Genomic DNA, 144,179 nt, shown 5'->3' with positions numbered 1-144,179 from the left:
TTAAGTATTTTCTGAAAGGTCCAATTATATACCCAAATTCATTCTTGAGATACGACCTTTTGACAATTTGCATCCACATAGTGTGTTTTGATTTTGTTCAGACTCCCCCTCAATATTCTTTTGATTTTGTCCTCAATATTCTTTCAAATTTTCAGCTTCATGCGCTTAGCCTTAATTGTACCGTACTAGTATCATAGTAGTAGTGGTAGTAGTAGGAACAGTAGTGGCAGTTATAGTGTATTATTATTAGTAGCCAGGAGCGCCAGTAGAAAAGGAGGTACCAGCGCGATTGCTCACCCCTGCTGCCATCTACAATTTAGTTTAATGCTGACGGGACTCCTAATATGGGCATAGAGTCCCTAGGGAGAACACGTGGTTAATGGGGTCAATGATCTCTGTTTTCCAAGGTCGATTTATTTGTTGTTTTGGTCAAGTGCACGCTCTCAGCGAATGTCAAGGTGTCCAGAAATAGGAAACAGTATTTGTTGTTTTGGTCAAGTGCATGCTCGAGGCGAATGTCCAGGTGTCCAGAAATAGGAAACAGTATTTGTTGTTGTTGTTGTTCTGGGCACGCTCGAGGCGAATGTCAAGGTTAGGTTAGAAATTGATTACATAATCGGTGGGGGAATTTTATTGATCCGATAATGGGAAACAGGATCACATGTTTTCTTCTCAGCCAATCAGAGGCTTGCTTGCATATCAATTCACCCTTGAGATTTCGTATATAACGAACATACATTGTGGTAAAAGTTTAATCAGACACTTTTAGGATATCGAGTGTCCTTACTAAAAACAAACTACTGCATTAAAAAAAATAAATTAAATTTGTCATACGACCTAAATTATTTAATCAGATACGCCAACACTTTTGAACGATCCTTTTGAAATTCTGCTAAAAACATCAATGCTCAAGGTAAAAGTTTGAATCAAACACTTTTAGGATATCGAGTGTCCTCACTAAAAACTAGTTTCTTGTAAGAAAAATATGGAAAATACAATTCTTTGGTTCAAATATGAAACTTTAAATACCTTGTTCTTTATGATATACTTTAACTTTAAGTCACACTTTTATTAAAAAATAAGCATTTTCATCTAGAAGTAAGGAGCATTGTTAAAAGATAAGACGAGTGGAAATTGTCAAATTTATGAAGTTAGCTACCCTCTCTGAAATACCCTGTTCTTTATCTTAGACTTTGAATTTTAATCCTAATTAAATTAAAAATATAAAACCTTGAGAATATTGAGCCTTTTAGAAGAAAAACAAAAATCTTTAATCATCAAGAAATTTCAACGACCATCCAGTTTCAGAATTCCTATCAAGTCGAACAAAAAAAAACATAAAAAACAACTATAACAAAAAAAACCCATAATTTTAAACAGTTTTTGGGAAACAAAGTGAAAGTAAAGTGTAACTCGCCCCGAAAGTAACCGTAACTCTAAAAACAGAATTTTAATAATTATAGATACATGAAAATGATTAGCTTTGTATACTCATTCCAAACACATGAATTTTTTTAGGTTTAATGTTATCCGTCAAAAGCTGAGACCTTGAGAATATTAAGCCTTTTAGAATAAAAACAAAAATCTTTAGTCATCATGAAATTTCAACGACCATCTGGTTTCAAAATTCCTATCCAGTCGAAGAAACAAAAACAATAAAGATTCGATATACTATTTCAATTTAATAGTGAATAAATGTTTCAAAAATTATGCTCATGGTGGGTTAATATTTTTCACTTCCTTGACGAAAATAAAATCTTGATTAATATAGTCTGTAAAAATTATGACTCGATCCATCTCGAGAGGTACACTGTTGGTTTTTTATTTTTCTCGAATTGGCGGGACTCTTAAAACAAAAATCTTCTCCGACTCTAAAGGGTCCAAGCATGAGTTTAAGCCACGTCTAATAGCAAGTATTTCAGCCAAGGTGACAATAAGCAGTTCTTTACTCTCAAATTAAGGAATATGACTAACTCATTCACTTCAAAGATTCCATATTTGCAAAAAAAACAATTCACAAATCGTATGTTAAATAATTGGAATCTCAAGCACTATTCTTTTAATTAAAGATTTTAATAACAACTTTAATCTATATTTTCAACATGTCTTGAAACAGACAAAGATATGTGTTAATAATCACGGTGATAAGACGAGTGTCCCAAGTCTGAAAATTTCGTTTTTAATGGGCACCAAGTAAAGAAAAACCATACGGAATCTGGCAACCGAGTCTCTCAAACCCTTTAAAGCTCTTTTAACAGATACAAAAACTACTTATTTAACACAAAAACCTCGTTTTTAATGAGCACTAAGTAAAGAAATACCACACGGAATCAGGCAACTAAGTCTGTCAAAACCCTTAAAGCTCTTTTTAAAAGACACAAAAACTACTTATTTAACACAAAAATTTCGTTTTTAATGGGCACCAAGTAAATAAAAACCACACGGAATACCGAGTCTCTCAAACCCCATAAAGCTGTTTTAAAAGATACAAGAACTACTTATTTAAAGTAAAGTGTAACTCGCCCCGAAAGTAACCGTAACTCTAAAAACAGAATTTTAATAATTATAGATACATGAAAATGATTGGCTTTGTATACTCATTCCAAATATATAAATTTCCTTAGGTTTAATGTTATCTGTCAAAAGCTAAAACCTTGAGAATTTTAAGCCTTTTAGAAGAAAAACAAAATCTTTAGTCATCAAGAAATTTCAACGACCACCCGGCTTCAGAATTCCTATCAAGTCGAACAATAAAGAAAAAACGTAAACAACTACAAAAAAAACCCTAATTTTAAATAGTTTTTGGGAAACAAAGTGAAAGTAAAGTGCAACTCGTCCGAAAGTAACCATAACTCTAAAAACAGAATTTTAATAACTATAGATACATGAAAATGATTGGCTTTACAAAAAAATCCAAACACGCACACACAAAAACTTACACACACACAAAAACTCACACACACACACAAACTTACACACACACAAAAACTTACATACACGCACAAACTTACATACACACACAAAAACTTACATACACACAAAAACTAACACATACACAAAAATTTACACACACACACAAAAAACTTACACACACACACACACAGAAAAACTTACACACACACACAAAAAAAAATTTACACACACACAAAAACTTACACACACACACAAAAACTTACACACACGGCGGCTAAGTATGTTAAAGGCTAGCTAATTTCTTGCGAAAACAGAAAAAATCAGAAAAAATGCTCATTGTTCCTTTAGTAGCCACACAATTAGACTAAAAATTATGATATTTATGCACAGTTTCAACTAACTACGGCTAAGTATCTTAAAAGGCGAGGTATTTTTCTTGCGAGAACACAAAAAATCATTAAGTAGTATAAATGAAAATGACGATACATCAACCGAAAACCGTCAACGAGAACACCGATCAACCATCACCAAAGTGTCGAAAAGCCCTCAGTGTGTCAACACCCCTCGGAAAATAGGGGGCAAAGGTCAACTGCGAAGATATTTAGCCTACAAAAAAATTGCTCATTGTCCCTTTAGTAGCCACGCAATTAAACTAAAAATTACGATATTTATGCACAGTTTCGACTAACAACGGCTAAGTATCTTAAAAGGCGAGCCACTTTCTTGCGAGACCAGAAAAATAAGAGCACACACACGCAAAAACTTACACACACACACAAAAACTTACACACACACAAAAACTTACACACACACAAAATTTACACACACACAAAAACTAACACACACACAAAAACTTACCCACACACACAAAAAACTTACACACACAAAAACTTACACACACACAAAAACTTACACACACACACAAAAACTTACACAAACACAAAAATTTACACACACACAAAAACTTACACACACACAAAAACTTAACCACACACACAAAAAACTTACAGACACACACACACACACACACACACAAAAAAACTTACACACACACACACAAATTTACACACACTCAAAAACTTACACACACACACACAAACTTACACACACGACGGCTAAGTATGTTAAAGGCTAGCTATTTTCTTGCGAAAACACAAAAAATCAGAAAAAATGCTCATTGTTCCTTTAGTAGCAACGCAATTAGACTAACAATTACGATATTTATGCACACTTTCAACTAACTACGGCCAAGCATCTTATAAGGCGAGGTATTTTTCGTGTTAGAACACAAAAAATCATTAAACGCTATTAATGAAAATGATGATACATCAACCGAAAACCGTCAACGTGAACTCCGATTAACCATCACCAAAGTGCCATAATGCCGTCAGTGTGTCAACACCCCTCGGAAAATAGGGCGGGTAAAGGTCAACTGCGAAGATATTTAGCCTACAGAAAAAAATTGCTCATTGTTCCTTTAGTAGCCACGCAATTAGATTAAAAATTACGATATTTATGCACAGTTTCAACTAACTACGGCTAAGTATGTTAAAGGCGAGCCATTTTCTTGCGAGAACACACAAATCAGAACACACACACACAAAACTTACACACACACAAAAACTTACACACACACAAAAACTTACACACACAAAAATTTACACACACGCAAAAACTTACACACACACAAAAACTTACCCACACACACACAAAAACTTACACACACACACAAAAAAACTTACACACACAAAAACTAAAACACACACAAAAACTTACACACACACAAAAACTTACACACACACACAAAAAATTACACACACACAAAAACTTACACACACACAAAAACTTACCCACACACACAAAAAACTTACACACACACACACACACACACAAAAACTTACACACACACACACACAAATTTGCACACACACAAAAACTTACACACACACACAAAAACTTACACACACGACGGCTAAGTATGTTAAAGGCTAGCTAAATTCTGGCGAAAACACAAAAAATCAGAAAAAATGCTCATTGTTCCTTTAGTAGCCACACAATTAGACTAAACATTACGATATTTATGCACAGTTTCAACTAACTACGGCTAAGTATCTTAAACGGCGAGGTATTTTTCTTGCGAGAACACAACAAATCATGAAGTGGTATTAATGAAAATGACGATACATCAACCGAAAACCGTCAACGAGAACACCGATTAACCATTACCAAAGTGTCACAATGCCGTCAGTGTGTCAAAACCCCTCAGAAAAATAGGGGGTAAAGGTCAACTGCGAAGATATTTAGCCTAAGAAACTAGAATATGACATTACAACCCTTCGCTAATAACTAGTGAAAACCAAGAACTCAAATGCAGATGAACTACTGTTCGCTATTTACTACATTGCAACTACTGCTGCAACATGATAACTTGATGATCATTTCTAATTTTAACAATTCCTTGCATACATCCTTCAAACATAATAAACTCAGCCATGGAGAGATTTGAGATTGAGCACTAAATTAAACAAATGAAAGAATTCACATTTTAGAGTCAAAAAGTGCACACAAAAAAACAAATATAATAGTCATTTAAAATCTCCCTTCCCCCTAAACTCAAAAATTTCTCTTTCTAGTCTGTAGACTTTTCAATCATAGTAAACTTGATTACGATATGTAATTTGTAGGGCCGATGATGTTTTCCTTCAAAAAACATTATCATACAGCTAACCGTTGATGTGAAACTATAAAACTAATTCATTTTAAATATTTGCAATTGGAATAAAAAGCAAATTCTGTGGGGGGTGTACTAGCTACCACAGACCCAAATGGGCTGAATTCACAATTTAGAGTTAAAAAGTGCACACAAAAAAAAAAGCAAATATAATAGTCATTTAAAATCACCCTTCCCCTCAAACTCAAAAATTTCTGGGGGAACGTATTTTCAAGGTTTTATTCTAAGTGAATGATCTTGCCTTTCAGGAGTGAGGAGTCGTTCTCACAGGATTGGGAATAAAAGTCAAACTTAAGCGCAAAGAGCGAGAAGTTTTAGTGTTGCTTCTTACTTCCAACTGAAAACTTATTTTTTAATTTGATGTTTTACCTTTTTTTAAATCATACCATGAATATCCGTTTGAATAGACCCTCTCTTATCAGTTTAATTCGATTTGAGTACTGGTACGATTCGAACAGCAAACATTCTTTCTAGTCTTTAGAATTCTCAAGCACAGTAAACTTGATTACGGTATGTAGAATAATTTTTATTCGTCTTAAGTTTTAGGGCTGCTTCTTACTTCCAACTGAAAACTTTTTTTTTAATTTGAAGTTTTACCTTTTTTTCAAATCATGCCATAAATATCCGTTTGAATAGATCCTCTCTTATCAGTTTATTTCGATTTGAGTACTGATTCGATTCGAGCAGCAAACATTCTTTCTAATCTATAGACTTTTCAAGCACAATAAAATTGATTACGATATGTATTTGTAGGGCCGGTAGTGTTTTCCTTCAAAAAACTTTCTCGTACAGCTAACCATTGATATGAAACTATAAAACTAATTCATTTTAAATATTCGCAATTGGAATAAAAAGCAAATTCTGTGGGGGCGTACTAGCTACCACAGACCCAAATGGGCTGAATTCACATTTTTAGAGACAAAAAGTGCACACAAAAAAGCAAATATAATAGTAATTTAAAATCCCCCTTCCCCCAAACTCAAAAATTTCTGGGGAAACATATTTTCATTGTAGTTTGAATATTTTCTTTGATAAACAAACTGAAAAGCCATATTAAGAGCTAAATTTTTGAGTTTTTCACTGACAATTCCTTTTTTAGTCAAGCCTTAACCTCCCTAATTGAAAGATATGAATTATAATGAAGGGAACATAGTTTATCGTATTTTACATATTTTTGGTTGGAAAACACACTGAAAAGTCATATTATTTGAACTTACATCAAACGTTGGAGAGCATACATTTGAAGAACTATCCATTATTTTTTTATCTTGTTCTATATTTCAGCTTATACTGACTTTTAAACCTTTCAAAGCCCTGAAATATACTAACCTAACGGTTATTTATTTACGAAAATCGTGCTAGGTGACGATTTTAGAACAATAATTACCTTCTATTTATCACTTAACACTCATCGGAATTATCTCATAACACTCACGGGGAAAGGATTCAAAACAAAACTTCTTACATCATATAGTGTAATTGCGTCAAACGAGGTATGTTCAATACAGATTAAAACCAGAAAAGAACTGAAACGCATAAAAATAAGAAAAAAAGGAATTGCAACTAATCATATGCAGAGCGCTAGTGCTGCCTAAGTAAAGAACGATGTGGGACACAATATGTTGTTTTTGGTTTTTTCTTCATAGCCGGGCGCTTCGTATAGAAGGAATCGTCTCAGAAACTTTGAAAAGGGCTCATTTGATTGGAAATTAAAGTGGCTAGTGCCTAATTCACAGGAGGGGCGTGAAAACTATGGTTTTTAACTTTGATATGCAAGACTAGAAAGAAAAGTCTTTAGGAGTGGGGCTGCCCCCCGCCTCAACCCTCGCTCTTGAAATCCTCCGACCTCCCTTCCCCCAAACTCAAATTTTCCAGAGGATTTTAAAATCCCCCTTCCCCCCAAACTCAAAAATTTCTAGGAACGTATTTTCATCATATTTAAATATTTTCATTGGAAAACCTGCTTGCCGAAGCGCTAGTGCTGCCTAAGTAAAGAACGATGTGGGCACAATATGTTGTTTTTGGTTTTTTCTTCATAGTCGGGCACTTCGTATAGAAGGAGTCGTCACAGAAACTTTGAAAAGGGCTCATTTGATTTGAAATTAAAGTGGCTAGTACCCAATTCACAGGAGGGGGCGTGAAAACTATGGTTTTTTAACTTTGATGTGCAAGACTAGAAAGAAAAGTCTTTAGGAGTGGGGCTGCCCCCCGCCTCAACCCTCGCTCTTTGCCGTAACTATAAAAACGGAACTTCAGTAGCTAGTACGTATTTTCATCGTATTTTAAATATTTTCGTTGGAAAACACACTGAAAAGCCATATTAAGAGCTATATTTGTGAGGTTAGGTTAGGTTAAGTGGCTAGGAATAGCAGTACTAGTTTACAGGTTAGATTAGGTGTAAGCTGGTCGGCTACTTAACCTTAATCTAATATAGACTCGAAATTTAAGCCTCACAGAGTATAGCTCTCAATATCGACTCTTCGTGTGTTTTCCAATGAAAATATTTAAAATACGATGAAAATTACGTAGCTAGCTACGTATAGTTCATCGTATTTTAAATAGTTTCACTGGCAAAGAGCGACAGGTTGAGGCGGAACAGCCACTACTAAGAGACTATTTCTTGTCTAGGCTTACATATCAGAGCTATATTAGATTAGGCTATAGTGTTCACGCCACTTACCTAATCGAATCTAAGTACTAGCCATTTGCCACTTAACCTAACCTAACCTCACAAATATAGCTCTTAATATGGCTTTTCAGTGTGTTTTCCAAAGAAAATATTTAAAATACGATGAAAATACGTACTAGCTACTGAATTTCCGTTTTTATAGTTACGGCAAAGAGCGAGGGTTGAGGCGGGGGGCAGCCCCACTCCTAAAGACTTTTCTTTCTAGTTTTGCACATCAAAGTTAAAAAAACAAAGTTTTCACGCCCCCTCCAGTGAATTGGGTACTAGCCACTTTAATTTCAAATCAAATGAGCCCTTTTCAAAGTTTCTGTGACGACTCCTTCTATACGAAGTGCCCGACTATGAAGAAAAAAACCAAAAACAAAATATTGTGCCCACATCGTTCTTTACTTAGGCAGCACTAGCGCTTCGGCAAGCAGGTTTTCCAATGAAAATATTTAAATATGATGAAAATACGTTCCTAGAAATTTTTGAGTTTGGGGGGAAGGGGGATTTTAAAATCCTCTGGAAAATTTGAGTTTGGGGGAAGGAGGTCGGAGGATTTCAAGAGAGAGTGTTGAGGCGGGGGGCAGCCCCACTCCTAAAGACTTTTCTTTCTAGTCTTGCATGTCAAAGTTAAAAACCATAGTTTTCACGCCCCCTCCTGTGAATTAGGCACTAGCCACTTTAATTTCCAATCAAATGAGCCCTTTTCAAAGTATCTGAGACGATTCCTTCTATACGAAGTGCCCAGCTATGAAGAAAAAACCAAAAACAACATATTGTGTCCCACATCGTTCTTTACTTAGGCAGCACTAGCGCTCTGCATATGATTAGTTGCAATTCCTTTTTTTCTTATTTTTATGCGTTTCAGTTCTTTTCTGGTTTTAATCTGTATTGAACATACCTCGTTTGACGCAATTACACTATATGATGTAAGAATTTTTGTTTTGAATCCTTTCCCCGTGAGTGTTATGAGATAATTCCCGTGAGTGTTAAGTGATAAATAGAAGGTAATTATTGTTCTAAAATCGTCACCTAGCACAATTTTCGTAAATAAATAACGGTTAGGTTAGTATATGTCAGGGTTTTGAAAGGTTCAAAAATCAGTATAAGCTGAAATATAGAACAAGATAAAAAAATAATGGATAGTTCTTCAAATGTATGCTCTCCAACGTTTAATGTAAGTTTAAATAATATGACTTGTCAGTTTCTTTTCCAACCAAAAATATGTAAAATACGATGAACTATGTTCCCTTGATTATAATTCATATCTTTCAATTAGGGAGGTTAAGGCTTGGCTAAAAAAGGAATTGTCAGTGAAAAACTCACAAATTTAGCTCTTAATATGGCTTTTCAGTTTGTTTATCAAAGAAAATATTCAAACTACAATGAAAATATGTTTCCCCAGAAATTTTTGAGTTTGGGGGGAAGGGGGATTTTAGATTGCTATTATATTTGCTTTTTTGTGTGCACTTTTTGTCTCTAAAAATGTGAATTCAGCCCATTTGGGTCTGTGGTAGCTAGTACGCTCCACAGAATTTGCTTTTTATTCCAATTGCGAAGATTTAAAATGAATTAGTTTTATAGTTTCATATCAATGGTTAGCTGTACGAGAAATTTTTTTGAAGGAAAACACTACCGGCCCTACAAATTACATACCGTAATCAAGTTTATTGTGCTTGAAAAGTCTATAGATTAGAAAGAATGTTTGCCGCTCGAATCGAATCAGTACTCAAATCGAAATAAACTGATAAGAGAGGGTCTATTCAAGCGGATATTTATGGCATGATTTGAAAAAAGGTAAAACATCAAATAAAAAAATAAGTTTTCAGTTGGAAGTAAGAAGCAGCCCTAAAACTTAAGACGAACAAAAATTATTCTACATACCGTAATCAAGTTTACTGTGCTTGAAAAGTCTAAAGACTAGAAAGAATGTTTGCTGTTCGAATCGTACCAGTACTCAAATCGAATTAAACTGATAAGAGAGGGTCTATTCAAACGGATATTTATGGCTTTATTTAAAAAAAAGTAAAACATCAAATTAAAAAATAAGTTTTCAGTTGGAAGTAAGAAGCAACACTAAAACTTCTCGCTCTTTGCGCTTAAGTTTGACTTTTATTCCCAATCCTGTGAGAACGACTCCTCACTCCTGAAAGGCAAGATCGTTCACTTAGAATAAAACCTTGAAAATACGTTCCCCCAGAAATTTTTGAGTTTGAGGGGAAGGGTGATTTTAAATGACTATTATATTTGCTTTTTTTTTTGTGTGCACTTTTTAACTCTAAATTGTGAATTCAGCCCTTCTGGGTCTGTGGTAGCTAGTACACCCCCATAGAATTTGCTTTTTATTCCAATTGCAAATATTTAAAATAGATTAGTTTTATAGTTTCACATCAACGGTTAGCTGTATGAGAAAGTTTTTTGAAGGAAAACATCATCGGCCCTACAAATTACATATCGTAATCAAGTTTACTGTGCTTGAAAATTCTAAAGACTAGAAAGAGAAATTTTCGAGTTTGGGGGGAAGGGAGATTTTAAACGACTATTATATTTGCTTTTTTGTGTGCACTTTTTGACTCTAAAATGTGAATTCTTTCATTTGTTTAATTTAGTGTTCAATCTCAAATCTCTCCAAGGCTGAGTTTATTATGTTTGAAGGATGTATACAAGGAATTGTTAAAATTAGAAATGATTATCAAGTTATCATGTTGCAGCAGTAGTTGCAATGTAGTAAATAGCGAACAGTAGTTTATCTGCGTTTGAGTTCTTGGTTTTCACTAGTTATTAGCGAAGGGTTGTAATGTCATATTCTAGTTTCTTAGGCTAAATATCTTCGCAGTTGACCTTTACCCCCCTATTTTCCGAGGGGTTTTGACACACTGACGGCATTGTGACACTTTGGTAATGGTTAATCGGTGTTCTCGTTGACGGTTTTCGGTTGATGTATCATCATTTTCATTAATACCGTTTCATTATTTTTTGTGTTCTAGCACGAAAAATACCTCGCCTTATAAGATGCTTGGCCGTAGTTAGTTTAAAGTGTGCATAAATATCGTAATTTTTAGTCTAATTGCGTTGCTACTAAAGGAACAGTGAGCAATTTTTTTCTGATTTTTTGTGTTTCCGCAAGAAAATAGCTAGCCTTTAACATACTTAGCCGTCATGTGTGTAAGCTTTTGTGTGTGTGTAAATTTTTGTGTGTGTGTGTAAGTTTTTGTGTGTGTGTGTGTGTGTAAGTTTTTGTGTGTGTGTGTGTGTGTAATTTTTTTTTGTGTGTGTGTAAGTTTGTGTGTGTGTGTAAGTTTTTGTGTGTGTGTAAATTTTTGTGTGTGTGTGTAAGTTTTTGTGTGTGTGTAAGTTTGTGTGTGTGTGTAAGTTTTTGTGTGTGTAAGTTTTTTTGTGTGTGTGTGTAAGTTTTTGTGTGTGTGTGGGTAATTTTTTGTGTGTGTGTGGGTAAGTTTTTGTGTGTGTAAGTTTTTTTGTGTGTGTAAGTTTTTGTGTGTGTGTAAGTTTTTGTGTGTGTGTAAGTTTTTGTGTGTGTGTGTTCTGATTTTTGTGTTCTCGCAAGAAAATGGCTCGCTTTTAACATACTTAGCCGTAGTTAGTTGAAACTGTGCATAAATATCGTAATTTTTAGTCTAATTGCGTGGCTACTAAAGGAACAATGAGCAATTTTTTTCTGTAGGCTAAATATCTTCGCAGTTGACCTTTACCCCCCTATTTTCCGAGGGGTGTTGACAAACTGACGGCATTGTGATACTTTGGTGATGGTTAATCGGAGTTCACGTTGACGGTTTTCGGTTGATGTATCATCATTTTCATTAATACCACTTAATGATTTTTTGTGTTCTCGCAAGAAAAATACCTCGCCTTTTAAGATACTTAGCCGTAGTTAGTTGAAACTGTGCATAAATATCGTAATTTTTAGTCTAATTGTGTAGCTACTAAAGGAACAATGAGCATTTTTTCTGGTTTTTTGTGTTTTCGCAAGAAAATAGCTAGCCTTTAACACACTTAGCCGTCGTGTGTGTAAGTTTTTGTGTGTGTGTGTGTAAGTTTTTGTGTGTGTGTAATTTGTGTGTGTGTGTGTAAGTTTTTGTGTGTGTGTAAGTTTTTGTGGGTGTGTAAATTTGTTTGTTTTTGTGATATGTTTTGTGCGTGTGTTAGTTTTTGTGTGTGTGTATATTTTTGTTTGCTTGTTAATTTTTTTGTGCGTGTTAATTTTTGTGTTTATCTACTTTTCTGTGAGTGTGTGAAATTTTTTGTGTATGGGTAAGTTTTTGTGTGTGTGTAAGTTTTTGTGTGTGTGTAAAGTTTTGTGTGTGTGTAAGTTTTGGTGTGTGTGTAAGTTTTTGTGTGTATGTGTTCTGATTTTTGTGTTCTCGCAAGAAAATGGCTCGCCTTTAACAGACTTAGCCGTAGTTAGTTGAAACTGTGCATAAATATCGTAATTTTTAGTCTAATTGCGTGGCTACTAAAGGAACAATGATTATTTTTTCTGATTTTTTGTGTTTTCGCAAGAAAATAGCTAGCCTTTAACATACTTAGCCGCCGTGTGTGTAAGTTTTTGTGTGTGTGTGTACGTTTTTGTGTGTGTGTAAATTTTTGTGTGTGTGTGTAAGTTTTTGTGTGTGTGTGTGTGTGTAAGTTTTTTGTGTGTGTGGGTAAGTTTTTGTGTAAGTTTTTGTGTGTGTGTAAGTTTTTGTTTTTGTGTAAGTTTTTGTGTGTGTGTGTAAGTTTTTGTGTATGTGTGAGTTTTTGTGTGTGTGTAAGTTTTTGTGTGTGTGTGTTCTGATTTTTTTGTGAAGCCAATCATTTTCATGTATCTATAATTATTAAAATTCTGTTTTTAGAGCTATGGTTACTTTCGGACGAGTTGAACTTTACTTTCACTTTGTTTCCCAAAAACTGTTTAATCTTAGGGTTTTTTTTGTAGTTGTTTACGTTTTTTCTTTATTGTTCGACTTGATAGGAATTCTGAAACCGGATGGTCGTTGAAATTTCTTGATGACTAAAGATTTTGTTTTTCTTCTAAAAGGATTAACATTATCATGGGTTCAGATTTTTATAGATAACATTAAACCTAAGGAAATTTTTGTATTTGAAATCAGTATACAAAGCCAATCCTTTTCATGTATCTATAATTATTAAAATTCTGTTTTTAGAGTTACAGTTACTTTCGGGGCGAGTTACACTTTACTTTAAATAAGTAGTTCTTGTATATTTTAAAAGAGCTTTATGGGGTTTGAGAGACTCGGTATTCCGTGTGGTTTTTCTTAACTTGGTGCCCATTAAAAACGAAATTTTTGTGTTAAATAAGTAGTTTTTGTATCTTTTAAAAAGAGCTTTAAGGGGTTTGACAGACTCAGTTGCCTGATTCCGTGTGGTTTTTCTTTACTTAGTGCTCATTAAAAACGAAGTTTTTGTGTTAAATAAGTAGTTTTTGTATCTGTTAAAAGAGCTTTAAGGGGTTTGAGAGACTCGGTTGCCTGATTCCGTATGGTTTTTCTTTACTTGGTGCCCATTAAAAACGAAATTTTTAGTCTTGGGACACTCGTGTTATCACCGTGATTAGTAAGACATATCTTTGTCTGTTTCAAGACATGTTGGAAATATAGATTAAAGTTGTTATTAAAATTTTTAATTAAGAAAAAAGTGCTGGAGATTCCAATTATTTAAAATACGATTTGTTGAATTGTTTTTTTTTGCAAATATTGAATCTTTTAATTGAATGAGTTATTCATATTCCTTAATTTGAGAGTAAAGAACTGCTTATTGTCACCTTGGCTGATATCCTTGCTATTCGACGTGGCTTAAAATCACGCTTGGACCCATTAGAGTCGGAGAGGATTGTTGTGTTAAGAACCCCGGCAATTCAAGAAGAAAAAAAGACCAACAGTATACCCATCGAGATGGAGCGAGTCATAACTTTTACCGAAGATATTAATCAAGATGTTATTTTCGTCAAGAAGGTGAAATATATTAACCTAACATGAGCATAATTTTTGAAACATATATTTACTATTAAAATGAAATAGTATATAGAATGTGTATTGTTTTTTTTTTGTTCGACTTGATAGGAATTCTGAAACCAAAATTTTATGATGACTAAAGATTTTGTTTTTCTTCTAAAAGGATTAATATTCTCAAGGTTACAGCTTTTGATAGATAAGATTAAACCTAAAAAAATTTATATATTTGGAATCAGTATACAAAGCAAATCATTTTCATGTATCTATAATTATTAAAATTCTGTTTTTAGAGTTACGGTTACTTTCGGGGCGAGTTACACTTTACTTTCACTTTGTTTCCCAAAAACTGTTTAAAATTATGGTTTTTTTGTTATAGTTGTTTTTGTTTTTTCTTTGTTCGACTTGATAGGAATTCTGAAACCGGATGTTCGTTGAAATTTCTTGATGACTAAAGATTTTTGTTTTTCTTCTAAAAGGCTTAATATTCTCAAGGTTTTATATTTTTAATTTAATTGGGATGAAAAGTCAAAGTCTAACATAAAGAACAAGGTATTTCGGAGGGGGTAGCTCACTTCATATACGGGATAATTTCCATTCGTCTTAGTTTTTAAGGATGCTCCTTATTTCTGGTTGAAAATGCTTATTTTTTAATTTAATTGGGATTAAAAGTCAAAGTCTAACATAAAGAACAAGGTATTTAAAGTTTCAGATTTGAACCAGAGAATTGTATTTTCCATAATTTTCTTACAAGAAACTAGTTTTTAGTAAGGACACTCGATATCCTAAAAGTGTTTGATTCAAACTTTTACCTTGAGCATCGATGTTTTTAGCAGAATTTCAAAAGGATCGTTCAAAAGTGTTGGTGTATCTGATGAAATAATTTAGGTCGTATGACAAATTTATTTTTTTTAATGCAGTAGTTTTTTTTTAGTAAGGACACTCGATATCCTAAAAGTGTCTGATTCAAACTTTTACCACAATGCATGTTCGTTATATACGAAATCTCAAGGGTGAATTGATATGCAAGCAAGCCTCTGATTGGCTGAGAAGGAAACACGTGATCCTGTTTCCCGTTATCGGATCAATAAAATTCCCCCACCGATTATGTAATCAATTTCTAACCTAACCTAACCTTGACATTCGCCTCGAGCGTGCCCAGAACAACAACAACAACAAATACTGTTTCCTGTTTCTGGACACCTTGACATTCGCCTCGAGCATGCACTTGCCCAAAACAACAAATACTCTTTCCTATTTCTGGACACCTTGACATTCGCTGAGAGCGTGCACTTGACCAAAACAACAAATAAATCGACCTTGGAAAAAAGAGATCATTGACCCCATTAACCACGTGTTCTCCCTAGGGACTCTATGCCCATATTAGGAGCCCCGTCAGCATTAAACTAAATTGTAGATGGCAGCAGGGGTGAGCAATCGCGCTGGTACCCCCCTTTCTACTCGCACCAAATCCCAAAAATGTAGGGGGGACAAGGAATTTTTTCAATTTTTTTTTATGAAGATGCCAAAAAAACGACATTGAGCAAACATACCGGGAAAGAAAACATAAACAGGGGGTAGCGGCAACGTCGCGGTAATTTTCAAAGTCAAGGGAGGCAATTGCCCCCCCCCCCCAATTGGCACCTCTGTTAGTTGTATTAGCAGCAGTATTAACAGCAGTAGTAGCAGCTTCATTTTGCCTTTTGGTCATCTGAATATCCCGCTCATGATACCACTGAAGTTTCCTCTTGATGAGATAATCTGTTCAAAAAATAGCTGATAGGCCTTATTATCAATCTATATGCACATAATATGCTTTGATTTAGTTCAACGTTTCCCCTCGACGTTTCTTCAGATGTTTATTTCAATATCCTCAGCCTTAGTACTGCTACAGAATTAGTAGTTCTAGCGATAGTAGTGGTAGTAGTTGTGGTAGCAGTAGAAGCAGCGGTAGCTGTTGTAGTAGTAGCATGCAAATATTGCCTTGTGGTCAATTGATCATCTCTCTTATCATTTCCCGGAAGTTCCACATTAATATACTCAGTCATTCCTGAGTTATGCCCTTTTGACAACCCATATACGCATAACATGTTTTGACTTAGTTCAACATTCCTTGAAAAACTCACCTTAATATCCTTCGTATTATGGGAAAGTAGTAGTCCAACATGTGTATCTTTTCAAAATAGCATATACTATATGTAAACAATGAACAAATTGCCTAACTTACAGCCCTTGTCCTATGGCCTCGGGGCGGAGGGGTTGACATCCCCAAACGCATAATTACTGAACCTTTCAACAATGTTGAATAAAATAGATACTTCAAAACTTTGTTTGAAAGTTTGTTTTTGGGAAATGATGGGCGTGGGGGTGGGCTGGTTGCTCTCAAATCACTTTTGACTCTTAAAAAGAGCACTATAACTTCCAATTTCAAATCAAATGGGCCCCATCTGAAGTTTACACGGCAACCCATTCCATAAAAACCTTATATGCCCCCAGGACATAACTTACAGTCCTTGCCTCAAGGCTTTGTTTTTTTTGTCAACCCTGGAGGCATTGTTATATGTTCTTTGGACTATTTTGTTTTAGAATGGATATCTCACAACTTTAATCAGATACGTTTCATGAAAGAGAAGTAGTTAGGGAAAGGGGCTAGTTGACCTTCTTTTTCGACTCTTAAAGAGGAACTAGAACTTCCAATTTTCAATCAAATGAGCCATCTCTAAAGTTTATATGACCATCCCTTCCATAAAAAACTTAAATGCCCCCGAGGCATAACTTACAACCCTTGCCCCCCAGGCTCTGGGGGTTTGTAACAACCCAAAAAGTCTTGTTATATAGTTTTTGGGTTATTTTTAATAAAATGGCTGTCTAAAAAATTCTATTGTCTGGATTTTGGGAAAAGACGACGTATGGAGGGGGGGGGGTATCTGCCCTCTGATCAATTTGACTCTTAAAAACTACACTAAACCCTCTGATTACCTTTCCAATGAGACCCCTCTGAAATAAATATGACCACCCTTTCTATAAAAAAAACCTTATATACCCCCAGGGCATAATTTACATCCCTTACCCTGAGGACTGTGGGGGGGAGGGTTGTAATCTGAAAGACATAATGTCTGGACCCTTAGACTACGCTGAACAAAATTGCTATCTCAACATTTTAATTGGATGTGTTGGGAGAAATAATGGGCGTAGAGGGAGGGGAGCTGGTTACTCTCAAATCACTTTTGACTCTTAAAAAAGGCACTGTAACTTCCGATTTCAAGTCAAATGAGCCCCAGGTGAAGTTCGTAAAAACAGCCATTCCATAAAAACCTTATATACCCCCAGGGCAAAACTTTCAACCCTTGCCCCAGGGCTCTGAGGTGTCGTGTCAATCCTACACGCATTGTTATATGTTCTTTGGGCTAGTTTTATCAACATGGCTATCTCACAAGTTCAATTAGATGTGTTTGGTGAAAAGAAGGATAGTCGGGGGGGGGGGGGTTGCTAGCTGCCCTCCATCACTTTTGACTCTTAAAAGGGAACTATAACTTGCAATTTTCAACAAAGTGAGACTCCTCTGAAGTTTATACAACCATCCCTTCCATAAAAACCCTAGATGCCCCTGGGGTATAACTTACAAGCCTTGCCCTCAAAAGGGTTTTTTTTTCAACCGTAAAAGCGTTGTTATATGATTTTGGACTATTTTGAATAAAATTACTCTCTTAGAATTTCAATTGGATACATTTCGGGGTATTACGATGTGTGTGTGTGTGTGTGTGGAAGGAGGGGGGGGGGTAACGGTCCTCCATTCACTCTGAATCTTAAAAAGGGCACTAGAACTTCTGATTACTAATCCAATGAGCCCCCTCCGAAGTTTATACGATCACCTTTTCTATATAAACCTTATATGCCCCAAGGCATAACTTACAACCCTTGTTCTGAGGGCTGGGGGGAGTTGTCATCCTCAAAGACATAATTTCCAGACCTCAATTCCCAACCCATGTATAATTCCCAGACATAATTCCCATACATAATTTCGAGACATAATTCCCAACCCATGCCCCAAGGCATAGCTTACAACCCTTGCCCTGAGATAGCTTACAACCCCTGCCTTGGCTGGGGGGAGTTGTCATCCTCAAAGACATAATTTCCAGACCTTTCAACTACTTTGAACAAAATGGCTATCTCAAAGTTTTGTTTGGAGGTGTTCGGGAAATGGTGGGCGGAAGAGGGGGCTTAGTTGCCCTCCAATTACTTTTGACTATTAAAAAGGGCACTAAACCTTTTAATTTCCAGTCGAATGAGCCCTTTTTAAAGTTTCTATGACAACTCCTTCGATACGAAGTGCCCGGGGTCTAAACCAAAAAAAAACAAAAAAATAAATAATACGTTGTACCAACATCGCTCTTTACTTAGGCAGGGCTATTGCACTGCCTATGATCACCACAAAAAGCCAATTCTTCTGAAGTATCTGTTGATATCAAAATCCTTTAGAGTTTCAGTTACTATTGAGCCGAGTCGTTCCTCACTTACAGTCTGTTACCACCACAGTTTATATAATTAGCAGTAAGATCATTCTCTATCTCTCCCATTATAAAAACCCGGACAGGGGTGCGAGTGCTCCGGAGAACGTTTTTGCAGATAGAAACATAGGCGTTATCAGATCTTTTCGTGGGTAGACAAGTCAGATTTCTCTTGGACGCGAAACTTGGCTTCAACGTTGGAACACTAATTTTGAAGAAACTAATTTTAAATTAATTTATTCCAATACATACATGAAAATCGGTAGTTAGTAGTGTAATGTTATTATTAGATGTTTTTAGGAATTAAAAATAGGTTTCGAAGTCTCAAGTTGGTTTCAAAGGCATTTTGAGAAAGTTTCTGCCAAAATACGCGTTCCAGGGTAATTGGACCGCTAATGGCAGATCAAATGAGAGGAGTTGTTTGTACGTGCCGATATAAATATAAATATATATATATATATATATATATATATATATATATATATATATATATATATATATATATATATATATATATATATATATATATATATATATATATATATATATATATATATACTACGAAAACTTTACGAAAAAGAAAGTTTTTTTTAAAGAATAGTAAAGGCCATATTAAACTTAAGATCAGTAGAAATAGAAGCCTATAATAATTCAAACTCAAAAAGACCAGAAATTATTATTAAAGAATAAAAAAGGAAAGGAGAATAATTGGTATGGTGGTAACACTGCATATAAATTTATATGAATGTATATATAGTGGGCTGTAATAATGCAAAAGGTAAATATAACATTGGTTTAAGAATGGAAAGAAAGACAAGGAATAAATTTACGACGATAATCCCCCTAAAAAATCCTGGATCCGCCCCTGAAACCATCACACCTACCCCACCAGTTATTAGAAGAAGAAAAAATTCCTTATTTTCACCAATTTCATCAACCCCCCCGCCCCCTTTTTTATAAAATCCTAACAAGGGCGATAAGGTGAGTCAACGTAAATAATAGATTAATTAATAATTTTTATATAAATTAATTAATAACTGTGAGATGGGACGCTTGCAAACCACTTGGCTAGCTCACCAAGTTTTTTTCTGCTTTCGCAATTACGAATAATGCACTTGGTAACCATTTCTCAGTGATTGACGATAACAGACTAATCCGCTAAGGCAGAAACAAGTGGGAGGAGCTTTTTGTTCGCACCGAGACCGAAGACCAGAAATTACCTGCGATAAGCTTACTGTCTATAAACTGTGGTTACCACAAACTGTTTGAAAGGGTAGCCTGACCTCGAATGAGTGTGTGGCAAAGAATAAAAATGTTATGCATAGCAATGCTAACCTAAGAGTTGGTGGATTTCATGAAGGGAGGTCTAATTCTTATTGATCTTTGTCTATCGATCTAAATGGTTCTTTTAATCAACCTAACGATTATTTTCTGATAATCTAAAATGAGTCATTTCTTTTTAGGTCTTAATATTGCTATTTCATTTCGCTGAATGATTTAGGCTATATTAACACAAATTTGAAAGGGCTGCCAAAAGGACCGGACTTAAAGCTTTGACACTTCTAGGCCCAAGCATTTTTGTCGATCCGTTTTGTGATATTTTCAGGGAAGATCCCCAAAAATTTGGGGATAGTGGAAGCACTGGACAGAACGCAACTGATGAGCCAAAAGTACTGAAAGAGAGAGGCGATACCGAACTCTCTGCTGCCATTCTTGGGTGTCATGTGACAGTTTATAAGTGGCCACGGAATTCCTGTGTTGTTTTAAAATCACTTTTCTCTGAGTAGGCAGTGCGGTGTTGGAGTGCACCTGGCACTTTGACGATAAATCACGTCAGTCCAGTTTTTACTAAGAAAAAAATCACTCAGTGATAATTTATTGCGCCCCATGGCATTGTGCACCCCTAGGCCTGAGCCTATTCGTAAATCCTGTTCTGGCTGCCAAGGCATACTATTTAATTATACCAGGTTTTAGCAAAAGACATATTGTTTAAATAAAGTATAATTTATTAGGTAGTTATTCTGACTAGCTTCAAAAAAACTAATACAGGATTCAATGGCTTCATTTTTTTTATGCCGGCACAATTTTGAAGGGCGTTTCCTAGAATTTTGTTCCAATTCTGTGGGAATGGCCCCTTAATCACAAAGGCCGTTAATTAGAATAAATAGCTCTGATGAAAGTACAAAATTAGCGTAATAAAATTAGCGTAGAATAAATAGCTCTGATGAAAAAAAAATTAGCGTAAAAAGCGAGGTAATGACCAGGGGGCGAACCCAATCATATACGTAATAATTTCTGTTGGTTTTAAATTTTGATGTTGCTCCTTACTTTCAGTTGAAAAATTCATTTCTTTATTATTTAATATCTGATCTTTTTTAAAATAATGCTGGGAAATCCGGCGCCCCCTTCATAGCAATGTCCCTTCCCCCATGAAAACTTCCTCCATGGAAAGATCTTCCCACGTAAACCCCGACCCGCCCCCCCCCCACCTACCAGAAAAAAAACCTGAAAAGCTCTGCGTATTTCCCAATAACCATTGCTGTCCGTAAACATTGGGCAAAGTTCTTAACGTGCAGTCCTTCGCCTGAGGACTGTTAAGTATTATGTCATCCTCAAAAACACAGTTATTGTATTTTTTGACAATGCTGAACGAAATGGCTATCTCAAAATTTTGATCGGGTGACTTTGGGGAAATATTGAGCGTGGGAGGGTCCTAGTTGCCCTCCATTTCTTGGTCACTCAAAAAAGTACTAGAACTTTTAACGTCCGTTCGAATGAGCCCTCTCGCAATATTCTAGGACCACTGGTTTGATACGACCACCCCTGAAAAAAAAAATATATACGCATCCGTGATCTTCCTTCTGGCAAAAAATAAAAAATTCCACATTTTTGCAGATAGGAGCTTGGAACTTCTATAGTAGGGTTCTCTGATACGCTGAATCTGATGGTGATTTTCATTAAAATTCTATGACTTTTAATGGGTGTTTTCCTCTTTTTTCGAAAATAATGCAAATTTCGGTTACTATTGAGCCAGGTCGCTCTTTACTTACAATTCGTTACTACGAACTGTTTGATAGAGAAGAAGAGATTTTTAGACGGTGGTAAAGATAGAGGTAGGTAATACATTTTGTGCTAAAGCAGCATAAAATAAAAAGGATACTTACATATGAATTAACTAATGAGCAAAGACCATTTCATTCGAGTCATCTTTTACCACTTCGGACAAAACGGGCTGAACTCTATTTTCCAGTTACGTTGTTGATTTAAGTAGGGTTTAGCTGACTGTGGGTGGAGTCAAATAGGGCTGGGTTAAACAGGGGTTGGGTTGCATGGAGGTTGAGTTAAATGAGGATTGAATTGCATGGGGGTTGAGTCGAATGAAGGCTGAGCAAAATCGGAATAAGTTAAACGGAGGTTGAGTTTCAGGGGGGTTGATTTGATGGAGTGGAGTTAAATGAGGGTTGAATTGTAGGGGGGTTGAATTGAACAAAGGCTGAGTTGTATGTGGGTCGAGTTGAATAGGGGTTGATTTAAACAGAGGTTGGATTTCAGGGGAGTTGAGTTATGGTACTGATTTAAATGAGGGTTGATTTGTAGGAAGGGTGAGTTACATAGGGTTTCATTTAAGGAAGGGTTGAGATGCCCGAGGTTTAGATTTATTAGGGTTTTAGTTAAACATGGATTGAGCTAATTTACTTTAAAATGAGCCATTGAACAACTCTCTACGATGTTCCAGTGCCAAGCTATCAGTGGAAAAAAAAGAAAAAAGAAAAAAAAAGATTCCGTTTAGACAGAATGCTGTAGTAGCTGCCATATTTCTTGATTTTCAAGCCAATGTATCTCCCTTGCTATTCAAGCCAAGGGACAGAAAGTTTCCTATATAGGGGATTCGGACAAGGTGGTTCTAATGGCGTACTTTTTTGTTTTGATCTCACTCTTAATTTAGGAGTTATGGGTTTTTATATTTCTTAACATTGGACATGATCGTCTCTTACTTGGTTGCTAGCTACCGCTGCAACCCGGATAAAAAGTCGGACATCGACTATACAAACTGATTACAAAATTAAAGTTCTATTTAAGAACGTTATGGATATGCTGAGTAGCTTCATTTAACTTTTTGAAAATAAGAAGCCGGACATCAACTATACACACTGATTCTAAGAAATAAAATTCCATTTCGGAATGGTGTGGGTATGCCGAAAACATCATGCAACGAATACTTTTTGCACTGTACAAGAAAGCAAATGGGTGAATGAAACAGTATTTTTAGTACAAGTAAACTGATCTTCACTTTTTCATGTTTCAACTTGACACTTCATGTATAAACGGGGATATTACAAAAAAAAATTTAGGCACTTTGTGAGATTCGTCGTAACTAACAAAAAGAGGTACTTCAAATCACTTGAAAACAAAACATCACTACGATTTAAATTTTGCAGGAAACAACAACTTTTGAAAAATTAAACCAGAAAATTAATAATTATTTGATGACAGATCGTTCGACCTCAACAGCAACGTCCTTGTCAATGTCTTTGTCACTTTCAGTTGCACTAGTCATCGATGATGATACATCAGGATATATATGCCATAGATTCCATCCTGCAGCATGGCTAGCTTTCATAAATGAAGAAGTGGTGTTGCAGCAAAAAAAGACATGGAACATTGTCAGTGCTTTACATTTGGAAAACCACCAACTCCAAAGGACATCCACAATTTCTCGATATTCAAATCGTGAAATAACTAACCAGCAAAACGAGAACATCCGTGTCTGCCGATTGAACCATCAGGAGCCTGTACCCAGCATCATTGCCTACCTTCGCGTGCAGGACAATGCGTGTATCTGCCTGTATGTGCGTACAGAGACTTAAATTTCTAGTATCGATAATTCAGTCAAAACACAACACAAATTCATTCCTCGTATAATAGCTATCGATTTTCGGGTTGGCCAATCTTTTCCAAAAAAATTCAGACAGAAAGAAGTCAAGTAGCTCTTGCTTATTCTCATGAACCCGCAAGAAGTTTTCCCATTTCGACTTCTGGGGTATTCTTGTTGTGAAAAAAAACCCAGTTTCTGATCCCTACACCACGCTTTGTTCTTTCTATATACACGTCCAAGATGACACTAAGCCTTATCCATCACATGATTTGAGATCGAATATACGGAATGAGCACGTCGACTGCGCAATCATCAGAAATTTGGCTTCAACGGGATTCAACATATGTACGATGACAGCACCATCCATAATACACTGCGAACTAAACGGAGCTAAAATAGATATTGTCAACTCTGAGCATATTTCTATACCTTCAAGCAGAAGTGGAATGAGATCAGATTTTGGGCTGCTTCGGAGTTCACCTTCACTTGAAAGCGCGGGAGGAAACATCTGATTTTCTTGTGAGAAGAAGTTTGTCAGGTCACTAGATCTGAATTGATTAACAACGTAGAGACTAGAAAAGAGATCTGTGTTCTTCCTCGAGGCATCTAGCCTGCTCTTCCTTGGTGTGTTTCCAGCATGTCCTTGCTTTTTCTGAATACTTCGACATTATTTTGAGGGATTCTGCCTGACAGTGGTTGTTTCCTTAAGACAAAGGGGTTCATTACAAATTCCTTGTACTGCTGTTCCCCGTTTTGATATAGGGATGATACAAGTTCTTTTACCTGAAAAATTGGTCGACTATCTAACACAAGCAATGCCTTGGACTAGTTTTACAATAGGTTTTTAAACTCCTCAATGACATCAGCAAGCTTTTTCACATCAACCAAAAACTGCTTCTGAGTATTTTCATTTTCTTCGTGATGCGTAATTGGACTGTCGTTCCAAAATACTGGGGCTCAAACTCTTCAATCAGATTCTTGATTTCTGGTCCAGCAACTAAAGTTCGTCCGAGACCCTGCTCGTCAGAGGAGAAACCAACTGCACCGGAAACATCTTTAAGTACTTTATTCCACTGATCGTGTGCCTGGTCAATCGGTATGCTAGAAAAGCGTCAGTCCGGTTTCTGAATGGTGAATCGTCCCTGCTTGAAGTGGCTTGCCAAAATTGGATGGCTAGTTTCAACAGCCAACACATCAGAGACGTGATATGCGTGACATTTCAATGATGTAAGAATAAAAATGAGATGACCAGCGCAATCAGCAGAATTTTTTGCCAATTTCCAGACTATCTTATGCTATTAAAATTGTATTTTGCCGACGATTCGCAACGTTGCACGACGTTTTGATGACGTTCAAGTGACAGAATTTTAGCCTTCACTTCCAGGATTGTTCAGCGTAGTCGAAAGTACATGTCAACCAATTTGTATACTTTCTTCAGACACTGGACGATTCTTCTAATTTTTATAGCTTAGCCACCCCATTATTCGGAAAATGTTCATCTTTATTCCTATAGCAATGCATTTTAATTGTATCACTGATGCACTTTTCATTAAAATTTTCTTTCTTAATGAAGTGACCAAACGTTGCACTTTCAGAAGCACTAATTGTTTTTAACCCTTATCATCTCATTTAGGTCGCTGAAGATCTAACCCTATCCTCATTGGACTATTCCTCATTTTCTTAAAATTCACGCTCAACTTTCACTGACCAACTAAAAATAAAATCTTGTAATTTTAACAGCATAGGTAGAAACATCTGTTGAGCTTCTTCAGCTCCTTTTTTTGTAATTTCTAAAAGGTCAGTGTAAAATCAAAACCAGATTCAATGGGATTATGGTAGAAAAACAGACAGTCTTCAGCGGAATCACAGTAAAATGTATGTATAACTATATATACTTTTTGTCTGTGAGTAGAATCAAACCACAAAACGAGTAACGCTATCTCTTTCTGTTTAAAAATCAAGCTTAGATGTCGTCGTTGGCGTGCAGATCGGTACCATCGGATATGAAATTCAGGCAAATGACATAGTCAACCATAAGCTATCAGTTTGGATGATACTAAGGCTAAGGTATGCTTCTAACCTGACAATGACGATATAGATGTTTAACAATTAACAGTAAATAATTGTCAAGTAAAGTAAAAATATATTTTTTTTTAATTTTTAGATGATTTAATGCTAAGGGCTTTCACACTTGCTGAATTTACTGATGAGATTAAAGCCTGATTCCTACCTCAATCCCCGTAACCCTCCCCCCTTTAGATATAGTCTTGTCCGAAAAGTTTTTTATATACCTTTAAATTTTATGGCTGTCAAAATTGGCCAGTCCTGACTTTAAATCCAAGCAGGACCGACCTAGGTACCAAAGAACCAAATTTAGTTTTACCGAAGTTTCAGGGAAGTGAATGGGAAGTGAACCTAAAGGCTTTTAACTACGCTCCTTTGTGTCCCCATCCTTAGCCACAGAAGAGAGTTTTAGTCATTTTAGTCATTTCTTTTAAATTAGTATGATATTGTTTTGTGTTTGCTTAACAAGAAAAGTGTAATCTTCCTGAACTCTCATCGAAATTTAGTTAAAATATATTACTAAATTCTTATGGACGTTACATATATTAAAATCAACTGTAAAGATAAAAATAAGTTATAATTCTTATTTTGAAGCCATAAAAATTTTGCTATCTTTTTCCGAGAATTGCGTTGTTTGAACACGTCTGACATAATTTGTATTGACGTATGGTACGACATTTTTTGTTTTATTTTCGCAGTAGGAGATAAGGGACTTTTTATGCAAGCAAGCAAACAGTCAGTCTATTGCGTTTTAAGGCCTCATTTTAGTATGTTTGCCTTTCTTTTTCTAAATATATTTGGGATCGGAGGGGAATAATTAGGGAGGGGGGCACCTTAAGAAAAAGATTTTTTGTATTTTTATTTTAAAATTGAAAAACATCTCCTTTTACCTTGATCTTGGATAATAACTGTTTTTTTTTGTGCCTTCATTTTAAAAATATAAGAAATCCATATCACTCCCCCACATTTTCTTTAATTGGGCAACTGTTTAAGCTTTAGGCCGATTTAAAGGGAAACAAAATTACAACTCAACTGTGTTGCGCGCAAGAGACATCTACCCTCCTTATTCCAACTGTGTTTTCGCTCTGGATCCTTCTTCGTGCTTGAAAACCACCTATGTCCTCCGCATGCTCAATATAGGGACAGCACAATGAACACAGGCCGCTTTGGCGTGTAAGTATCTTCCTCTGGGAAAGTTTACAAGAGTGTCCAATGCAATAGTTTACAAGTACCTGGAATCAAACAAGCTAATAAATGTATATTATATAAGGATCAATTTGACTAAAAGGACGAGAGGAATTTTCTCTCTGGGACAGCTAGTTTGGGCTATCAGGCCCAGGAGTTATTTTAAAGGAAAATATTGCCTTTTCATTTTCTTTAGAAACCCTACTTATTCCGTATCCTTTCTGCATACTTAATAGGGCCTATGAAGCCAAGTAAAATGTCAATACCAATAGTTACCAATAATAAAACTCCAAGATTAATAGTTGTGTTTTAACATTGGTGCACGCTGAATTCAATAAAAAGAAATTGATGTCTCAAAAGAAGAAAATAGATGTCCCTTAAATTTCTAACAAATATGATGAACTGCTTTTTTATTTACTTCATATCTAGGAGCCCCAACTTAAGTTGACCCAAACCCAGAAAAAGGGAAAACACGAATAAGACCCGAGGACCAACAGAATATTAAATTTTATCCCCCCCTCCATAAATTAAAATAAGTAATAATCTACGTTTAAAATGAGGTACATTTTCTCCAACTGTCAAGGTTTTTCCACCGGTGAAATAACTTCTGCGTAAAACGTTTTTTATATAATCTAAGAAAAAAAAAATGCACCCCACCCCCCTCAAAATTAAAGTTGTATACTTTTTTCACCGCAAGGCAGTATCGTGTAGAAATAGACATCTGATCTAATATTATTTCACTATATTAAGATATTTTATTTACTACAAGAGAGGAATATAACTGTAGTGCGGAGTCAACTACAACGAGAGCTCCAGGACAATTATGAGGCACCTTTATATATTATGTATAGTATAAGATATATATATATATATATATATATATATATATATATATATATATATATATATATATATATATATATATATATATATATATATATATATATATATATATATATATATATATATATATATATATATATATATATACATATATATATCACTATATATATATATATATATATATATATATATATATATATATATATATATATATATATATATATATATATATATATATATATATATATATATATATATATATGTATATTTATATATATATATATATATATATATATATATATTATATATATATATATATATATATATATATATATATATATATATATATATATATATATATATATATATATATATATATTTATATATATATATATATATATATATATATATATATATATATATATATATATATATATATATATATATATATATATATATATATATATATATATATATATATATATATATATATATATATATATATATATATATATATATATATATAGTATAGGATAATATACCACAAACTGCCTATTTTTGCTTTTTGCTCTATACGGATATAATTTGTAAAACAAACACAAGAAAATGGTGCTCAAACAAGCTGAGTTGTTGATCCCTCTCTGTTACTAGGCGTAATATTGGAGTACTATTTATGTGGGTGATCCCTTGGATCAAATATGAAAAAGTCATACCTTAATAACAGTGAAAAAAGAATATCTAAACAAGAAATTGATTATATAATTAAATTAATATTTTTGAACTTTTAAGAATAAAAATAACAATTAATTTAAATTATCTACAAACAATTATCATTTTTTTTGTTAAGACGTTTGTGAGAACCTTTTCTTTTAGTAAAACGACCTAGAAAAAATAAAAAAAAAGTAACAAAATACAAGATAGTATTGTTGTAAATATTTTGCATTCTCAGAAAAATAATTCCTAGAATCGGAATTATTTAAAAGTTAATATTTGCACAAAGTTAACGTAATTTACGAAGATGCGTCAAAGGAAAACCAATATGCAAGTAATATCAACACTTTAAGCGTAACTCATAGTATTCTTCGCAATTATAGTCAAAATGTTTTACTTTACTTGATGTTTTCTATTAATATTAATCAAAACAAAAATCGCTAAACGCATTCTAGATACAGCTGGAACCCCGGTCAGACTAGAAGTAGGAAACTGGAAGACTAGACTCCTATCAGCTTCAAAAAGGGGGGCAAACCAGTCTGAAGAGGGCTGGGTACAGGTAGTTCTACGAAGTATCAGGTTCTAAATGTTTGAGTTGTACTACAGGGGCGTAATTCGCTATGGGGAAGGGGGATTACTGCCCCCTCCAGACCCCAGTTTGGCCCCCAGACCCCAGTTTGCCACTCCACCCAGCTGAAATTTAGTTTCTGCAAAGAGCATTGTCCACACTAAGATAAGCCTGCATAATTAAAGTATCCAGAGAAACAGGTCAGTTTTCTTTAGTGTGTCTTTGCCCTTATGGTACTATATGGCTCATTTTTCATTTCCACTGTCATTTTCACTTGATTTTGGCAAATTGGCTCCAACTCCCCCCCCCCCATCCCCAGAATTTTGACGAAATTACGCCACTGTTGTACTTTCTTTGTAGCGAATAAGTTCATTTCAATCAATCAATCAATCATTTATTACCCACAACTAACAAAAAGTAGTACAAGTGGAGTACATAATAATAAAAAAAGAAAAACAAAAGAGAACTCAACAAACACTAGCAATTCAATTAAACTACGAAAAGAACTGTAAAAGACCGTGGTCAGGACCAATATGACAAAACGCATCACCAAAAAACTATTTGTGCGAGACACCAAACTTTTTAGTTTTATTCGTAAGACAGATATTATTCACTAGATCCCAATTTCTGGTCCAATGTAGCAGAGAAAGAAAAACCTTGTAAAATTTCAAGTATGTAACTTTATTTTTCAAATTCTTTAGATTAAGAACAAAATGAGCACCCATAAAATAAAGCAAATAATGATCAGAAAAAGTCGAGAATAAGCGCCCAAGAGCTCTTCTGTTATATTTGTCATGGCAGTTTTGTCACATTTGTTTTGTCAGGCAGTTGTTTAGTACTAATTGTCAATTGTAGGGGTCAACAACTCGTAAGACCATCACTAATAGTTATAAAACCACTAAGATTAGTGGTACATCTTCAAGCAACTGACGCTGTCATAAATATCGCTATTAAAAACATTGAGCTCTCTGTTCTTTTTTTATTTATTGAGTTAATTTTGTGGCTTAATAAATTAAAGATTCCATCTTAAAATGAAGAAGATCTTAAATGGAGCCAAGGCCATTGCAACGTGTAAGTTATTACCAACACCGCTAAGTTCGTGCTTGAATGGAGATGAAGTCAGATAAATAACCCTAAGAAACAATTTCTTCGTATCATAGGCAGCGCAATCGCGCTGACTAAGTGAAGAACGATGTTGGCATAATGTATTATTTTTTTCCATACCAGGGCATTTCGTATCGAAGGAATGTACGAGAATAACACTGCTGCGGTTAAGGTAGGAAATGAGGTTAGCAGCTGGTTTTGTATTAAATCAGGAGTTAAGCAGGGTTGTGTTCTATCCCCCTTTATATGGATTATTTTGATGGATTTTGTTTCAAGGAGCACAGGAAAGGCAATGGGAGACCACGGAATCAAATGTGGAGGAAAAAGTCTCCTGGACTTAGATTATGCTGATGATTTAAGCATCCTAGATGAAAGTGTGAGCAAAATGAATGAAGTTTTAGAGGTTTTGCGAGTTCAGGGTGCTAGAATAGGTTTGAAAATTAATGTTAGGAAGACTAAGTCACTAAGACTAGGAATAAGTGAAGATGAAAAGGTGACGTTGGGTAATGAAAAGATTGATCAGGTGGGCAGCGTCACTTACCTTGGTAGTATTATTAGTAAAGATGGTGGGAGTAGTGAAGATGTTATAAAATAGAATAGCCAAGGCTCAGGGTGTTTTTTCATAGTTGAAAAATGTCTGGAAGAATAGGAAGATAAATCTACAAACCAAGATTTGAATCTTAGAAGCTACAGTGATGACAGTGGTCAAATATGGCTCTGAAGCATGGACGCTCCGAAAAGCGGATGAATATTTGCCAGATGTTTTCCAGAGATACTGCTTAAGGATTGTTGTGGGTACCCGACTGACTGACCATATTTAAAATAATATGCTGTACGAAAAGTTTGGTGTAATTCTACGTTCTAGGGCTATAATGAAACAAAGGTTGTGCTGTCTAGGGCAAGTTGTGATGGTGAAGCATGACGGATTGCCAAAGGTCGTCTTTTGCGGCTAATCGTCTTAGGCTAAACTAAATCCAGGTCGTCCCCGTCTGGGCTGGAAGGACGTCATAAAGAAAGATTTAAAGGAAATGGGAACTTCGTGGGAGGGTGTAAAAAAGGAGGCTTTGAATAGATTGGGATGGAGGTGGAGCGTGTGTAGCTGTGTTGGCCTCTGGCGGGTTGGTGCTGCGGTGAGTTGTTAGTAGCAGTAGTAGTAGTATAGAAGGAGTGGTCGCAGAAACTTTAAATAAGGCTCATTAGATTGGAAGTTGGAATAACTATTGTCCTTTTATAAAGTCGAAAGTTATTGGAAGGCAACTAACATCGTTCCTAACCCCGCAATCTACCCAAATACATTCAATCGAAATTAAGAGATAGCTACTTGGTTCAGTGTAGTAGATTCCCTAATAGAAAATATGTTTTTGAGGAGGACACTCCCCACAACCCTCAGGACAAGGTTTTTAAGTTATGCCCTGGGGGCATATAAGAACGATGTTGGCACAAAGTATTATTTATTATGTTTTTCCTACAGACCAGGGCACTTCGTATCGAAGAAGTTGTCGTAGAAACTTCAAAAAGGGCTTATTCAATTGGAAATTGGAGTGGCTTGTGCCCTTTTTAATAGTCGAAAGTGATTGAACTTACACCCCTTCCACGCCCACCATTTCCCCAAACACATCAAATCAAAATTTTGAGATAGCCATTTTGTTCAGCTTAGTTGATTTCCAGATATAAATTATGTTTTGAGGAGGACACTCCCCCACAGCCCTGAGGTCAAGAGTTGTAAATGCCCTGGGGGCATATAAGGTATTTATAGAAAGCGTTGTTGTAGAGACTTCAAAAAAGGCTCTTTCGATTGGAAATTCAAAGGGCTAGTGCCCTTTTTAATAGTCGAAAGTGATTGGAGGGTAACTAACACCCCTCTCACGCCCACCTTTAGTCCAAACACATCCAATCAAAATTTTAAGATAGCCATTTTGTTCAATGGAGTTGAAAATTCTGACAATTTGGTCTTTGAGGATGACAACCCCCCCCCCACAGCCCTCAGGGCAAGGGTTGTAAGTTATACCATGGGGGCATATAAGGTTTTTATAGAACGCGTTGTCGTATAAAACTTCAAAAAGGGCTTATTCGATTAGAAATTGAAATGGCTAGTGCCCTTTTTAATAGTCGAAAGTGATAGGAAAACAACTAACACCCCTTCCACGCCCACCCTTTCCCGAAACACATCCTATCAAAATTTTGAGATAGCCATTTTGTTCCACGCAGTTTAAAGTTCAGGAATTTATATCTTTGAGCAGGACACTCCCCTCACAGTATTCAGGGCAAGGGTTATAAGTTATGCCCTGGGGGCATATAAGGTTTTTATTGAAATTCTTGTCGTGGAAACTTGAAAAATGGCTCCTTCGATTCGAAATTCAAAGGGCTAGTGCCATTTTAATAGTCGAAAGTGATATGAGGGCAACTAACCCCCCTCTCACACCCACTTTTCCCCCAAACACATACAATCAAAATTTTTAGATAGCCATTTTATTCACCGTAGTTGGAAGTTTTCGAAATTAGGTCTTTAAGGATGACAACCCCTCCCTCCCACAGCCCTCATGGCAAGGGTTCTAAGCTATGCCCTGGGGACATATAAGGTTTTTTACAGAATGCGTTGCTATAGAAACTTCAAATAGAACTCATTCAATTGGAAATTGAAAGGCCTAGTGCCTTTTTTAATAGTCAAAAGTGATTGAAGAGTAACTAACCCCCCTCTCACGCCCACCTTTTTTCCAAACACATCCAATCAAAATTTTGAGGTATCCATTTTGTTCAACGTAGTTGAAAATTCTGGACATTATTTCTTTTAGGATGATACCCGCTTAGAGCCCTCAGTGCAAGGGTTGTAAGTTATGTCCTGGGGGCATATAAGGTTTATATAGAAAGTTGTTGTAGAAATTTCAAAAAGGAGTCATTTGATTGGAAATTGAAATTTCCCTTTTTAATAGTCGAAAGTAAGTGGAGAGTAATTAACTCCCCTCTCACAGCCACCATTTCCCCAATAACATTCAATCAAAGTTTAGAGATAGCCATTTTGTTCAACGTACCTGAAAGTTCTGGAAATTATGTATGAAAGGATGACAAACCCCACAAAGCCCCCAGGGAAAAGGTTGGAAGTTATGCCCTGGGGACATATAAGGTTTTTATAGATAAAGTTGTCGTAAAAACTTCAAAAGGGGCTCGTTCAATTGGAAATTGAGAGGGTTAGTGCCCTTTTTAATAGTCGAAAGTGATTGGAGGGTAACTAACCCCCCTCTCACACCCACCATTCCCCCAAACACCTCCAGTCAAAATTTTCTGATAGCCATTTTGTTCAACGTAGTAGAAAGTTCTGGAAATTAGTTCTTTGAGGATGACAGCCCCCCCCGCCCCAGGCCTCAGGGAACGAGTTGTAAGTTATGCCCTGGGATTTTTTTATTGAAAGCGTTGTCGTAGAAACTTCAAAAGGGCTCATTTGATTGGAAATTGAAAGGGCTAGTGCCTTTTTTAATAGTTGAAAGTGATTGAAGAGCGACAACCGCCCCTTTCACGGCCACCGTTTCCCCAAACACATCCAATCAAAATTTTGAGATATCCATTTTCTTTAACGTAGTTGAAAGTTCTGGAAATTAGGTCTTAGAGATTAAAAACCACCCTAGCAGCCCTTAGGGTAAGGGTTTTGATTTATGCCCTGGGGGCAAATAAGGTGCTTATAGAAAGCGTTGTCGTAGAAACTCAAAAAGGGCTCATTCGATTGGAAATCGAAAGGCCTAGGGCCCTTTTTAATAGTCAAAACTGATTGGAAGGCTTGACATTTTTATAGTAAAGATCGATATGGGTATACTGCACTATTTTTGTTGTTGTTGTTGTTTAGACCAGTGCACTTCGTATCGAAGGAGTTGTCGTAGGAACTTCGAAAAGGGCTCATTCAATTGAAAATAGAAAGGGCTGATGCCCTTTTTCATAGTCGAAAGTGATTAGAGGGCAACTAATTCCCATAGTCGAAAGTGATTAGAGGGCCCTTAAGATCAAATCAAAATGCATTGTGTTAATGCTAATTCCCAATAGGGCATCTTAGCAGTATCCCAAGAACGACTGAGGGTATTATGTTCAAACTCTCGGGGCTACTTTTGCTCTTAAATTTAGTCAAATCAAAATAGCGTTGGTATATCCAAGCTATCAAAGAAAGCAAACAGATTTTTTTGCGAATGGTATCAAGTTTTCCATTTCAGGTCAACAAGAGGAGGTATGAAACTAAATTAAACAGTACTATTTGTGTCCAAATTTTTAAAAGGGTGTATGTCGTTAAAAATTGCTGAAAATTTTTCTCCAGCAGGCCAAACTATTAAGTCTTAAAATACGAAAAGATTTAAAGTATAATTTTCTTTTTCCCTGAAAAGACTATGCCAACATAAAACGAACAGAAATTAATTTAAAAAACCTTTTCCACCAAATAAGTTTTTCAAAGAAAAGTAAAGAAAGCGTCAATTATGTTCTGGCCTTGGGAAGGCATAGGGGTTTTGAGCCCAACTTATGTTAATTTCTGCAAAAAAAAAACTTATGTAAAAAAATTTAATTTTTTTAAATTAATTTGCAAAAAAAGTACAAAATAAACACTTAAAAAAGCTTGTCTATTCAGTTATACCTATACCACTATTTACTCGTGGATTAAGTTGCTTCAATTTACCGGTATTAAGTTGAAACCAAAGAGTGACGGCAAAATTAATGGGAAATATATACTTTTGTCTATATATTTGTAATAGGGGGGGTGGGAGTAAGCTAAAGTGAAGTGCTTTTAGGAACAATAGAAGTAACCCTAAAACCCTTTTAGGAACGATATACACTGTAAAAAAAAAATTGATTTCCAACAAAATGTTTTGCTCGAATTCAAACCAGTGAAACAAAAATCCAACTTTTTCTGTTGGAATTGTGACTTGCTTATTGAATTCGAACAAGTCACAAAGAAAATCCAATTTTTCTGTTGGAATTGAGAATTGCTTATTGAATTCCAACAAATGATTGATATTCTCAAGATCTATGTAATTTTCAATAGAAAAAATGTAATTATCGACGTAAAGAGTTTTTATTAATCAACACGGTTTGAACTTCAACAGTAATTTGAAGTTTCTTGAATATCATTTTTTAATTTGACTATAGGACCATTGAAAGCAATGTGTTCAGTATAAATGCAATTCAAATATTCGAATTATAGCAGAAAAAGCGGGATGCTAATTGAATTATGAGTATAAGAAGATAGTATAAAAATAAGGAAATATACTTTTACTTTGATATAAGTTAAGCTTACTTGTCTGCAAAATGAACATGCAAAAATCTATGTAAAGATATTATCTTTTAACTTTTACAATCGTTTTTTAAATACCTTTTTTGCGAGTTTCTGTAAGTAGAAAATTTCTTAAGATGCTACCCTAATTTTAACAGTACTAACGATGAAAATATAGTGCTTTCTGAATTCAACAATTTTTTCTAATTAATAACGAAAATCCTTATATGGGAACAACTTTTGTTTTTGCGATGAATGTCATTTTTGTAATGAGACCCAAAAAGCGTTTAAAAAGAAATTCTTCCCTGGATTTGCCATAAATTTGCTGCTTATGCTGAATAACCAAGTAAGCAAACACATCAAAGGAAAGAAGACGCCTGTAAGGGTATTTAAGCCCTTTACGTAAGCGTAAATGAACCAAAAGCTTCCCCCAAAAAGAAAATTTTCGAAAATAGTACACATTTCAACTGGAATCAGAAATACTACACTTTAATAGCATGAATAGTGCTTCGAAAGCTCCGGTTTGCTAGAGGATTAATTAAAAAATAGGACTTTAGCCCAATAAGTTTTATCAAACAGTTCATAGTGTTAAACTGTAATTAAGGAGCGACTCAGCTCAATAGTAACCGAAACTCAAAAATGGAATTTTGAGTTTCGGTTTTTAATTTGTTTTTATGCAGAAAAACCAATTGGTTTTTATGCAGATTCCAAATATATAAATTTTATTACGTTTAATATTACCCACCAAAGGCTACAAGCCTCAGAAGAAAAAGGGATTTTGATAGATTAAGGGATTTTGAAAACAGGGAGACTGATTTTCGTAAAAGGGAGAAACACTCCCCAAAAAGTCAATGGACCTTAATGTAATCAGACCTTAAGATTCAGTGTATTAGAAAATGTTATTGTGGGGGTTTCGGTCTCCTATCTGCTTCAAGTGTGGAATTGTGTTTTTTGCCGGAAGACACGCCGGATCACGGACGAGTTTTTATTTTTTATTTGTTCTTGTGTCCTTTTTAAGAGACCGTAACGATTAGAGGGCTACTAAATGTCCTCGCATGACCTAATTTGTCTCTTTTTTTGCTTTCGAATGTTATGATTTGAGATCAATTTGACAAAAACAATCATCTGCATCAACTACAACCGTATAATACAGAAGTAGATAGATAAGACCTGCGAGGGAGCAACGATTTTGCCTAGCGGGCATTCAGATCAGAGAGACAGAAGGGCCGTTCTTTTACTCATCTTTGCGCTAAGATCTTACATATTTTGATAAAGAACGCTTAAAAGTGAAGTCTTAGCACTAAGATCTTACATCTTATAGCGTTCTTTTGCAAACGTCTGTTATCATTCTGCTCTGATCAGCGGTCTAAGAACAATGATGAGTATATCATCAAAGTTCTCTCATCATTGCTCTATATGGCAGAAAGATGGTGTCCTTCACACTTTTTGCTAACATCAGTGAGCTGTAAGATCTTAGAACAAAGATGAGTTAAAAGAACGGAAATCTTTGCAGAAATATGTGATATCTTAGATGTAAGATCTTAGGGCAAAAGAACGCTCCTAGAGACAGTTTGACAGTGCATTGCTGGAAGTCTGATTCTGATAGTAAGTATTTAGTTTAGTTATTAATATTGATAACTTGTGTCTTATGCTTCCCAAAATGTTTAAGATAGTGAATTTTTTTAAAATGAAAATGTGTTCTTGGTTCTAATCTAGTCACTTGCCCCTCCTGAAGGAAACACAATAGAACTCTAAAAAATAATATTTTTAAAAACCTTCTTATACAAATTCTAAGAGGAGGTGATTTTACTTTACCACCCTCCCCCCTCCTAATGCTTAGACTATTAGTTTAAGCATTAATTTATTGCTAAATTAGATTTTGAGATTTCCAGGGATTAAACTAATCGTACATTAAACACTCAGTTTTCATTAGATTTTTGTAGAGGTTTTATTTCATGTTATTGGCAGTAGCTTAACTCTTATGCGTAGTGATTTCCAGTTGGTTCTAAGTTCGACTCGAATCTTGGTTTTAATGAGATCCGATGAGTAATTGAAAGGTATTCAGAAGAGACAGGATTTGTGACATTATTATTGCAACCGTTTAGCTCTGGAGGTAGAAAAAAGGGGATAAGTCTTTCTTTTATTTGTGCCTCTGTTTGATTTCATCCTCATTTCAGGTCCGTGTGTCACTGTTTTCCTGATCAGAAGATATTTCTTACTCAAGTTTCTTGTGTCGGCCTACTACTACGCCATTGAACTACTGATTTCCACCATGAAAAAATTAAGCAATAAAGCGGTGTCACTTTGTTTAGGAAAATTTTGTTGTAATTTTCTGTTCTTGTAAAATAAATGATTTGTTTTTGGTATTTATTGATGCTTCAGAAAGAAGAAATGGAAACTAAATGATGGGAACTAGATATTAGACTGTAGACCTAGGATATTGAACAACGTTAGTGATGGAAATCCAATAAAAGAACGGGAAATCCTGCAAACAAAATGGAAATCCAATAAGGATCTTAAAATCCAACACGTTGTTTTGAGTAGTATCCCCCTAGGCACTTTAAAGACATCGCTATGGAAATTACCATTTGGTTTTAAAGTCACAGATAGGAAAAATAGCATTGGATTTCTACCACAGCCCTCTGACATCACGACAGCCACAGGGAAAAAGCATTGGATTTCAAGCGGCGCATTAGGTGTGGAGTTCTTAACCCCTTCGCACCTGTGACAGCCCTTGCAAGATTCCCGCCCTGGCAAGATTCCCGCCCAGGCAAGATTTGACATGTCCAGGCAAGATTTGGCATGTCCAGGCAAGATTTGGCATGCCGAGGCAAGAGTCCTGGGTGTTTCAATTAATTGGATTGTGGTTGGGATAACACACAAGTTGGTTGATGGTTATGATTGTTGCTTATGTTTGTTGGTTATGTTAATGACTTGACTTGACTTATGATTAATTTTTGTGGGTTATGTTTGTTGTTTTCTGGTTATGTTGGTTATGTTTGTTGGTTATGTTGGTTATGTTTGTTTGTTGATGGTTGTTGCTTTGGATATATTTTGAAATAAATGCTGTTTCTACCGGAGCCTTGTTTCTGTGCAAATTCCATGTCTAGACGCCTGTACGAAATAATGTCCAAACATGCCTCCCCAGGCGGCAGAAGCCATTTATGGCACACTAGATACATGGAGCTACCAAACCCTCAAGCCGTCACACCTACGCAAGACTCCCAAGACACCCCCCTCTGGACTTCATTCATGTCACAGGACTTAACCCGTTTCTAACAGTTAGGCCTAATATACATGACGCAATTTTATGCAACCCTGCGTCAGGAACCCATGAGGGAACCCCCGCTTATAACTTAACGACAGCTCACACCTTACGTAATGTTTATGCATCAATGTCACATAATATCCATTTTGACATTTTATATTTTTGCCCGAAATATATTTTCATTTTTTTTTTCATTAACTTAATGGCGGCACTTTATGTAAGGTCACGTAATGATTACGCAACCATCACTGCCAGATAATACCTTTTTTGACATTTTTGGCTCGAAACCCTCAATGCCTTTTTCTCCTTTATTTTTCTTTCCACCTTTTATTTTTCTCGCCTGAAACGCTCATCACATTTTTTACTTTCGTTCGTATTCCTTAGTTCTTGACCCCACCAGGACTCGAAAGGTCAGTTTTCTTCTATTAGAACTGTGTCTTAACCGAGAGAACTAAACAACTCATTCCTAATAGTTTGTCCTACTCTCAATATTCTAAAATTAACCTAATACGTGACACCTAATGTTCCCCTTTTTTGGCAAACACTAGAATGACGTATTACTCTCAAAATTTGACACGCTCCAGGATACATTTGCTCTCAAGATATTAATAACGATAAAACGTAATGTATCGTTTCTTCGCGTGGGATATTAGATTTCACACTATCGCGACAATACGCTTCTACCTCCCGCCCCTCTAACATGCAATGCTGGAGGAATAAGGTTGATATTAGATGCAAATTTAAGACATACTAAGATCTTTTAAGGGAAATATCCATTTCTTTAAGTACCTGTTAGATTTCCACCTCCTCCATGGGAAAAATTCCTTAATGTCTCCGCCCTAACTTTTAAGTTGTAGTTCACCCCAAAATGTCAATACATGACTTCCCCCCCCCAACCCCGACAACAAATTATCTCCACCAAGACATTTTTCAGGCATTTTCTATCAAAAATTATGACTTTAAACCCCGTGATTCAAGTTTTTGCAAGCCCAAGCCTATCATGACCTTCCGCAAAACACTCCACACCACCATGACATTTTACCCATGTGACACCAGCCCCCCCCCCCACGCCCCCTGGATGACCTGATATTATTGGTACATTTAAACCGTATTAAGAGATATCTTTGAAGGACTTTTAACGAAATGCACTGTTTCTTTGAATATTTGTTAGATTGCACTCCCTCTCTAGCGAAAAATTCATTTAACACCTCCCACCATATTTTAAAACTCTAGAGTATACTAGTCAATGACAATGCATACCAGAGTGACATTATTTTTTCCTACTTACATTGAAAAATGGATAAAAATACAAAATCACCCCACCCTTAGATTCTGATACATCCCCCCCTCCCTGTATTATTGTGAATTGACGCCACTGGAATAAGGGCTTGCAAAATTAGAATAAAAAGACAGCTGGAAATACAACGAAGAGACGACCTGCCAACTATAGCAAACTGATAGAGGTGACAAAAACTATAAATACGAAAATTAAAAAAAAAAGCTCAAACAAAAGCTTTTTCTAGTATTTCACAAATTAAAAACTCCAGACAATACTAATAAAAAGTAACTTCTAGTAGTATCTTTCAAATTAACTACAGATTAGCATAAAATTTGAATGTGCTGATAAATATCCGTTGAACTTTATTATTCGACAATATTTGCTTAGTATTATTAATTTGATACATCTCTGAGAATAATGCAAACAAATATGTATTATATGTCCAAAAGACCAAATAATTGGTTTTGTGGATAAGCCTTTTCGTCATGTTCTAGGAATATTACGTCTTCCATGATAATGAGCACTTCTCAGAGAATGGCATTTGGAAATAAACTAAAATGTCCATAAAACTATAATCAATCTTATCGATAATTGTTATTCTAAGAAATCCTTGTTTTTATGATATGATGTTTATTAAGATTAAAAGCCTTTACGGCCCATGGTTAATACAAAGATACAGCAAGACAAAGATTATAAATAAACAAAGGTAGATCTAAAGGGGAGGGGCGTGGTGTCCCGGCCCCCTGCATCCACTCCTGTAAAAAAAGACATCTTTATATCCAAATTAGATTATGAATATTTACAGAAAATGGTCCCTATGTATCACACCTGTGCCAGCAAGTTTTTTCCTACTTCTTAATCCCCATAAAATTTCTGTTACTTAATACAATATCCACCCATTCCTCCCTTGTATACCGCTCGGAAAAACTTCTTCCCTCAGACCATTTAAATCCTTAAAAAATACCAAAAATGAATTAAATCGTCCTCCCCATCTCCGCACATTGGGCAAAAGTATGATAATGGACAATCGAATGATAATGAAAAGCAAATAGGGATATTCAAAGCCGAAAGTAACTGAACTAAAAATCGACTAAAAAGTAACTGAAACTCAAAAAAGAAATCAAACTAAAAAAGTAGCAAAAAACTGCGAAAAAATGATTTAGGCTGTCAGTCTCTTAGAACCCCTTAAGACCCTAAGAAAAAGAGTTTCATCTATTCTTTACTGAAAATGTAAGACACTGCTTCAAAAATTAGCAACTGATGCTTTTGGAAGTTCAATATAACTCTTAATTTTTATCAGGTATCAATCATGGGCGTAGGCAGCATATTTTCTAGGGGGGGGGGGGGCCGTCGATAATGTGATGGATGGCCTTTTATCAACTGCTTTTCCAACCATCTGCTTTTTAAGCCAAATCTAATGTAAATTTGAAGGTCTAGGGGGGGGGGCAGCTACCCCCCCTGCCCCCCTCCCTACGCCCATACTATGAATGAATGATAATAGTAATGATAAAAGGATGATAATAGTGATGATAATATTGATGATAGTGATGATAAAGTGGTGATAATGTAAATCAGCGTGTTGAAGTTTATAGTTAATAAAATTCGATTGATCGCGTTGATTCCTCCAGTAGAACACGTAAGCTAAATATCAGGTCGCAGCAAGAACGATTTGGGCGGAAACCGTGTTACTCATTCCTTAAAATTAAGTCCACTTGAGTCTGAATTCTACTGAGTATAATCTGGCATTGAACTTTACTTTCGACTGTCTGGAGTGTGATACCTCTCCAGTTATCGCATGATGTCTTTCGACCTTTCTCGAAGAGTTAGTAGTAATCAACCTTATACTTTGCGTACAGGTATAGCAATTTTCATGTTATTTGCGTACAGGTATAGCAATTTCCTATGCTATTCAGGGCCTTTACGTGGCTCCTCCGTACCAAACAGGTTTTTCTGGTAGTCCTATTCTACAGGTCATTACACCTTTGCCAAGAGGAACGAGTATAACTTGATTGGTGATTGAGATTTGAATAAAAGGAATAGTTTTCTTTACAATTGATATTAGTAAGAGAATTGAATTCAAAGAGAATAGTTTATTTGCGAGGATATTAGTGGAGAAAAAAATGAGTGGTGCATTTACATTAGTGGATATCAATAACGGAGCTGGCAGCAGTGACGCCCAAGTACCTGATGTGGCCGTGGGAATAGCTGCTATCTGCAGACTATGTCTTGACTGGGAAATTGTGTATGTTAGTCGTGTAATATAATTCATCGAGTTTAAGTAGGAAGAGCAGCTATATATTGCTGGGAAAGAAAATAATCTCCATATAAATACACTTTGGACAGCATTAGATGACCTATCAAAATATATTTATGAGAACAAAATGCATCAGTGAATATTATTATTGTAATTATGATCAATAAAATTGTTTCTAAATCAATGGTATTTTTTCTTTCTATAGTAGACTAGCGTATATTTTCTAGAGTAGAAAAAAGAAATTCCGGTTAGTCTGAAGTTGGTTGTTAGAGAGTTAGGACTAAAAAAAAAAATGGATGGATTCGAGAAAGATCGAATCATGAGGAATCTAGTTCTTATGGAAAAACATTTAATTCTAGACGATGATTTTCTAGAGTTGTCTATTCAAAGGAAGATATTTTCTCGAGTAATGCTTGTCGATATAATGAAAACTGATTCTCCATCATTACACTATTGTATGAAGCTTCTACAACGTGTTCCAAATGTATTTACACAATTTATTGATATATTGATCAAGACATGACAAAATTACAGTGTTAATATGCTTTTAAACATTATTTTAGACAGTTTGGAATTTTTTTCATAAAAAAGATGGTACTCAAGGAGGATTTACTCCTCTCTCTATCTCTCAGACAATTTTTTTTTGTTGCTAGCGTAGTTTCGTTGTGGTAGTGAGAGTCTCAATACATGACAAAATGTTCCAGACATGTCCGTTATGCATGTACTCACTCGGCAGTTGGTCATGTGAGAATTGCACAATGATTGAGGAGTATGATGAAAAGTGTAGATTATATAAGCCATATAAATTGCATAGAGAATAGGCTGTGCAAATTAAAGGTTGTAATTCCTGTGTTGAAAAGGTGTGTGACTCTCATCCTAGAGTTCACCTAGGCTCCAGTTGCCATTATGATAAATGTAATCAGTGAGAGAGTACATACCCCGGTGTGATTGGAAAGAATCCTAACCGTGATTTTGGTTTATTGGTACGATATTGGTATCATCATGGTTTTAGATTGTTCTGGGAGGAGGAACCGGGTCAATGATTCAACTATATGAACAACCAAAGAGTCTTGTTTCTAGGTCATTGTTTTGAAGACACGGGGTCTTATTATGATAATCCAACTGATTTTAATTTGGCAGTGACGGAAGGTGATTCGACACTTGAGGACGCTGTTAGTAATATTGCTTCAAATAGGCAAATTGAAAAACGTGAATTCTATAGAATGAATGAGAATAGTATCATTGACTATACAAAGAGATATGACAAGAGTGAAGTCACACTCTACTGTAGAAAATCTGACACTGACATTGCAGTACATCAGGATCAGTACACTGTGAATTCGTATAATCTACCTGCACTAGTTGTCGTCGAAAAATACCTAGTAGTCGGTGAAATATAAAGATTAAAAAACTCATTTTATCGTCTATATTGTTTTTTTTTTATTAGTAAAAAATTTCAGATAACTATATAGAAAATGTTATTAACATGCCACTAAAATAAATATTAAATACAGCGGTAATTCTATTATCCTCTAGAAAGTCGTTCCATATAAATAATTCAACGTAGATGTTGAGAAACTAATTGTATGTTTAGCCCCAAAATCTGAGAATGACAAACAGTAGTGCATGAAAGACACATGTCTTAGTTGCTAAATCCTGTCTCTTATTTGATTTTGAAAAATGTTTTTACCCCTGCTTTCAATAAATTTACTGATGTATGGAAGATATAATGTATAAAATACGACAGGAAGTTCAAAAAAATCAATATTCTTCGCTCTTTGAAAGATGCATAACCAATGACCGGTCTTCAAAGTCTATGGACTGCTATTAACAATGATTAGGATATTATTAGCACTTGGAATTTTATCAATAAAGTCCGAAGATATGCAATAGGACTTGTACTGGGACATGTATGGATCCATGCTAAATACATTGATTATTTGATTTGTGTTCATGGTGCTAGGTCTAGTAGAACACTGCTATCGGGTGTGATTTCTCAATAGGTTTCAAATTGACTCAGTGATATTAGCGTGATACTCTCAGTCAGAGCATTGGCAAATGTACACTCTAAACGTACATTCCCTGTTCGTACTATGGTCATATCTTGCGTGCCTGACAAATCCAAAACAATAACCCGGTGATTTTTTGAAAACATTGATTCGGCTATTCCATTTTCAAATAGTTGAGTCGTGATCTAGGGATTGCATTGTCAGTCCGAACAGCTCAATCATTGATTTTTGTCAACCTTTAGAGGTTACAGTATACTGCAATTCAGTTAACTCATAAGGCTAGATAAATCGACAAATTTAAAAGCATGGGGGGATTTAGTCCAGGAGTATAAGACCCTCCCGAACTACAAAAAGGCCCCAGCCACGGGTGAAGGGATTTCTCTATCGATAAATGATGAATCGCTATAACTACGAGAGCCGGTGGCAATGTGACGTTGATTGGCGATGGTATGGGGGACAATAAGTTTAATGTGGTTACCATTGGCTCTTAGCTTTTCCACTGCCAATACAACAGAGCTCAAAACTTGTTGTTGTCGGACGTAGAGAAGGCCCGTTTTTATTACGACCTGTGTATAGTGGGCCGCTGCTATCGATTTAATAAGTATGTAATTCGATTTGTAACTATGCCGATTTATTTAGCTATAAAAATTGGGAGGTAGACATAGGGGTCTCGTTACTCTCTATATATTTAATATTAACCCTATATGATAATCCTGGTTCACTGCTGTAGTCAACTCACCGTCAGTATCAACACCTGTTTTATATACATAGCGAAATAGATCTTCTCTAAACTACTTTTAAGCTTTTGGCGTCATCATCAAAAATTTTATGTAGCTTGCGTAGTTGGATAAATTATTGCTTGTGCTCACCAATGTCCCATTAATAAATACATTAATTTGTTTGAATAGTTTGTGTAGAATATAGTTTTCATAGTAAAGACAATCGCCACCATTTGGATTTGTATTATCTGACTTTTTCTTCAACAAAAAATTTAGATAAATAAATGTTGACGACAAATCAATGAAATAGTCTTCATTGGAAAATATTTGAAAGTTTATATTTTCCTAGAGTGGGTGTTGGGGGTGAAATTGTTCATAGAAGCCATATTTGACACTGACATCAACATCTTCAGCATTGAATAGATTCAATAAGGAACTGATTGATGGATATGATTTCTTGTGGGTTAGATAAGCCATCTTAAGAAAAGAAATCCTTCTTTAATCTAACGATCTTTTTCTTTTTCTTCTTCTGCTGCTTATTGCCCTTCGTTGTTTTAGGCAAAACCATCCTTTTTGAGGCACAGTACGTAAGACTTGGCAGGAGGCTGATGAGTGAATGACATGAACGATTCCCCGTCAACCTACCCCCCGTGTGTTTGGAGTTTAAGAGCTCGAATCCAGCTTTGGCTGTCGATATAGTATTTTCCTTAACACTCTCATTGGAATTCTTGGCCGACCCCCAGTCCTGTAGTGTGGAGGAAGCAAAATTTGATGCAGCAGGTACAAGATATTTTCTGGCAAGGGGTAATGCAGAACGAAATAGCCTAGCAAACCAGCTGCCAAGACCATAGCCAGACATTGTAGTATGCCCCTTGTAGTAGTCCAATCCATTGCCTATTTGACGTGGACTCAAAGCGCCGAGATAACAGTCAATATCGGGACAGACAAATGGAATTCTTCTATTGTTCATTTTAGGTTATTGTATCCGTCGTCGTTGACAATGGGTCGAAAATGACTCGTAATCACTGCTAAGCCTTTTTTTATTGATAGAGGATCACCCACTTCACTTCTTAGTTTTAACTGACAGATTTCAAAGTATGAAGTATTTAAAAGATTATACTGAAGATGCTTTATGTTGTAGTTGTGAACAAGTTCATGAGTTTTCTTTCATTTAAGAACTCTCAGGAGAGGTACATTTGAATTACCAACTCTCGATATTTTTAGAAAGGATTCATAGAGGAATATGCAGGATTCCGAGGAGAAACCAGTCGGATAATGAGCAAAAATAACTTTATCCATCCCGTAAATGGCGCCAGCATTTTCCCCATGGATCATATTCTGTTTAAAGCCATGAAAATCTCTCAGGTTGTCATTGAGAATAATTGTTTTAGTTTCAACAGGTGAGCTAATGTAAATCCTATCATGTTCCAATGAATAATTACAATAGAATGTACCATTCGGACGATATGAGATTTTTCTATTGATTCTACGACACAAATCTCGCTTATTATCATATTCATTATATTTTAATCCGACATGTGGATAGTCACTAGATTTAAGTGCTTTAAACTATTCATAGTCGACATGACCCAACCTATTCATAGGCTAATTCAAGGGTATAACTTTTATATCATGCAAACGATCCTTTCTAAGGATTTCTAATGTATTTTTGAGGATACAGTAGATAAGAACCAATTCATATCCACCGTCAAATTGGATGGCGGATGAGAGTCTTGTACAACCATTACTTTTTACATTTAAGTCATTTTAGAGAGGATAGGAAAAATTAGACATGAAAATTAAATTGAAATCAAGGGTCAGTGTCAATATCTTCAACACCGATCCAAGAATTAAAATCAGAGTTGTGTTCTAGCCACTGAACAAGTAGCTGTTTCTTACCCCCTCGAGTATGTGTCTTTAATATCTTTTCAATTTGATAGATTTCACTAGCATTTTTAACTTTTTGCAAATCATAGTCATAAAAGCCACTGAGAATCTCTTCATCTTCGGTATCACGCAGGAGATAAGTTATGGGTTTAGTGTCTAGGATTTTTGTAACTTTAAAAAGTTCGTTGGACCACAAGTAATTCTACTTTTCAAAAACATTACTTGTTCTATTATATCAAACAGTATCATCAACCTTGAATTTATTTTTCTTTTCCTTTAATTTCGATTCATTGGAATATTGTTTAATACATGTTTCAATTGTATTATGATCCGAATAAGGAATTTCCATTGCTTTAGAGCTGGACAATGATCGATGAGGTCGTTGATTATAAATAAACATGATTTTATCTAGATCATTAATAAAAGCCGAAGTATTTTTCAATGTACAATATCTTGAAATTAAAAGTCGAATATTTATTATAAATCGTTCGGCCAATGCATAATTTATATGACTGTGACTATGATAGAGCAGAGTATTATATTTATATAGTAATTTTTCAACATGAGGATAAACAAATAAAATACCGCGATCCGTTTGAATTTTTTTTATATGAATCCTTTTCGAGAATACTTTCAATGTCCTTAGCAACTTCAACACCTCTCTTTGATCGCAATGGAATTATTTATGCATAGCGACTATAAACACTGATTGCAAGTAGAATGTACTTTTAAGGTGTATTGTGACGTCTTTGAAGCTCATCTAGAGTCAGGAGATCTGCTTGCATTATATCCAATGGGTAAAAGGCTTTAGTTTTTAGATATTGATTGGCACGAAGTCTATGATTTCTATGCAGAGTGTAACTTGACTCATTTTGTAGATGGACTTTTACAATTTTGTTGTGAATTACTGTGACAATGGAAAGAGTGGAGTGAGAAGTTAAACTCCCCGCTTTACAAATATTTTTATAAGCACCTTTCAGAACTTCAACCAGTTTGAACATAAACGCGTTGTGTAATGTCCGCGACATTGTTGTGTACTGGCTGCTGGTGACGTTGACTTGATACGTCTTCGCTTTTGTCTAGCTACCAGTGGTGTGCAAGTATTTTAATAAATTGATTTGAAATCTTCTTCTTCACGTTAATCTTTTATTGTTGATGATGATGATGCACGTTAATTTATTTTTTTTATAATTTTTCTATTTCCAATAAGAATTTTGGAGAATTTTATTATGTGAAGAAAGTTGTATATACGAGTGTCAAATGATAAAAGTCCTTTACGATTTGTAACCATGTCATAAATTAAATAAAGTAGAATATAGATCTTGACCTGAATTATAATCCTTTCCCCATAGCTCTCAACTTCAATTTGACCAATTTCCAAGAGATAGGTTAAGAGTCGTGTTATTTTTTCACGATATTAGAGGGCAGAAGATTTGCAAATTTAAATAAAAATGAATCCAATCCCTCCTTCTTTAATTGTGTTCCAACAGCAGCAGATTCTTGAGAAGATGATTCTTTTTGGGATCATCAGCAGTGGGTTTCGATCGATTGTGTTTGTCCACTCGACGAAGTGCATCTTGAAGTAAAATAAGTTTCTTATCATCCTTAATAGTTTTATTGTCAACGAAATTAATCAGTTTCTTCGCAAGTGCTCCACAGGTGAGAGTGAGAGTTCTATATCGGTCAATTTATAGTGTTTTGCCATCTACAGAAAACTATTGATAAGTCCTGCAATTTTTGGCAGTAAAAGTTTTAAAAAGCTAACACCCACCTGAAGAAGTCATTTCCTTTTAAAATTCTTTCCATTCTTTTGAGAGGCCACTTTACACACAATTGAACGATGTTTCTCTTCCTGTTGTTCAACTTCTTCTGGCAGTTGAAAATTACTCCCAGTTAAATTTAAACACAGTTTGGATATTAGATTAAGGAAATCGTTTTCAAGACCGTTTTTGAGTACTTACATCCTGAGTGGAGGTTCTGAAGTGATTAGAATTGACAACAACTGTCTATTTTCATTCAGTTTTTACAATACCATGATACCGACTAATATGTTTATTTAGTGTTCATAGGGAGTTATACTCTAATCTTGTTGTCGAAAATATCTATGACTACACGCAGATCCTCGGATGTATTTTGATTAAGATCCAATAGGATGCAGCCGTGGGGTTTATTAGTTGCCTGATTGTATGCTGAGAGCAGAAACTTGGGGGCACCTGGATAGATCTGTTTATTGAGGGTTATTAGCGAGCTAGAATCGCGAACAACTCTGTAGATGATATAATAGGTACAGTTCAAAGCAAGTGTTTGAATAGATTTACTCTGATGAAAGAGAGTGTGTAGAACCAGAGTATCGAAAATCCGTTCATGATGAGATCGAGCAGTCAAAAAGTTTAGAATTTGCAGAGACCAATTTTCAATATATTCAGCCAGATTTTCAATGATCAGACAAAAGTTTGGTTCAATTCAAAACATCAAGTCACTGTATGAACTGTATCTGCACCAACCACACGGCAGCAATTGCTTTTATTTTAGTTTATGACTCCAGCCAAATACTGTAGCAATAGTAGATTTCTTTTTGCTTTTCTACAAATATTTTATCACAATTTTTAATTATTTTAGTTAAGAGTGTTGTTTTGCCTGACATTGAGGGCCCACACAGAAACGATCTGAACAGTGTTTTAAATTGATATATGTTCCCTTCAACAGTTCACCTGGACAAATAACTGTAGACTCTAGTGCTAGAATGAATTAACAATTTCTCTACTGCTCCTCTGTTAGTCAAGAAGAAGACGAATACGAATACATAATAATATTTTTTCTTTTATTATATGCAAATAAAAAAGTAACAATACATCGAAAAAAAAAATACACTTTTTTAAATTCATTCATAGTAAAAAAATACAACATTTACATAGGCACAGAGAGAAAAAACACTTTTTTGTTTATTTATAGAGAAAAAAAAACATTAAATTAGAGAGAGCACTTGAAAAAAAAAATCTGCTCTAAGTCCAAAAAAAGATAACTTTGGTGACGGAGCGCCCCCCGCGCTGGCGGCGGCCGCCCCCCGGGCCGCGGGCCCCCCCCAAAGGCCGCGAGGCCCCCCCCCCTAAAAGGTTTTTAGGAAATAATTTACAGGACTTTATTTAAACCGAGACTTTCCCTGTGGGCAATACACTCGATCCGGTCTGACGTTAAATAGTGTCCAAGGGGGAGGGGGGTCACACCATCTTGACAAACATAGACCATGTCGGAAATGTTACTTATGGCAATTTTCTCTACATGTATAGTAGAAGTCATGTAGTTCAATGAGCGAATTACCAACAATTTGGTTCGTAGAATTGTATTGTCTACAAAACAAATCCTATAACTGTCCGATTTGATATTTTTGTCCAAAGAGTACGTGGGTACTTCGTTGCAACCTTTCTTGATGTCCTCGTCGTCTGTTTATATAAAGTAAAAATTCGGACCTACAAACATAGCACGGGAAATCGAGTTGCGCGTGGGTTCATATATAAAAAATAGAATCTTATTTGGCGCCTCAAGTTTAAAAAGCGCAGGGTATAGACCACCACTTCCATGTGTGGAGTTTATCAGTGAACTAATAATTTCGCCGGGCACCAAATCATCAGATAGATTGGGTGATTTTATTTTGAGCAGTAGAGAATTCGTGTCACTGTAGCAGAACTCTACTTGCTCTTTGGCCGGCTACCTTTCCATAGACACATTGTATTATACTTCCAAAATGAGCTTATTTTATATCTCCAAGACAGCACCGCCTGCAGCAATATTTTTATTCAAGACTATACATCTTTTTGTCCTATTCAAAAGTACCTCGCCTGGACCAATGATTGTAAAGTAAGTATAAATCGGATCAGTAATAATTCGAGCACGTTGTTCGGGATTGGTCAAAACATCAAAACGATTACTATCGCATACACCCTAACACATTTTGTCAAAAGCAGACTTCACAATGAGTTTATAAATATATGTTTTAGCTCTCGGCTCGGCTGCAGAACTTTTGCCAACAAAAGTGTCAACAAACATTTTTAAATATGGTTTTTGAGCAAACTCGAGTCCTCTTTGAGCTTTTGTGACGTTGAAACCGTTGTTGCACATCCATTTTAATGCTACATGGTGTACAACTGTTTTTTTTTTGGCAGAAGGTCAGCAATAAGTTTTTGTTTTGAAGGCGCCCAATGCAATCCGTCCACCACGATTAAACGCCTATTGCGAATAATCAATGAGTCCATAGTCACAGGTATATTGATAAACGGAAAAACAAAATCCTTTAATGAATCGTGAAGATCGACTGGTATCTCTCCATCAATTTCGAAATAACATCCAACCAACCCATTCTCCTCAACACTTTCATCAATGTTGGAGAAATGGGGAGCTTAAAGGTCATTGAGCCATTTACAGTCGCCACACGGTCCAGCATAATGGGACAAGGCCGATGGGCACAGAGAATTCATGTTATGGAAAACTGCATCCAATGTTGTCCCCCGTCTTCTTTCCTGTTGGATCAGATTCCAAGATACGGTCCCCGTGAAAAACAAACCCCCCCCTCATATACCTTTAGTCGAACAGGGGCATGTCAATTTCGTGTACATGCCAGATATTGCCCCCACTAATTTTCAGGATAAGGTCCATCACTAGTTTAGTCTATGAAAAATAATAACAAGAATAAAGAATAAACTACTCGTAGATTTTTTCCGCGTTTTTACACATAATGTCTAACAGGGTTAACACGTCACTCGACAAATACAGCTTGCAGTAGTCAAACCCATTTTTACAACCTCCCTCTGCCCAAACTTTTTTAGCAAAACTGTGTTCCTTAGGGGTACAACTCCGATCGTTAAAGCTTTCATAAAATGATTCGATAGAAGGAATAGAGTCCTTGACAAATCTTAACATGGACCAATAATAATCATAAGAATTGATGCTTTTGACCGTTAACAAATCATATAAGTCAGTTGGAAATTGTTGCTTGAGAAGGGGGAAAGCATTGCAGCCGTCATCGTTTTTCTGCACTTGAATTAATTCACTCAATTATAGGAATCTAAAAAGCAAATTTTATTTGTTTACTCAACGCCACCGTCAACAAATTTCCAAATAAATTCCAAACCAAGCAACTTTCCAGATGACTTAGGCATGATTTTGTACCTAAAGCTGTCTATCACCCATGCATCATCATCATCTACTGTTCCATTTCTTTGAAGATGTGCCAATGCAGGTAGCACATACTGTAGATCATAGTTAGAGTTATGTATAAAAACCGGTAGAAAAAGTTGTTGTTTAATTTTTAAATTACATGAATTGTGAGCCCATCCCCGAAAGTTACTTTGCCCCGTTAAAATGGGGTCAATAAGGGGATTATGGTCCTGCACTAAACTTTTTTGGACAGGGGCCCCGTTAAAAACCCAGAAAAGGTTTCTCTCATTCAGTCCCAGCTACTCCTTATCCAACAATATTTTTTGATAATGGATGTGACGTTATCGTGGATTTGGCTTGTTTGCCATTTTTATTACATAAATCAATTACTTTTCAATGCTGCCCTCCTCAGCCATATTAAAAAAAACTCTCAATTAAATTTTAGTGTTGGTGTCATAACTGGTATGTGTGGAGGAACATGCTCATAGTTTGCGTTCCTTGAGTTTATTCGATTTTGATTAGTTCGATACCTTAACCAGTCTGGTTTCAAAATATAAAGACACTTTTTCAAATTGCAAACAGGAATTTTGGAAAATTTTAAACTGTTAAATGTCTTTGCCTTCTACCAAAAGTTCTATTTTTTGATTTCCGTGAATTTTGCAATGCCCCATGTGATCTGAGAATGTTCGCTCAGATGTGAATGGGGAAAGGCACATGCGGCAATAGAAACGTTCTCCTTTCTGAACGCCTTGAGATAAGAGTCGACTTATCGCAGTAACGGGGAAAAAATGACCATAAGAATTTACATCTTTGGTAGGTTGGTAAATACCCCATACAAAATTTATAACATTTTCCACCATCGGTGTCCTCACTGAATAAGAAACCCTTTTGTTATCCGGTTTTTTCCCCCATCTGCACATTTAGTGTCATACTGGAAAAAAGCACACCCCCTCCACAGAATTTCGATTTAGTTCTCGAATAATGGTATTTATTTAAATGAACCTGGATACTTTCCCTCTAAACAATCAAAATTTACTGTAGGGAAATTTTTTCCACCATTACGAGCAAGTTCTTCGAGATTTTTTATTGTTAATTCATTATATAATGTCTTATGGGCTGCCACTAAAAATGCGTACTTAAAACATTGCAGCCCCGTGTCAAAATCTGAAGCCTTGAACCCCTCTTGTAGCCGACAAATCTGGGTGGCAATTTATTCATCGAGCAGCCCCCGCCCCCCTTAAAATAAAGTTGTTTTTAAATCTACTGAGATTCAGATCCATGCGTTCAATGTATAAAATGGTGGACCCACCCACCCCTCTCATTAAATGTATTCTAAGCTGAAAATACTTTATTTATCCAGTTGAAAAAATTGTCTTCGAATTCGTTTGGACCATGATAAAAATACTGGCTGCCTGTTAGAAAATTAAAATAAAAAATTTCCCTTGATGTTTCCTTTTGTAAGTAGAATTTTTAATTAAAAGACGCTTGAATCCCATCCTAACCCTCCCATGTCAGGATCTGAAACTCAATTAGTTACTGGAGTTACTCGCTATAGCTATAGAAAATTTTAAAGCGTTCATTTAGAATACTGCTCGTGTTTTCCTCGGGGGGGGCAAAATCTATCCTTTATGTTTGAAAATGACTGAGAGCAGATTCTAAGAGATAAGAATGAGGCGAGTCTGGGGGAATTGCATTGTGTTCATGTCCTGTCCCTATTTTTTCAGGACTCATTCCACTAAATGTAAATCTGTTGTTATAAATGCCCCCGGACGAACGAGTTGTCGTTTTATTACTACTATCTTTATTATTAAGTGGAATGGTGTAGAAGAGTGACAGGGAACTTTCAATAACACCACCATCATCCCTAGTCTGTTCAATCATATTGGAAGGATGTGACAGGAGGTCTCTTAGTACGTATTCCAAGTTGTAGGGGTGACAGTTGATTGATCTAGCCTGTACTGTCCTGAGATGGAATTTTGTTATGAGGACCCGGTTCAGATTTACTTGTAACATCACCTAAATGTTCACGCATAAAACTATCTACCAATTTCTAATCCTCAAGCATGTCAATATCGCAGGTTGTCTTCTAGGCTAGTAATGATACCCAAAACATCGTTAAGGAACCCTCTATGCTCGTCCCAATTCTCTAGAAGCCGTGCACTTACATCTCTGAACGGTGCTGTCGGTGACAGATTTGCCTCTGTAAATGCACTTGATTTATCACTCAACGGTGTTACTGGTGGTGCTATATCTTTAATCTGTAGAAAAAAAAGATTTTATTTTTTATGTAAAATAACCATTATTTTTTTTATAGTTAATAAACTTTGTCAATTTCTCATAGTCATTGTCCCACCACCACCACCACCTGAACAATTAAAAGAAGAAAAAAAAAAGTTACATTGCCATATGTCTTTCATAATGTCAACTGAACATGTTAAAAAATATATATTGTTTTTTTTTGTTTTTTTTTAGTCATGGAAATGTATTTTTTTTCTTATAAGTCTGATTTAGAAAAATAGAATTATAAAAAAAAACTAATGGTTTTATTCAAAAAATTTCTCAAAATAAAAATTCAAAATAACGGTCCAATACGTGTGTATGGCCCTCTTCCATATAACACAATGAAATTTGACCAACGTTTGACTGACGCAGTATGCGGCATGAACAGTTGCTCCTCAGCCTCAGTTAATGGATACGAATCCCATATATTGGCAGGTGGTGGTTTTATTTTCTCAATAATCCGAATTTTTCTGTTTCTTTTGCCAACGGATTTGTTGGAAGTTGCGGATGTACTTGACCTGGGCTAAATATATAATTATAAGAGAGAAGAACTTTTTTTCTCCATCCATAACAACAATAAAAGTGCAATTAAAATGTTGGATGGTCCTTTTTAGAGCCCCCCCCAACCCCTCCCGGGGAGGATCCCTTGGGAAATGGGAGTTTCCTGCGAGGTAGGAGGATCGATACCCTTTCGAGTTGGGATATCGGACTTCACAACACTGTTCAAATAAAACAGCTTCAAATTCTTTCTCGAAAGCATCTTTCAATGAAAATAATTGTTTGAATTGGCCCAAAATAATGTGTTTTCGCATCGTTGTGGAAGACCCTTTTGAAGATGATTAAAAATAGCTTCTTATCGCAAAAAGACATCCTGTTACAACCATACTTAAAATTCACAGTGGATTAAATAGTGATTGAGTAACTTGATAAGAACCAATATGTGTGCGAAGGCTTAGCGCAATTAAACCAGTTTAAAGATTGCCTTCCACCTGTGAAATGGTAAATCGTTTTTGTTTTTTTTTTGTTTTTCAAAGCGTTAGTTTTGTTTAATATGACTATTGGTTTTATTTCAATTTAATGCATCTGGGTGAGAATTTGCGATGTAAGTTTTTTTTATATATAAATGAGTTACAAGTATTCCGTTATATACCGCTAATTTGGTTAATGAAAGAAAATGAAATATTTTAGAAACAAATTTTAAGTTTTACTCATCAAAAGCTATGTGCCTGAGAAAATTTTGTCTTATTTTTGAAAAAAAAGGAAAAAAAAAATATATACACTTAAAAGTTCTGGATGTAAATCAGAAGTCCCTGGTACGGCTTGAAGAGGAGTGTCCCTCCTATCTTGATCTGATGAGGTTGAGGTATTATGTGAAGCAACCCATTCCCTTTTCAACGTCCTTCCAACTTGCGTTGAGCTAACACTGGCGTCAGAGGACTCGGGCATTAAAAGATTCGCAGCTATTGGTTGGTCCAGGTCATGTGTAATTCTATCAGCGTATTTTATAATAGATGGTCTTGTGGCTTGCATTAATGCAGGTTCACTCCATCTCGCTTTCTTTTCCAGAGGGGCATTATAGCACGTATCTTCTTCCTTTAAAAAAAAAGGGCAACAATTTTATCATGTAACAAAAATGTATTTTGGGTTTGGAAAATAATTCAGTTTATGTTAGGCATCTAAATTAGTCTAAAAAACAACTTGATTTCAAGATCAGGGGTTTTTGATTACTTTTCTTAGCAACTGAATCTTAATTCGACAAAAACAGGGTTTGCTACGAAATTTCACAAAACCTTACTGGATTTTTTTTTTTTTTTCTGCTTCGAAGAAGTTGCAAGATGATTATCTTTCTTCTAAATAGCTGGCTGGGGCAATGGTGCCATTTTTGTCCGTGGGTCATAAGGTTTAATAATCAATTTAATTTTATTATTTAAAAATGGTTCAATTTGTTAATATTTTTTTGCATTAAAAAACTTTTGTTAAAATAGGGCGAGCTGGAAATTATTTTTTTTTTCAATGAAATAAACATTTATATTTTCTTTTATTGTAAAAATTAAATACTCATTGTTACAAATTTAGATTTCTTAGAATTATTTTAAGCTATTAAAATAAGTTAAGCAGCATAGATTATAAATTGTTTTGGTTCTTCTTCTAAAGACTAAAAGCACCATTAGGCTACTATGATCTAAAATATCACTGAAATACATTTTCCAGCAGTACATGGTAACGAACTATAATTAATGAACAAATCAGGTTATTAGTAGCCGAAACTCTAAAAAGGAAGCTTTTGTAACAATTAATACATTAAATGAATCAACATTTTATTATAAACCCAAATTACCGATTGAAAGCTAAGCAATTTTTGAAAAAAATTCCTAAAAAGTTCCACAGATCTTGATAAAAATCGTATTGTAAATGCAGACTGGCATGTAATTATTTTCAAAATCATCACAATAAAAAGCCACTGATCTTTATAAAATGGAAGCTTTTGTATCAATTAATACATTAAAAGAATCAACTTTTATTCTAATCCCAAATTACCGATCGAAAGCTAAGCAATTTTTCAAAAACAACCCTAAAAAGGCCCACTTATATTTATAAAAATCGCACCTTAAATGCATACTGGCCTTGAAGTTTTTTCAAAAAAATCCCAAAAAAAAGCCACTGATCTTGATAAAAAGGAAGCTTTTGTAACAATTAATACATTAAAAGAATCAACATTTTATTCTAATCCCAAATTACCGATCGAAAGCTAAGCACTTTTTCAAAAACATCCCTAAAAAAGACCACTGATCTTGATAAAAATTGCACCGTAAATTTCAGTCTATAAGAGAACTGTAAATGTTTCAGTTCCTAAACAATAGGCTTCTAAGTGCATAAGTAACCTTAGTTCTAGTGTCTGTTTTAAGTAGTCAAAACTTTTTAAAAGAGGTAACCACAGAACGTAAGGACAGAATTTCTTTCTTGACTTAATGACAACACAATTTCTTTTTATTATAATAATGAGAAAATTTTACTCACCAGAAATTGCTTAGAATTATACATTTTCTATGTAAATGATCACAAAAAATGTCAGTAGTGTTAAGTTGAATAAACTATTCAAAACTGTTGAAGATTCTAATTTGAAACCTGAATGTATACAAAAAATAATAGTATATATTTGGAAACTAAAATAGACACACCGGTTTTTCTGACACGGATTTAACCTAAAAAAAAAACTTGTATATCATGAAATAGAAATTCAGTTAATTGTGTCAGAAAAAAACTTGAACCAAAACAGATTATACCCAACCTGTTTGGTACGGGGGCGTCCTCAAATTCAATAGATGGTAAAAAAAAAACACATGTATATACCTTGAACTAGAAATTGCGTAAATCTCTTTGAAAGGTGTAATGTCCCTGTAGAATAGGACTACCAGAAAAACCTGTTTGGTACGGAGGGGCCACGTAAAGGCCCTGAATAGCATAGGAAATTGATATACCTGTACGCAAATAACATGAAAATTGCTATACCTGTACGCAAAGTATAAGGTTGATTACTACTAGAGTTTCACGATAATGCCTCTATTCCAGTCAGGAGGGACAGCCTCGTCATCCCACACCCTATCAAAAAAATTTATACACAAATTTATACGCATTTAAAAAGGAATCAATTTAAAGGGAAAAAATATCGATAAAAATTAATGTCATATTTAAATGAAGAAACTAAATTGTAAAATGTAATTTATTGCGACGATTGTTTGTTTTATATTTTCTGAAATTTATGATGAATTAGCATACTATAATTTAATTCCTCTTTTTACAGAGTAGTAACAGCAGCTTGTTGCTAAGCGTGTCCCCCCACTGGAAAGTTTTCCCCGCAGAAACTCCCCCCAGATGTAAGATTGGGGAGCCATGGAGAAAGTATGACAAATTAAAATGCTGAAGAAAAGAAGGAATTTTCGAATATTCTACCAACATTCCAAAATATAGACAGAATATGCCCTCATCCCCCAAGAGCCCTCTCATCTACAGTCATCCGATTAGAATTTTGAGATAGCCATTTACGCACCCAATATGCTATAGAATATTCAGTAACACCATGAGATTCAGCATATCAGAGAACCCTACTGTAGTGTTTTCAAGCTTCTATCTACACAAATGTAGAATTTTGTATTTTGTGGATCATGGATGCGTGTTTATTTGTTCGTTTGTTTTGTTTCTTCTTTTACCCAGGGGTGATCGTATCGCACCAATGGTCCTAGAAAATCCAGAGGGCGTATTCTAACAGAAATTAAAAGTTCTAGTGTCCTTTTTAAGCTACCAAAAAGATTGGGGGAGCTAGCACCCACCCCCAAGGAGCCCTCTCCCCCAAAGTCTTCCGATTAAAATTTTGAGATACGTTAGCCATTTTTTCAGCATAGTTCAGAGGTCCAATAATTAAGCTTTTGGTGATGATATGATCCTCCATAGTTCCTGGGGAAAGGGCTATAAGTTACGCAGTTACGGCGTTTAAAGGGGAATCGTATCGAACCAATTGTCATAGAGGATCGGTAGAGGGTTCATTCGAACAGAAATGAAAAGTTATAGTGCCCTATTTAAGTGACCAAAATTATTGGGGAGGGGGGCAGCCTATACTGTCCAAATACTTGCTGTACATAGCTAATAGCCTTGTGGTACAGCGTTCGCCTATAAATCCAGAAGTTACCAGTTAAAAAATTGGCTATTCTCTATTTTTTGGAAAAATTGAAGAGCTATAACTTGAACTTTGACATAAAATAATACATGTCCGCGAAAAATTTCTGTAGAGGATTTTCAGCGAGGATGGAATTGTCCAGGGGGGTAATCCCCCTCCTCGACACCTCGCTCTTTACGCTAAAGTTTTTTTTATCACTTTAAAAAGTAGAGTTGTGACAAAGAGTCAAACTTTGGCGTAAAGAGCGAGGTGTTGAGGAGGAGCAGCCCATTTCATATACGGAATAATTAAAGCACTGACAGTTTGCATGATTTATGACCCTTATACCAGGGGCTCTAGGGGTTATGTCATCCTTGGATGCATATTTATTGACAGTTTCAAATGTTCTGAACAAAATGACTTACTCGAAATGTTAATTAGATATCCTAAGAGGTCACAAAAGAACTGAATATCAAAAAAGCTTCTAGGATGGGGGCTGGGGGGTCTTTAATCACTTTTGACCTTTAAAAAGTACTAGAACTCAATTTTTCGACCGAAAGAGCATCCTCCGAATTTCTATGACAACAAGGGGGGGAGTGGGTTGACGAGAGGCAGCTCCTCCTAGACGGGATAAATTCTGCTCGTTACGTTTAAAAAAAATTTTTTTTTTACTTGTAATTCTGTCGTGCGTATTCGTGCTATTTGCATGGTGGTATTGGAAGTTATTAAGATATTTCATTACCAAACTCCAACCGCACCAGAGACAACCTAACTTGTAATCCTAAATTTTTCTTATCACTTTTAAAAAAGCTTATTATTCTAATTACACGACGCTTGTGTTTTAAAAGTGATTTTTAAACAGTTGAAAAAAAAAACGTCAAACTTTAGCGTAAAGGGCGAGGTATTGAGGAGGGGGAAATCCCCTCATATACGTAATAATTTCTGTTTGTTTTAAGTTTTAATGTTGGTCCTTATTTCCAGTTGAGAAAGCTTGTTTTTTTTTATTTAATTGTTTGAAGGAATCGTGAATAATTTAACCAATATCAAACTATTCGTGACAAATAAATTCCCTTTTCTGGCTTAAAATTCACTAAACTTGAACTATTAGAAAAACAAACTTTAAAGACAAAAAGTATGCATTATTTTGACAGGTCTGTGTTTAAATTGCGTTACGAGTTTATTGCCTCTTCCAAGAACTACATTATTTGAACAAGTCTTACATAATCTTAATTTTTTGCGCTATCTCTAAGATAATGCACTTGTTTGTTTTTTAGTTTCCTCCATAATTATTTTTTTCATGTTCCTACTTGCTGCATTTCAGGTCAGTCTTAAAGGCACAAAATCAGTTAAAAATTGGTTAGTGGAAAGTAAATTTAATGTTAAAACACTTTTGGCAAGACGGCATTTCTGGAAACTTTTATTCAGCAAGTTAAATTCAGTTTTAGTACGTTGTCAATTTTTTTTGGTCCTTGAGCGTCAAATTAAGAGATTTTTTGTGTCTATATTCTTAAGTGCATATCCTACTTCAGAAGAGGCAAAATTTTAAATGAGAACTAAAGTCAACGTCCTGGGCACGAGCCTGTCGTTTCTATTATCCCACCTAGGATAGAAGTGGAATGAATTATACCTGAATGAAAAGCAATATTTTTTTTGTTTAATTTTCGGTGACGCAATGTTAACTTTAATCATAAATAGAATTAGGCAATAGAACACACATCAAAAATTTTAATTCTGTGGATTCCAAACCTGTACAATTAATTAATTCTAAATTTATCAATCAAGTTATTACCAAATAAAAACGTGCCTAACTTCAGAACAAGAGAGAGGGGGGTCGCTTGAAACGACACAATCTTGACGAAAGGATATTATCAAATTCAATTCATCTAATAACATTAGGCTACTGTGGAGAATCGATGCCCATATCTACAAACATTCCCCAGTTAGGCTGGTCGGGGTTGCATGATTTTTTTTTCCAATTTTTTTCTTTCCCAGAGTTGATTGTGTCGAATCAGTTGTCACGGAGTTAACCCAAAAGCCAAATAAGCGTCCTTAGGACAGTCTTTTTTTACGTTGAATTTGGGTTTTTACTATTGTTCCTGCAAAATTATGCAAATTACGTGAATGATAGCGTTTGTTGACTTTGCTTATTTGCTCGACTAAAAATTCCGCTTTTTCTATAGACTTTGAGACGACAAATCGAGCCAATAAGTCCAACCAATTGGCTAATTATGAATTCAGCTTTTTGAGAATTTTCCAAATTGAAATATTTTCATTCAGAGCATCAATATATACATGGGCGCCCATAAGGAGGGCAGGGGGGCGCCCGCCCCCATGGCTTAATGATGTTGCATTATTTTTACATTTTTGTTCCGAGATTTCTATTATATAGCATTAAAAGTGCCAATTAGACGAGGTTTGCCCCCCCCCCCCTGGAATTCAGCTTATGGGTGCCCATGAATATATAGGCCCACAAATATACTTCTACTACTACTAACAACTCACTACAGCACCAAGCCGCCTGCGGCCAACACAGCTACGCACGCTCCTCCTTGTCCCAATCTATTTAAAGCCTCCCTCCTTACACCCTCCCAAGAAGTCTAATTTCCTTTAAATCATTCCGCACAACTCTTTCCACCCCATTCGGCGAAGACCTACTTTTCTCTTGGGCGAAAAGCACGATCTTTGGCAATCTGTAATCTTTCATCCACAGAGCATGTTCTAGCCGTCTCAAACTTTTAATATTCTCTTCAAACAACGTTTCAACCTATCTACAAGTGTATTCGCTCTCAAATATATGCTCCCTCTTAAACAAGCGATTTCGGGATAAACCTACAGCTGAAACTGGAAATAAAGGACAAGACACATATGTCAGGTCGGTCAAAGGAGCCAAAAATGGGCATTGGAACATATAGGAAAATTTTCACCTCTAGTTGACACAAAACCGTTATGGTGCAGAAAAGTAACTTACCAAAACTTACACAGGGAAGTTACTAATTTAAGCAGAGCATTATTTTACCTATAGAATTTCTTATGTTGGTAACTCTCAGCCAGTCGCAAATCATCAGCACCTAAAACAATTATGTGACGTTGTACAACGGATATCTGAAGCCATGCGAGCATTTCTCATTACACGGCCTGTAGATTTTAGTGTCTCCGAAATCATACGGAGTTTTAGTGTCTCCTTTTTTTTTGTATCGGGTCCGGCTGATTGAGTTGAAACTTTCATAAAGTTTTTTTTTTGGGGGGGGGAGGAATCTTTTGTATCCATTTTTTTTCTCTGGTCCTCGCAAAAGAGGATAAGTAACAGTTTCTTTTTAAGACTCTTCGGCTAGTCAATTAATGTGTTTAACATACACAGTGCCACTGCAAAAAAAGTCTGGATTTCATCTTGAAGTCCAAACCTTAGGGGGAAATAGGCGCCCAGTTTCTTGGCAAAGTTTTACTGTCGAACATGTATACTGTTAATGCCAGAACTACCACTACTACTGCTAACAACTCACCCCAGCACCAAGCCGCTTGAGGTCAACACAGCTAGGCACGCTCCTCCTCCATCCTAATCTATTCAAAGCCTCCCTTTTACACCCTCCCAGGAAGTTCCCATTTCTTTTAAATCTTTCTTTATGATATCCTTCCACTCAAGACGATGACGACCTGCTTTCCGTTTAGCCTTAGACAGTTGACCGAAAAGGACAATCTTTGGGAATCTGTCATCCTTCATCCACACAACGTGCCCTAGCCACCTCAACCTTTCTTTCATAATAACCCTGAAAAGCGGGATTGAGCCATATTTTTCGTACAACCTACTGTTTGAAATATGGTCAGTCAGCCGTGTACCCAGAACAATCCGCAAGCAAATTCTCTGGGAGATACCTAGCAAATCTTCATATGTTATTCAGAGCGCCCTTGCTCCAGAGCCATATTTGACCACTGTCATCACTGTAGCTTCTAATATTCTAATCTTGATTTGCAGACCTATCTTCCTATTCTTCCAAACTTTTTTTAACTGTGAAAAAACACCCTGAGCTTTGGCTATTCTACTTTAACATCTTCATTGTTCCCACCATCTTTACTAATAATACTACCAAGGTAAGTGAAGCTGCCCACCTGATCAATCTTTTCGTTGCCCAACGTCACCTTTTCATCTTCATTTATTCCTAGCCTTAGTGACTCTATAAGTTCCTCTATAAGTTCATTCATTTTGCTCACACTTTCATCTAGGATACTTAAATCATCAGCACAATCTAAGTCCAGGAGACTTTTTCCTCCCCATTTGATTCCGTGGCCTCCCATTGCCTTTCCTGTACTCCTTAAGACAAAGTCCATCAAAATAATTCATACAAGGGGGGATAGAACAAAACCCCGCTTAACTCCTGATTTAATACTAAACCAGCTGCTAACCTTATTTCTTACCTTAACCGCAGCAGCTTTATTCTCGTACATAACACCAATCACTTTAATGCATTTGTCTGATATACCATACAAGGATAAAACCTTTGCTAAAGCTCTTCTATCAACAGAATCGAAAGCTTGTTCATAATCTATAAAACTGAGGACCAAAGGCATTTGACAACTCAGGCACTTCTCAATTATTAACCTATGGGTGAAAATTTGGTCGACACATCCTCTACCTTTTCTAAAACCGCACTGTTCTTCTCTTAAAACTTTGTCTACAGCATCTCTCAGTCTAAAAAGTATCTTATTGCTAAGTAATTTATTACCTACAGAGACCAGACTAATGCCTCGATAATTACCACACTCACTCTTATCAACTTTCTTATAAAGTGGCTTATAAAATCGTTAGGTACTTCAGCTTTTTCAAAAATCATATTCATTATCTTCAGTAGCTTATTTCTAACGTCAGGGCCACCATATTTAAGAAACTCATTTACCACACAATCACCACTCGGGCGTCATTATTTTTGAATTTTTGTGGTTTTGTCGCTAATTCTTTCTCACAAAACATATCTTTCCTTTCGTCCAAGGTATCACAAACTTTTTCATTTTCCTCTATATCTTCTCTTGCAACACTATATCGGTTTAGCAAATTCTCAAAATGTTCTGTCCATCTCTCCTTAACTCTTTCTTTATCACTAATTGTGGCCCCGTTCGTATCTTTAACTGGGCCAAGTCCAGATTGACTACTCCTTCCTAATTTATTAACATGCCAGTACAATATTCTACTATTATGCTGTCTAGCTGCATCTTCCAGATCCTTGGCAATTTTATCCATGTCCTAAACTTCACACCTCCTTAGTTCATATTTCTCAACTTTCTTTACATTCCTTTTGTTTTCATATGATCTATCACTCAGATAATTCTTGTAATTATCTGGACTCAGATAAGTCCCTTCACCTTTCTATTAAGCATAAAGCTTTTTCACTAATATTCTTAGCTGCAGTCCTAGCTTTCTTCCCTAAGACACCTTCAGCAACTCCACAAGTCATTTTTCTAAAATTATTCCATCCATCTTCCACATTGTCAAATTTAAAACTCTCCACTTTAGTATTCATCTGTTCCTGGAAAGTTTCTCTCAAATTCTCATCCTGGAGTCTACCAACATCATAACTTCCCGGGAGGTAGTTACCCTTCCAAAATTTCAGCTTTACATTAATCCTAGACACCACTAGATGGTGATCTTTACTTTTAACATCAATAACATCGCTCCTATATATCCTGGTATCTTGTATTAATCCTGCCAGTCTTTGGTTTACTATAACATAATCAATGAGGTTTGCTGTCTTACCATCCCGTGAATACCGTGAATACTTATGAGCCATTTTATGACCAAACACCGTATTGGTTATAACTAAATTGTTATACCTACAAAATTGCAAAAGTCTGTATCCATTACTGTTTTGTTTTCCTACACTAAATTTACCTAGGCTGGGATACCATCTATACCTAATTCTACCGACCTGGACGTTAAAGTCTCCTAGTAAAAACATTATATTTCTACCTGGGACCCTGTCTATTTACTCCTGTAACTGCAAGTAAAATAATCTGAGTCACTAGTATCTCCGTCAATCGGTTCTACAGGGGCATATACTACTATTACTGATACCCTGAACTTTTTAGTCATAAAATGAGCAATTAGTATTCTATTATTAATACTTTCCCAGCCTAAACAAGAGTTAGCAGCTTTCTTATTCATCATGAGCCCTACTCCTTGTCTATGTACCACATCCTTCCTGCCTGAGTAAACAAATTCTATATCACCTAATTTCGTGCTTCCTACCCCTGGGATATGAGTTTCTGAAACTCCTAATAAGTCCAGTTCGAATCGTCTGAATTCGTCAGTTAAAATGTCGATACGATAGTCATTTTTTAACGTCGTAACATTCCAAGTTCCAATTTTCTTTAAATCATTGAGATTATTTTGGTCTCAGGAAAAGCAATGATCCCGGGAACCAGTACAGGACGTGGATCACATATCTTCTCAAGTCTACACCGAAGTGCTTAAGCCGGCTTAGAACCGGACAGCAAGAAGTCCCGGGGACCTCCAGTATGAATGGAGGCTTTGTGGAATCCTGGGCCCATCTTGGTCATAACATGGTTTTCAGCACTTGGCGATGCTCTTCTACCAACAAGAGTCAAAATCCTGCACAGACAATCTAAAGCCTATTACCTCCGACTCATTATATATTCATGCCTACAAATATTATGATACTACGAGGAGGCAGCCCATAGTAGATAAATTAGGTACGAGGAGGTTTTACAGCCCGAAGACGCCCGTCAAAACAGACCAAGCCCAGAAGAATTGTCCATTAATCAGAATCCCGTGCGAATGCTGTGTCGTTTACTAGGCTATAATTTCCTCCAGGGGCGCCACTCCTTACGTGGGAATAGAGTTGACTGCAAGGTCCCCTGTCTTGCAGGTATACCGGAAGGACCGAGACAGCCCTTTGCAGAGGATGTTGTCCATAGATCTGGATGTTACGCCGTGCCGCAGTTGTTCACATATAGAGGATCCTCCCGCAATGGTGTTCTGTATCACCATGCAATTTAACCCATTACTGGGAAGTAATGCCAAAACATCTTAGGCTAAACATTAGAAACTACCTCCATAGTGGTTTTTGACCAAATTTTATTATTTTTGGTGTTTTTCAAGTTACACGGTGCTTTCAGCTATTAGTGATTAGGTCTCAATCTGTGCAAAAAGAATAAACAGGGCTTCAGTTACGACCTGTAGCTGAATCGGAAATGATATCTAAGGGAAACATTTTCGCTCTGAAAGAAATTGGTACTTGTATAATATACCCACTTCCTAATATTCTTCTAATATGTTTCTCTGACCCTCAATCCTAATGAAATATACCTATGTATGATAAAATATAATGCTTTAGAAACAAATTTGGGCTATATATTTGCACATTAGGAAGGGGGGGGGGGTAAAGTATAGTGGGTCTGCATGCCTAATATGTGAAGTACAATAATTCTACATATTTTGTAGTAAGCATTGTTTTTCAACTCCACACTGTCTAAATACATTCCCCCCACCCCACCCCTCGCTAATGTGCAAGTATATATCCCAAATTACATATTTTCCATCTATTCTGTCACTTCTCTTTGTCTTGTCTCACGCTAAGCTGAAAGAAACTAACGGAAAAAACCGGTTCTGCAATGCGTCAATGAAGGAACAACTTAAGCGGTAGTGTTATCATACAGGTACCAAGAAATTTTCCAAATATGAAACATTTTTTTTCTGCCTTAAAGACCACTCCATAGCAAGGCGTTTAATTCTTTCAATTCGTAGCTTACCCAGTCCCCCCTCCCCTTGAACTTAGCACACTTGATCAAGTGATCCGGTCCCTACATCATATTTCATTTTGAAGAGCCATGGAATTTAGTGTTTTTCACAAAACACGATGCATCTTTTTGTAACTTGAGATTGAAGTTAGAGATTGAATTACAACTATAAATAGTTTGAGATTGGAGTTTTTGTTATCAAGCTGTTGATTCATGCCTAAAAATACTTTATAGGATCATGGTTGAAGTGAACCCTAGCCCATAGTAACTGAAAAATTAAAAACACCTTAAAAAAAACTTTCACGTGAGAAAGAATCGCCATTTGAAGCTGAAGCAGGAGTGGTGACTATTATTTCGATTTATCTTAAGGGTAAAAGTTCGCTGCTAAAAAATGGTTTGAGCGAATTTCGAAATATAGCCTAAGAACCCAGAAAGTGGGGTCGGATCAAAAGGAAAACACCATTGGAATCACCATAACCGAAAACCCCATCTAGGAAAATTACAGCCCCTCCCCCATCTGGAGCAACAAGGACAATCACTTTTCGCGTGGGAAGCATGTGATGTTTCTTCTTTCTTTCTTTTCGTTATCCGATGGTTCAGATTATAGTTGCCTAAAAATACTTTATAGGATTAGTCTAAGGATTGGAATAATGATGCTTAAAAATCCATTCCACTATACAAAATCCAAAAAAAAAGAAGTTTTTTCAACTGAAAGTAAGGAGCAACATTAAAACTTAAGACAAACAGAAATTATGCCGGATACGAGAGGGGCTGCCCCAGCCACAATTCTCCTCTTTACGCTAAAGTCAAAGTTCTTTATAAATACTTCTCATTCAAATTCAACGCCCCCCTTATGTTTCAGAGTTGTTCTTACAGAATTGGGACGAAAAGTCAAATCTTAGCGTAAAGAGCGAGGAATGAGTCCCCCCCTCCTCACACAAGAAACAGTTTCTGTTTGTTTTAAGTTTTAATGTTGCTGTCTACTTTCATTAAAAAAAAAAAAAATTTTTTTATTTAATTTATGACCGTTTTTCAAATCATGCCAGGAAATCCCCCTCCTCCCTCGTGTGGAATCTCCCAAGGAAAATCCCTTCCGGAAACTGGTCCTCACAGAAAATTCTGCCTGTGGGAAATCCCCACTCCCTAAAAATTTCAGCATATTTCCCAATAAAAAATATTATATGTAAACAATGGGCAAATTGAATAGCTTACAGTCCCTTCCCCGGAGACTATGGAGGGTCATGTCATTTCCAGAAGCATATTTATTGGAACTTTCAACTATCCCAAATCAAACAGTTATCTGAAAATTTTAATCGGATATCTTTGAGGAAGGGGCGTGGGAGGAAGGCTAGTTGTCCTCCAATCTTTTTGATCAATTAAAGAAGGCGTCCGAACTTCTGATTTCCGTTCCTATGAGCCCTCTCTCGATCTTCTAGGACGGTTGATTCGATACGGCCACCCCTGCGGAAAAAAAAAAAAAAAAAAAAAAACACGCATCCATGACCTTCCTTATGGCAAAAATACAAAACTCCCCATTTTTGTTGATAGGAGCTTAAAACTACAGTAGGGTTCTCTGATATCCTGAATCGGATGGTGTGGTTTTCATTAAGATCCATTGAATTTTTGGGGGTGTTTTCCTCTTTTTTAAGAATCCAGCAGATTTTCTCAGGCTCTCAGCTTTTTATCGGTAAATATAAACCTACTGAATTTTGTATATTTGGAACCAGTATAAAAAACTAATTCTTTTGATGTATTAATTGTTATCAAAATTACTTCTTTTTTTATAGTTTCGGTTAATATTGGGCCGAGTCGCTCCTTACTTACAATTCGTTTCCTCCAACTTTTTGATAAAACTTCATGAATAATAGCATTTTATATTTTTATACTAGTAAAAACTTCGGCTTCAATGAACCTTTGCCAATTTCAAAGCTCACTAGCGGTTGACAACCGGTGCGTCAAAATAGACAGTCTTGATACCTAATAATAACTTAGCTTCTTTAAAGTTCCGATCAGAATATCGTCACATAAAACTGTCAAATCCAAAAGCATAAAAAACAATTATTTAAAAAAAATATAGATGTATTCAAGTTTCAATCATAAAACTCGAAAAAAAAATCCCATTTCACCATTCATCATAAAATGCGAAAATCACAGACCAAAAGATTTCCAAATAATAAAATCAAACAAATATACGATAAAATTTCAAAAATAAACGGAACAAAAAATCAATATGTATATATAAATGTCAAGGAGATAAATGTAATAAATTATTCAACAGTGACAGATTTTGCCAAATTCCTTGGGCAGTCAACGTTGCAACCTTTTAAAACGGCAATGTGGTATGATAACAGCTGCATTGGAATTACTGTCAATATTCCCTAAAAGGCAAAAAAGGGTCATTAATATGGTGTTACAAAAAATACTACAACTACTAACAGCACGCTACAGCACCATGCCACCGGACACCAACGCTTCTACGCACGCTCCTCCTCCATCTCAATCTATGCAAAGCCCCCCTCTTTAGAGCCACCCAAGAAGTTCCATTTTCAATCAAGTCCATCCTTACGACCTCCTACCCCATTCAGGTACGACTTGCTTTTCGTTTCACCCTAGATGGTTGGCGAAAAAAGGACGATCTTTGGCAATATGCCATCCTTCATCTGCAGAACGTGCCCTAGCACAACGTAGAAGAAGCTCCAATTTCCGTTTAGTCCTTCATTACGACCTCCTTCTACCCCATTCAAGGACGACCTGCTTTTCGTTTGGCCCTAGATGGTTGGCCAAAAAGGAGGATCCTTGGCAAAATGCTATCCTTCATCCGCAGAACTCGCCCAAGCCATTCCAGTCTTTCTCCCATTATAGCCCCTGAAAGAAGGATAGAGCCACATTTTTTGTACAGCTTAATGTTGAAATAAGGTCAGTCAGACGGGTACCGAAAAGAATCTAATGGGAAGGCATAAATAAATACAGCAAAACCAAAAAAAGAGAGCAAAAGTTAAGTCAGTATTTTATCAAAACGGATAGAAAGGGAGATAAGTTAACATAATGTAAAAGAGAAAATAAAAAAAACGTGATCATTTTTAGAACAAAATAGAACATTTAAATTAACGCTTCAAGTCAAGAAAACGTATAAGTATGATAGACTATTTGAATTACCCTTACTATATACCTATCTTCCTTAGTCCTGCCCAAGGATGGACGATAGCTTACCATCAAGAAGTGAAAAGAATCATTTTTAAACAATTCTGAAAGCCAAGTTATGCCGGCTTTGGTTCTCACAAAGACTATTTGCCTTGGCTTTACTCTATTTACCCATGGCTCTCAAGTCTTTAATCACTTCCACCAAGTTGATAATTGAAGTTGATTACTTTATTTCTAATTAAATCATTAAAAAGTTATTAATGAGTTATTAAAGTTGGATTGAGTCGTTATCATAATTTATGGAAGTAGCCAAATAGAAAGTTGAAAAACAAAAACTGGCTAACTCAAAGCGAAAAAAAGTCCATTATGCTATTACACAGCCAGATGAATTTTTTTTCCATTGCCAAATTTTCCCTAATTTTGGAATTTACATTGAAGTAAAATAAAAAGATAAAAAAAATAAAAGTAAAATAAAAAGAAAAAAAGTCCATTATGCTATTACACAGCCAGATGAATTTTTTTTCCATTGCCAAATTTTCCCTAATTTTGGAATTTACATTGAAGTAAAATAAAAAGATAAAAACTTATTATTCTCATTTTCGTTGTTTAATTTCACTTTATTCATATTTTTGACAAAGACTGTTCGGCCCCAATAGTTTAGCTTGGCCGTATTTGAATGAATCTTTGTAAGAAATATACTGGGGCTATTTTTCCTCTAGGTTGAGTTGGCGTTAACTGGCGTTATATATTGGTGTTATAATGACTGCATGCGATCTAAAGCTAGAATCCGCTATAAAATTCTTACGAGCCATTACTACTTAAAATGAAAATTATTACTATGAATATTTACAATTTAATTCTTTTGAGTCATTACTATTTAACGTAAAATAATGCTTATATAAGACACTCTGCTACTTCAAAATTAGTCATGATGCCTTCCAAGTCATAGATACATAACCAAATAATTGCCGTTGAAAGAGGGACATCGATTCGCAAAAACGTAGGTGGGGTGGATTTATTTCTGGAAATCTAGGAAGAATTTTATTGTTTTATAATTTTTTTCACTAAAAATAACAAAAGAGCTATCTTTCAATGAAAATACTCAAAAAAAGTATTTTTCAAACCTGGGGGAGGGATGCAAAAAACATCAAGAGAGCATTATTTTTTACGCATAATATCTATTTTGATAGCAAAATGCTACAACTTGTATTTGTATTCAGCTTTTATAACTCATTTATACGTCAATCACGCATGAAACTTTCACAAAGATATGCTGTGATTATTGTATCTAGGAAAGCATAACGAAACAGACAGTATGTAAGGAGGCTACACATTTTAATAAGCTGTCTGTCTATATAAGTACCTAAGATAAAAAGTAGAAAGAAATTGTAGAAAGATTAGACTACGTTTTTTTTTTTACATCTTTCTGTTTGACGCGCTGTCATTTCAGCGAGGAAAAGCACAATAATCAGACAGAATGTGCTTTCTGCAAGAAGGCGATTATATCTGTCTCTATAAGTACTTTCTAAAATCGGTAGATTATATATTGCTAAATCCAATTTTCTATTATTCGGCTATCTACTAAGAAGTGCCATCTATCTTTTGCCTACACTGGGACCTACTCAAGGCACGCGCACTGGTTATTCCGAACTATTTATGGCATCGACCCACTATGACCTATGTTTAATTTATTTTCTATATATTTAAAACCGTTCATTTACTGCTTTCAGTTTTTGAGAGTGCACCCCTTTCGACCCCCCCCCCCTCCTCCTCCTCAAACAACTGCACAAATGACTATTTACCGTAAAATTACCCTTCCATCACCTATATATACTCTCATTAAGGCACAGATGCATAATTTTTTCTCCGGGAGGGGGGGGGGGAGGAGGAGTGTATAACCTATATCCCCAAAAGTGCCAGAAATAGGCAAATTACACAGAAAAAAAGAAATTATAAAGGAATTTACAAATATATTGAAATTTCAAAGAGAGAGCACGATCTGCCCCCCCCCCCCACTATCCCCTTGCACCCCTCCTACGCAAGTGCTTTCTATAAGTAACACAAATATCTGTGACCTTACTAAATACTCCAATAAAGAAAAAGAATAAAATCCCACCTGAAGACAGTCAACTGTGTGAGGAACTTGAATACATTTCGAAGAGAATGTCATGGTTTCAGTATCACCAATTTCACAGATGAGGATTGGTCGACCATCTCGAGCTGTAACTTGTTGAAGAGCATTCATGCATTTCTAAAAAACAAAAGCAAAAGTTTAAATAATATTTTGAGACTAAGAAAATAAGCAAATACGACAAAGCAAAGAACAGAAAATTTGAAACATACTTTACTGCCAAGTGTCGAAAATTTTTCTTAATTTGGTGGTCGCCAAGAATCTTATATTACTAGATGGCATTGGCGTCAATTGAGAGGGGAGTTGCATTTTGGGGAGGCAATGAAAAATGTTTGTTTTCTCCATGAAAAAACTGAAGACATCAAAATTACCCCCCCCCTCCAGGTTTTGAAAAATGAATCTCCCCCTCCGGGTTTTGAAACATAAATTCCCCCTCCCCCCTCTGCATTTCCGTAAATTGACACCAGTACTAGACAGGCACATATGGAGTATTTATAGGCACACATGGGAGCATAACTTGGGAAAACAAACAAAAAACATTGCTACATAGAAGACTATTTTAATTTAAGAAAAATACAGAAAACTGTAAAAGTCCTATATTTCAAGGGGAGAGGACCTACTCAAACTGACGTACGTGTCTTTTATATAACTCTAAATAGAGGTGAAACAAATTACATTCGGAAAGCCAAGACAAGCTAGTTTTCTTCTTGGAAGGCAAGAACAAAACTTTGAAACAAAACAAGCTTATAAATATAACATTTTTAAGTTGAAAAATATAGTTTTCCTTGAATTTGGCTTGAATCTAAAATAGATGACGTTGTGCTCGTCTTTACAAGGAAAAACATATGGTCATCGATCGCTTAAAATAGCCCTACTTTGGTCTGCTAATGTATGGTCTTTGGTTTTTTTTTCTATTCTAGGTATTAATTGAACTTGGACCTAGAATTTGGAATTAATTAGAAAAAAAAACACACAAAACAATATCAATTCAAGGATTATGTTTCACTTTCTAAGTCATTCTCGAAGAAAAAGAACTGCTGAACACACTTCTATGCAGCGCTTCCACTCTCCACAAATTCTTCGCCCCGAATTCCTCACAAAAAATTTGCATTCTCCAAAATCTCCCCGAAGATTAAAGTCTGTAAATACAAAAACCACTAACATGGAATACAAGCTTTTAGTTTAGATAAAGATTTCAAAGAATTAAATTTTCTTTCGGAAGGAAACCCTGAAAAATTTGGGGATAATTTTTGAAATGCTTGACTGTGTTCTTTTGATAAAACGATTGAATCAATTTACAGCCAACCAATTTTATTGGTAAAACTTTTTGTAAGGGTTCAATTCAATTCAATTTATTATTCGAATAAAAACATAAAACAAAAATAAATAACAATAATGATCCTAGAAGAGAACTTGTTAAGGAACAAAAAAAAAGAAGAAAAATTAAAGTGACACAGAAAGAAAAAGATAGAAGAATAAAACATTTAAGCAATTTAAGCAAATTGGTTAAAAGTTGAAAGATTAAATTATATAATCAAGTTCTGTTACATTGTTGTACAGCTACATTGTTACATTGTTGTGTTGCACAGGTTCAATTGAGAAGCGTTAAGTACTTACTGTGTGCACAGAATCTCGAGTTAGAACCATGATAACGGGCATTGAACTATCAACCAACGCAAGGGGTCCGTGCTTAAGTTCTCCGGCCAACAAACCCTCTGAGTGCATGTAGGTAAGCTCTTTAATTTTGAGGGCCCCTTCAAGACAAGTGGCGTAGTTGAATCCTCTTCCCATAACAAGAAGTGACTTCTTTTCGTAAAGTTCTTTAGCAAGATTATGACAATCATTATCCTTAGCCAACACTGTTCTAATATCATCTGGCAACCTTTTAAGACCTCTTATGATCTAAAAAATATGGTTGAAATAAGTGTAAGTACAGCACCTCCTTGCTCCAAGACGTTGTAATATGGTTTTAGATGGATTCAAAATTAATGGATATAGTAGCTAGGGCTTTCAAACTGGGGGATTTTCCGATACTTTAAGATTCACTAAAAAAAACTACCACAAATAATTTCCCGAATTTGCATTTTTACGAAAAAAAAAAACACTATTGAAAAACAAACTAACCAAGGGTCAAATAAAATCTTCATTGATACTATTCTTATACTATTCTACTATTCTTAATATTATACTATTATTACTATTTGATACTATTGTTACTATTCTTAATAGTAACATTTAAAAAAAACAAGTTTTTTCAACTGAAAGTAAGGAGCAACATCAAAACTTAAAACGAACAGAAATTATAACGTATATGAGGGGGTTTGCCCCCCCCCCGTCAATACCTCGCTCTTTACGCCAAACTTCAAATTTCGTTTCAATTCTTTAAGATGACCCCTGAATCACAAAGGTCATTTAATTAGAATAAATAGCTCTTTTGAAAGTACTAAACAACTTTAGCGTAAAGAGCGAGGCATTGACGAGGGGGCAAACCCCCTCATATACGTAATAATTTATGTTCGTTTGAAATTATAATGTTGATCCTTATTTCAGTAAAAAAAACTTGTTTTTTTATCTAATTTCTGATCGTTTTTAAAATAATGCTGGGAAATCGGGCGCCCCCTTCATGGAAAATTCCCTTCCCCATGAAAAATTCCACCATGGAAAGATCCTCCCACGTCCCCCCACCCCACCAGAAAAATTACCCCTGAAACGTCTGTATTCTTCGCAATAACCTATACTATATGTAAACAATGGGCAAAGTTCACAACTTGCAGCCCTTCCCTTGGGAACTGTGGGGGATTAAGCCATCCTCAAAGACATAGTTATTAGATTTTTCGACTATGCTGAACAAAACGGTATCTCAAAGTTTTGATTGGGTGACTTTGGGAAAAATTGAGCGTGGGAGGGGGCCTAGTTGCCCTCCAATTTTTTGGTCACTTTAAAAGGGCACTAGAACTTTTAATTTCCGTTCGAATGAGTCCTCTCGCTATATTCTAGGACCATTGGGTCAGTATGATCACACCTGAAAAAAAATAATAAAAATAAACACACATCCGTGATCTTTGTTCTGGCGAAAAAATACACAATTCCACATTTTTGCAGATAGGATCCTGAACCTTCTACAGTAGGGTTCTCTAATACGCTGAATCTGACAGTGTGATTTTTAGGACTTATAGGGTATTTTCCCCTTTTTTCGATAATAAGACAAATTTTCTAAGGCTCGTAACTTTTGATGGGTAATACTAAACTGAACTTATATATTTGAAATCAGCATAAATCCGATTCTTTTGAGATATCTATCTATTGGTATCAAAATTCCGTTTTTTTAAAGTTTCGGTTACTATTGAGCCGGGTGACACCTTACTTACAGTTCGTTACCACTAACTGTTTGAAAAGTACACGAATTTTAAAAATAGGAATGTCCAAAACACAAAAAAATTATTATAAAAAGGGGAGAAAATGGCCGAGATATCTAAAACAATCAAAGAGGAAGCGACGGGTTAAATGATATAAAAAGAGTAAGAGAAACGATGTGAATTTTTAGGTTTTATTATGTTAGTAAACCGGTTCTCAACCTGTGTTGACACGATTAGCCTTTGGCACGGATATTTTGTTTTGACCCTTGAAAAGGTTAGACTTGGTTTTGCTCTCATGTTTTTACGTGTTTTTGCTCTTGAATTTTGTGAGTTTTTGCTCACGAATTTTGCGTGTTTTTGCTCTCGAATTTTGTGTGTTTTTGCATTGCATGTTTTTGCTCTAAAAAAAAAAAAAAAAATGATAAAATAATTTGTATTAAATTTAGAACGAAAATTGGGTGTGCTCCAGCAAATTCAAAATGTTAAGTTATGGCATTTGGCGAGTCTACTTTGAGCCAGAAAAATAAAGCCAATACGAGGTACAAGCACTTCAAAGGGGGGTCGAGATGTTACCGAGGATGCCTGTCCTGAACATCCCAGCACATCACCAACCGACGAAAGCACAGAGGCAGTGAAGAAAATTATTCTGGAGAATCACCAGATCATCATTGGAGAATTTGCTGAGAATATAAGATGGATCATGCCTAAGGCTGTATTCAGAGGGGTTGAACCCCCTTCCCCCCGAAAGGTTTGTGTGACTCGTAAAAACGTAACAAAAATGCATATAAATTATAAAAAATTTATACGTTTTTTAAAGATTTGTTTTGTGCACACCTCCCCAGCCCGAAAATTATAACTCCCACCCCCATTAAAAATTCTGGATATGGTCTAATTATGCTATGTAATTTTTATATTTTGCAATGAAACGCTAGACAGCCAAGTTTGTTCTGAAAATATTCAATTTTGACCAAAGGCACCGCATGAAGTCCGCTCAGGATCTTTTAATTGACATCAACAACGATGGAAATCTTCACGAAAGGGTCATAAGCAGTGATAAAACATGGGTATACGGCTACGACGTCGAAACCAGTGACGTCAACAGCGATGGAGATCTGCACAAAAGGATTATATCCGGTGATAAAACATGGGCAGATAGCTATGACGTCAAAACCAGTAACGTCAACAACGATGGAGATCTACACGAAAGAGTTATAAGCAGTGATAAAACATGGGTATATTGCTACGACGTCAAAATCAGTGACGTCAACAACGATGGAGATCTGCACGAAAGGGTTATAACCGATGATAAAACATAGGTAGATAGCTATGACGTCAAAACCAGTAACGTCAACAACGATGGAGATCTACACGAAAGAGTTATAAACAGTGATAAAACATGGGTATATGGCTACGACGTCGAAACCAGTGAGATCAACAGCGATGGTGATCTGCACGAAAGGGTTATAAAAGGTGATAAAACATGGGTAGATAGCTATGACGTTAAAACCAGTAACGTCAACAACGATGGAGATCTACACGAAAGAGTTATAACCGCAGATAAAAGATGGGTATATGTGTACGGGGTAGATAACATTGAGAGGGATATAGTGCTTGCAAGCAAATAAGTATTTTTCCAGAAGAAAAATCAATTTTTTACCTATACAAAGCCCGTGTGACCAATTCCCGGAAAAACGATTACAATTTTAGCATAATTTAGCATAATATTCATAGTACTAGATTAAAGTGAAGATTAACGAAAATAATCGCTGAATATGTGAAGAAAGATATAAAAACGAATAAAAGGACTAATTTTGAGCTTTACAGTTTCTAGCTTATACCTATTAGGTTAAATGAATGACAATATCAAACAGTTCGTGGTAACGAACTGTAAGTAAGGAGCGACCCGGCTCAATGGTAACCGAAACTCTAGAAAACGGGTTTTTGATACCAATAGATATATCAAAAGAATCAGATTTCAATTTTGATTTCAAATATATAAATTTCATCAAGTTTAGTGCTACCCATCAAAAGTTACGCGCCTGAGAAATTTTGGCTGATTTTCGAAAAAAGGGGGAAAGACCACCTAAAGACTCTAACACCTCGGTGGATACAATACCATCGGATACCACATATCAAAGAAACATATTTCAGAGGTTTCAAGCTCTTATTTACAAAAATTCGAAATTTTCCATTTTTTGCCATAGGAATGAACACGGGTACGTGTGTTTTTTTTTGTTTTTGTTTTTTTGTTTTTTTTTCCAGGAGTGATCGTATCGACCCTGTAGTCCTAGAATATCGTGGGAGGGCTCATTGGAAAGGGACTTAAAAGTTCTATTGCCCTTTTTAAGTGACTAAAAAAAATGGAGGGCAACTAGGCCCCCTCCCACGCTTATTTTTTTCCCAAAGTCACCCGATCAAAATTTTGAGATAGCCATTTTGTTCAGCATGGTCGAAAATATGATAAATATGTCTTTTAGGATGACTTAATCCCCCGAAGTTCCCAGAGGGAGGGCTAAAAGTTATGAACTTTACCCAATGTTAACATAGTTTTGGTTTTTGGGAAGTATACAGAAGTTTTCAGGTGGTTTTTTTCTGGTTGTGGGAGGGATGGGTGGGTCGGTGGTTATGTTGAAGGATCTGTTCATGAAGGAAGTTTTCATGGGGGAAGGGAAATTGCCATGAAGGGGGCGCCGGACTTGCCAGCATTATTTATTGGTTATTGGGAAGTATACAACCATTTTCAGGAAGGATTTTTTCTGGAGGGGGGGGCTAGAGGAGGGGGTTACTCTGGATAATATTTCCGTGGAGGATGTTTCTTTGGGGTAAGGGACATTTCTATGAAGAGGGTGCCGGATTTCCAAGCATTATTTAAGAAACATTCAGAAATTAAATTAAAAAAAACTAGTTTTTTCAACTGAAATATAAGAAGGAATATTAGAACTTAAAACGAACAGAAATTATAACTTATGTGAGGGGGTTCTCCCCCAAGTCAATACCTCGCTCTTTACGCTACAGTTTTTTTTAGTGCTTTCAAAAGAGCTATCTATTCTAATTAAACGGCCTTTGTGATTCATGGGTTTGTGAATCAAAATTTGTTTTAACTTTTAACGTAAAGAGCTTGGTATTGACTAAGGGGAGAACCCCTTCATATAAGTAATAACATATACGTAATAAAAAAAACAATAAAAAAACAAGCGATACGGCTCAATAGTAATCGAAAATTTTAAAAACAAAATTTTGATGTCAATAAATGTATCAAAAGAATGTGTTTATAATGCTGATCTTAAATATATTAAATAAAAAAAAACAAGTTTTTTAAACTTAAAGTAAGGAACGACATTAAAACTTAAAACGAACAGAAATTATTCCGCATATTAAAGGTGCTGTTCCCTCCTCAACGCCTTGCTCTTTATGCTAAAGTTTTTTATTGTTTTAAAAAAAGAAGTTGTGAGACAGAGTCAAACTTTAGCGTAAAGAGCGAGGCGTTGAGGAGGGGACAGCCCCTTTCATATACGGAATAATTTCTGTTCGTTTTAAGTTTTAATGTCGCTCCTTACTTTCAGTTTAAAAAACTTGTTTTTTTTATTTAATTAACAAGCCAAAAGCTATGATTACTCAATGGGGTCCTCTCACTCCCCCTCTCAGTCAACATTAATAGTTATTCTGTATTTTGATATACAAAGTAGATTTTCTCAGTTTTAAAACAGAAATCTAATTAAATATCTTTTTAAAATTAATGCCAAAAAATTAATATTTTATCTAAGAGATACAGAATTGAGGATGAGGGGGAGGGCGGTAGAAAAGACCTCCAAAAAGTTCGAGAAATTTAGACTAAGGAGTTATAGAAAGCAAAAACAACGCCAAGACACTTTCCATTTGTTTTATTTTATATACCAGCATCAAAATTCCCTATAGGCTAAATTTATATGGCTTTAAATTTAGCCTACAGGCTACATTTATATAGGAATCCATTAGAGCCAAAATATACAAAATTCTATTAAAAAGAAAGGGAATGCAGTTATTAGCCTCAGAGAAGCAAAAATTAACGAATAATGACACCAAAATCTGTCTATATTTGTAAGTTTATGGGCATTTTAACCTGAAAAATGGATTATACTTTCTTAATTGAAATACTTTTCAGTCTTTTACTTGTTTTGACGTTTCACAGTTTTTACTATTTAAAGTTAACAGGGCTTTTTGCGTGGCAATTAAAGCATCAAATCAATAAATTAAGTTTTCATTTCGCTTGACGTTTTGGATTAAGGAACTAAATTTCTCTTAATAATTCAGCAATCAAATTACAGTCTGGATGGTGAAAAAAAAATATAATATACATTTTGATATAAAATATATAGTTATATAAGACATGAAATATACATTCGTTGCTCTTTTTACTGTGGAGTTTTCCGCTCGCTGCGTTAGAAATTAGCTCTATATGAAAATAAAGCTAATTTATCTGTTGTTTTTTTTTTTACTTTTTTAATAATTAAAAAAAACAAAAAAAAAACCTCAGAGCGCCTCTCCTGCTTTGCAATTGAATCTTCACACATAATCAAGCCAAACATGACCAACGAAATCACTTGTGAAGTATAGGCCTTAGTTGAAGCAACACCGATTTCTGGCCCAGCATTGATATGAATTCCACAGTGTGATTCACGACAAATTGTAGATCCAACCGTGTTTGTTATACCAACAATCAATGCTCCTCTCTGTTTGCAATACCTCAGCGCCATCAATGAGTCAGCTGTTTCACCTTAAGAATGGAACAATTATGTCAGTAAGGCATTATAGCTAAGCCTAGTGTAAAAAAAAAACAAAAAAACTATTTTGTGGACGGGCATAGAAATTTGTTTGGTCTATTTTAGATGACTGTGATTCAGAAAATCAAACTGGGTTTAAATACCCCCCTTATCCCGAACAAAGGTCCTGGATATGCCTTTGGTTTCAAGAGACTAAGAGGTCACTTGGGTCTCAGATACCACAAAATCCCACAGTTTGCAGCGTTTAGTTTTATTTACAAAAAAAAAAAATCACAAAGAAATAAAAAAAGTCTAGACTTTAAAAATTAGGAGAAATCAAAGTGGGGTGAAAAGGCAGAACAAAAAACTGAAAATTTCTGAGAGCCAAAAAAGTATGCTACATAAGTTTTAACTGAATCAAAAGACCGAGTTGCCACCAACATTTAATTCATATAAATTGTCCAAGTTCGGGACTTCTTCTAAACCACACGGAACTATAAGTGAAGAAGGAGAAGATAAAGAACAAGCTAAGTTTCAAGAACCTGAGAATACCACCAACAAAAGAATTTTGAATATGCAGAAGATGCGGATAGTCCAAACAAACTCTTGAATATAGGCATCTAAGTAACAAACAATGTAGTTTCATAGCCAACAATCTTTCACACGCTATTATTGACCATAATAATAATAGTACGTTTATTAGCCATAGGCCATACACAAATTAACAAGGAAAGAGACACACTAAATGTATAATATGAACACTATTTACATTCTTTCCGTAGCTGGAGAGCTTTTCCTAGAAACCGTGACGTATCCACAATATTTTCTTTCCGTTCGCGCTGCAATATATCCGGGAAACGTACCTCACGCAGAAAACGCGGTCTTATATTGTCAGTTATTGGACACTGTTGGAGAAAATGGACCAAATCTTTATTTTCAATTTTACATAAGGGACATCTGTACCTGCAATCCGGACACGGCCCACGCCATTCCAATTTCTTCAAATTATAACCCAAAGGTAAATTACTTGATCGCAGCTGGATTCAGTGTTTTAGTCCTCTCTTTCCTAGACTTAACTTTAGAATACCTCCTCTAGGATTTCCTTCGCTTGACTATAACCTCTTAGGCTATCTTACTGCTCTACTTTAGCCTACTTCCATATCTGTTACTCCTGTTCTTTGACTCTTCCTTCATTTAGCCGCAACGCTTTACTATCCTCCATACCAGGTCCTCTCTCATCTCCCCACAAAAATGAAAGCCCTAAATCATCTAGAATTCTCTTCACCTGAGACGGCCAATTTCTCTTCTTCTTAGATGATAGCAATTCTATGTATGCCCCTCTCACTAGCCTTGACTCCAGAAACTGCACTATTTTCAACCAGTATCTAATTATCGAGATAACACGGCTCTGGTACATACTATATATCTGGTACATACATATTCCTAGATAGAAGCGAAAAATTTCAGGACTAGAGATAAATTCAAATCTACATATAAAGAAAAACATGAAGTTTACTATAAATAACCTTCTTATGGTCTTTTTCAGAGAAAGAACTCGAATGGAAATTTCTCAATGTGAAAGAAGAAAAGCATTTTACGATAATGCGGGTGATTTAACCTACAAAGAAAATGGGCAAATATTAAAACCCCTCTAATGACAGTGATATACAATGCTAATTTGCAAAGAAACAATACTACTAGTAAACCATTGCAATATAAACTCTTATCACTAATTCCTCAGAAGAATATAAACAAATTTAAAAAGAGCTACAAAAAGACTAACCAAGCTATCGTTAGTGTCAAAGATGAGCGAACTCACATACAACGAAAGAAAAACGTGTTTTTTTTTAAATGAAAATAAAAAATTCGACAATGAGCTGCCAGTGAAATCATCTGTATATTTGCGGTGATTGAAGCATTATTGAAGATTTTCTGACAATCAGTGTACCAAAAAAATTAGTTTAAAAATAAAACGGAAGAGTAACTAACTTGGTCATTTTTCAAACAATAAAGAAAGACAGAAATTCAGAGCAAGATATGTATATGTAGCTTATAGTGTTTTGGAATTTGACATTTATTTTCTTACTTTCAACTACCTTTATGAGAGTAACTTATGCAACAATCACTTTTGCTGATAGAAATACAAATCAATAAGATTAAATAAGTGGAATTTCTAATTTATAGATTTCGAAATCATAACTTTCTACAGTCACCATATCCTTTAAGACATGCTATTGGTTATAACTTTTTGGAAATGATAGGAAGATTGTTGAAAAAAAATCCTTTTATTAAAACCCTATTATCACCCATGTTAAACGTCCTCTTTATCACATTATCGTTACGCTGTAGAGAAACATTTTTTGTTTCGCTGTATGTCACTGTGCTTTTCTGTTCTAATGAATTCTGTTAATAATGTGATATTTTCGCTTTGCAAAATTGAAGTTTCTTTTCCAAAGAGGAGCTAAGGATAAGTACCTGATTGAGACATAAAGAAACAGACATCATCTCTGAAGACGGGTGTGCTACGATCCAAGAAGTCGCTAGCAAGATCCACCATTACTGGTAGCTCAGTGAGTTCTTCCAAAAGTTGCCTTGTGGCGATAGCGCTGTGGTATGATGTGCCACAGCCAATTAACATAAGTCTTTTACAGCGCCTTATTTCCGGAATGTAATCCTATAAATATATTTCTTTAGCATAGGATGAAAGGTTTTTAATATTTGCAAAACATTTATTAGTAGAATGCATCTCGTATCCTCGTAGCAATAAATTAACTATGTACTATGCTCCATTCCTTTTTTAACGCTAACAAGAACTCCTCTGGGGAGGAAGGGAATGGCAGCGTAGGATTTTGGCGTGACGCGTCGGTGCTTGCTATAATTCGTAACGATATTAAATTGGGAAGTGTTTTCAAATTTTAGATTTCGGGGTTAATTTGTGGCAAACTTAAGAGTTCAAGAATTTAATTTTGATTTACGTCATAATAAGTCAAATTCTGTTGATTAGTCAAAACTTTTTAATATTTAAAAATTTAGTTTTAAGACCAGCCAGGCGGAAACAACAGAGGAAAGAGATAAATAAAAAAAACAATTGGATGAACTTAAGCATTTTTATTACCATGAAACTAATTACTTCATTTATAAGATTCATATTCTCAAAGTTTTTATGCCTATATAGTTATATATATATATATATATATATATATATATATATATATATATATATATATATATATATATATATATATATAAGAATTTTGCATTTGCAATGGACGCTTTCAAATCACAATAAATCGCTCAATTGTAACAACTTAATCACCTTAGACAGCAAGAATCACTTTTATTTGCTTAAACATTTCCTAAGACCCGCTTATCTTTTTGTTCTGAAGATTAATTCTACGTCATTCATACAAAAAAATCCAAAGAATTTGTATAAAGAATTTGTATATTTAGATAGGTTTATCTGGATGATTAACTTACATATTCATAGATATGTATGTTATAATACATACATATATAGATATGTATATATGTATATTATAAGACTCATTGATGGGAATTAACTTTCCATATAAACAAGCCAGCCTAAGAATCAGCCTTATAAACTACATTGTGATAACGATCACCAATAAATGGTTCCTACAATACACTTCAATGGTGCTTAATTCTGTCCATAACTGAAAACCACTATTTTCTAATATTTTTCTTTTGGTTGTTTAGTAATTCTGAAATTTTTACGGTAGTGTCCAAAAGATATTCTGTAACTTATAAGTGGAAACGAGCGCAAGTGTTGAAAGAAAACTATCACCGCCATCTAGTATGTGGCGACACTTGTCATTTCTTCAAGCTCTGTAATCACTTTATGTTTGTAACCGAGATCAGATACTTATTACAACCCTAATTTTACCAATTACACGAGTTAAAATACAGAAAAAATGTCTAATGTCGCTAAACGCTAGATAGCGTAGATAGATTTTTTTTGTAGACATTAGAGCCAGTTCCAACTTTTATAAGTTACTCATACTCTGATAGTAACCCATAGTCGTCAGTGTAGCCATGCGATCCGAACATTAGCAATCAGTGGATTCATCAACTTTATCTTCGAATGAAAGCTACAACTTCACTTCTACAACAACACCAACAACTTCAACTTCTTAAGCTGATTGGTGTCGTGTGATTTAGCTTATTTTTTGTCCATGTTTGTTTTTCTCCTTTTTTTTTAAATCTGGCACTCGCTACTTCCAAAAACTTCACAATTCCAAATAGAGGCTCTTATTAATAAAAATTTGCCTTTATTTAAAGATATATACGGTTGTGTAAGTTTTCCCTTATTAAATTCCTAATTTCAGATTTTACTTCCACTGGTCTTGAAACTTTAAGAATATTTTTCTTTTAATGACAGCATTAAATCCTAGTCCTGTAATGGTGCAGTGGGATTGATCACAGGTTGGTATTACGAGCCCCAGAGTTCAAACTCAGCCGCAGCAACGCACTGCAGGGCTCGGAATGTGATTCCAGTACACAAATTTTCCGAAAGTGTCTCCATACTAACCCACACAAGAAGAATAAGAAAAATAAAAAAATCATATCGTCTGTTCCCAAACCAATTATGTTTTGGACAATTTAGACAATTTGGGCATTTTTTTTCACATACCTTAATTCCGCCAAGGACAACAGTGTTGTTATCAAAACAAACTCGACCTCTCATTGTGTTTACAACAGACTCTGGCTGCTCAAAGATCTCCTTTTGCATGAAAGTGGTGTAGTTGCCTGCAATGAAAGATATTTTAAAATTACAAAATACAGTTACAGAAATCTAATAACTAACATTAATTAAAAGGATCCATTAAAGACATTTAACTAAGTTACAGAATATTATGGAAAACAGTTACAGTATGGAAAACGCCTTACAGAATATTATGCACATAGAAGTTACGTAAGACAAAATTCTTGGTACAAACATGGATTTATATCTACTTTGTCGAAAAAGAGAAATTTTTGTCGATAAATAACCTGAGTAAACTTACCACGATATATCAAGAAATGAACAATAACCCCCTCCAAGATAAAGTTTGTTGTTATTGAAAAATCTTAAAACAGTGCATTTGAGCTGGTGAATGTGTGCAGTAAAACAGCTATTACAAAAACAAAATAGTTTTGGAAATTCTTCAAGCGCACATGTCAAACTGTATATGGGACTACGAAATTTGAAAAAAAAAAAGATTGTACCACAGTCATGTCTAATATGAAAAAAAGAAATCGAAACAAGCACAAATTTTAGAAAATTCGGCGGAGCATTAAAAATTTTGTCAGTTTACCCCCTCCTCTGGAAAACCGTGTTATAATCCAATCCCCTTGATTGCGAGGAGATTTAATAGCGCGCTTCGCACATAATAAAACTACGATATGATGGTCTAAGTGCACGTTCAAGTTTTCCTCCCTGCCTGAAAATACTGGTTGCGTTTAACCCTCTGAATTGTGGGGATACAATTACAACCAACAGCAGTGGGGGTACCTCCAAACGAGTGGGGATACTTTATCCTTTGTAAAAACGTAGAAATTTACTATTTTCACGCTTTACTTAATATCAAACCTCCTACATGGCAAACATTGGGAAAATTAACCCCCCCCCCCCCGAAAAGTTTCACTGACTCATAACATTGTAACAAACAATGTATATAAACAAATCTTTGATGTGTTTTAAATTATTTTTTGTAGACCCCCCCCCCAACAAAAAACCTGGATACTGTCCTGCCCAATATTCAAAAACAAGAGAAAAATGACTAGTCTCTGTGTTTATAAGAATCATAGAGAATTGAGGATTTCTAAAATATATGACAAAACTTTTGGACAAATTGGAGGCAAAAATTTATCCAACAAATTGGAGAACACCTTTTTCGACTCTTCTGACTTGACCAATGGTTCCACCATATTTTTCATTGCTTTGAGATATTCTTAGCCCAACACATACTCCCTAAAATTCAAAGCCTTATTTCAAAGCTTGAGCTATTATCTCCTATAAGCAAATCTCCTACAATCTCCCACAAGCAACAATTATTTACTGAGCAAATATCTCCTACACATTTATTACGTTTCCGCGAATTGTTAGCAAACAATTTTTGCTAAACTCTGTAGGCCAAGCCAGTGTCGACCCAGCTCTAAATGGGTACCTGGAGAAATCTGGGGCGAAAACACTGGAAACGTCGGATTATTTGTCCCCAATCACGCATTGCATTCCCAGCCAAAGGTAGAGAATCAGGAGATCGGTACCTGCGCTACGCAGACAAAGCATGCGAAAATGTTACTTAGTTTACTTAGCTAAAAAAAAAAAAAAAAAAAAAAAAAAAAAATTAGATAAAAAGCATTATCTAAATGAATCTAAATTATTTCCCATAAAAGAAAAAGACTGCTTTTACCCTTACCTTAAAGATTGATGTACTGTGTATCTTAGAAGGATATGACACCAATCCCTGATGAAAAACGCATTCCTAATGAAAAACGCACTCCTGATCAAAAAAGCATCACTGCGTCCCATGGTGAAAGCATCACTGCGCCCCATGGTGAGAGCATCACTGCTGGTGAAAAACACACTCCTAATCAAAAAAGCATCACTGTTTCCCATGGGTTTCCTCATTCTTTAAAATAAAGGATTGCAATTCGCCTATACGAATTTTGGTTACAATGATTCCAATGCTGCAGTTTTCATTTCGATCCGACACCATTTTCGAAGGATTTCAGGCTATTTTTCAAAATGACCATAAATTTATTTTCGCCATACCATAGTTTGTGCGAGGGTGATTGCTATCAGTTTTCATAGGAGAAAAAAGAATTTTCTCCTATGAAAGGAGAAAATTCTAAAACAATAACTTTCAGCAATAAGTTAAGTGCTACAAGGTCAGAACAAATGAAAACAGAGACTCCAGATTAATATTCATTAATGAAGAATAAACGTCATGGCTGCCGAAATTTAGTGTGGCTCCTTCGAAATTCGAAGGAGAGGGTATTCAGTAAACTGCTACCAAATGAATTAATTTGGAATACTCTCAGATATGACCAGAGTGTAGTTTGTTGCTTGCTTAGACGCTAGCTGAACTGAAAAAAATAAGAAGAGGAATTTAAACTGAACCGAAAGTTATTCTAAATTGAAAAAAAAAAACGAACAGAAACACATAAGAAAATGGTAAGTAAAAATGATACTACACACCCAACAATTTACCCTAAAATTCGAGAGGTCAATAGACCTAATTCACTTGTTATATATCTGGCTTGAAAGCCTGATTCAGTTTAATTCAGGATTAAAAATTCAGCTTAATATGGCTTTGTTTTTAGTTTTTGTTTCCACTTAACTGTCTAAAATACATCGCAACTGTCCTAATTCAGTTTAAATTCCCAAAATTTAAATTTCCTACGATTGCAGCCCAGCGAAAGACTTTATTTCATCTGGTATTTTGACAAAGCATCTACAAAGATATTCCCCCAAAACCTTGCATAAACAATAATGAAAACCGGCACATCTCTTGAAATTGCATATAAATAGCGTAAAGTAAAGAGACTTGCGTCTTAAAAACTCCTACCCTTCATAATTTGCTGAATTTCCATTTTAAGGGTAGTGATCTCTCTAGCATGGGTGTCATCCAATCCTCGCTTTAACCTGTGGATACTCAAAGCACCGTTATGAACAACTGCCACGTCATCATCCTGCAAGAAAATTAAACAACGTTGTAATTCCAGTTCTTTTAATTATCAAAGAATTTTTTTTCCCACCATTTAGGGTCAATGTAACTTAAGTCTAGCTGTAACGGTTTGCACAATGAATTTTCCACAAGAAAAAAGTATTAAGGACCTAGGGGTTAAAAGCGAAAACGAAGTTAGGTATGAATTTCTTAATTGGTAATCAACACCTCTTGCTGCTTTAATTGGCCAAAAGAAGCCCTTGTAGCTTAAATTACCTCTAAAAATATTTTACAATAGCACAAGACTTCTAAGGACAAACTACTTGGGGGGCCTCCACTAGTATAACTGTAATTGAGTGCGCAAAAGAAAAATGCTCAGGTTTATGGAATCAGGTGAAAATATACAGATAGACAAGGATATATGTGAGTGCCCAACACTCTGAAATCCTAAATTTTCCCAGTTTAAGGCACTTGTCATTGAATTTATCGAACAAAATGTGCCTTTTTTATAACCCCCCCCCCCCGACGAAATTCTAAAGTACATGCAAGTAGACAGGCTATCTCAAATCTTATGTGAACTCTCTCTATAAGACTACGAGAACAGCGTTTCTTAGACCAATTTTATTTTTAAAATTTGACACAATCTAGACACTATTTAAATATTTTTCAACGTCTTAATTCAAAATACTTTGCGTTCTGATCCAGGCTGCTCCGTTGACAACGTCTAGCAATAGGAACGCAAACACCACCCAAAATTTACGTTTTGTGTGCTCTGTCTTTAATGAGTAATGCTATTATTTAAACAAAAAAGAAATCTTTAATCTGCAGAAGTCGCATTTTCCTCACCGAATTGCCATATTTTTAATGATAATATGCCACCATCTTTAAAAAATAGCTACCCATTAGTATACCCATTAGTATAAGTATATTGGTAATGATAAACTCCATTAAAAACGAAGAACCTGAGAACAAGCAACTCTGTGCGAATGGTGTTATACAATCTTGACTTACAATTTTTATCCGAAAAAGCAAAATGCTTAAATATTTATTAATTTTCTAAAATGAAAATAATTTTCTTATCAATTTTATATGAAATTAGTATTTTTATCATATTTTTTTTTTATCTAAAATAGCCGACTACTCAAATTCAGTAGTGAAGTTTGCATTGTTTTCCTAAAAATAGAAAACCATTTTCCTTATTATGTTCGTCTGGAACTATGGTTTTACTACAATTTATATCTAAAGAAAGCAAAAAAATAACCAAGAAAAGCGATATTGTTACCGCTGACTTGCCAGATCTTTGATCATATAGAACTTAAGATATTCTTTTCAACAATTAATCCTTCGAGAATTATAAAGAAAAGGACGAAAAACACAATTACGAAACCAAAATGAGGGTGATTATAAGTCAGTGAAAAAACAAAAACTAAAGCTATAGCAAGTATTTAAGCAGACTTCCACTAAGCCGTTCTCATCGCTCCCATAAATAGAAGAAAAAAGAATACGCAAATATATTTGAGCATTGAAGACGGCTTAGCAGAAGTCTTTGCCAAAATATTTTCTTAGTTTTTTCGTTATTTTTTTCACTAGTTGAAAAGCACCCTTGTTCGGTTTCTCGATTTGTTTATTTTCTGATTTTTCTTTGCCGGACTTCTGGTATAGCCAAGCCAGTGTGACGACAAAACCTATTTATATATAATAAGTAATTGCTACTGTACAGTGGTGAAGATGCTCTCCTTTCGTTTTAGAGGGCTCGGGATTTTTTTTTATTTATTTTTTTTAAACATCCTATACATATTTTACCGTGAATGTCCGAAATTCCTTTTTCTCCGCTTGGATTCAATTAGTTTTGCGAGCCAGCTTTTTCAGTATGCAAGCTATGACGGTAAAAATTAAAGTTAGGTAAGATTATGTTAGTTTAGGTTAGGTTAAATTTGGTAATGAAAATCAGATGGATTAAAAACCTAAGCTAACCTAACCTGTCATCATCAAACCTTGCATAAGTTGACTGGCAACGCCGACTAAATCCAAGGAGAAAAAAAGGTACTTCGAAAATTCACCGGTGAATGTCGACATTCAGCAAGTCTGGACATTCACGGTTATGTCCATGAATGTCCAGACTTGGACATTCACGAATTCATAGAGAATCTCAAGGATCGCGATATGCTTGAATAACAATTAAATAAAAGGACATAATACTAGGACTACCACCGGGAGGGGGGGGACCATAAAACTTTCACAGAGGGGGAGGGTGTATGAAACCCTTAGCCATTCACCATAATTACGGCTCTTTATAGTAGAGCATCTGGTTATCATGTATACATTTCTTAATCCTTCAATTCCTACTACCTTGAAATATCAGCCTAATCTCAATATACAAAATCCAATCATCGTCACAATAAAATGACTTTAGAAATTGGGAGTCTTTCTCAGGAGAAATCTCAGGGAGTCTTTCACTGACAATGAAGCCGCCTATGTGTTTGCACGACAAGTGTATTATAAAATCATGTCCAAATTCAAAGTCAACTTATGTCCGACTTGTTTAAATAGCCCAGGTTCTTGGAAAAGATAATGCATTCGTGTTGAACCTCAAACATTGAACTTCAAATTCTGAAAGTAACGTCATATTTATCATCTTTTTAGTTTTTCTATTCAGAAAACGAACGAAACTGTCAGATCGAAAATTATCACCAATAAACAAAAAAAAATTCATATGTCGTTTTTTTTTAGATATTTATAAACCATTGAAAAGATATTGCTATTAAAAAGCATACAAGTGTGTTAAATCTAAAATAAAAACAAACTCAATACGATTACCCTTAAGTATATTGGCAGATTTCACTAAAGCTCATTCACAATGAGATTTTCTGATTGACCTACAAATTCCATGTAGAATTCTGATTGGCACAAATTAACCCTAGCTGAATCTCGGTATTAGTAAAATCTCATTGCGAATAGGCCTTTAAGACTTGCTTGTCTAGCTTCAAACATCTAAAGCAGGCATAGTAAAGAATAAAATGGAACGACCTAATTTTTGAAGTCATATTTTCTTCATTTTGCACCACCATAAACAAGGGTGTCAACACAATCTAGAACCCAAGCGCACCTTACCCTCTTCTCTAAAACTCCTAAGTAACTAGTTTTATATTTTTTTTTGTCGAGATTGAAAAAAGGACTGTATAATCATTTCACTGTTTGACTTAAATATTGAATTCTGTTTATAATGGACGGCAAAATATTTATGATGAGAGTTACTGTTTGTTATTTTTTATCATTATATGCTTCAGTTGTATTACCTTTAAAGACCTTTTTGCAGACCTAAATAAAGTAAAAACTGAGTGTACCTATTGTCTTTAATAATTTAGAAACTTGAGAACTACCCTCCTTCTTGAGGCACTTTTGGGTAGGAGAAGGCTTCTCCTCCTACCCAATTATCTTCTATGCTGTGACGCTCAGTTAGTGTAAGCGCAAGTGCAAGAACACATGCTGATTTTGTTGCTGTGGTCTTTTTCATAGAATAGAATTTATTTGAGCTAAAAGCCCATAGGCCATGGCAAAAAACATAAAACAAAGAACAATTACAAAGAAATTAGACAAATCCTAACATAATCCCACAGAAACCTAGATTCATGATTTATCGCCAGACAAAGGAATCGTGCCAAACTTCAACGCCCATAAAACACTCATCCGCACACACTCTCACCAACCACTCAAAATCAAAATCTCCCCTACAAAATACTCCAAATCTCCAATCACTCAGCTCCTCACATTCACACATCAAGTAATATACACTCTCGTTTGAACCTTCACACATAAGACAAAAACAAGCAAAATAAGCATATTAAAATCCCAAAAAGCCTATTGGTTTTAGGAAGGGTTTTCCCATAGAAATTTAGAAAATACAAGACAGAAATCCAAAAAATATAGAAAAAAGAAAATAGGTTTCATCTTAAGTTGTTAAAGTTAAGTTTAGTATAAAAAAATAGAAAGAAACTGAGGAGTTAATTGAAACATGTTTCTCGTGCATAAGAAGACAGTCGAAAAGTCAATCAACCTTATTCCTTAACAGTAAATAGCTCCCCTTAGAAAAGATTGAAAATCATAAATAAAAAAGACGTGTTTTAAGCAAATCTAACTTCAAATCGGAACTTTAAAGTTTCTTTTTCTTTATTTCTTTTTTAGTTACTTTTTCGCAACTTGGTATCAATACTGTTATAGTTTACCACCGTTTATTTTTAGAGCAAAATTATTCAGAATTTTCTGAAAAGAATTAGCAGTTTTAATAATTATTTGTCGTTAAAAATCAAAATAATATTATTATAAGTCCAGTATTTTTATTATCGCTCTCCAGCTTAATAAAATTGCTGCCACGGTAATTTTCGTTTATCTAGTTTATAAACGGAATCGAATTAATTAAATCAAATTAAATTAACTTGCCCAAATCTTCTTAAAACAATTTGCAGTTTTAACAATGATTTGTTGGAAAAAGAAAATAATATCGCAATAATTCCATATTTTCATTTACTTTTTATAACATAATAAAAGCGCCGCGGCGGTACAATTCTTTTATCTACTTTGTAAACGAAAACGAATTAATTAAATAAACGATCTTAAAGAAAAGCAAATGAATCTTATCGGTCACATCAGTAGACTCTTAGAATCAATATGTAAGAGCTGTCCAGAAGCCAAATTGATTCAGACAATAAAAAATAATAGGGGAAAATTAAAAAGAAAGTAGCATACATTGTTGATTTGGGTTTAAACGCGGAGCAATTTCCCAGATTTTGCGGTGTTTGCTACGTGGAATTAAGTATGAACAACACTTTCAAGAAGTGGCGTCGATTGGAGGGGGGCAAGGGCGCAGTTACCCCCCAATAATTAGAAAACAAATTTATTATACAGCACATGTCTCTTGACTTCGGATGTGAGGCCCTTTTGCCCCCGACCAATAAACATGCTAGAGCTACGCCCCTGCTTTCAGGTGCTGGCAGAGAAAACTTTGTCAAAACCCACGCAAAAGCTTCTTTGCTGTAGTAATATTTATTTCTAGGAGATATCTTACTAAAATATCTACGCTGATCAGAAGACTGTATCCAGGGAAGAATGAAGCTAGAAGTTGAGAGGAGAGATATAGGAGGGGGAGAGACAAAGAGATACGGGGGAATGAGATAAAGAGGTGGAAGAGCGTTAAACAGTGATGGAAAGATAGAAGGGTGATGGAGAAAGTTTATGAAATTAATTTCAAACTCTTTCTAGATATGTCTAATTTTCAAAATAAGTATAAAACCATCTAACAAATTAAATGCAAATCAAGAACTCTCAATGATAATTTAAACAAATTTCGTGGGCCAAATAAAAACGGTGATTTCATCTAATAAAGAACTTTTCAAAATCACGAAATCCATTGCGGGATACAGTGCCTCACAAATGTTGTCTGAAATATAATTCTGAAAGAAACTTCAATTGTGCTTCGTTAGCCGGCAGGGGCAGATCCAGGGGGAGTTCTAGGGGCACCTGTCCCTTATTAGGTCGAAAGTTTCACTTATTAGTCAATGGGGTAAAAATCACCAAGTTTTTATCGGTACCCCCCCCCCCCCGACATTTAAGTATCCATCCCTGGTATCCGCAATTCACATCCGGCTACCGATGAAAATCGAAGAAAAATGTCTGTGCGTAAATAAATATTTGGTTCTCTTCTATTTTAGATTAAATTTGAAAAATGTATCTTTTTTGCTGGTAAAAATATTCTTGAAATAAATAGAATTTTTCTGATTATGCACAAGAACAAATGTACTATTGGTCTAATTTTTTATGAAGTATAAAAATATTTTTTTCAAAAATTCTAAAGAAGACTTTAGGAATTCGCTTTCTATCAGAGATACCAGTCGGGATTCAACCACCAAAATCCCTCGGTTATTTTCACTTCACAAAACTTACCATTTTCTGTCATAAATTAGCAGAAGGATCGAAATTGAGAAATTCTGTAATATAAATTACTACCACTGCAATCACAGCTCTTTCTAAAAACTCTCTCGATACTCATAACTTTTTTTCAAAACAACACAATAAATAATAAAAAAAAGAATAAAAAGGTGTATATACCTGAAGATACATAACCCTGTTGGTATGCTCAATAACAGCTGAAGCATCTGACGCAAAGAAATATTCCACAGGGGCATTCTCTGCATGCACTTCTGATGTTGATTGTCGTCTCTCAAGAACACCACGTTCAGGAACATGAGGACGGTGATCTGTAAAACATAAAAGGGAAAATGACACTCACACTGGCATCAAGTCACTTAGGGGGTAGTCTCACCCAAAATGTTCACCCGAGGATCTCCCAACTTCAAGCTTTGAAAAAAAACGGCTATAATAGGCGAAAATCAGGAAATTAGGCCAAAAATATATTATTTTGCAGCATTAGATTTCCTCTTAAAAAAAAATCTTCTGAAACCCTACCCCCTTAGAGATCTAGCCTCGGTTTGCCTGTTAATATAGTATACCTCATGTTAGTCAATTTGAAAGATAGAAGATTGGCATGAATTCATAAAGAGACATGCATAGCTAAGTTATGCAAAGTCCACTCTGACCAGTTTTCATAGGACACTATGCATACTATATCCAGTTTTAATGATTTTGAACTAAGCACTCCTTGTATGACCTCAAACCCTTACTAGTCAACTGATGAACTTAAAGCAGTGGCTCCCAATGTGTGTAGACTAGGTTCCAAGCCCCGTCTACTAATCTACTTTTACTACGAAATCTACGAGTGTTAATCTACGAAATCTTGATGCCCCTATGTAGCTGTACGAGTATACTCATGTTACTCAAACATCAACTTCTGTTCACTTCGAGAAAGCCATAAATATGCAAAATGAAAAATCAAATTACCTCCATATTCCAGCGTATATCCCGATGTTCAATATTGGTTAAGAGACAAACCGAAGTACCTTCTTTTTCAATAATTCGTACAATAAGTGCAATCAAATGTTTCAGCCAGAATCTTATATATCTACTCGGACTTCCAGATTAAAGTCGGTGTGCGACGTTGGTTCGCTAAGGTGTTAAATTTAGCGCATTAAGCATTCATTATGTCCTAATGCTACTGGTTTTCTTGCTTTTTACCATGAAACCTGTTTTATTCACTATAGCCAGCGAAAGAAACTATAACTAGATCTCTAGTGGAAAAATATCTAGTTTTTTCATCCACTTTATTCCCAATTCTTTTCTTTTAAGAAGGTCGACCAAAATATTTATTGTTGCGCTTATTGTGCATGCCTTGATTTTGAATATTCTCGCTAAAGAGCATCGTTATCGTTGGCTGTGTTGGTTCTCCATCACACGACGGTCAGTGCTTCAGTCTTAGCGAAGCTCAGAGCTTCAGTCTTAGCGAATAAATGTGCCATTGCTTCACTTAGGCATTTAATTGGGCCTTCAGCCCTCTTTCTCGCTAGTATATTACCGAAAATATAGAAATTGGGCACTATTGTGGAGTTACACAGGGCATGGTAGGCCTGTCAACATAGTTTGAGTGTAGTAGGTGCTAGCCTCATTTATATTTGAGGGTTCATGCCACTTTCGCTGAGAGTAATTATAAACTATTGGCAATTTACTCTCTCATGAGCAGATGATGCCTCTTATATTGAACGCCCCTATATTGAACGAGCTAACCAGCTTTGCCGTTGGAAATGCCTAAGGACTAGCAGAACATCTTTAAGAATTTGTAGCACCGCAAATCTTCCACAATAGAGCATAATAATGACCGAATCCACTAATAACTAAAAAGTAGTAAAGGTAGGCGTAATTCGTTTTACGATTTTTCTATAGTTAGGTTAACTATTTATAACACTAAACAGATTTTTAAAATCCTAAACCTAGTGTCAGGATCTTTAAGCGATTAAGCAACCTAAACAAGCAAAAGTAAGCTGAATTGAAGTTATCTTTTTGAGGGGTTTGCTGTTAGAGACTAAAAACACACAAAACAGCAAAAAAAAAAAAAAAAAAAAAAAAAAAAAAAAAAAAAAAAAAAAGACATTGAAAGCTAAAGTACAACTGTAAAATCAATCAACTACACGTGCAACTATAATCAACTACAACAGAAGGAAGAGCAAAAAGCAAACAACCTCAAGCCATAAAGCTAAACGAATCCAAGGAAGGCAAAAGGGAGGAACTAGAAAGTAAATGTCAATAGAGATGAGCATATAAATAAAAGATTTGTCAAAAGCAGATCACAGCTAAATCTTCACCAAGGAAACTTTCTGCCAAGAAATAAAACATATGCCAAAGTATGGCTTTTGGCCCGTTTGCTTAGGTTTTTGAAATGGAGTCCTTAAACTCTAAGTTTTAGAGATGTAGCCATCCAACAAAAACAAAATAATCTAACTTCAAAACTAAAAATAAATGAATCTTCATAGAACTCACACAGAAGCAAATTTTCAAGCCACTTTTTGATAACCTCCCTAATAAATTTCTCCCTAAGGATTATTTATCTCCAAAAGCAAATCTGAGCCTGATTTGAGCAACGGTTAACTAGTGTGTTGGCCTCTGGCAGCTTATCGCGGCGATGAGTTTGTAGTAGCAATAATAGCAGCCAAATCGCTCTTACGAAACATAACTCCAATTAAATAAACAAGACAAATCTTATCAGTCGTATGTTTTTCATAGTGGCCGAAAAGTCAATGCCTTTTTATAGTTGCATTATGGGCAGAGCTGTTGCAAATGATCACTTTCGGGATTCAAGATAAGCACAGGTGTGCTCAACACAGTTCTTCGAGTGTTGGTGAATGTACGAAACAGGTCTGTACTGTGAAATCTCTGATGGACCCAGTTCCTCATGTTTACTTAGGGGAAAACCAACAACAATTCGTCAAAACATGTGTATACGTATTGTAACGATGCCTGTGCTTGTCTTTAACTACGGGGGATTGTCTTAGATCACGGAAAAGATAAAAGGGACCGGTGGTACAACACTACTTCGCCATCAATAATATTGGGAGCAACATAAGAATGATTGACTATTCCTGACAATATGCGGCACCTTTGATTTCATAGCCTGAATATTTGTATGTACTACATGTTATAAGACCAGGTTTCGCGAACTCTACCATTGCAAGCCCCTCTGAGCATTTTTTCTGGTTTATGAACGTTTTCGCTTTTATCGAAAACGCAAAAATATCCGGATACAGGAAAATTTTGAAATTGGGAAGCTTTTGGGAAACTCTTTTTTGCTCTTTAGAAATTCCTAACTCCTTAGAAGATCCCCCTAAAATCGGTTCGATTCTTTCAGCTATGCCATTAGCGTGCCGCTGTGACCTTTGACTTTTACAACGGGATGTCCTTGATCCAAAAGTAGTTATTTTAACTTTTTGCGTTCACTATAATAAATAAAATTAAATAATAAATACGAAAGAAATTTAAAAACTCATTTCCAGAATAGACTAAAAATTGTAAAAAAAAAAAAAAAAAAAAGAAAAAAAAAAAAAATCTTGAGAGCTTAATGAACATAAGCGAAAACGAGGGCGCAGAACGGACTGGGCTTTCCTTAAGATAGGTATCAAATTGATCTAAGTTAAAAATACATAAAAAAAATAACGTTGAGTTGATGAAAACGATTCAAAAAGAACAATTTAAGTAGAGCCCGATCCGTTTTATGCCCTTCGTTTGCACTTAATTCATATATTTTCGAGAAAAAAAAATTCACTTTTCAGTCCATTTTGAAAGAATTTAATTTTCCTTCATATATTTGTTATTTTCAACTTGAGTCTTCTCTAATACTAAAAAGTTTTTAATCTTTTCTAAGACAGAAAATTGTCTTATTTAAGACTCCAATCAAGTTACGACAACCACAGGCAAGTGGTCTTACCGCTGCGCTATCAAGACTTGTATAATTAGTGTTTGTTTTATACTTTTTGTTGTGCTCAATGTGATAAATTTTGTTAACAAAAAGTGCAGAAAAGGTTAGCGAGTTGAGGAAAATGAGCTAAAACGAGTTAATAAAATTGCAACGTTATCCCCAGCTTTTTTTTCACAGCAAATTAATATAAACGGATAGGTTTAGTGACTTCACCACTTATTTAAAAAATCACAATAAAAACAACTAGTCGTAGTTCTTTCAGTGCAATACCCTATGAGATACCATGGTAGAACAAAGGTAATAAGCGTGCAGCAAAACTAAGGGCTTTACTATCTACTGCTAAAGCGACATGCTAAAAAAAAGCAAGGTGAATATAACTCTTTCGTGCTAAAAGTTATTTACTTAACTCCCAAGATGTAGTTTAGACCTTCAAGTGAAGCACCGAGTTTCCGGCAGGTTCTTGTTAATTCTGCGGAAAGAAAAGAGAACAGTCCTTCACCATCTACCTTATTTACAATGAAGCTCAAGACTATTAATGCTACTTATATTCAACAAACTATATTAACACATCTTATCTCATAAGTTTATTTATTGGAAAAATCTAGTAAAATTACAATACTCCAACTCGGCATAATCATGCAGGCAAGGGCGTATCCGGGATTTTTATTGGGGGAGGGGGAGATTTTTTCCTTGGGAGGGGGGTTTACAAAAAATGAAAAAAACATCAAAATTGGTTTCTTTTTTGTTAAGTTTTTACGAATAGGACAAAAATTACGGGGGGAGGGGGGGGGGGGTAAACCCTGAACAACCCTGGATACGGCCTTGCATGCAGATCAAATCAGTCTTTATTTTCCCTCCACTGGTTAAAGTTTTTTGTTTAATTCAGATCGTAAATATGATATCTCACCATTAAAGAAGTGACAGGTGTATGTAACTCTAGAGAAACCCTACTTCTAGGAAATCCATTTATTTGTATACATTAGTACACCAAAAGAGGAAAGTCAAATAACAAGACCGGCTATTTCAGATACTACACGATCAGACTGCCAATCTCGTCGTCATGGTTTCGAGCCCAACGTTAGGTTTTTTTTTACCTTCGGTACACAATAAAATATTGAGAATTTTTTCCTTTTTGGGTAAAAGTTGCATTTGTGGCTTGTTCCCTCTCAGAAATCCTTTGCACTAGGTGACGCATGCGAAGTGTGGCGGAACTGTGCGGCACAAGTGGCGTTCCGAGATGTACACCAGGTAGCAGAAAGTAAGCCCCTCCCCCCATGAAATATTATTTTTACGCGCGCAGATGGGTAAAAAGCTCGACTAAAAGGGAAAGGGGGATCTTTTCTCTTATTAATTGAGCATTTCAAGTTATAGTTTTAATAAGTCTACCCTATTTTATCTTACGGCTGGGGGGTTGAGTTAAGGTTTTTAGCGAAAAAATATGTGAGGGGGAATTTTGTGCAAGAATGAGGGAGGGGTAATACAAATTTTCCGATCCGCATAAAAGAGTATACGCTACGTTATTTTATATATGTTGTCTTGCTAATTGGATAAAAAAAGAACTAAAATAATTAGGACTTTTTTGGGAGGTGGCCAAAAAAGAAACTTCCACCCAGGTTGGGTGGGGGAGTATTCACTTGCTTGTCGACCTTTGGTAGCATAATGCTTCAAAGAGTTTATATTAGCAGTATATGGCCAGAGTCAAATTTCAGAAGTTAAACGCTAAAAATTCAGTCATCTCTATACAATATCCAAACAAGTCTAATATCTTTAATATCACCTCTGGGTATCCCCCTAATTTGAAATTACTTAATTATATTTATTCAATTCACTTATCGCTTAGTTTATGCTTTACTGCTGATTAATCTTTTGTGCTTTGATTTATAATAAATTATTGTCCTATGCTAAAATAGAAATTAATTTTGCCTCCAGTATTAGTTTGCAGAGCGCAATCGCTGTTGATGGGGAGGTATAAGGAGGGCTCAGAGACCTGTGGTGATGAGCTAACGTGATTGAGTTGTTAGTGTCGCTAATTAAATTAGGAGTTTCACAGCCCTGAAAAAAATTTTACTTCCCGTTTGTGCTTGAAAAACTGCATAAAGAGAGCACCTCCGTTTTTATGGTAAGAATGATAATGGGATTAACTAATAATTTACGATAGCGCTTAGAAATGAATTGGATTTACATAATAAACTATTTTGAATGCGTTCGGGGTGCAAAGATATGCCGTAAGTCTTTACAGTAAATATATACGAGATTCTATCCGGGTTGGAGTGGTAGCTAGCAACCTAGTAAGAGACGATCACGCTCAAAAGTAAAAAATGAAATAGCCCATAACTCCTAAAATAAGAATCAGATTTAAAAACGCAGAATCCTATTAGAACCGCCTTGTCCGAAACCCCTATATAGGAAACTTACAGTCTCTTTGCTTGAACAACAAGGTGGTTGTAATCATTAAAAGTGGCTGAAACCAAGATATTCGATATACGGCATCGTTTTTTTTTTTCTTTCTTTTCTCCTCAGATAGCTTGTCACTCGAACATCAAAGAGAGTTGTTTAATGGCTCATTTTAAAGGAAATTTGTGCGGTTGAAAACTTTTTGTAATTAAAAAGAAATAATTTTTAAAATAAAATCATTTTTTTTACGAAGCACTGCATTTTTCTAAAACACTGTAGCTGGCTTATGTTATTAACATCATGAATTTGTCACATCTACGTGCTTTTGTAATTAACAAAAAAATATTTAAAATAAAATCAATACTTTTACACCGAATTTTTACCATTATAAAAAGCATGTAGACATTGTTATGAAAAATACTTTAATTTTTGGCGGGTTTTAATATTTATAATAAAGAACAAACTCTAGCCCATACTAACCGAATCCGGGTTGCAATGGTAGCTAGCAACCTAGTAAGAGATGATAACGTCCCATACTATGAAATAAAACAACTGACATAGGGACAAGGTGAATACATTAATCGACTCCTTTTTTACGGCCTTTCCAAATACAATAATCAATTCGCTCGAAAATTCACCCCATTCGTGGTGGTCCCATATGTAGCCCAAGGAGTATACAAACAACAAAAGGAAAACACTAATAAGAAGAAAGGTACTCCTGTACAATTCAGAATCCACTAAAGAAGTTGCCCAGTTGAACCAGCGAAAAACCGGTTTATAGCTGTCTGTATACGGAGACAATTAGCTTAGGTTCGCAGATAAAACTATATTGAAGTTATTTTTAATTAAATGTTTAATACATAGAGTTGGTATTTTGGTTAGGTTAGGTTACTTTACCCCCACGCTAATATAAAAATATATATATATCCCAAATTATATTATTATATTAACTAAAGTATTATATTTTTGTCCTGTTTTGGTATATTTCATTATGATTAACCTAGCTTCACTTCTTGAGTGTTTTCTGGATTGCACGGGAGTACCTAAATAAATTCTTATTTTATAATCTACAGGATGTTTCTATTCAGGAGATTATCATGTTTTCTTTCCATAATTATCTACATTCTAAAATTATTCCAAATTATTCCAATTATATTGGTTAATTACGCACTCAATCACACACAGAGATAAATTCTAGACTGAGAAGATGACTGGTTTTGTATAGGAACTATAGATTGCAGTAAAGGAAAAATACATTGTTAGGGCAATAGATTGGACCACCAGGGGAGGGGGATTTGAAAGTGAATTCATTAGTATATTTGAAAAAAACATATAAAATAACTATGATTTTTTTTCTAAAAAAGGATAGAAAACTGATGATCATAACAGAAAATTTTAATATTTACTGTCTAAACAAAATAAATACAATCAACCAGGTCAATTTACGACAGAGAAGCATGCTCTAAAATTTTTAACATTAAAAATAAAAGAGGCGTTGGACCTCAAAGAAATGAAAGAAAATGAGTATAGCTGATCAGCATTGGCTTCTAAAGAAGTACATCTGTTTAAGTTTGTTTTTCTATTTTTCCAGGCATTCCATATTTTTTATATAGAAAATTACATTTTTGAGCAACAATTTCCAGTTATCATAATTGAGATATACTTAAAACTCGAAACATATATTAAAGTAATAAAACTCTAAGTAAACAATACTTTTAGTGTCAAGGAAAGATAACGTAGCAATGGCAATTATTTCAATTTTCAGTAAAGCCAATCAATCGCATAGCTCCGTGCTCTCGAACCGTTGGTCTGAGGGCCAATTCCGATACGTAGAGTTTTAGCACGGGCCAGCAACTTGGCAAACCAAATATTATCTACAGTGCGTTCGGTTTTGTATCAGCGATCAGACATTTGCGAAACATTTTATGGGTGGCAGACAGCAGAGGTTTCCACGGACTGGCCACTTAAAAGCCGAATAACGTAAACACTGTCTTTATTTTTCAGTCAGCGTTCAGGAATTTACGAAGCGTTTCCTTTATTGCCACTTCAGAAATTTAAAAAGGGTTTAAGTACCAATGACATGAAAATAAAACATTTTCAATAAACATTTTTCAAACATTTTCATGGACTGATCTTAGGTTCATTCGTATATAATAAAATTCATATAGTTATATACCAATAATACGGAGCATATGTCGGTTTTATTGTTGTAGGAAACCATTTATTGTATTGCCTTTTTCTATATTTAATTAGAAGGCTTTTAAGATTTACATCGTGCTGTCTTTTTTATAGTACCAAAGATATCAAAATAAAAACATATTTTTCCTACTGGACCCATCTTAGTCCTATTCACACGTGAAAAACCACGATTTACTAAAATTGTTATTTTGGTTGTTTCAAAGTTATGAAGTTTTTAAGAAAATATCACATTTTCGTCAGCGTTACCACACAGAACCGTGAAAATAAATTAGCAAAATCTAATCAGTTATATTCGTCATCGCATTTCGTTGGCAAAAATTCCATCATTAACAATATGTTGATTCCCAAAGATAACTAAATCTTCAAAGGGAAATTACACCTTCTTAAGCTGTCTGGTAGCAGTAGCATTTGGCTTATTTTTAACGATTTTTCACCCATGTTTCCGTTTTTTTTTAACTTGGCGCCCGCTACTACCAAAAACTGCGTAACTGCGTATGGAGGTATTTTTCATTAAAAATTAAATTTTCGGTTTTCTTCAATTTTTGAGACATAAATAGCTGTGTAAACTTCCCCTTAACCAATTGGAATAATTAGATTTGATTTTTACTTTAAATGAATAGTGCAATGCATGTCTTGTTTACGAAATACAAAGAGACACTATACAAGTTTTTACAAGAAAGTTATTAAAGATAATTCAGAAACTACACAGTAAAAACAAAAAAATAGCGACAAAATATAAACAATTAGCATATGTTGGAAGACACAAAACGAAATTACTGAACATCCAACAATCCACAACTTTAAGCTACTTGAGACAACATGGCCGTTTAAAATTAGAACACATTAAGTGCAAAATTCGAATTTTGAGAAATTGTTGTTCAAAGCTATTGAATTACAAAACCATTATTGTATATATCTTATTATTGAATCGAGATTAAATTTAAAAACGAGAGAAACTGAAAGGCAAACGTACAGCGGTTTCCCAGACGTTTCTAGTCTATACAGATAGAATGCTGTAGCGATGATGACAGAAAAGAAGACGGGAATAGGGGGTTTCAACCCCCTCCCCCAAAATGTGTGTCCGACTCGTAAAATAGTAACAAACATGAATACAAACAAATTTTTGATTCGTTTTTTTTATTTGTTTTCTTGTACCCCCCCCCCCCAAAAAAAAATCTTTTTGTACCACCCCCCACCCGAAAAAATCCTCAATACGACCCTGGTCAATGGCGTGACTGTAAGCTCAGCCAGAGTCGACCCAGCTTTAAATGGGTATCTAAAGAAATCTGGGAGAAAAACATGGGAATGGTCGGATGATTTGCCCCCAACCACGTATTGCCGAAGACATCGAATCAGGAGATCGGTACCTGTGCAAAGTAGACCATTGGTCAGCATGCAAAGAAGTTTTTAGTTTTTTTTTTTTAGATATATTGTTAGTGAAATCTACTTGGCATTTCCTGGCGAGTCTCATTACGGGTTAAAAACTGCATATGGAAGACAATTCCTTTACAAAACCGTCACATGTAAGGTATTCGACGACCGTGACATACCGTTTCACAAGTCACTTCGTATTCTGCAGCGCAAGAACTCCAAGTTTAGTTAAAAGGATCATCAAGCACTGACGGATCCAGGGGGACCCCGGGCCCCCAAGGTTTTTTTTCTGGCACCCTTGTCACATTGCCCCCCCCCCCAAGACTTTGCTCCAGATCCGTCCCTGTCATCAAAAGGCTTATTTCGTATTCCTGTTAAACCTGACAACCTTAAATATTTCAATAAAACTTCTGTATAATTTCTGAATAAATTCTACGTAGGCTATTTCTTGCTTTTACTAGACACAAAAAAAACCCTAAAATTCGTTAGTTTTTTATTTTTCCTTTTCGGCTATTTTTTCTTTTAGAAAGTTGACGGTATAACACGAGAGTTGCTTTTCGCTGATTTGGAAAGTTGTTAAGCTACGCCGATAAAACTTCCAGGAACGAGCTTACGGCTCAAACCAGGATCTGAGAAGTTGTTTTGAAGCTCATAGCTCCATTCCTTCCGCTCCCCAAGAAAACTAATTTCTCAATAACATGGGAATTGTGTTAGCTAGGTGAATGAAGCCAACGGTTTTTTTTCAATAATTACTCTCCGAGAAAGTTTTTTTTTTCAATCTACTCCCTCTGTTACTTTCCTACGACGTAATTTCAAAGTAAAATTGGTTTTAAGACCCTTTCCCTCTCTCTCCCCTCATTCTCTCTATAGGTCCATTCTTCGGGTTGATGGCACCCTGTACAAAATTAACATCTCCCTACCGAAGAAAAATTTGGAGTGAACTAGAAAATTACTAACGCAATCGCCTTTAAAAAACATGCCCACGGCACACTCTAGCCGCGTGCCCAGGGTAGCTTGCGCCGGTCCCCTGTCACTTTGAACAACCTCGGACAGGTCCTTACATCATCTCTCAAGCTTTAAAAATTATAAGGGAGAGGGGATAGGTTTTCGGGCCCTGACTGAAATATAGACCCTTTCTGAAAGTCCCATTCAAGTAGCACAATAACTACGCTATGAGAAGAAAGCTGTTCTTCTTTACTTTTATCAAGTTGAAATTATTTGACAAATGAGTTCCCGGTACCATACGTTACATGGTATATATTACCCCAAACGTGAAAAATGTAAAATAATGTGTTTTGATTTTGGACAGCCATATACTAAACATCCCAAACTCAATAACAAAAGAACAAGATTTAAAATGACTACCAATACAGAACACCTGAAAAGAATATAAAATACCTCGATTTACATCCAGTTCTGAAGTCGGTAGTACAAGAATCATGCAAAGTAAATACATTAATGAACATAAAGCATAAAAAAGATAGTATTGTACTTTGCATCATAGAAGAAAAAATCTATATATGCGCTTTAATAAAAGTTAGGTAATAATTTTTAAATATGTTATATAGTTATAATTTGTATTTAAATAGTCAGTGGTCAAACCAATATTCACTGTAAACACTAAACAGGAAAAACTGACGAAAGACTAAGAGCGAGTTTTCAGTACAATGCATTTGTCAGATGGAGGGGGGGAGGGTATTATTTTGCCTTTGGGTTTAATCATCGCATCTACCTACATAATCGTGTACGTGCGTGTAACTCTAGAGAAAATATATTTATAGGAAACACGTTGCTTTTTATATAAAAATACACCAAAGGTGTAAAACAAATCAACAGCCCCGGCTTGCTCAGTAGGTAAGGCATCTGGCTCCTAATCAGGTATGCGAAAGCACGAGATGGCTGCCCCCCCCCCATTTGCACTTCCTGGCTGAATGGTCATTAACTGGAAATCAGAAGCGCCGGTAGGGACTCTAAAGGCGTATTCATTTACCCTTTTTTGTAAGTATCCTAGTGTTATCACAACCTAAAATTGAAGGATATGTGCATTAAAGAGTGTTTGAGACTTTTAAAATAGTATTTTTTGCCTCGAAACAAGGAAAAACTATTTTTTTCTTATAAAAGTAAAGAGCGAATTCGAAGTTCAAAAGGACAAAATGTATCGCTCCTCTGGAAATGTAAGGATAAAATGGATAAAGGGTAGCCTAAATGGATAAGGATAAAGGGTTCTAGCTTGGATTTATTTTTCGTCGATGAAAATTAAATGTTGTGAATTTATTCGTTTTGGGTAAAACTTGTAGATGTAAAGAGAAAAACAATATTTATACTTTTCTACGCGTTCAGATGGATAGAGAATTCAATAACATAACAGGGGGGCGTCTTGTTTCTTAAATAGGTATTTCTAAAGGTACGGTTTTGGTTAGCCTACACAGTTTTGTCTCACAACTGGGGGATCCAGTTTCCTCCAATTTCAACTTTAAGGGAAAGTTTTGTAGGGGATAAGAAAGCAATTTTAACTTTGTGTTAGGGGGAGGGACGAATTTTCCCCCGATCCTCACAAAAGAGTGTATGCTACGTTTTTCCTATACCTGCCATCGGACGGAATCTGGTGCTAGTTTAAATAGATTTGAGTATGGACCTGAATTTATATATATATATATATATATATATATATATATATATATATATATATATATATATATATATATATATATATATATATATATATATATATATATATATATATATATATATATGTATATATATATATATATATATATATGTAAAATTATGCCAACGTCTAAAAAACAATCGATTTTTAACAACCAAAGTATCTTCGTTATTTTGAGATTTTAACTCTGATTTTTAAGAGAAATCAGATCAGGCACTTTAAAGCTTAAGCTAAAAAAAAAATCTAAAAGGGAAGTTGGTCAGTTTGGCTTTTGATTGGTTTTGTTGTCAAATGTAGCAACAGAAACAGTAATACGACACTAATCAAAATAATTTATTCGGAAAAATTGCAAGATTAAAGACTTCGAATCTGCTCTAATTCAAACAAGGGTGTTTCCTTCTTGCCTTATAACCACAGGTCTCCCATTCAGCTGGGTTTTCCCAAGCTGTGAAATTAGATTTAATCAAAATATACTGGTATTCAGCAATATAATGTTTGCCTTTATACGCAATGTATAATGACAAAATAACCATATACTAGGGGTTTTTTTTCTTCGCCATTTGGGTAGATCTCGATGAAACACTAGATGTTTTATTTATTTAAAAACCCTAAATTTTAAATAAAAAATAAATAAATAAAAAGGAAAACAAGGCCTGAAACACATGTTAAGCAGCATCATGAAACAATAAAAAAACGTGTCAGCCCCCCCCCCTTCCATGATTATCAGGTTTGGACTTTAAATGCCAGGAATATGTATGTGTTTTGCTATTCAAACATATTCTAATATAGAACATGCTTTGCAATTCAAATTCATTCAAAACAATACTAGTTCAAATTTATTTTCATTACGAAGCACATAAGATTTTTTTTTCAAAAGAAAAAATGCTATATTAAAAGCTCTAAGTACTAACAAGCCAAACCCCAATATATTTTTGGCACCAAACTCTTGAGTAATTTTTATAATTGATATAATTTTATTAATAATATTATAATCAAATACAACTATTTTACGACTTTTTTAATTTTCATTTTCTTATGTGGCAAACATAAGCTTAATTCAAAAATAAATAATAACATGTTCATAATATGTATGGACATATACCATCAATTCCTACAAGACAAAACTGCAAAACTGATTCAGTATGCAGGCGGTTGCTTTAATATTACATCCAAAAAGCAGAAGTTTAAAATAAGAGTAGAGTTTAGCACATAAATCTCTGACAAAAATTAGGTCACACAGATTATACAATACCGAAAGGTCCTTTCCGAAAGGAAATATTTCCACGATATATTTCTCTCGTAAACCACGTTAAACTTACTAGGGAGCTTAATTTGCATTAGTCCCCATCCCTAATAATTCACATTTGCAAAATATTTAAAATAAAATTTACGCATTAAATAGCACAAAGATTCTAAATTTAAAAAGAACCCCATCGTGATAACGAAATTTTTCATTTTTTTTAGAGCAATAAAATTCATATTCAGTCACGTAAGTTAATGATAAATATTCGTAGCTCGAATGGATAGCCAATAAAAAGGGTAGCAATTGGAGCTAATCGGTCTATTAGTGCTGAAATATAAGACGATCCTATGCCACATTTTTTAAGATGGATTAATTTTTTTTTTTAAGATGGAATAATATCTGAACGCAGAAATAAATATCTCAAAAAACTAAACGAAAACTAACTGGACTGTTACTATATTTTCTATGATTACTCTTTCTGTAAAAGTTTTCAAAATAAAAAACAATTCTTCAGCATAATTCATACTCATCTTTTTGAAACTCAAAAACAAAGTTTAAACTTCTTCTTGGAGGTTAGTTCCACCTTCAATTACAGATCGAAATCTGAGGAAAGGTCTAACAACACTACCAGAATGTAAACCTCAAAATAACAAAATTTTGGAAAGGTAGAAACGAGCTATGAAATTTCAAATTCGGAATTTATGACCTTTAGGTACGCCAACGCCCACATTCAAACAAAAGTTGTCAAATCTTACACCACACTCTATTGTTGCATTAAAAAAACTACAATAAAAGCCAAATAAAGCAAAAAAATATATTAATAAACTTAAACTACATTTGAAGCTTATTAGTCTAGTTCCAGCGGTTTTGTAACAACCAAACATTAATCCCAGGCTGGGATAACTTAAACTATTTTGGCTGATTGCTTTTAATTTACCAATTTCCAAACATAATGTCGGACCAGTGGTGGATCCAGGGGGTGGGGCGAGGCGGGCATCCCCCCCCCTAACGTAGTCTAAAGTAGTGTAATTTACTTAATTAACGCAAGTTTGCGTTAATTAAACTTGTTCCTAACGCAAGTTTATCGGATCAACCTATTTTGAATTAAAGTTGTCAAGTATTTTGCAGTAGGTTGCATAGGTTGCATCAAGACATGGCCAATTGTAGACAGAGAAAAGCCAAGACAGATATTCCAAGTATTTGAGAGGCAAATGTTTAAATGACTGGGACACGGGTAAATGGCATGACTCTCTTATTGGACACATACTTGTTTGTTAGTTTTTGGAAAGGCATGCCTGCCTAGAGGCATGCTGGCATGCTGACCAACCTCTTTAAACTGAAATTTCTGCGATAAAATCAAGCTTTAATACTCATCATAATGTACTATAAAACTATAGATCAAGAACATATCCAGGAATTTTCGTTCGAGGGGGGGGGGGGGATGTCGGTTTTTTTTTACAAAAAAAGACTACTAAACTCATCAAAAATTTGTTTATATGCATTTTCGTTACTTTTGTACGAGTCGGACATAATTCAGAGTGTGGGGGGGGGGGGCGGAAGGGGGTGTCAAACCCGGTGACTCTTCCTCCTGAACACGAACTTGCTGTAAGTATCCTGTTTTGAAATTAGACACCCAAGTAGCAAAAATCCCGAATCGAACAAAACCGTTATTAATATTTTTAAGCAAAATGTATAAAATGATGTACCTTTACTGTAGAGAATGGGAACGTGGTCATTGGCTAGTCGAGTTTGAGACTTAATACCAATCAATAGTGGACTGCCACGACGAGTGGCCACCAGTTCACCAGGGAAATGATAACTTTTAAAGCAAAGAGCAAATGCCCCTTCCTATAAAGAAAAACATTATTTAATACAAGTCCAAATTTAGATTAATCAAAATAAAAATTATAACAATCCAAAACACCACCATGTACCTTAGATAATCCGTGCTGGATATTTGGATTGAACTGAACCATGGAGCAAAATTTATATTAAATGCTAATCTTTCTCAATATATGCAGCCGCTTTAACTTAATACCAAACAAATCCAAATATACCTGATTCTACCGCAGAAAAAGTACGTTTCAGAGCTAAAAGAGTTTTCAAAAAGGTTAATAATGAGTGATTTTCAAAGAATGAGAAGAGATGAGTTTTATTTTAAACTATTAATTACATCATACTTAACTGGCACTTACCACATTTTCTAAATAACATTATCAAACTAGAAATGGTAAGAACGGATGAAAGCCTACTGCTTGAAATATACTCTAAATGGTACCTGATAGCTCTAAATGGGTACCTGGAGAAATCTGGGAAGGTAAACAGGAAGGGTTGCGAAAGCATGGGGGCTGCACTTCCTGGCTGAAGGGCCACGAAACGGAGATACCCGCCGGTTTGGACCTTAAGGGTCTAGTGCCGCATCCTTTACCTTTACGTGGCTTGAGCAGCATCACGCAATCTTTCATCATAAACCAAACTCATTCACTCTTACTACTCTTTTCTTACCATTCAATACTATTCAACCCTCCCGAATAAAATTAAAAAAATACCCATGAAACAAACCCCCCCCCCCAAAAAAAAAATATATATAAAACAACAATAAAGTATACTCAATTCCCACCCAAAAAAAACTTTTTAAATCTAATTTTAAATTGGAACTGGTCTTCTGACTCTCTAATGCTCTCCGAAAAACCGTTCCACAAATTAACTACATAGTTTCTAGTTACAAAACAAGATCGTTTTGTAATGTTTAGAAGTTCGTTTTAAATAAAATGATTTAAAGAGGTAAATAAATAAATTATGCAAAACGTTAAATATTGATGTTTTATTCCTTTTTTTGGGGTGGGGGGGGTCCTTAGTCCGCAAATGAAGGTCTTGACCTCAATTAGGCCAGATGAAGGGAAGATGTTGGCCTTGAAACGTAGGCACTTAAAGCAACGAAAAACATTTTTCAATCCCAGTTTCTAGGGTTGTAATAAAAGAAAGGTAAAGACGACTAGGCCACGTTTTATGGGTTAATGATTATCGATTGTCAAAAATCGTGCTTTTTGTCCATTCATCTGGAACCAAAAGAAAAGCAGGTCACTCCCAAACGCAGTGGGAAGAGGCCATCAAAAGGTTTAAAAGGAATTAAAACAAAAGAAAGCAATGGTGAAGCTTTGAGCAGACTGGCATGGATGAGGAGCGTGCACAGACTGTGCGGGCCCCAGGCGGCTTGATGCTGTAATGTGCTGATAACATGTGAATCAGTAATAGTATTTTTTATCATCATGAATAGCTCCCCTCGTTTAGTCTGGGAATATTTGTGCAATAAAGTAACCTAAAACTATTTTGAGATAAAATGATGTTGGAATGCACGATCTATTACCACAAGATCGTTGGCGAAAAAGTGAGGTACATATAAATTTATTATCTAAAAATTAGCACAAATAAACCACAAATATGCTGTACATCACATTCGCATAGCCATACGAGCTAATTGATGAAGAAAAAAAAGCAAAGAAGAACATGGTAATTTTTCAATCCAAATGTTCCAATCCTTTTTTCCCTACCATCTTCCTTTGGTGATTTCATAGGGGGATATGCTTCTTTAAGCGAACCGGGGAAGTATATATGTCCACGTTAAATAAATAAATTTTCCACCAATAAAAATTCGCTGCCTTATAAAGATTCAGGATTGCTTATAATGGCCAAATAAAAGGACTATATCGTTCCTTCTCATACTAAATTACTGTCTTTCTTTATACTCTACCATGAAGAGGGACTTTCCGTTCTCCTTTATTGTTTTCCGAGGAAGGCAGAGATGGAGAAAAAAAGGGATATCTTGGTACTTGTCTGTTAAACGGAATACACTAAACAATTACATTGTGAAATAATTGACAGAAACCGGTTTCCCTTCCTGGATTGGTTATGATTTGCTTATTTTGAGTGAGATAACTACGATGTATGCATATTTTTATTAAATATTTAACATATAGAGGTAGTTAGGGGTTAGGCTAGGTAGGGTCAAGTATTTAATATAATGCGTTCTGCGCGGCCTGCTTTGTCGTAGTTTCCTTAATTTTGTGTGTAAAGTATTACATTATCATCATGTTCTGGTATATTTCATTAGGATTAACCTAACTTATCATTAGGATTAACCTATATATATACGATGATTCGACAGTGCAATTTTAGAACCACTGTCGAAATTTTCTTTCAAAACAGGATAACTCAGCGTAGTCATGATTTGGAACATCTCTTGAAGCCATCGTTATATTTTGACAATGCAAAACGTGGACACTATATGCAATACATCCAGATAAGAAAAGAGCATTCAGTTCAATCAGTTTCCTGTTTTCGACACAAAATGAGCTCCCGACAATTTTTTACCCATGTAATGTTCAAACCTTCATTACAAACCTCCATTTTTTTTGCAAAAAAAAGTTGGGATCAGCACCAATGCGTCAAGATACATCTGATCTTCTGATATCATCTGATACATTCTGATCAAGATACATCTGATCTTCTCTAAAATATAGCCACATTTGATTTTTCTTGATAAAATTAAATTAAAACGGCAGTGAATATTATATTTACGAAACTGTTCCAAGTGTTGAAAATTCTTGTCTGATGTAGTGGAATACCAGGCCAACTAAAAATGTTCCTTCAGCCGAATTCCAATGTAGATATTGGCTTCTATTATGAGATTCATTTCTTTTGAGAATAACTTGTAGTAACCTTGTCGAAATTTTCGACAGACAGCAACAGGCCCTGTCGAAATATAGGTGACTCTGTCGAAACTTCACTGAACATGTAAACATGAAACAATTGGTGTCGAAATTCAAGGGCCCTTTGACGAAAACATAGTTGTCGAATTTACGAGGACTTTCTCAAAAACGATGATGATTATTATTTATAATAATATTTCACATGAAGAAACATTGAAAAAGTTTTTTTTTTGTTTTAGTTTTACTGATTTGATGCTAGATTTTTCCAACATCTGAGGAAATACTGCTTGGGCTCATACCGTGCTCATATTCTTAAACATTTGACTTTGTTGATCACACCATCATAATTCATTTATCACTGAATAAATTAGAAATAGACTCTCTGTTAGCAAGTATTTATATGTTTTCTTTCAAATATAGATCCCAACTTGCAATATTCAAAAATCTTCTCTCTAAAAAACTTTCCTTATTTAGCGTGGAATTCCTCAAGGAATCTTGTTAGGACCACTCTTATATCTAGAACTGATTAATGAAATTGGTAAGAGAATCCCTCAAAGGTGTTAATATGTAGATGGCCTGCTGATCCTTGAAGTAATGTCATAGAAATATCAAAAGTAACCCCCTCAAAATCCTACCCATGTTTTGGACGAAGCTAATAATTTGCATATGAAAGTAAATTCCACTAAGTCAAATATAATGACAATAAACTTCTTAAAATTCTTGAAATCCACTCCCTTTTTCTTAGACCCTATTCCACCCAAAATGCTACTGAAATATGTTTAACTTCGTCACATATTAAATATGTTTATCTTCAAATATTTCGTCACAAACTTTTAATGATTTTAAGTAGAACATGCATATTTAAAGAATTCTGGACTTTCTAGACAAAGGATAGTCAAAACTATATTTGTTTAAAGCGGATTAAAATGGCAGATTAACTTTGAAATGGCCAAATGTTGACAACATTTTCACTGTGAACAACAAAGAAATCTTTGTGCTGGACCATTAAAGCTGAGAGGAACTGGGCCATTCCGGATAGCGTTTGGAGATGCTATTCCTGTGGCATATATGCAACACTATGGAAAAAAGTCATATGACCTAGGTCACATGATTACACTCCGCTAGATTATCCAATTTCGTTCCTATCCTTGATTTTTTCCAGTCTTTTGCTTCCACTATCTGAACAGTGCTTTAAAAGTTAATACATCAAACAAAGTTGAAGAGAAACAAAGAAAAAAAGTAAAAAGAATAGGCATGTGGAATGCACCAGGATCCACCCACAAGCATTTTCCAAGTATTTCGACACGTGTCGAATTGGGTTCCGACTTACGTCGAAAACGGGTAATTTTTTTTATTCTGTCGAATTTGTAGGTGAAAACGCTCCAATTTCAGAAAATTGGACTTTTACACCCTTTTCTGGTAAAACTTCAAACTTTCAATCAAACGGTTAGGTATTTTTTTACAAAAAAATATCATCGACTCATCGGTACCATCGATTCGTCGAATCACCGGTGCCTTTACCCTATATATATTAATTCATACAATAACAAATAAATACATTAAAGCACAGTGGCGGTTCTGGCCTTTCTTACGCCCGAGGCAAAATCTTGATATGTTTCCCACAAAATTTTAAGGCCAAATCTTAATTTACTAACAAAATCATTTTCAATTTATTAATAAAACTAATAATTAATAATAAATAGTTTAATTATTCTTTAACTTATTATTTAAATATTTAATCATTATTAATTATTTAAATTTAATTATTCCAATTATTACATATTTACTTTTTAATTTATTTTATTAACTAATTAATAATTTCCATTTATTGACTGCACCCTCTACTATATTTTAATAAAAATAAAATTTATAAAATTACAAAATGATTATAACTGTTAAGACTATTTATTTGAAATTTTGCGCCCCTAAAACTTCTGCGCCCGGGGCAAGTACCCCTCTGTCCCCTCCATAAAACCACCTCTGTTAAAGCACTAGCCATTACTAAAAGGTCAACTGAAGGCCTGAAGGACTTGCCTGGACATATCACTGATATTTTTCTTTCTTTAGGGGAAGGAAGTGTGTTCTTATAACGTAAAAATGAGTTTTAATCTCATCTTTCAAATTTTTTTTTTATGTTTTGGCATTTTTTAAAAAGCCTCTGTGGGGTAGAACAGACTTTCTTCTATTCAAGCATGGTGATTGAATGAGCAATCAGATGCGTAATAAATGACGTCTGGAACTCTGGATGATAACGAGGCGTTGCCCATCTTCCGCCACCTGGTGTGTGTCTCAAAGCGCCATGTGCACCGTATTGTCCAATCATACTTGCGCAGTTCCATCACGGATGGCACAGTTCCACCAGGCACGGCAGAGTACTCACAACACTAGACACCGTTCTGCCACGCTTGGCACGCGCCACCAGGTGTTCTTGATTCCTGGAAGTTAGTGCCCCCTCGGGTAATAACCCTAATATTTTTTTTTTAACAAATTAAGCATGCTCAAATCTTAAACCCGATTCCTACGAACCATAGATGTGTGCATAGCCTAGCAAATTAATCCAAGAAAGAAAAAGAAATGGCTTACCAATTGTTGTATAACTTGTTCAACGAGCTCCCGAAATGTATCATTTGGATGTTGATCAAAAATGTGTTTTATCAATTTTGGAATCACTTCGGTATCAGTGTCACTTTCAAATTTGAAGCCTTTCTCTATCAAAAGTGTTCTGATTTCCTTGTAATTTGTTATAATTCCTAGAATTCAAAAGAGAAATGAGACTAAAGAGATAAATCAAAATAAAGTCTTATAAATATGTGAACTGAATGCACTAAATCTCCGTAAACACAATAAAGCCTTAATAGTTTGATTGTACTCTTGAGAAATTACCCCCCCCCATACACAACTTAACTCCCGTGTCAGCCCTTCAATACAAATGAGCTTGGAGAAACGTTAGTGCATTAAGTCCACCTTTTTTTTAGGATATAGGTTATTTTTTCAAAATCAAATTCATTCAATTTTAGAAACGAACAACACTACAGGTCTTGGAAATCATTCGCAACATTTTTTATCATTCGCAACTCCATCCCCCACCCCCCGAAAAAATCCTGTGTACTAAAAAGCTCCTCATATAATATGTAGTATATATTTATATTTACTCATTAAGTTTCTAATATTATACTTCACCGTCTGGAACTGTTTAAGGTTGAAATAAGACACGTTCTGCCTGTTTTTACATTCCCCAGTTAATAATAAAATTAGTTTTAAGAATTATTTAATCCGTAGCTATTAATCAAACTGAATTCTAGGGTGGAAATTCCTCACTCTATTTATTATTTTCTTTTGTTTTGAATTTATTGGGTGTTTTGCTTTTGAAGAGCCATCTTTTTATTCCGGTGTTGGGAGATAGCGTTATTTATTTATTGTTGAGTGTATAACCCACACACGAGTTATCCTCACTGTGCGTCATTAATTTGATAGTTTTGTGAAAAAATGAAAATTATTCAATATTAAAGAACTTGAACCATATTATAATATAAAATATCGTCAGTTTTAAAACACTGCTACCCGTAGAGAAAATAATTTCACCAAAAAGTTTATTAAATTCATTTTTGAATTGCCAAAATTATAAAAGATGTACTATAATAAAAAAATTAAAAATTCGTTTGAAATTGAGTTTTTTTTTTTAATTCGTCCTACTTTTTGCCTACTTTTCACCACTTAACAAACAAAATTCATCCAAAATTATAAGAGACGTACATACAAATATGGTATTTAAATCATCTTACTCTGAGGAGACCCAAACTGTCTTTAGTCCTTCTGTTAAGGTCATCCTAGCGTCGTTTACTTCAAGCTTGCGTTTACTTTAAACAATGCTAAACTTACCAATATAGTGCGGGGGGGGGGGGGTAATACATTACTATAACTGTAGTGAAAATAAATAGAATCTGGTAGACACACAATAGAAGTGGTAGACACACACAGGAACGTATGTTTTGTGACCCATTGGTGAGAGGGAGTTCTAACCCTCCTGGCTATGCCCATGTTTTCCCCCTAAATTTTTTTAGACTAAAACCATTGATACGAAATGATGAGCGTTAAAGGAGAGAAAGGGATGTAAAACTACGAGGAAGAAGAAAGGTATTAGAACCGTTCATGCAGATATGTTAGAAGTATTTACCATCCTAGCCACAGGTCACGCAACAATTCGTCAAACTAGATGATACAAAGCGTGTCATAATCGTAAGAAAATCGTAAGAAATTTTTGGAACCTCTAAGTACAGGAATCTTGTGCCTGGTCATAGAACTTGATTTACAGAAATCATTTTTTCTCTCGACGAAGTGAAAATTTTCTTTAAGCTGATAAACTTGACAACGCTGTGATTTGAAAACAGAAAAACAGCAATCAATCCAAATTTGTTGAAAGTGAATGCGAATGCAATGGTAAAAGTAACGGAGCAAGAATGAAAATAAAGGTAGAAGTCAAGGTAATTCTAATCCAGACCGGTATTATATCTTTCAAATTTAAGCCATAGGGTAGTACTGAATTTGAAATCCATAGAAAACCAAAACAAACCTTGACATGCCCAATTACAATGGAACAAAAAATCTCAAATCACTATTCTGCGAAGCAAAGGCATATTCAGATTTTGTTTCGGGGAGGGGGGGGGGTACAAAGACTTTAAAAAACGCACCAAAAATTTGTTTATATGCATTTTCGTTACGTTTTTGCGAGTTGGGCAATCATTTCGGGGAGGAAGGTTCAAACCCTTAACCCCCCCTTCAGATACAGGCCCTACTACGAATTAAAAGGATTGCAAATCTTTGTATTTTTGATCAGATTTGTCCGGAAAAAAAGTTTTCATCTTTTAGGGATTAAAGCGAGCAGATTGCTATAAAGCGCCACCTCAGGACTGATATAAGTTCATAAGTTTATTCATCCACATTCACAAACAAATAAATAAAATATACAACACTTTCACGCTGGAGAAAACCTATGAAGGTTTGTGATCGCGCGAAAGTCCACGTAACTACTTACCTAATAACTCAACTATTTACATAAACCTCAACTATTTAATTAAAACTATTATAAATAAACCAAAAATAGATAAACTATATCCTATATATATATATAAAAAATAGTAATAATAATAATAATAATAATAATAAAATAAAAGTATAGAACAATAAATAAATAACTGAATTAAAAATGATAATACATAAATAAAATATAAAAGAAAAATAATAATATAAAATATAAAAGAAAAATAATAATAACAAATCCAGTCTCCATCACTCATTATACTCCACTCCCTCTCCCCTCCCCCATCCTGCCAACCTTACCTCTCCAGCTCCTCTTCCTCCCCTACCGAACCTACCAGTCATAATAAAATTCAACAAAGTCCCCCCAAAAAATAATCTTTCAAAATCGTTTTAAACTGAGATAAGTGACCCACCACTCTAATGCTCGATGGTAAATCACTTCATACTGATGAACTCATTTGTTTAACTGAGAATGAAGACTAGGCACCATGACGCAACCCAACAACTATATTATCACTTTGCCTAGTTCCATAATTATGCAGGTCACTATGCATATTACTAGGCATATTCTTTCAAGAAATGGGATTCATTTGAATTGGGAGATTCTTGATACAACTTTATGAAGATATAGTAATTGCTCAAGCGTCCTCTATCGAATGGTGCCCATGCCCCCTCTATCAAAGGGTGTAAGACAGAAACGAGAAATGGACTTGTATGGTTTGTTGCGAAGGTTTAATAGTAGAAAGGTTCGAAATACCATATACTTTAAGTAAATGTTATGAAAGTAACCTTAAAATACCCCATTGAAAATGAGGTTTCCGAAACTGTCTTAAGTCCAGTTAGTCCAGGACTTTTAGCTCAAAAAAGGGTCGAACCCGTTCAAAATTGCAATATAAACGAAAATGGTACCAAAATGATGAGAAAAAAAATTCTGTACAGCATACTAAAAGTCACCATAAATCAGAGTGGGGCGAGCACCCAAAAAACAGGGGAAAATGGGGAAATGCAGGGGAAAACGGGAAAAATGCCGAACATGTCCAGAAAATAGTTTAAAGTGGGTTTTCTGTGGTTTTCACATACGCTGATTACGAAATTGACATCTAAAATTTAGTATAGAATAAAAGTGCTACGGAAAACGGGGGAACAGGGGAAAGAGGGGAGAAAAGAGAAGAATAAAGGGTAGGTGTAGAAAGCGGTTTGAAAGATATTTTCTGGAGTATTCCTATCTGGTGATTACGAAATTGAGAAGTGAAATGATAATTGACATCTAAAACAAAGTTCGAGAACAAATACAGGAGATCTATAGAGGTTCGGCTACCCCAAAGGTTCGGAAAAGGAAAAAAAAAACTCGAGAAAGAAATACGGAAAGATACTGAAATTACATTATTCCGTATTCTTCGCCGTTATCAACAAGCGCGTGGGTTCGTCAAAATAATCCTGTTCTAATTCGACATTCAGTAAGAGAAGCAAGGTAGACTAGTCACCGCAGGGTTCCAGCGCCGACGACAAAACCTATCCTGACGGAATACCATCTGACGGAATGGCTGCTTCAGCAAGTACCTTGGAAGATTGGTGATACTTATGATTCAATCTGTGACAACTATGTTAGTTTCGTTACACGACGCTGTACCTCCCCTACTGTTGTCTTCGATGGATACAGCGCTGGTCCAACCACGAAAGATGCCACAAACAACCAACGGTGTACGGGAAGCCAGCATCAAGTAATCGATTTCAGTTTAGGGATGAAGCTCCAGAAAAAGAAGGAAGAGTTTTTGAGCAACTTTCAGAACAAACAGCGAATTATAAGCTACATCGGGGAAAAACTCAGAGCCAAAGGATTTGAAGTCTTCCATGCGAAGGACGATGCTAACTATCTAATCGTGAAGACTGCCGTAACGAAAGCAGAAAACTCTGAAACAATAGATCTTGGCAACGACACTGACCTTCTGATTCTACTCTTGTATCACCTCCCGCCTAATGCAAAAACACTTTACTTCGAATCGTCAACAAACGCAAAAGAAGCGATAACACGGCTCTGGTGCCTCAACAAAGTGCTAAAAAATAATGGGGGAAGCATCCAGGCTGCTTCTGGCAGGGCACACACTCTTGGGATGTGACACGACCACACGAGTTTTCGGTCTTGAAAAGAAGCTGTGCTACCTCTTTTGAAGAAGAGTAAAGTGTTCAGAAAAAAATGCGAAGTGTTTCTGGATGAATCATCGTCCAAAGATGAAATTGTGAAAGCAGGTGAATATCTTCTCCTCAGCTGTATAAAGCACGACCAAACGAAGATCTTACTAAGCTGCGACATGGAATTTTCTTGGAAAAAGTTTCTTCGTCTAATACTACGGCGTTTGTTAAGCCTGAAATGCTTCCGCCGACCGAAGCTGCAGCTTCATTCTACTCCCAGCGAGTGCACCTCCAGTTATCCCGTTGGAAAGGGGAACCAGCTGACCTCGACCCAGCTGACTGGGGTTGGGTTCTCAAGAGACCATAAATACTCACCTGTGATGACTAATTTGTTGCCCGCACCTCAGACTCTTTTGAGTGTCGTGAGATGCAAAAGTAAGACAGGCTGCGAGAACTCACGATGCAGCTGCAAGAAAAATGGATTAGCGTGTACGTTCGCGTGCGGAGAATGTCAGGGTATCAACTGTTTGAACAGGGACAACGAGATTGTCGAAGACGAGGAGCTCGACTAGTGATATCGATGCTGTGTTTTTCAAGTGAACTATACTGCCTTAAAAAGTGCAGATTTTACCTATAGTTAATGAAGTTCTTTTTTTAGTTTTTTTATTCAACGATATTGCCTTCGAAAGTGCAGATTTTACCTATAATAGCTGAAGTTTTATACTGTGATCACTGCCAAGCGATTGTTTTCTTTACGTTTAGTAATTCAAATGGTTGTAAGGTCCCCTGTTTTTAGGGTACTCGCCCCACTCAGATTTACGGGGACTTTTAGTATGTTGTACAGAATTTTTTTCTGATCATTTTGGTACCATTTTCGTTTATATTGCAATTGTGTGCGGGTCAAACCCTAAAAGTCCTGGACTAAGTTGCCTTTTAACACTGAATGAGTTTTCAAAAGGAAAATATAACAAAATAAAAGCTTATTTGAGAAGAATAATCTTCGTCTTTTTTTAGTAAAAATGGCCAACACATCAGCTTTTATCTATATAGAAAACGTTTCAACTTGAAGGTCCAAAAACTCAAGCGTCAGATTGGTATTTATTCCTCAGTATCATCATTTAAGGTGACTTAAAAAAAAGAAATCAGAGAAAAAAATACAGAACTATTTCTAAAACCTCTCTAATTCTCAAGGCCTATAGACAGCGCCATATCCAGGGTTTCTGTTCGGGGAGGGGTTTACTAAAAAACTTTACAATAAGCAACAATATTTGTTTACATTTATTTTTGCTACCCCTTGCATTTTTCCCTTGTTCGCATCGAACGACAATTTCAGAAACCCCCTCTGAAATTGGGGGTTCAAGCCTGGAGATATACTAATCCCCAACATCTATGTGTGCGGTTGCAGGAAAGAACGATCTGTCAATCAACTTAAACGGAAATGGAAACGTAGACTAAGTATCCAAAGAGCTTTTGTCTACAACAAGGATCCTTTATTAATAAGTGCATGTGTTTGATAGTGTGGTCCTCGTGTTAAAGCAATCGTTCTTGAAGAAATTTTAGCATAAAGAGCGGGGGTTTAGGAGACCCCCCCCATACATGGAATAATTTCCGTTCGTTTTAAGTTTTAATGTCGCTCTTTCCTTTGATAAAAAACTTTTTTCTTTTTTTTTTTTAAGTTCTGCTCCTTTTTAATAGCATATCTAGGGTTAATCTAAATGTGAGAAGGCCTACCGTCCGAATATATATATATATATATATATATATATATATATATATATATATATATATATATATATATATATATATATATATATATATATATATATATATATATATATATATATATATATATATATATATATATATATATATATATATATATATATATATATATATATATATATATATATATATATATATATATATATATATATGCAATTTCACATTTTGTAGAAAATACCCCCGCAGACAATTCCCCTACATGCAAATCGAGCAGCCAAAGAAAAAGTACAAAACACTATTACTACTACTATTACTACTAACAACAACTTACCGCTATGCGTAGGCCAACACAGCTATGCGCGCTCCTCCTCCCCCCCAATATATTCAAAGCCTCCCTTTTTACACCCTCCCAGGAAACTCCCATTTCCACTAAATCTTTCCTTACGACACCCTCCCACCCCAGCCGTTGACGGCCTGCTTCCCGTTTAGCCCTGGACAGTTGGCCAAAAGAACAAAATAGGTGCCTCAAAATGTCGATCGGAATGTCCTAACGGGTAACAAAAGGATCAGGTATCAAAAACAGATTTAGGAAAGGGTATGGTTGGTCTCCAATCACTTTCAACTTAAAAAAAAAAACTAGCTAGAACTCTCTATTTCTGATCAAATGAGCGTCCTCCAAAGTTTCTACGACCATAAGGTGGAGGTGGGGATGAGGAAGGGGCAGCCCCTTCCTATGCGGAATATCTACGCCCCTTCCTTAGAACTAATTCTATGTTTACCTGAAGGCTGAATGAGGGGCGGCAATGTTTGTCCAACTTATAAAAACGTAATAAAAATGCATAAAAACACATTTTGACGCATTTTGTAAAGTTTTTGCATCCCCCTCCCCAAGCAAAAGGCGGGATTATATAATCCCTCAGGATTATATATCAGTTTCTATCTCCACCCTCTCCTCTTCTATCCCTTGGAAATAATTTTGCAGGAGGGAAGGGGGTTTTGCCCACTCATCCTTTCCAAAAAAGCTATATACGTCTTTTTTCATAATTTCCTACATTTATTATATAAGTTTTCTATTTTTTATACCCCCCCCCCGCCCAATATATTCATGCGGGCATACCTGATCTACAACTAACAGTCGAGATTGTACAGTTAGCATCGGTGTTGACAATATAGTTAAAATATTGCTATCTTTCACTTTTACCCTTTATAGCATAGTGAAAGTTAATTCAAAGTCAATGCCCAGGGTCAAGGGTATGTTTAGCAAGCAGACACTGTTAAAGTAGTAGACAATTTTGGCACATATAAAGTTAATTGGCCTTGCGACAGTTCAAACGCCTCTTCTCACTGTTTAATAGTCAATTATGTTATTACTATTTGATTATGGAATATATACATGCTTTCGACCAACCCAATATAATTATAAGTCATGGATATTGTTTTACTGACAACGTAAGGACAGGGGTGTAGCCAGAACCTGTACAATAAAAGACGGCTAAAGATATATCTGAACCTGATATCTGAAATGACAAATCTGTCGGAGATATTTCATTGTGAGAATGATGAAATTGTAAGAAAAGTCTATACCGAGCCTGTTCAAAACAGCCTTCAATTTAGGTGAAACTGGAAAATATACCCCCCCTCCCCCGCTCATCTAAAGAATCCTCCTTTTTGTGCCGGAGATATTACATAAGATATATAGAGAATTGTGAAACATCGTAAAGATTTTGATTGGAAGGGGACATGAACGTGCACAGGATTTTTTTCTATGGCAAATATTAGCAGAGGAGGGAGGTTCCTCCTTCATACGTACCTCGGAGGAGCCTTTCCCCCTAGTAAGTGCCGGATCCAGGGGGAGCCCCCCCCCCTCCCCCCTAGAGTAGTCTAAAGTAGCGTAATTAACTTAATTAACGCAAGTTTGCGTTAATTAAACTTGCTCCTAACGTAAGTTTATCGGATCAACCTATTTTGTGCCCCCCCCCCCTTCAAACAATCCTGGATCCACCCCTGCCCCTAGTTAATTACCAGTTGTGTATTTCGACGCTCACCATAAAATACTCAGACGTATTTGTCTAATGAGACAATTCAAGAAAAAAAAAAAAATAAAGAGTGAAATGCAGGAAAAATAAACTTTACGGGCAAAATTTACGGATAAATAAACTTCTAGACAAGGCGGCGGATCCCTGATAAACATTATCAAGGACTAATTTGTAGAAGATGCGTCAAAACTAAAATGAATACGCATTTCTGGAGATAAACGACTCAAGTTGCATGAGGTTCAACCGATTTTCTCAGATTCTCTAAAGTCCAGTTCCCATCCATGGTTAGTCGGATATTAATGTCTACGTATAACCATTATTTACCAATCATAATTTGTTTCCTTTTTCATAAAGGCCTTTTGAAGTTTGATCCAAAGTGACGACGGCAAGGAATCGACGCCTTACTAAGCTTCTGTATGAACGGGGTTTTCGCTGGCTTAGGGAAATCCTTGACAGGGGTTCCCCTTTCAACTCCCTGAGATCAAGGGTGTCAAGTTGTGCAAAGCCTTTTTGTTTGACTTATTCATGAGATAACTGCTAATTCTGCAATCCATAGAGGGGTTCACTTTCAATTATTGCAATTACCAACCAGTTCCGGGTGAGAGTTAAATCAAATTCCTTGAACACATGCATGCAAGTTCAAGACTGATTATGATGCTTATCGGAATGGTGAAAATCGATTGGGAGAAAGTCTCCATATAAAATTTGATAAGAGAACAGAAATCTAAAACGAAACATCACCTTTATAAAAAAAAAGAAAATGGATCGTCCTATAAAAGTGGTTAGTAAATTTAAGCGAAACCTAGCAACAAAAATGGCTACGGAAGATACACGTACAAATAAACCACAATGTTCCGTTACAGAGTTTGTGTACCCAAAACGAAAGAGCATGCATATATTTTCAAAATTTTGCAGCGATGTCTCCCCCTCCTGTGTGTGTGGGGGGGGGGGGAGGATCGCTGCAAAATTTTCAATGAAAAAATGAAATTTTGGCAATTTCATTGAAAAATACCCCCCCCCCTCCTAATTTCTGGGAATTGATGTCACTGTTTAATAGAAGAGCACATAAGGTTTACAATTTGTTCAAGCATTTTCCCAATCATGACTGGTCCTCACCCACATTACACAAAGTGAATCCTCTCCCCTGCAACCAGCGGGGAAAGTGAGAAAAAGATTCAACGGGATCCTCACTTATTTCATACATATAATTTATACATAAAAAAATCCCGAAGTAAAAGTCCATGCAGCTTCCCCAAATAAAACGAACATATATTTTGATGAACCACTGGTAAGGCTATAGGAATAAAAGAAGAATCAAAGTTATGAAAATAAAAGCAGGGGAGGGGCGAGGGGGGCGCCCCCCCTAAAGTGTTTTAAAGTAGTGTAATTTACTTAATTAACGCAAGTTTACGTTAATTAAACTTGCTCCTAACGCAAGCTTATCGGATCAACCTATTTAGCCTCCCCCCCCTTAAAAAAAATCCTGGATCCACCACTGGATAAAACTGTCAACTTACTTTAAATTCACATAGGAATGACAAAAGCACGGGGAAAGACGAAGTAGTATTAATACTGGCCAAGCAACAGTTTTACTTCGGGGTGTGGGTCAAGCGCGGGGATTGTATTAGGGGGAGGGGGAGGGTAATTACAAAGGAATTACTTAAGCAAATTTTTGTCGCCTTCAAGTTATTAATTAATATTCAAGGGAGCTCTTTGCACAGTTATTAGTTAGAGTTCGTAAATATTAGATCCTTTAGCCCCAATATTCTGCGGGATTCCAGAAACCACGAAACCAATCATATCAGCAATAAAGCGAATCTTACCGTTGTGGACAACAACAAAATCGTTTTCTTCTCCTGACCTGTGAGGGTGAGAATTGACTTCACTGGGAACGCCATGTGTCGCCCAACGAGTATGTGCGATCCCCAAGTGGATATCTTCGATTTTGTCAAAAGCTAGGCCTTCCCCACCTAGAGAAAGAGAAATTAATTAGCACACTTCACAAATTAATTAACAGTAACTCCAATCTAGAGGTAACTAATCTTCTAGAACTGTACAGAACAGTAATTTTCTATACTAAATTTTCTCCAAAACCCATCCTACAGAGAAAAGTAAGAACACAGTGCACACGCCAAGTGACAGTATGTCCGGGGTAGCAATTATTATTACAGTAATTTTTCAAAGGGAACTCATTCATCAACAATGTTTAATGTATTGATATGCTGCAATGTATAGAAGTTGCCGACAAAGTTTAATACAGGTGTTTACCCTTATTGTCGGTACGATCAGATTGAAGCAGGGCTAATTAGACTTTTAACCTGTCATTGCAACACATTTAATTCAAATGAAAGCTATTGAAGATGAACAACTAAACAGCCCAAAAGCTACACTTTTTCTAAATAGTAAATATAGAAAAAAAAAACTTGTTTTCAAAATTGAACAAAAATAGAAAAGAAAAATCTCGAGAATCCACGAGTATAAGTGAAAACGAGAGGCGCAAAACGGATTGGGTTTTAATTAATTGGGTTTTAATATTAAATCGATCTAAGCTACAAATGCATAAATGAAAAAAAAACTCGGCGAGTTAAAGAAAACGACTTAAAAAGATCAAGTTATGTAAATCACAATCAGTTTTACGCCTTTCGTTTTCACTTATATTCATAAATTCTCGAGAAAAAAATTATCTTTTACTTTTTAGTCCATTTTGAAAAAGAATTAAAAAAAATTATAATTATTATTCTCGACATTTTAGTCTTCTCCAAGATAAAAATTTGTTATGATAAAATTTACAGCAGTGATAAAATTATAAAATGTGCAAGTAATGGAACATTCCGAAGTTTTCAGACTAAAACGGAGTCCCCCCCCCAATTCATAGTCACCAAATTAACAGCAGTCTTAGATGCAGCAAATACATTAATATCAAAAAATTGACAAAACAGTATATGGTTTTACAAACACTTCTCTCCAATGCTTTCAATGACATTGCAGGAACAAAGTAATCAGTGTAATACTCACAGTTACTTGCTCCCCTCCTGGTTTTAAAATTGATGGCAGCAATTTGCAAGTAATTTCTTGGAAAAACTCAAAATCCTCTGCGCATAGTTTTATTCATGTTTTATTGGTTTCGGACACTCAAATGCACAAAAATCCAAATATACTTTAAAGTCTGTTCCTATACATTAAAAACCCGAGGTAAGAAATTAACAGATAAATTTCATTGTCCTCAAAAAAAATTTCCTAAGAAATTTAGGAAAAAATTCCCAAATTTTTTAGGAATATTTAATTTCCTAAAAAATAAAAATTTGCAAGTAATTTCACTTTCAAAATTTGAATTAAAAGTGCCTAGAAACCCTCCTAATAATTCATGTTAGGTATCTTAACATCTTTTGAATCACTACACCAGCGGTGTTGTTTATGTCTCAACTGCCCCTATTATTGTATTGTTATTGTTTTGTTTGTTTGAAGAAAAGCTACGTGCAGAACGAGAGGGTCAAATAGTAGCATAAGTCATATAGGCAGTTTTTCAGGGGGAGGGAATTAAAAAATCAGTCGGATAATTTTAATAAGTGCCCAGAAACTTCACTACCAATAGCGTCAATTCACGAAAATTTAGGGTAGGGAGTCAAAATGTATTTTTCAAAATCTGAAAAGGCGGGGGCAAATTTGTCGGTTTTATCATTTTTAAAATGAAAACATTGGAAAGAGTATTCTTCAATGAAAATACCCTCAAAAAAGGTTTTTCAAAATCTGGGGGGGGGGGAAAGATAAACTATGGGACACGAGCTCTCCTTAATTGACGCAAACTGCACTGATTTTAGCTATTTTTCTCGTAAGTATATCTAATCCTGTGGCGTTTTTAAAGGAAAGAAAATCTTTGCCTTCTCTCTGGAATTTATAGTCTTTGCGTGCACTGTTTAGGTTCAAAAGTTATAATAGCTAAACTTGAAATCATAGTTGTAGGAAAAAGACAGTTTTCCCTACGAAATCCTTCGAAAGGCTGAAAATTTTTTCGTATTTTGATGCAAAAAAGAAAAAAAATTCAAATGAAGGCTGAAATTTAGCACGTGTGTATTTTGTGGTTTTTCTCACAGCTATTCATTTTTGGACAATGTGTCTAGTTCCCTAGCTTTTTTTCGCTTTGTGTTTTTTTTTTCTAAGAAAAATTAATTCCTGAGGATTTCTGTCCCGTTTCAATGCAACGTCGACAGTGATAATAATAGACCTTGAAATCACGCCAAAAAGAATCACCTAAAGGAAGAAAAAAACAGGAATTTACCTCAAGGAAACCCTTCAAAAGACTGAAAACAGTTTTGTCATTTTGATAAAAAAAAAGAAGATTCCAACTTAGCAGTCGTGCATTTAAGGATTTTTTTTTTCTCAAAACTTTTTATTTTAGGACAACGCGTCTAGTTTTTTTTCAAGCCGAAGACATTTTTTTCTAATAAAAACTGATTCCCTAGGCTTTCCGTTTGGTTTCAATGGAGCGTCGAAAATTGTACTAACCGAGCTTGAAATCACGCGAAAAGGAAAAAACAATGATTTTCCCAAAGAAAACCCTTTTAAAGGCTGAAAACGTTCTATCATTTTTATCCGAATGAAGATTAAGTAAACTTAACAGGTATGCGCTTTGATGATCTTTTTCTAGGCTATTTATTTTCAGAGACAAATCTATCCTTTTGTTTTCTGGTTGTTTGTTTCTTAAAGAAGACTGGTTCTTCGAGCTTCCTTTGTGGTTTCAACGCAACGTCAAGTCATGATAATCAAACTTGAAATCACGCCAAAAAGAAAAAAAGGGTTCAGAAGGGTATTTTGAAGGGTTTTCAAGGAAACCCTTCTGAAGACTAAAAACACCTTCGTATTTCCGACAAAATAAAATTCCGAATAAAGATTCAGCAAAATTAACAGGTTTGCATTTTATTTTTATTTTTTTCTCAGCTACTTATATTTCTTTCTTCTCCAGTTAGAGACAAGCCTTTTTTAATAATGGAAAACTGATTCATGAGAATTTCTGTTGCCTCAGATGGCTAAGAGCTGAAAATTCATGTAGCGTATCTGTATAATATGGCGAAACAGAAAATAAGCTGCTTGATATGAAAAAGACATACAGCAAGCAAGGTAACCGGCGCCCTCCCTGAAAATATGCAAATAACAGCTTTACTTTCATAATAACAGCGTAGACCAGAAATAACCCAGAAATCATAAGGGAGTAGATATCAATTTTACATTTTTGACGCGTTTTTAAAGTTTCTTCAAAAACGGGAGGGATACCCCCCCTTTACAAAAATTCTGGTCCTCCTCTCTACCTCAACCTTCCCGTCATCTCTCCCTTAGAACTAATTCTGTATTTATCTGATGGCTTAATGACAGTTAAGATGTTTTGGCATTAAAATGCACCCTTTGAGGCATTTCCCTCCCTCCCTAACTACACAACAATCACAGAAACCCATTGTAGAAGTTTAAATGTCTCTTTAAGTTTTGTAATTTGTCCATTGTTTACAGATAGTATTTTGTTAGTTGGAAACATTCGGACATCTTTCCCAGGGGAGTTTCTGCCGGGGGGGGGGAGAATTATCTTGCAAAATTTTCAATAAGGAGAAAATATTTGGGAATTATTTCCTTTCAGCAGGGATGTATTTTCCACGGAGGGGGGAGTATTTTCCACGGGGGGAGAGGGTATTTTCCGCCGAAAGGCATTTTCCGGGCGGGTCGGGCGGGGGGGGGGGGTGAACGCCTAGAACCGTATAGCAAACTGATTATGCCAGTTTTATGAAGTACTTAATGAAACTGGTTCCGTTTATGAATATACAGTGTTATCTTCATGTAATAAAATTTTCCAGAAATTCTCGATTTGGCTGTCGTTTTTAAGAAGAGGCATAAATCGCTTTCAAATGCTTGAAAATTCCAACTGATCCTGAATCTTAATTAAATTGAATGTTATTGGAAGAAATCTGGTCGTTTTTTAAATAGCAGTCACATTACGGATGTTATGTTATGGCCTAATGTTATTTTCGAATTTTAGAGTACAACGAATTAGGCTTCTTCTTAAAGGTTAACGTAAATTTCAAAGATATCCAAGAACTTGTGGAAAAGACTATTAAATCGTCGAATCCAAAAAGTTGACTTTTAGGGCATACATTCTACTGGCAAAATTAATCTGCATACGAGTCTACGACAGAGTACCTCGTGCTCTAATGCTTTTAATATTATATATGTATAATTGTATATAGAAATCTAAACTAACCACCAACTAGATGCAAAATACGGTACTTATGATATACCCCCTATCTAATATTCTTTTAATATGTTTCTCTGACGCTCAATCCTAATGAAAAATGAATAAGTAAGTAAGTATGACTGCAGAAGACCCTTAAGGTCCAAACCGGCGCTGCTGATCTCCCTTTCGTGGCCCTTCAGCCAGGAAGTGCAATGGAAGGTTGGGGGCCAGCTATCCTATGCTCTCGCACACCCTTCCTGTTTACCTTCCTCAGATTTCTCCAGGTGCCCATTTAGAGCTGGGTTGACTCTGGCTGAGCTTACAGAGTCACGCCACTGATCCCCGTCCCGAAGCAAATAGCTGGCTACGCCAAGGATCGAACCAGTGGCGGATCCAGGGGGAGGGGGCGCTCCCCCTAGAGTAGTCTAAAGTAGTGTAATTTACTTAATTAACCCAAGTTTGCATTAATTAAACTTGCTCCTAACGCAAGTTTATAGCATCAACCTATTCTGCGACCCCAAAAATTTTTTTTATCGGATCAACCTATTTTGCGCCCCCCACCCTAAAAAATCTTGGATCCACCCCTGGATCGAATCCGTGCCCCTTGGACATAGAATTCTCAAACCAGCACGCCAACCACTTAGCCAGGACGGCTAATGAAATATACCAAAGTAAGATAAAAATATAATACTTTAGAAACACACATGGGTTATATATTTGCACATTATAATGTGTTACATGCCTAATGTGTTATGTACAATTATTCTGCATATTATGTAGTCAGAATTGTTTTCGAAATTAACACTGTCCAAATACTTTACCCCCCCCCCTCTCCCTAATGTGCAAATATATAGCCCTAATTATATATTTTCCATCTATTCTGTCACTTTTCTTTGTCTTGTCTCACGCTAAGCTGAAAGAAACTAACAGAAAAAAAACGGTTTTATAATGCGTCAATGAATGAAAAACCTGAGCGGTAGGGGGTTTATCATAAGTACCCAAAATAACATATGTAAAAATATGCAATAGAAGTGTAAAATAAATAATATAAAAAAAATACAATCTAATAGTAAAGAATACTTACTGTCAAGAATTTCATTTTCAAGGGCCTGGACTTTTCCTCGTTTTTTGACAAGAACTATCCCTTTACCATCAGCTGAATCAATTCCAACTCCTAAAAAATCAGTGTCATCAAACAATCTTCACCAAAAAGGATATTTAATGAAAATGACTACTAATTTATGTTTTTCCCAATTTATCCCATTCTTAAAAACTTGGAGCTGACTGCCTTTCCGAAAAGCTCTAAATCAAGCTTTGCATTTCAGTACCGATGTTTTAGAAGAACAAACAAAAGTTGTACTGATGCCTCTAGAAATGAAAATGGTTAAAACAAGCTACATACAAGACATTATTTAATTGAAGATGATTTTTTTAATTAACTAATTAAATTAATTTTGTTAATTAATTAAAAATAAATAAATAAATAAGAATTAATAAGTCATAATTAATTGAATTAATCAAAAGAACAATATTCAATTTAAATTTTGATGCTAAAATTTTTAATTGTTTCTGTTGGCTAAACCACATCCACCAACAGAAAGAAAGAGGAAAAATCTTTAAAAAAAAAGTTAAAACTTTTTTTGCATGTTCTTATAATAACTAGACCCCGGTGCCGTGCCAGCAGATCGACCGAACGCCACCAACAAGAGGCCCGGTTGATCGTCACCGAAGTGTCACAACGCCGCCAGCACTCCGCAGGAACGCCACCACCAGCAAAGGCAGCGGCGTTCGGTCGACTTTAAATTAATTTTGCGGCAATTCTTTATCGCATCAACCGCAAAGCAGGAGCTTTTCCTTCTCGTGCGGTATCCCCGAATTTTTGGGTATTTCCCCAAAAATCTATGCGTCACCCCGAAAAAATATTTGGTTCCCCGAATCCCCGAAAATCACTCAATCACGGTGCCACCCTGAGTGCTTTATCATCAGTGACTTTCCCTGCCAAATATTACTTTGCATACCATTTCACTACTCTCTTATTCGTTAATTTTTGTCCCTTTTGTTACTTTGCATAAAAACCAGACAGATGCATTATACAATTGCAAATATTGCAATATACACAGTTCTTCACATGGTGACAAAAAAACTATAGTCTTTATGAAATAAGTTTAAGTCATTTCGAATGCAGTTTCCCAATCGCTATTTCTTACATCATTCGTAGTCAAGAATTTTATTTTCAAGTCAAGTAGAATTATAGAACGCATTCACTACTATACAGCTTCAGCCTTCAGTTGGATTTTGAAATTGACAGCTGACAGATTGTTTCTACAGCTGAATTGTAAGTTTGCAGAATTTTTTTTTTCTTTGGCTGTTTTTAGATAAGATTTACTCAATTGTTGAACACCTGATAGAAAATACAATCTTCTTTCTGAAACATTTTTACCCCCCCCCCCCAAAAAAAAAAACCTTCTATTGAGACAAAATTTAGCAATAGACTAAGCTATTTACAAGGTTGGGGAATTAAAGATTGAAACGGAAGTTACCCCAAAAATATGATTCATAAATAAATTGCCAATTATTGCCTACAGGGGGGGGGTAGGGGGCTATCATTTTTTAAAAGATACTACCTCATTTTTTTTATTGAAAACAGGGATACCAAAAAGACAATTAGTTTTTTCATTTAAAGTGGAGACAGAAGAAAATGATATCAAATTCCCTGGGAAACCATTGAAATATTGTGATAGACCCAGGGCCCCCCATTGGGACTTGTTCTTTGTCTTGGGTATTTTGCAATTTGGCTTTTGTGTGTGCTCCCTTTTAGTTAAATTCTTTGGATCTTATTGAATGCCACGGCGAATCTATGACTCAGTTTTCCAATAATTTGAGGTATATCTGAATAATTTCGACATTTTAGTTTTTGTCTTTGTACCCCTTTACTCATACCCTCAATTTTTTTTTCAAGGAAAACTAAGATTTTTCATGTTATTTTGCGTGTTTGTTTGAACCTTATAGTGACCTAGTTAATTATTAAGTAAATTATTTTTCTAATGTAAAACTGAGACGGTATCCTATCAAGGTGGTATCCAGAAGGGGGGGGGGTAGTGAGCTATCATATTTAAATAATAATACCTGGATATTTTTTTAAGCAGGGATGCCAATAAGTCAATTATTTTTTTTATTTAAAGCAGGAACGGTATCAAGGTGGTATACGTAGGGGGGGGCATAGGGAGTAACTACATTTAAGTAATAGTACCTTGATTTTTTTATTGAAAGCAGGGATGCCAAAATGTTGAAAAGTTGACAAAAATTAAAGAGCTTTTCGTAAGTTATATTTGATACAGCACTTCGATGGTTTTATCGTCCAAAGGGAAAGGTACATATGCGTCCAACCCGTTTTTTTATTGATGAAACGGGTTTACTTTGAAAACATTCATTCATAATTACCAGGCAGATTCACACTAAAACGAATTGGTGTGACGAAAGTGATATCGACATCCCCACCTAATGTTGCGCTCGAGTGATAATGGCGCCCTTGGTCCAGTGCCCAAGTTACATTAAAAGGCCAAGTCATTATAGAAGCTTTCAATTTGGGAGGTCCAAGGAGGAGTCTTTGAGAGTCTTATGACCTCAGGGTACTATATGGTGAAACGTTCTTACGTATCTACAGTGGTTTAAAAAATTCGATCACCCCACAAATGATTACCAAAAATATGCACAAATGTAACATTTTGAATATTATAACACTTTTTTCAAAGCTTTGAAGAAAAGCAAAAAAGGCTAAATACCCCTAACTACGCTTGAAAGCTATTTTAAAAATAAACTCTTTGGAGATTTCCATGGATATTATCATAGCAGAAGGAGCCTGGGTGGGGATCAAAGAGGAGTCTTGAATATTTTGACCACAGGTGACTTATTGCTGCGACTTTCTTAAATTTGGTAATTTTTGTGAGCATTTAGAGATCAAAGTTTAAACTCAATAACTAGTACTAAGTGTCCTAACATTTTGCTTGGATTAAAAGTGACGAACTAGAAAGAAAATCTCAACATATTCATGGAGCCACTTCAGTCAGCACATTATTTCATTTAATTACATTCAAAACGGATGAGCTTTTCATTTTTTACCTAAGATAATAGCTGGCACTTCATTTTTCTTCATACCGAATAAACCATTAAGTGTTTTTTGTTTAAGTGTAATTGAAGTGTTCTCATGTGAAGTGTTGATCATGTATTTTTCAATTTGATAAATTTACTCCTTTTAGATGCAGTTTATAATTTGACTGATATTAGGTATTTATCAATTTATAATTTGGAATGAATCCCCAAAAGAAAAAATGAATAATATCCGAAAGAGCAGCCAAAAGCAATAAAAAAGCAGCAGTTCAGCCTTAGCCTATATAACATATATTCTATTAAGAAGCCAAAAAAACTTTAAAATACATTTTTTTTAAATTTTAATTAAAAACCAGTTTTTAATACAAGAAGGCTTTTTAGGAATCCAAAAGAGCAAAAAAAAAAACAATCAATATCAAAGTCGCCCATTCAACTGTTTTAAGGGAGAAAAGACAGATATTGGTTAGGGACATAATGGAAAAGCTACGCTTCTAAGTTCAAAGTAACTTTCAAAGTTTTTACCGAGATAACTGACCACTTTTGTGATACAGTGTTTGAAGTTTTGTTAGCTGTATTGCTGGATGAAAAAAACTACTAATCTTGATAATTATTTACGTTAAGAATAGCCTACATAGCTAATAAATACTTCAACTACTCGTATTATGCAAGGGTTCTGAAACACCACAGCCATTTCGTTTCTACCAGATTTCTACTTCTCTTGATGAATAACGAAGAAGAGCAGTTTCCAGCCAGGAACTTGTGAATAGTTGTACTCATGAATAGGCTCGAATCTATTGTAAATTTAAGCTGTGATTTGAGAAAGACTGATGAAAACATTAATACTTGTGGTCAACATTGATCGCGCCGGTGGCGCGCCACTGACATCTCACCGGAGGCGCGGTGGCGGCGCACTCTTTTGGCCCCGCCGCCGCCGGTCTTCCCTCATCGGCGCGGCGCCGGGATCTAATGATAACCACCTCCCAGACTGATACCAGAGTAAAAATAATCCCCCCCCCCAAAAAAAAAAACTTTTCTGTTTCTTTGCTCTAAAGTCCAAGTAATTTTTATTTACTTCTTTGCTCTCAACTGCTTAAGGTTGATGTTCCCTGTGTAAGCACTGTTATGTTATTTTTCTGCTCAGCAACAGGCAAGGGCAGATTCAGGATTTGTGTTTGGGCTGCGGGGGGTACAAAAACATTACAAAATACGTCAAAAAATAGTTTATATGCATTTCTGCTACTTTTTTTACGGGTCGGAAAAAAAATTTCAGGGGGAAGGTTCGAACTCGGTAATCCCCCTCCCCACTGGATACGGCCAAAGCTATAGGTCTAATACAATCATAAAAAAAAATTTTATTATTACTCCATAGCTGAGATTTAGTTCTATCCTTCTACCAAAAAGTTTTTTTTTTAATTTAGTGTCCAGGGTTTTTAAGAGTTGAAAATTGGTAGAAAGTGATTGAAAAAGGACAAATTTCCCATTTTTAGCCAAATTTAGATCCTTCTTCAAGGAAAATTCTAAGTAATATAGTAATTCTGGCTCAGCGAAGTCTGAGATTAATGAATCCAATGATGTAAATATGTTGTTCTTCTTTTGCATGTTATAGCATCAGTTTCGTTGCAAATTCGCTTGTTTCATAGGGAATATATACCTTAAGTAATGGACAACTTAAAATACAGTCTTCTAGAGAAATTAGTCACGCAACATTATCAAAACTGGTGGTCAATGAATGCACATCTTAATAGGATGAGACCAGCCCTACACTATGCACTGATGTTCAGGTGAAAATGTAGCTTTACAAGGAAATGGCTGTTGAATATGTTTTAACATACTTGGTTTCAGATCTAGCCTCTGCATCCCATTAGCTTTTGCGTAGAGTTTCAAAGATCTATGCATGCAAGCGTCATATATTTCATATTTCGAAAAATAGCCCATGTAAATCCCGTATATAATTATTTTGGTACTTGTCAATTAGCTGGAACACACGCGAGAAGTGAAGTTTGGTAAATGCTAATGAAATAAACAAAATATGATGAAAATATAACAGTTTAGAAACAAATTTGGGCTATATATTTGCACACTCAGGGGGCGGGGGTAAAGCCTAATATATATTAAATACGTAACCTAACCTAACCTATGTACTTTTTCCTCCTCTAAACTCTAAAAAGCAATAGTTCAAATATTTTAAACGTAGTGAAAAACCACGGTTTGCAATCGAATTCTCTATTGAAAGAAACCCGTTTGACTAGTTTCTTAAGCAACTTCCCTATGCAATATATCGCGTGGGTTCCAGGTAATTGACAAGTACCATTTTTTTGTATTATTATTGTTGTTGATTAAGCAAAACATCTCAAGTTGAGTTGAAAAATGTATATTAAACATTTAAAGTACCAAATACGTCAAAATGAAAACATTCTTTGGCACTTTTGTCTTATAGCCACCACACTCAAGATCTTGTATCGTGAACATGAGACAATAACCGATTTTCATGGTCTTTACGCTAGACAATATTAACTTTAGCTCAGCGGAAAACTACATTGTAGATGTAAATTAATCGAATATTTGGTTTATATTTTGGTTAGGTTACGTATTGAACATGATATAGTCAGTGCGGCACCACGATTAGAATTTTCTGTTGTAATTTCCATAATTTTGTTGCTAAACTTTTATATTTTCGTCATATTTTGTTTTATTTCATTAGTATTAACCAAACTTCACTTCTCGACATAACTCGAGTTTGGTGGCTATAAGACACAAGTACCCATTTTTTTTCAGGTATTCATACCTGAAAAGTGGAATTTCCTACGATTTTTCTTTCGGTTTTAAGATTTCTTTTCGTTGCGCATTTCCTTTACTTTCCTTTAATTCTTTCCTTTACTGCCACACTGAACTATAAAAGGAAGCAAGCGGATTTTTTTCTTGTTTACAAACTAGCCTAACCAAACGGGTGTAATCCCCACTATATCTGCATTACATCGTCGAGTAATACAAAAACGAATAGGGTTATACAACCGTTATTTTCAAGAGAGCTATTGGACAAATACAGGCTAGTGGGAAATCTAAAAATTAATTAATAAGTAATTTTTTTAATAAGTAGAAAATAAGGATTCTATCGATATTTCAATCGATAGTCAGCTAAAGGGATAAATATAACAGAATAGGATAGCCTAATTTGTCTTTCTAAAAAGGTGCTTTTGTAGGTATGTCAATTGACCACTAAGTTGAACTGTTTAATCTCGAACAATTTTACTAATATCCATATTAATGCATAGCTTAGATTTATAACAGGATTTGTCATTTGCAATAGCAATCAGGAAAGTTACTGTTTCCATAGCTCAATGACAATATATTTTTTCGCCCATTTTCTGCTGATTCTAACATGTTTCTTATTTTCAAACTGGTTGCTATTTCAGTTTAAACCACATAACGGCATACAAAAGAATTTTTCATACAAAGTTAAGTTCCCAGGTTTCCCTATTTATAAAAAACGTATACTGCTGGTTAAGTTTCAACTTAACCAATTCAAAGAATCAGATTTCATTTTAATTGTCCTTGGCACTTTAAAGTAAAATTTCTGGCAAACAAATTGTTTATCAACAACCGCGGGAACACAAATTGTTATCATTGTTGGAAATAAACGGTAACATTTTCAAAATCAATTGAGCACTGTTTTACTATTTTCAATTAAACTCACGTTTACTCCAATAATTTTCACTGTTTCATCAAATTCTGAATTTTTCCATAGCACAAAGCAAGATTTCTTCACTGCCCTTTGGAGGGAATGGGGTGGGTTCACTGCCCTTTAGAGGGAAAGAAATTAGTTTATCATTTCTTATTTTAGGTTAACAACATGCTCGAGATCAAGTTAACAACATGCACAAAACCTTTGTGACAAATAAATTTTTCTTCCCTTGTAAACTGTAAAACAAAATCTCCCATGATATCCATCCTTGAAATTTCCCTTATATTTGATCAACAAATTTGACAAACAATGATTTTAATTGTAGGTCGTTTTCATCCACATAGTTGATCAACAAAACCTTTATCAGTCGCTAGAACACAATTTTTTATAAACAATCTCTCACCAGAACAGATTGTTGATCAACAATCACTAAGATCTTACATCAAAGATCTTACATCTTTCTGCAAAGATTACCGTTTTTTAACTCATCTTTGTTCTGAGATCTTACAGCTCACTGATGTTACCAAAAAGTGTGAAGACCGCCACTGTTTTGCCATATAGAACAATGATGAGAGAACTTTGATGATCTACTCATCATTGTTCTCAGACCGCTGATCAGAGCAGAATGATGAAAGACGTTTGCACAAAAACGACCAAAGATGTAAGATCTTTGTTGAACGATTTCCCTTTTAAGCGTTTTCTGACAAAAGATGTAAGCAATCTTAGCACATTGATGAGGGAAAAAACAGGCCTAATATTGCCAGAAAAGACCTCAGGTGTCAAAAAAAGGTAAAACATACCTGCAGAATCATAACCTCTGTATTCTAGTCGTTGAAGTCCTTTAATTAATGTTTCTAAAACTTCCTTTCGGGTTTTGGGAGTCAGGTAATTGAGATAGGCAAAGATTCCTGTAAATAAAAATCACATATAAAATAAAGGTATAAGCCTGGAATTGGGCCTATTGAGGAGCAAAACATGTTAAGAAAACAATTCTTAGATCATAATATGCAGGCTAATTGTAGTTAACAAATTTTGAAAGCAATTCCACTATACTTTACCCCCCCCCCCTAATGTGCAAAATATATAGCCTAAATAGTACTTATCTCTTATAGTGCCTATGTTAAGTTTTTCATCTAAGTAAAACCTGTTTCTCTGACTAATCCTAATGAAATACACAAAATATGATGAAAATATAATACTTCAGAAGCAAATTTGGGCTATATATTTGCACATTAGGGATTGGGGGGAGGTAAAGTATAGCTAATCTGCATGCAAAATGTGTTAGGTACAATTATTTTGCACATTATGAAGTAAGAATTGTTTTCTAACTTCACATGGTCCAAATATTTGATTAAACCTAAGAATCTAGGCTATTTTTCTTACTTACTGAGGAGCCATAAGTAGGCTACATGCCTATTGTTATCGATTTCAGAATTTAAAAGCATTCTTTTATAAAACCAAGTCAGTGGAGGCTATTCACAAAAGTCTGGGGGGGGGGGGCTAAATGTGTCTTTCAAAATCTATGAGAGCCAATACCCCCCTCCAATTGCTTCCCCTGGACCAAGTGAGTGTTGAGTACTTTCTACTAGCCTATTAAAAAAAACACTGATGTGCAAATTGAAGGAACCAAGATTTATGGTACACTAATGTCAGCTTCTCTAGGGCAATCAGAAATGTTCAAATTCCTTAATGTGTGAACTTTCAAATGGTATATATTTCTTGGATTTTAGTACAGTAAGCTAACCTGTTTTTAGAATCCATGTACAGTTGGGGCTTCTGAAAAGAAAACACTATAAGATTCTGAAATTAACTTTTAAAAATACTTACTTATCATTCCAAAAAGCACTTCACTTTACTCCACCCTCAACTCCACTTAATGTCCAATACATAGCTGAAATTATAGATTTTCTATGCATTTTTCTATTTCTTGACTTTGTTAATGCTGCTTCTTTGCCATTAAATCTAGTCTATTTGAACAAAAGAGTGGTGTGATCAAGAAAGGAAATTCCATGGGAAATATATGGGTAATATTAACTCATTAGTGAGAGAAATATACATACCTTTAGAATCAGAATTTCATCCTATCTTCCAAATTTAACATTCCTTTGCATCAGAAATGAATATTACACTCACCTCTCCTATTGTACAAAAATATACCTTAACTACCTGAATTTGCACTTCAGAGCAAATTAAGATTATATATATGCAGCAAATTCTCTATTATTTTGACAAACTATTTAATCAATTTGAAGAAAAAATCTTGTCAAAACTAAGAGAGGGCTACATAATTCAAACACCCATAGAAAGAGATCAATTTTATTAAGTATACCTCTGCCTTTATGGTACTATTAAATATAAAGTTTTTTCAGCTGAAAGTAAGGAGCAACATTAAAAAAAGTGAACAGAAATCATTGCATATATGAAGTGGGTTGCCCCCTCCTCAACACTTTGCTCTTTACACTAAAGTTTTTAGTAGGCTACTTATAAGAAAGCTTCTTGTTGTTCTAATTAAGTAACCATTGTGTTTCAGGAGTCAATCTTTTAGAATGGGACAAAATTCAAACGTTAGTGTTTATTTCATTTTTTTTTTTTTTTTACATTAGAAGTGTTTCAGACTTCAATGAAAATGGGCAATCTAAAAGATGAAATAGTTGAATCCCCAGAGAAAACTCAAGAGGAAAAGAGAATTTTCAAATTCTGATTTTTCAATGAAAATACCAAAAAGTCATTTTTCAATGACCCCTCCCCCTAAAAAAGAAATTATTCAAAATCGATTGAGGGCCAAACAAACCTAAGGGGTGAGGTCCCCCAAGTCCTCCCCTTTTTTTTAAACTTAAATTGTTTCTTAATTTAATTTCTGATCATTTTTCAAATCTAGCCCCACCTCCACAGAGAAATCCCCTTCTCTGTGGAAATATCCTTTAAACAATTCAATCCTGGTGAAAATTCACTCTGTACAATTACCCTTAACACCTCCACATATAAAATTGAGACAGAAAAGAGAAAGCAGGCCATATAAAAAAATTTTTGAATAGGAATTCTGGCATATTCCCCCAGTAAATAATTTCCTCTGACAAGTTCCCCCTGGAAACTTTTCTCCCCATGGACAATTCTTCTGTGGAAAAACAATGAATGATTTAGGGGAAAAGGGGCAGGGGAGGGGTTCTAGTTGAGATCCAATCTTTTTGGTCACTGCAAAAGAGCACTAGAACTTTTAATTTCCATTCAAATGAGCCTTCTCATAATGTTCTAGGACCAATAAGTTGATATGATCACCCCTGGGGAAAAAAGAAGAAATAAACATACATCCATGATCTTTCTTCTGGCAAAAAATGCAAAATTCCACATTTTTGGTGGATATGAGCTTGAAATTTCTACAATAGGGTTCTCTGATACACTGAATTTGATGGTAAGACTTTTATTTAGATTATATGGTAAAATTCTAGTTTAGCTACTTTTCACTATCTTGGAAAGGGGTTGGTTTAGTATTCTGGGCCTCTGGGAAGGTATTGCCAAGCTTCTATGTTAACCCTCTTCTAATTTCTAAGCCTTAGGAATTTGCCTACTCAATCTATTGAAATTTTGACTAAACAAAATTTTACCTTGATTTTCGGTTATCAGTTTCTTTTTCTCTGGCTTTAGTTCTGAAAATGCAATTCCTGTTATTTGAGCAAAATTTTAAGCCATATTAATGGGTTTTTTTTCTTCAAAATTTAGGAAATGTATTTGCATATTTCAAAACCCTATAAATCGGGATAGAGCAAAGTTGTGAAGCTGAAAAGAATTGTGTTGTACTTCATTTAAGCAGAAGATCTACTTTGCAAGGTTTCACTTTTAAGACCTAAAGGATTTTAAAGGTCATCAAAGGTCAGGATTTTAAAGGCCCTCTAGAAGGAGGAGTGGAGATAGGTACTTCGAAATGCCTTCCTGGGACATACTTTAGTTTGTAGACCCATCCCTGGGAGTTTCACTTTCCTAACCTAACCTCTTTCCAAGTTAGAAAAAAGTAGCTAAACTAGAATTTTACCAAATTAATTTCCAACAAAAATGATTATTATAGTTGGAAAGAGCATAAAAAAGGCAGACATTGAGTGGTATATTCACTTTATTTGTAAGTCAATAATATGATGATAAAGTTCTACCAAATCATATTATTGAGTTAGGAATAGCCTAGGCCTAAAGTGAATAGGCTACACCATTTGATGCCTTTTTTATGCTGATTACAAATAGAAATAGATTCCAATAGAAATGATTATTATATTTGTAATCAGCATAAAAAAAAGGCATCAAATGGTGTATTCACTTTAGTCCTAACTCAATAATATAATTTGGTAGAACTTTACCAATATGATTTGGTAAAAATTTACCAAAGTTCATTCACCTAAGCCTACTTAATTAGGCTTGCTTACTTTACAAGTTAGCAAACTCTAAAGAATTTCTACGGCAACTTACCACACATTTTGGGTTAGAAATTAAAACTCAGTCCTCACAAATTCGAAGCTAGTAGGATACTGATCTGAATTGACTGGATTGCCAACTAATATTAGTGGTTTATCAGCCTCCAGCTAAAATGCTTTTACAGTTTTGAATTATTCTATCCAGTTTGTTTGCAAACATCAAAGGATGCCGGTTGTTGATGCCACGCCTTGAATCCAGCGTTGTGTATTGCGCAGAATTGCACAGATTAAGGGCTGGGCACACGTAGCTGATTTCGGGAACTGATTTCCAAATCAGCACCAATTTTGAAAGAAATCGGCGTCGATTTGAGCTTGAAAAATTTTGTGGTTTTTGGCGCCGATTTACAAAATCAACATCAATTGTCATCATGATCATCACCAAAAAATAGGGATAGAAATAAATAGTCAGCCAGAGTTGTTTGTGGTGAAAGACCCCGCTACTGAGCTGAGATCAGTCATACAAAAAGTAATCAACTCCAGTTGACTATTTGTGTCCATGATTCTTTGTTTTGAAAATCTCGCGCAATAAATTTTTCTTTCAATACATTTTTCTTGTCGCTATCGTTTGTATATAAATATAAATGTTTTTACTTTTATAACTTTAATAAATCAGATAATATTAACATTTTAATTACTAAATATCAGTATATGTATATTAAACTGACAATGCATATTCATTTGTAGTTTTGTCAGTAAAGTACAAATTATGTTCTGGCCTCGGGAAGGCATAGGGGTTTTGAGCCCAACTTATCTTAAGTTCTGCCCGTTCTGAGTTTGACTCGCTCATTTATTGTAATTTCTGTTCGCTTTAGGGTTCATTTATTTATCGGTGCAAATTTGTGTTAGTTTCACGGTTGGTAGATTATTTTACTTTATTTTTGCTCATTTTTTGTTTAATGGAGTTCTTTACTTTTCTTTGAAAAAACTTATTTTTTGGAAACAGTTTTTTTAATTAATATCTGTTCGTTTTATATTGACATAGTCTTTTCAGGGAAAAAGAAAATAATACTTTAAATTTTTTCGTTTTTTTAAGAATTTATAGTTTGGCCTGCTATTTGTATGCTGGAAAATAATTTTCAGCAAAATTTAACAACATAGACCCTTATAAAAATCTGGACACAAATAGTAGTGTTTAATTTAGTTTCATACCTCCTCTAGTTGACCTGAAATGGGAAACTTGATAACATTCGCAAAAAAATTTGTTTACTTTCTTTGATAGCTTGGATACACTTACGCTATTTTATTTGGTCAAATTTTAAGAGCAGAAGAAGGCCTGAAAGTTTGAACATAATACCCTAAGTCGTTCTTGGAATACTGCTAAAATGCCGTATTGGGAATTAGCATAAACCTAGTGCTTTTTGATTGAATCTTAAGGCAACATTTAGTTTTTAAACATATAGGCAAATGGGAGGGTGGGCTTGGCAGGGGGATTAGTTTCCCTCCAATCACTTTCAACTATTAAAAAGGACATCAGCCCTTTCTATTTTCAATCGAATGAGCCCTTTTCGAAGTTCCTACGACAACTCCTTCGATACGAAGTGTCCTTGTCTAAACAACAACAACAACAAAAAAGAGATACATTATACCCACATCAATCTTAACTATAAAAATATGGAGCCTTCCAATCACTTTTAATTATTAAAAAGGGCACAAGGCTTTTCGATTTCAAATCTAAAGATCTCTTTTTGAGTTTCTACGACAACGCTTTCTATTAACACCGTGTACGCCCCCAGGGCATAAATTACAACCCTTACCCTAAGGGCTGTGAGGGTGGTTGTCATCCTCAAAGACCTAATTTCCAGAATTTTCAACAACGTTAAACAAAATGACTATCTCAAAATTTTAACTGGATGTGTTTCGGGAAATGGTGGGCGTGGAAGGGGTGTTAGTTGCCTTCCAATCATTTTCGACTATTTTAAAGGGCACAAGCCAATCCAATCTCTAATTGAATGAGCCCTTTTTCGAAGTTTCTACGACAACTTCTTCGATATAAAGTGCCCTGGTCTAAAGGAAAAAATAATAAATAATACATTGTGCCAAAATCATTCTTATATACGTCCAGGCATAACTACAAAACCCTTGCCCTAAGGGTTATGGGGGAGTAACCTCCTCAAAAAAAAAATTTTCTCTCTGGACATCAGTTACTCTGAACAAAATGTCTATCTTTAAATTCTGATTGTATGTGTTTCGTGGAAATGGTGGGCGTGGAAAGTATGTTAGTTGCCTTCCAATCACTTTCAACATAGTAAAAAGGGCACTAGCAATTCAAATTTCCAGACTAATGAGTCATTTTCTAATTTTTTACGATAACCCCTTCAATACTAATTGCCCTGCTATGTAAAAAAAATAAAAAAAAAAAAAAAATAATACATTGTGCCAACATTGTTCTTTACTTAGACAGCTCGATTGCGCTGCATATGACAACATCCTGAATTGCCTAATGCTCTTTTACCTACCTCTTTTTATCCGAAAAATCAGGAAGAAAAATTAACAGAATTTTAAAGTGAAAGGTAGAATTTTTGTTTCAAGAAAAATTTCTTCTTCTCCTTCCTATGAACCGATATACATGGCGAGCACAAGATGACAGTATTTATTTTTAAGAAACAGATTAGCCGGGATGACGGTTGAAGCCCGGAGGTCGATATCGATAACCAAAAAAGAGAAAAAAAAAACAAAAAAAACGGCAGCGTA

The 144,179-nt window shown here is 35.2% G+C and overlaps 1 protein-coding gene across 2 annotated transcripts; it reads right to left on the bottom strand.

The window, feature by feature from the left end:
• Window positions 1-68,687: 68,687 nt before the first annotated feature.
• Window positions 68,688-141,634, bottom strand: LOC148940624 (glutamine--fructose-6-phosphate aminotransferase [isomerizing] 2-like). Of its 2 annotated transcripts, XM_089104948.1 has the most exons (15): window positions 141,484-141,634; window positions 137,832-137,939; window positions 130,327-130,416; window positions 124,852-124,998; window positions 114,687-114,853; window positions 109,101-109,242; window positions 104,882-104,899; window positions 93,769-93,917; window positions 87,568-87,691; window positions 84,648-84,763; window positions 82,472-82,670; window positions 79,766-80,010; window positions 73,519-73,803; window positions 71,887-72,021; window positions 68,688-69,007 (listed from the first exon to the last, which is right to left on the bottom strand). In XM_089104948.1, exons 1-15 carry the CDS (start codon window positions 141,488-141,490, stop codon window positions 68,897-68,899), a joined length of 2,043 nt encoding a protein of 680 aa, XP_088961074.1. In that variant the 5' UTR covers window positions 141,491-141,634; the 3' UTR covers window positions 68,688-68,896. The 2 variants fall into 2 exon arrangements, with proteins under 2 accessions (XP_088961074.1, XP_088961076.1); XM_089104950.1 differs by lacking the exon at window positions 104,882-104,899.
• Between the last annotated feature and the right edge of the window lie 2,545 nt (window positions 141,635-144,179).

This window comes from Artemia sp. Qi Xiang Cuo, chromosome 19, assembly GCF_049724085.1.
Source record: "Artemia sp. Qi Xiang Cuo chromosome 19, ASM4972408v1, whole genome shotgun sequence".
NCBI classification, from domain to species: Eukaryota; Metazoa; Arthropoda; class Branchiopoda; order Anostraca; family Artemiidae; genus Artemia; species Artemia sp. Qi Xiang Cuo.
This window is presented reverse-complemented; position numbering and strand designations above follow the sequence as displayed.

Bases quoted from the DNA above. Each gene is read 5' to 3' on its own strand.
- LOC148940624 (XM_089104948.1), bottom strand. The intron at 114,854-124,851 runs GTAAGATTCGCT...TTTGAATTCTAG, and splicing joins TTTTGTTGTTGTCCACAACG to GAATTATAACAAATTACAAG. The intron at 80,011-82,471 runs GTACTTATCCTT...TCCATTCTTAAG, and splicing joins TTTCTTTATGTCTCAATCAG to GTGAAACAGCTGACTCATTG.